The sequence below is a fragment of the Equus asinus genome, chromosome 12 (assembly GCF_041296235.1).
Source record: "Equus asinus isolate D_3611 breed Donkey chromosome 12, EquAss-T2T_v2, whole genome shotgun sequence".
Classification (NCBI taxonomy): domain Eukaryota; kingdom Metazoa; phylum Chordata; class Mammalia; order Perissodactyla; family Equidae; genus Equus; species Equus asinus.
Genome location: NC_091801.1, coordinates 34772311 through 34916489, shown reverse-complemented (window position 1 = coordinate 34916489; position 144179 = coordinate 34772311). Strand labels below are relative to the sequence as shown.

General features: G+C 41.4%; 3 long non-coding RNA genes across 19 annotated transcripts; 2 read left to right on the top strand and 1 right to left on the bottom strand.

Annotated features, from left to right (window-relative positions):
- Positions 1 to 6102: 6102 nt before the first annotated feature.
- Positions 6103 to 19814, bottom strand: LOC123275852 (uncharacterized). The gene is made up of 5 exons (XR_006511972.2): positions 19680 to 19814; positions 15637 to 15710; positions 14409 to 14797; positions 11643 to 11805; positions 6103 to 6954 (listed from the first exon to the last, which is right to left on the bottom strand). It is a non-coding gene; the product is annotated as an uncharacterized lncRNA (long non-coding RNA).
- A 737-nt stretch (positions 19815 to 20551) lies between these two features.
- On the top strand, positions 20552 to 46112 carry LOC106844699 (uncharacterized). The gene is made up of 6 exons (XR_006511971.2): positions 20552 to 20779; positions 34781 to 34893; positions 35819 to 35869; positions 42123 to 42195; positions 43435 to 43578; positions 43996 to 46112. It is a non-coding gene; the product is annotated as an uncharacterized lncRNA (long non-coding RNA).
- A 10688-nt stretch (positions 46113 to 56800) lies between these two features.
- Positions 56801 to 137730, top strand: LOC106844698 (uncharacterized). Of its 17 annotated transcripts, XR_011493235.1 has the most exons (13): positions 56801 to 58488; positions 59173 to 59292; positions 77761 to 77908; positions 82327 to 82419; positions 87474 to 87644; positions 88629 to 88901; positions 90774 to 93108; positions 93227 to 93472; positions 109760 to 109849; positions 110152 to 110251; positions 126803 to 126924; positions 130274 to 130353; positions 136782 to 137724. It is a non-coding gene; the product is annotated as an uncharacterized lncRNA (long non-coding RNA). The 17 variants fall into 17 exon arrangements; XR_011493234.1 differs by lacking the exon at positions 130274 to 130353 and having other exon boundaries at positions 56802 to 58488; positions 136782 to 137730; XR_011493236.1 differs by lacking the exon at positions 136782 to 137724 and having other exon boundaries at positions 56802 to 58488; positions 130274 to 130356.
- Positions 137731 to 144179: the final 6449 nt, after the last annotated feature.

The window sequence follows — 144179 nt, the reverse complement described above, 5'->3', positions numbered from 1 at the left end:
TTTTTCTCTTCTCTCCTTATGGGACTCCCATTATGCATATGTTGTTACACTTGAGGGTATCCCACAGGTCTCTAAGGCTCTGTTCTTTTTTTACTCTTTTCTTCTTATTCTTCAGGATGGATACTCTCAATTGGCCTCTTTTCAAGTTTACTGATTCTTTCTTTGATCACCTGAAATTTTTTCTTGAGCCTTTATGGTGAATTTTTCATTTTATTGATTATATATTTCAATTCAGAATTTCTTTTTAAAAAAAATAATTTCTATTTATTTCTTGATATTCCTTATTTAGTGAGATGACATTCTTATACTTTCTTTTCCTTCTTTAGATATGGTTTCTTTTATTTTTTTCAAAAAATCTATAAAATGGCTGTTTTAAAGTCTTTTTCTTCTAAGTCCAACATCTGGGCCTTCTCAGAGGACAGTTTCTATTGACTGATTGTTGCCTTGTGTATGGGCCATATTTTTCTATTTCTTTGCAGGTCTTATATTTTTGTTGTTGTTGAAAAGTATGTCTTTTTTATACAATATAGTGTGGAAACCCTGGAAATCAGAGTCCCTTTTCCTCTTTCTCATCCAAGAATTTCTTGTTGTTTCTGTGTGTTTGTTAAGTGATTTTCCTGAAATGATTCTGTAAATGCTGTATTCTTGATCATACATGGCCACTCACATCTGCTCAGTTCAGCTAATGATTGGACAGAGATTTTCTTAAATGCCTTAAATCAGTAAGTTTCTCATTATTTACTGAGAGGCCCTTTGTGGATGTTGGGGCATGCTTTCAATACTCTGGCAGTTTATAATTCTGCTTTAGTATTCACTTCCTACTTGCTCAAGGCCTGTAGATTATCCAGAGTTTACAGATTAGGGCCTTTGCCTGTTTTTCCTGAGCATGCACACAGCCCTGCACATGCACACAGCATTCTCATTTCTCAGCAATATGTCAGAGCTTTTCAAATACATCTTACACCTCAGGTCTTCCTTTAAAAGTTTTATGGTGAGTCTGTTTGCCCAACTGGTACTACTGCATCAGGAAGCTGCAATGTTAAACAATTGTCATTGATTATTTTAAACAAATATCCTGGGCATAGGACTGTTTACATAGAGTAAGCACTAAGTCAGGGCAAATGAAGACAAACCTTGAGAATAGAATTTTTCAGAGAACTATCAGACAAGTCAAATAGTGACACTTAACTGGTAATGAAGCTTTTTGGAGAACTCCAAATCCCTTCTGCCCCCTCCTGTGGCATAGCAAGTATAGTTGCAAAGTTGGTGATTTTCAATCCTACTTCAAAGCTCAGAAGAGAAATATGATAGGTAGAATAACGTGCTTCTGCCTCAAATGCTCACTTCTTAGTCCCTAGAATCCATGAATATATTATGTTACATGGCAAAAGGGAATTAAGTTTACTGATAAAATTAAGTTACTAATTAGCTGAGCTTAAGAAACAGAAAGTATCCTGATTTGTCTGTGTGGGTCCAGTGTAATCACAAAGGTCCTTAAAAGTGGATGAGGGAGGTAAAAAAGAAGGTTGGTGTGATGTCATGTTAGAAAGACTAAATCCATCATTTGAGGCTTTGAGGATTGAAGGAAGCCATGAACCAAGGAATTAGGACAGCCTGAAGAAGCTTTAGAAGGCAAAGAAACAGATTGTCCCCAAGATTCTCCAGAAAGACATGCAGTTCTGCCACCATCTTGATTTTAACCCAGTGAGACCTATGTCGAATTTTTGACCTATAGAAATGCAAGATGATAAATTTGTGCAGTTTTAAGCTGCTAAGCCTGTGGTAATTTCTTATAGCAGCAATAGGAAACCAATATATGGGAGATTGGAATAAGACAAGTTAAAATGCCACAAAGCTCACTATTCTTACTGAGATTCATCCATTTTTCTTGAATAAACATTCCTTGGATTGTTGTAATCCTTTGGATAATTTCCAGAGTTCTCAAAAAGGTGATTTTAAATTTTTTTTCAGTGTTCTTTTTGCTTTTATGTAGGAGTGGATCATTGGAGGTCCTTATTCACCTTTCCAGAATTGCTACAGTTTTAAAATAGTGTTTGTTGAAGTCCTAGGACTTTTGTGAAAAGTTTTCAAAAGACAATCAGTATAGGAGGCTAAAATATGGCCAAGTAAGTCTCCTGGCCTTCATCCCAAAAGCTTAACCTATGGGCCAGCTGGTGGCATAGTGGTTAAGTGTGCACATTCCACTTCGGCAGCCCGGGGTTCACTGGTTTGGATCCTGGGTGCAGACATGGCACTGCTTGGCATGCAATGTTGTAGTAGGCATCCCACATATAAAGTAGAGGAAGATGGGCACAGATGTTAGCTCAGGGCCAGTCTTCCTCAGCAAAAAGAGGAGGATTGGCAGCAGATGTTAGCTCAGGGCTAATCTTCCTCAAAAAAATAAAAAAAAGCTTAACCTAAAGCAGTTTCAATACATTGTTTGAATACGTTGGACTGTTTAATACATTGGGCTCCCATTTAAATTTTATTTGAAGTGTTCTTTGTTTATTGAAAATGAGCAAACAAATTTGAAAACTCTGCTATCTCCTCTTGCCCTATCTTTTTGCTCAATTCTTATAATCACAAATGAGACATGTTAAAAAATTGTAGGATGATTGCTTCCTTTGTGGAGGGCCATGCTTGTTCAGCATGAGTCATTGCATTGTTCTAAGCAGAGGTGGCTGACAGCTGGTTCCAGATATGGAAACATAGACATGCGCAGGTTTATCCCATGAAACTGCCAATCAGCCATGAACTGGTTGATTAAATTAGGATGTGGTAGGGTAAAAAAGATTAATCTGAATTGAAGAGACTAGATAATAATGTAAAACAAAAACAAAACAAAACAAACCCAAGACGTCAGCAACAATGGTTAAGTCCTATAAAGTTATAAAATCGAATAGAATCACATGTTAAGTGTTAGAGCTGAATAGTCCACAGATGTCATCTGGTCTAGCCCCTCAATTTATAGAGGCAGCTATGTTGTTCTTAAGTTCCATAGTGAGTGGTGGTTAGAAATAGTTCCATAACTTTCTGGAAGGCTTACAAAGAATCAGGACAAAGTCAATGGTGAGGTGGCAGACTCACTGCTGAGGGTCCTTGGGCTAGAGGTCTATAGGCACCATTCTGGAAATAAATGTTTGTGACCATGAGAAAGATGGGACTATGACATTAAGTTACATGACTTTCACCCCCAGACTTATTTAACTTCCATTTCTAATCACTAGGTGTGTGACCTTGGGGTAACATAATTTAATATCTCTGAGCCTTGTTTCACTAACCTGAAAAGAAAGGAATAATTATCTCTGAGGAGTAGGTGGGATAACATATGTAAAATTGGCTGGCACAGAGCCTGGCACACAGTAGGGTTTCCCTTCCCTGACTTGTTGGATGTTTTGGTCAAAAATCCAATCACAGAAATTAGTTTCTGATAGAAGAAATGACATACGAATCTATAGAAATAGTGTGACATCATTTATGGTATCTCTATATCCAGCCATTCTGTTAAGGTGATAATTTCTAGGTAATTTTCAGAGTAGTCTTTTATTTTAAGAAGAATTAGAGTTTGACTACATGAAAATATCCTTTAAATAAGGGTTAAAAAATAAATAAACAAAACAATGATTCTCCTTCTCAACATAAGCCCAGTTGATGTTGGCTAGTTGACCAGTCCTCTGATTACAGGGCTTCTCAAAGATGTCCCTATCTCCTATCCCAGTAACATTTGGCAATACCTGGAGACACTTTTGGTTGTCACAACTGGGATGGGGAGTGATCCTTCAATGCAAAGATAGCCCCCTACAACAAAGAATTCTCTGGTCTAAAATGTCAATAGTGCTGCTGTTAAGAAACCCCACCCTACTGTTATGTAAATTAATGGGACTGAGCTCATGTATGATATGATCCTCTTTGATGGAATTCCCAAGTCTTTCTATTTGTAACATCTTTGAGTTATCAGATTACTTGTTGGAGTGTATCAAATGCTTTTCTCTTTCCACCTCCCTGTAGCAGGTTAATTGGCACTAAGTCCCTTTAGTTAACTCCTACAGTCTAGACAGAGCAAAACATCTAAATAAGCCAGACACATGTGCCAGGGTTACTAACTGGGGGCAGACCACGTCTCCTACCACCACTTCTGCTCCACTTTTCTCTCCTCTCTCACATCTCTCATATAAATGATTGAGGTGGGGTGGTTAGAGTAGAGAGATGAGAAAGTCATCATCATTGGGGCCGTAGGTCATTGTGACAAAAGTTTACTTTCTTCCTTTCATATAACACCTTCTCCTCCTCTCAGACTAGTAGACGAGTGAGGGATTGGAGATCTTACAAAAAGCCCAAGACTACCATTCCATTTCCCAATTCAATGTCTGCTTAGGCAAAAGCTTTACTGATGTTCTCCTTTTTCTATCTGAGTTGGGAGAAATGATGGTGGGTGGGGAGAGGTTGGTGGAACAGCAATTCATAGTCTCTCTGTTTAAAGTCTCAAATGGACATTGGAGTCCAGAAGGGATGCCCATTGGGCAAGAAGATGCCAGATTCAAGAAACTCTGCTGATGAGAGCTGAAGAGGAAGAGAAAGTCAAGCTGCAGCAGGAGCATCCATGTCAGGGAATTGTGTGGGGAGATGCTCCACAGAGTCATCTAAACGACCTCCCTATGGACTTCCCAGAGAGGTAGCACTTAGAAGGCTGATGGAGAGAAGGCATAGAAACTGGTCATCATTACTCTGAGAAGCATATGGGCACAGCCAGATAATAATGAGAATCTTGTCCTGTTTCTTCAACCTCTTCATCACGTCAACAAATTGTGTAGTGAAACAAGCATGAATGAGGAGCTTCCTTGCAGGCTTTGCTTAGTCTTTCAGGGAAATGTCCCTACTTTTGAAGGAATTTTAAGATTCCCTGTAATTTCATCTAGCTATATACCTGTCTCCCCATGGAAACAGTGACATCAGAAAAGGTTCCTTTAACTGGACAACAAAAATCCCAACCAGTCAAGTTCTTCCCTGTATGGAAACTGAGGCACAGAACCAGAGACTCTGGAGGCATCTTGGCATGATAGTAGCAGAGTTCCAGGTCTTCTGGGGGCATACTCTGGCATTTCAATCCTCAGATAATGCAGTTTCTCTTTCAACTGTAGGGTATATTAGAGCAGTCCTAAACTTCATTAAGAACCACTGAACAGAGCAAGGTTCTCTCAGAAAAAGAAAATTGATGGAGAACATTATGCCTATTCATAGCAAATAAATCCCAAAAACATTCTCTTAAAGAAAAACTCAAAGTATTTTTTTCTGACATGAAACCTTTGAACTACTGTCCATATTTTCCATGAAAGGTATTTCTTTTTCAATATTACTCATTACAACAGGAAGAAAGTTGTGTATTAATCTGTCTATTAACACCTTATAGAATTATTTACAGGCAAGATGAATTACTAATTCTCCCTTTAACCAAAAGGACGTACTCCTGATTTAGGATTAGCACATTCCGGCAGTAGTTTTGGGATGTAGGGAAGGGATTAGACCTAGAGTTCTTCTGAAGAAAAGAATAAGCACCAGGCATGTGGGAAATATTTTAAATGAATCTTCAATTCCAGTTTGTGGAGCAGTGGTCCTCGAATGTTAGTGTGCACAAGAACTACTAGGGAAGCTTGTACAAAAATGTAGATCCCAGGACCCCACCCCAAGAGTCTGATTTGCTAAGTCTGCTAAAAGTTCTGGAATGTGTGTTTTTAACAAGAACCCCAGGCAACGTGTTGTAGATGGTCCAGAGCCATTCAGTGAGAAAGCCGGAAGCCTCATCGCCTCATCTAACACCTCACTTTATGTGACGGGAAACTAAGGTCCTGAAATGTGGGTGGTTTGCCCAAAGTTGGGCAGTTAATAAGGGCTAGAACTCCGTTCTCAGCTCAGTATTCTTTTCATTATTTCATCGTATCTCCTAGGAAGATATCTTCTGACTTACATTTTGAGGAGAAGAGGCATTGCAAGATGGTTTAAAGTAGAATTTGAAGAAAGTTCCCACGCTGATAACTTTGCAAAAGCAAAAACATATGTTTTTAAACTTAACTACTATTAATTGATTCACTATCTGAAACAGGTTAAGAAGAAAAGTTTATTAAGAAACAGGTTCCCAGGAGTGCCGGCCTGGTGGTGCAGTGGTTAAGTTCACACGTTCCGCTTCTCAGCAGTCTGGGGTTCACCAGTTTGGATCCTGGGTGTGGACATGGCACCGCTTGGCAAGCCATGCTGTGGTAGGTGTCCCATGTACAAAGTAGAGGAAGATGGGCATGGATGTTAGCTCAGGGACAGTCTTCCTCAAAGAAAATAAAAGTAAGAAACAGGTTCTCAGGGCCTGCCTGGTGGTGTAGTGGTTAAATTTGTGCATTCTGCTTCGGTGGCCCAGGGTTGGCTCATTCAGATCCCGGGTGTGGACCTATACACTGCTCATCAAGCCATGCTTTGGTGGCATCCCACATACAAAATAGAGGAAGACTGGCACAAACGTTAGCTCAGCGACAATATTCCTCAAGCAAAAAGAGGAATACTGGTAACAGACGTTAGCTCAGGGCCAATCTTCCTCACCAAAAAAACAAACAAGAAGACAACAGGTTCTCTCCTGACATGGTGCATTTAATCGCTACTGCTTCCCACTTCCCTGTACCTTGGTGGCCCTCAGAGATTTGATCCCTGTAACTCATTAACCTATTCAGCAGCAGGTACTTAGGATCATGCTCAGAGCTGGCCAAGGCCAAATTCAAATTGCCCGTGAATACTCTTGGCTTCGTCAATGTTCATCACGAGACTGGATTGCTTGATACATGAAGCAGTGGGACTTGTGTGGTGCGATCCACAGGGTCGGATGATGAGGGTCAAGGATCCTGTTCGGGCTTGGGCTGCATTTTACATCTACCTTTATGTTCTTAAATGACATTTTTTTCCTCATTTGGTCTTATTCTGAAAATCAACATTTTTGACAGCAGAGGACAAAATAGAAAGAACAGAATATAATTAGTTGTCATACTGGGTAAAGACATTATTCTGATGATACTTTAAATAGAAGTCAGTTATCATTTTTAGAAAACTGAAAAATAAAATGGCTTTAATGGGAGAGGTTAATTGAGCAATTTAGTTTGTTCCCTTCCTGAAACTCAGTCAAAACCTGAAGTAAATTGATCATCAGGGGAAAGCACCCTGGGAGCTTTGTGTGAACAATGGTGATCTCAGGGCCCATTGGGACATGATTGGCCCCTTACAGTGAAGGAGCTGGAATAGTGAAGGGTTCTATGTCATTGTGCCTGAGAGGGGGCACCCTGAACACATCACACACTCCCTGCTCTGGATCCCATAACACAGCACCCAAGCCTTTTATCATCAGATGATAGAACCTCCTTTCCAAAAATGTCACACTTCCAGCGTGACTACCTGCCAAGTTGGGCCTCCTTGGAAGTCTCACAATTCAAACTGGGCTCAGGACTAAAGGGTACGACTATCCTGCTGTTTGACTTGGACCTAATGAGCCAGGGGAGGTCATGCTTGCCCTCTTTTTGTTGCAATAACACTTTGCTAACATCAAGCTATCTCGCGGGTGTGGTAGAGCTGAGATGCAAGAATAATTCATTAAAAAAAAATCTCAGGCTGGGGACTTGTTCCTATGGGATTCTCATGTTATATGGGAAAACATTGAGTACCGTACATGTCAACGCCACAGCCAACTGTTGGGATTCCGCCTTGTAAGCAATTGGCCACTGTGCGAAGGCAAAGTGTCAGGCTGTCTTAGCAGCAATGCCCATGCAGGAAAGAGCTGTAGGAACTCCTAGCAACTGTGTCATAGACCCATTTTTAGTAGTCATCTAAATTTATTTTTCCAGTATGAGTTAATAATCAAAAAGGTTGGGAAATTTCAAGGCTGGGTATATCCAATTGTACCATGTATTCACTAAGTTGTAAAACAAACAAACAAATGAGCCTTAAGAGCGTTGTGGTAATCCATACTTCACAGACAACTGCATGATTCAAAAATAAGTTTTTAAAGTTGCTATCAGCACATGTCATAAAACTGATGACTGTGGAAATTTGTTTTTATTTTATATTAAAAAATGTTTATATTTAAACATACTTTTAAAACTTAAATTAGAACTATTTATTTTTGAGGAAGATGGGCTCTGAGCTAACATCTGTGCCTATCTTTCTCTATTTTATATGTGGGGCGCCTGCCAAAGCATGGCTCGATAAGCAGTGCATAGATAGGTCTGCACCCAGGATCTGAACCAGCAAACCCCGGGCTGCCCAAGTGGAGCGTCTAAACCTAACTGCTGCACCACCCGGCCAGCCCCTAACTGTTTAGTTTTTAATGTGAGATTCGGAAACCTAGATTGTAGCTCTTTGAAAAAAGATAATTTCTTGAGTAATCAATTTAAGATTTGGTATTATTTTGTTGCAATGCATGTGTTGGTCAAAATGATAGAAGTTGATCAATATTTTAAAAAATTAAACCTATTTTGTTTTCCTCTATAAGGCTTAGGATAATATTAATATGTGGCTTAAAAATCATCTGTACTTCAGTAATAACTTTCATATTAGTATTTCCACTGTTTATTAGTGAAGATCACTCCTTTGATCTGTAGTACCCTGCTGGTTTTTGTTTTAAATTGATTTTGGTTATGAGCTAAGTGGGAAAGATCAAATATTTTTCTGTCTACTGTTCGGAATCCATTTTACTGACACTCTATAAATAAAACTGACTTGTTGGCCAACCCTAATGGAATTTATACATAAAAGTGGTCACAAGATCTCAAATCTCTTCTTATCTTAGCCTAGATCCAAGGACGAAGAACTTGGATTCAAATCCAAGTCTATTCACCTTTTTTTTTTTGTAACATGCTATTCATATATATTTTAAAGAATGCAGGTGTTTTTAATGCAAACATTCTATGGGACGTTGGTGGAGTCAGAGGTGTTGTGTGTGGACTGGGAGGGGTCTACTTTCTCTCCTACCTGCCATCCACTGATGCACCCTTGGCTCCCACACAGATGGACATCTACAGGGTAAGAGAGGGGCTTTTCCTCCCTCACCAGTAATCCTCGAGCCTGGGGCAACTCCTGCCACACAGCAGGCACTCAATAATATGTGTAGAATGATTAAATGAAATGTTTGATGGTTCCATTTTTTAAGCAATAAGTTGATAAAGAAGACTGAGGAATTTGGGGAAAAGGCGCTTAGTAATGAGCCACCAGACGACTCACTGCACTTGCTGTGTCATGTCCTCCCAGCTCTCCCTCTCACTCTGCCCCCAAGATAGCTGTCACTAGGGAATAGATTTAAAAGTGCTGTCGAACTCAAGTTAAATTTCTTTCTCTTTAAATAACATGTACATATATACGTACATAGACAAATAGATATAAAAATATATAATAAAATAATACATATATAATAAACTAATATATAATATTTACGTATTTTTCTCCTGGAAAAGCGAACTATACGGGAATAGAAAGAAAAATCACAGTGGCATCAGTTTCCAAGTAGTCCTGCTTCCTGCCTTCTTTCAGGCCCCAGATTCTTTGGCTGAGGCTCAGTAAAGAAAGAACTCTGACTGGGGCCAGCCCCGGGGGCGTAGTGGTTAAGTTTGCAAGCTCCACTTTGGCGGCCTGGGCTTTGCCAGTTCAGATCCCAGGTGCAGACCTATGCACTGCTTGTCAAGCCATGTTGTGGTGGTGAACCACAAACAAAATAGAGGAAGACTGGCGCAGATGTTAGCTCAGCGACAATCTTCCTCAAGCAAAAAGGGGTAGATTGGCACAGATGTTAGCTCAGCGACAATCTTCCTCACACACACATACACATAAATCTGACTAGATGATTTGGTTACTTTAAAAACCATTAACAAGGCTTAGCTTCCCAGCTCCTGTGCTCCTAGTGCTCAATAAAATAAAAATGTTCTAAAGCAAACAGAATGGTCTAACCATCAAGTGTTTTGTTGTGCTTCTATGTATTTTTTCATTTTTTCAAAACTGTGTTAAAATGTGTATTACTTTCCTGCATTACAATTAATCAAGCAAGTACCCCAATAAATGTCATTTTACAGAATGGACTTAGGCTATAAGGACTGTGCCAGGTTCCCATCCTATCAACAGCGTGAGAAAATTTCCCAGGGTGTTCCATAGACTGGGAGCCTGCTGGGAGCTGAAACCTGCTGTGCCGCTTTGTCACCTGGCCGCTCACTGGGCCCAGCCCTCAGAACCCACGCCTTGCCACTCACCTCACCCATAGGGCAGCTTTCCCACACACACACACACACACACACACACACACACACACAGACACACGGCTCCTGACACTTGGCTTCCTGGAGATTGTGAAACCTGTTTATTGGATGTGTTTCACAGCAAGCCACGGATTATGCACTTCCCACGAAGCCCTGCCCTTTCTGTGAGGGTGGATAATTAGTTCATAGGGTTTAATTTTGCTGTTGGACCTGCCAAAGCTTTGAATACTCTCACTTTCTAAGGGCGATTGGTCACCTGAGAATTCTACTGTGGTGACTGAGGCCTTTTCTCCTCTTGGGAATCAGATACAGTTTGGTAGCACTCATTTGGGGTGAATTTATTTAACAAAGTCATAGATCAAAACAAATGTGTCTCATACCTTATGAAAACATCCTGCTGAAGATAAAATAAGAATAAAACTGCCACTTGCTCTCACTGGAGATCTCCCTGATTCATTGTGTCTTAAAGGCCTTTCTGTACTGCTCAGAGAAGAGGACACTGCTCCCAGAGGTTCAGAGCCTCGGGCACTATGCAGGGCCATCCTTGCTTATCTGACTTTATTGTGGCTCATGGTTGGAATCCTTTGTTCGGTCAAAATGTGTAAGAATTTGTGGCAAATGCCCTATTTGGGGAATATTTTTTTCTCTTTTCCAAAATCATGTGTTGCTGAGATGATCAACAAACATGAGGTTGTGTGGGGACAAACACAGTCTAGAGAGAGGGGACATCTGTGAATTGGCTAGGGTCTAAGAGGTACACTCTGCCTTCTTTATCCTGATATACCTTTGCCCTAACCTCAAGAAATCCACTCTTCTAGCCAGAAAACAGATGGCTTCCAGGAGCCATCAGTTGTAGAGATGAAACAAAATGTCAACTAGAATGCACTTGCTCTGCTTCAATTCCTCTCTGACACATGCAGACTGGGCTGCGCAGGCCTCGACTGCCTCTGGGTTGAAGAGTACTCTCGGGGAAGGAGGGGTTGACCCAGAGGACTTTGGAGAGTCAGAGGGGTGGCTCTGCTGGCGCAGTGGGCACAGATGCCAACTCAACCCAAGATGCAGGAATTAAAGTGGTCCTTTAGTCTTTCATCAATCATTTTGTTTTCTGATAAAATATATTATTTTTAGTGAAGAACAGTTCATAAAACATATGGAAGTAAATTTAATTTTCTCTTTGTGCTGGAAACGCAAGAAAATGGAGTCAGGTACTTTGTTTTCTCACATTGTCCTACTGCTTCCCACTGATTTTATTGATGGCCCTTAAGGTTGTTCATTTCTCTGAATAAGGCAAATTGTAACTTATATAACAAAAGACTCTAAGATTTTACTGCTATTGGTGTTTGTTTCATGAAAAGAAGTTAGATGTTTTCTACTCACGGCTTTACTTTCAATGCTATTGTAATCTCTGGTGAAGAGCTGGATTCACTTATTCGTTCATCCATATTTGTTGAAGACATGCCAAGTATCAGGCATGTATGAGGCACGGGGACACAATGGTGAACAAAACTGCCTTCATCCTTACTCTGGTGGAGCTTTCAGTCTATGAGAAAGGATAAACTGAGATGTGGGCAGAAAATGCTAGATATTCTCTTAATGTATATATCTTATCCTTTAAAAATAATATTTGGTGCATACATTATTTATATAAGCAATATAATAGTACAATAGTACATGCACATACTTTAAAATGGATAATTATGCATATCGTGTAAGTTAATTCAATTGATTTTTACTGATAAATAATTAAGATAAAACAGATTTAGAGAACCTTGGTCTAAAGGATGGTCAATGAATTAGAAAGTCAGTCAGAAGGTTGAAAGCCTTGGGATCATTTATCTTAAAGTAAAAACTGCTTTTACTAAGTAAGAAGTCTTGAAACATGTATTGTAAATGCCATCCTCACCCTTGCTTCCGTGTCCTACCACAGGCTGCCCTCTGTGCTTGGAGCCTCCTTTTCCAACTTTTCCACCTGATTCACAGGCATTTATTCTCCTCAGCTCAGCTGGGCTGCCCTCTCCTCCAGGGAGCCTTCCAGGGACTGCATGGGCAGCATGGAGAGGTGCTTCTCCAGTTCCTCAGATGAGAACATGATCGGGGGCTTTGCAGTGCTCACTGCTGTGCTTGATGGTTCATAACTCTTCACAGTGATTACTGTGCCTCTCTAGGACAACACTGACAACTTTTATTGTAAGCCTCTGTTTACTTGCATGTTTCCCTATGCTACGATAGTCTCAGCTCCTGAGTGTTCATTTAGGTTGTGCAGCTTCTAGTCTCCTTTAGCTGGAGAGAGCCTTGAGGAGGATGGACTGAGGAGCTGGAGGGCTCGTGTAGAGCACTGTCAGTCCAAGGAGGCGGCTAGGGTGGAGGCTGTCATGGAGCTAGGTGTGAGCTGGGTTTGAGGTGTCACACTAGTAAAGGGTATTTGTCACACTTAAGCAGCATGCAGGCAAGTGGTGAAGTGCGGATGTGCTGGGAAATTGCTAGAGATGTTTTGAACAACAAGAGAAGTGCAAACTCAATGGAGGACATCAAAGGGGGTATATTCATGTTTATATTTTTTTAAGCTCATAGTATACAGAGATAGTATTATTATTAAGACAACTTTGGATGAAATAGCACTTATTTCTCTTATCCTATAAGGTTAAAAGGGGGTTATCCATTCAAGTCCTCAGATTGAAAACTAGTTTAGCTTTTTTGACTCTACTGTTGACTGCAGAATTCACGTACATAATCTGTGATTTCAGTTATTTGATCAATTGCTATGTTTCAGTCTAGGCTCTTGGTACTCTGACAAGCTTCCTGGTCAACTATCCAGCTAGTAGCCCCTTTCCTCATCATTGTGATTTTGTATTTTACCTAAATCCTTGATTTACCACAAAACATTCTGGGTATGTGACAAATATGTGAGAATTTAGTCCCCAAGCCAAGATAGAGAAAATCATCAGAGAGGCTTAGTGTCAGTGATTAGGAAAACAAAACCATTAGTACAGAGGGCTTCAGAACGAGTCAGTGGGAGCTGCCGTCCAATCTCTCCATCCTGCTGGAAGTACGTCCCCCTCATGCTTTTGTGTTTGTTGTTCTTTGTAAGCTTCTGGACTAAGTGATATCTTTGGAATATATACTAACTATTAGTGAAATGATGAAGGAAGATATCATGATGTGGTGTGATGCATGAGAATAGCTAAGTCTTCCTTACTAGTTGCTCCAGATGCCTGATAAGCCTGTGTGTTTTTATCACATGGGAGTTGCCCAGCCAGCATGCTGAGCATGCCTTCCCTTTGGGGCAGCATCAGGACTTCAATTACTATGATGATACAGCCTCAAAAAACAAGTAAAACAAAATAAAATACAATATTTTCCTATACTCTATTGTCTGAAAACATCTCTAAATTTTCCCCCACACTGTTTGCCTTCTCCAGTGTATAGTGAGGGTAGGTCAATTGTCTTAATAAACAATACTAATTTCTCAGGTTTTTAACACAATGGTTTATTTCCCACAGTCTCATAGATTTGGAGATGATAAAGGAAAGTGTTGACAATGGAGGGGAGATGTGGGTTGGGAAGTGCTTGATCCACATAGTCACTGGGGGATCCAGGCTCTTTTCAACTCAAAGGTCAGCTATTGTCTAGGGCAGGGTTTCTTAATCTCAGCACTACTAATATTTTAGGTCAGACAAGTGTTTGCTATGGGGGGACTATCCTCTGAATTTTAAGATGTTTAGCAGCATCTCTGGCCTCTACCCACTAGATGCCTGTAGCGCCCTGCCCACTTGTGACAACCAAAATGTCTCCAAACGTTGCCAAATGTCCCTGGGGGCAAAATTGCCCCAGGGTTGAGAACCAGTTATCTAGGGCCTCAGCATCCTCCCCTGGCTTCTATGCAGTGACCAGTAGGTAGGAGAAGAGAGAGAGCATGGAGGGTCACAAGGAAGGTTTGAGGGCTAAAGCTAGAAACTGTGTCACTTCCACTCACACTCCATTGTCCACACACAGTTATATGACCCCACAAAGGAGGCTGGCAAAGATGGTGAAGCTGTGAGAAAAACAGAGAGAAAAATCCTAAACAGAAATAATATTTTAACTTAAAATGACAACAGTATACACAATATATGAGTGTTTCAACACACTGCAAGTGATACCTACCTTCACATATTTCTGAATTTTTCTTCCTTGTAAATTTCAGCTGATATTTGGTTGATATATGTTACGTATGTTGTGTGTATGTGTGTGTGTGTGTGTGTGTATGTACATATATGGACATAAATGTTTTTCTCCTTATAATTTCTCCTCACAATGTAATTATAAACTAAAGCAGCAGAAGCTGATATGATACATAATAAAAACAAAAGAAAACGAATCAGTAGATCCTTTATGGTTGGAAGATGAATGGAAGCAACTTTAACCACTGTAAGAAAGCCTTCAGAGACTTGGAGATGGAGTGATGCTGGAGGAGAGAGAAATAATCCCACTTAGGTGCTCAAGTGCTGCACATTTCCATGTCCTCCTGTATTTGGTGAAAGTGGAGTGATTACCTGCACAGTAAAAAAACAGTAAAAAAGTATGTGTGTATCAGGGGGAAGATTGGCCAAAAAGACATGATATATGTGATCTAATGTATTATAATACTATATATGGTCTTTTTGAGGGGGTATATGTGGCCCTTAAAACATAGTTCTAAATATCAGACAATTGACAACATTCAGTGACTACTATTAATTTCATGCAGACTATTGTACTAGGCATAGAGACAGGTACTGGGAAATAGAAGTCATGGCCTATGTACTCAAGGCATTTACAGGCAAATAGATTATATACACATGCCAGTGAATATGGATAATTTTGGCTGACAGCCCGATATAGATATGTTCACTGTTCAGTCTATCTTCTCACATTTTCCACTAAGTATAGTAGGAATAAGTAGGATAGTTTGAAAGAGTTCTTTCTCAAATAAACAAGTATTTTTGTGTCTTTTGTGGTAAAGCCCAGACCACTTATGGTCTATATGGGCAAAAAGAGATGAGTGAAATACTTTTTGAGTAAATTAAATCAGTGTGGATTATCAATCTGGATGCTTTTGGCTTCTCACCACTCTCCTTCGTCATCCCCAAGTCTAAAAATATTCTCTATAAGTCAGATTTTGCCAGAACAGATAGCCTTAATTTTCCAATCCACTTTGCTTGCATAGCTATCACCCAGGTCAGTGAAGCAGCATGATTGACAGGGCTGTCCAAAGCCACTGCTGAGGCACGTGTCTGATTTGGAATTATTTCAGGGCTATTTCATTTAGAGATGGATTGGGTCAGTGATATCGTGGAGAAGCTGTTGAGGGACTGCTTCAGATTTCCTTCCTCCTTTTCCTCCCCACCCTCACCTGTGTTGATCCCCAGCAATTATTTAACAGTCAAGGGAGTTACAGGCAAGGTCCAGCCAGTCAAATGCTTCCGCCTGTGAACAGAACACAAAGGACCAGAGCTGTGAGGGCCTTCATGGAGCCGGGTCATGGCCATTTTGGCTTTTAAGCACATTTAGTTATTTTGTTTGAACTTGTGTTGAAGGAAAAGACCCAAATGAAGTAATATAATACCCATTCAGGTTCACATTGACTGAAACCCTTTTTATTTTTCGCATGTGAATTCCTTCATTTCCCAAGTTCCTGTGATGGCTGACATATCTGTGTAAACTGATCAGTTCCCAAAAAGCTATCTGAAAAATAATCTGAAATATAGCTCCTCCTCAAATGAACTAGCAAGTATTTTGGGGCATGGGTCCTTATTGTGTTTTGGCTACACAGTGTTCTATTTTTTAATAGCTGTAGTCTTATGAGAAAAGCTGTCATTTACTGAGATCCTGGACTTCTACAAATCACCATTTAATAAATTATGTTGTTAAAATCTCATAAGGAAATCCATAGAAGAAGAGCTTTCATTATCCCCATTCTATGGATGAAGAAACCAAAGTTAAGAAACTTAGAGTAAATTGCCCAAGGCTACAGAGCTGGTATATCTAGGGACCAGATCCTGAATCTAGCGCCATATACTCTGAGTGTGGTTTGTAATGCGTACAAAACTAATGTGTCAGTGAGGCCAAATTAATGAGGGAGGAGCTTAAGGAGAGCCTGGTAATTACTTGGTAAGTTAGTTCCTCCAATCCTCCTTTTCTACTGTTTTCAAACAAATATATTTTGGGTGTATTTGATATCTATGTTTGTTTCTGGAAAGTTCTAGCTGTTTAGCAAGTGTTTAGGTATTTCTTTGTGAGACTATCATGAAAGAAGTACCTTCTTAGTGAAGGAAGGAAGACTGTGCCTTGTGCAGTTTCTCTTGAAATCATAAATTTGCATTCTTATGAGGGTCAGTCAGGACCTACCATCTAGGGTAACAGCAAAACCAAGAATGAATGCAGAAACAAAACCTTTATCTGGAGGTGACTGTTATGGACTGAATTATGTTCCTCCCCTCCTCTCCATTCCTCACCAAATTCATATCCTGAAGCCCTAACTCCCAATGTGATGGCATTTGGAGATAATTAGGTTTAGATGAGGTCATGAAGGTGGGGACCCCACGACAGGATTAGTGTCCTTAGAAGAAGAGGAAGAAACCAGAGCTCACTTTCTGCCATGTGAGGGCATGGTGAGAAGGCAGCCATCTGCAAGCTAGGAGAGGGGATCTCACCAGACACTGAATCTGCTGGCACCTTGATTTGAGACTTCTAACTACCAGAACTGTGAAGAATAAATGTCTGTTGTTTAACCCAGCCAGCCTATGGTATTTTGTTATAGCAGCCCAAACTGACTCAGACAGTGAGGTGACTCTGGGTACTCAGTTACTTAGTTGGTAACTATTCTATTTACACTGGCATTCAACACTGGTGTTACTTCTGGTACGTCCTGGAAATCTCCTCAGGTGATCATTAGGATCAATCACATTTAGAACCTAAATCAAGGGTGAGCAAACATTTTCCATAAAGGGACAGAGAGTAAATATTTTCAGCTTTGCAGGACAAACAGACTCTGTTACAATTACTCAACTCCAATGTTGCAGCATGAAAGCAGACATAGATGACAAGCAAATGAATGAACAGTCAGATTTGTCCTACAGGTCATAGTTTGCCAACCTCTGGCCTAGATCATTTGTATTAGTCAGCTCAGGTTTGTTACTATAACAAAATATCACAGACTGAGTGACTTAAGCAACAGATATTTATTTTCTTTCTAGAGGCTAGAAATCCCAGATCAAGATCCATTAGGGTCAGTTCCTGGTGAAGCCTCTCTTCCTGGAGAGTCTTCTGTTACTCACGCAGCAGAGAGAGAGTGAATTCTTTGGTGTCTCTTCTTATATTGGATCGGGGCACCACACTTACAATCTCATTTACCCTTAATTATCTCCTAAAGACCTCCTAAAGACCATGTCTCCAAATACAATCACACTGGAGTTAGAACTTCAACATATGAATTTGGGGAAGAGGGACACAAACATTAAATCCATAACAGTACTCCATAGGCTAAATAGTAGATGGCTGTTTTGAAAATTTGGCCTTGGGTTTAGTAAGTATTAATTCAACAAACATCTATCAAACATGTACCATATGCCAGACAATATACTAGGTAGACAAAGAGAAAATGTGCCTAGTTCCAAAGAGTTCATTTACAACAGTGGTTCCCAATCAGACTGATTATCGAATTCATCTCAGGCATATTAAAAAGCATCTTCTCAGTCATCACCTACATGCCCAATCCTACTCTCTGGAGAGGTGCTAATCATCTGAACTTTTTTATAAAATATTCATTGGTGGTTTTGAAAAAACTGTTCTGGGGCTATGGCTGTAGGGGATGTTTTCTGAGTCAACTTAGGGGCTCTATTCAGTGTTATTATATGATTCCTATAGTACTAATCATGAGCTATTGTGTAGTGGAAAGAGTCCCCAACTTAGAATCAAAAAGCCCATATTTGAGACTTGGTTTAATTACTCATTAGCTGTGTGCCTCTGGGCAAGGTATTTAATCTACCTGAACTTCTGTTTCCTCACACGTTAAGTGCGGATAAAATATTTATTAGCAAGGTCATCATAATAAAGTAATAATGAAAGTATTTTGAAAATCACAAATGTCAGTGCACACAGTAATTGTTGTTGCAATATTATTGTTATGAATCAAATGTGGTCTTACTCCTAAAGAGCCATCATCGTGATCTCCAGGTCAGATGTGGACAACAATTTTGGTAGAATCAAACCAAAGTTGGGTGGTGTTTCTGGAGAGGAACAGAGGTGTACAAAGAAAACATTTCTACTTGCTTTACTTTCCCACTTTAATTATAGACTAATTTCAACCAATGAGGGCTACTAGTAAACATAATTTGGTGATACCTAGTATAGTTTTGCCGATCCTTAGAGGCTCAATTAAAATACTTTCTTGTTCAAAAATCACTTTTCCTATTAAATCTTACATGGATAAGAACCTAAACCAGGGACCAGCCCCATGGCCAAGTGGTTAAGTTCGTGTACTTCGCTTCAGTGGCCCAGGGTTCACCAGTTCCAATCCTGGGCGCAGAACCATGCACCACTCATCAAGCCATGCTGTGGTGTCATCCCATATAGAAGAACTAGCATGACCTGCAACTAGGATATATAACTATGTATCAGGGCTTTGGAGAGGAAAAAAAAAAAAAAAACGAGGAAGATTGGCAACAAATGTTAGCTCAAGGCCAATCTTCCTCACCAAAAATAAAAACCCCTAAACCAAAGTATGAAAAAGCCAGATGGGCTATTTGAAATCCTTGTAGCCCAGAAATGCCTTGTCTTCAAAATGGAGATTTTTCTAACCACTGGATAATAGAGATAGGACCTTTGAGTATTTTGAACAGTTTGAAGGAAATCAGCTCCATAAATTTAGTTTTCCTCAACAAAATAGATTTGCTAACTCGGTCTTACATATAAACCTATTCCCACAGCAGCTAATATCTTGTTTTTCCTGAATGCCAGAAATTCCACTACGAATACAATAAAAATGAGGTTTTTACTACTTTGAGTTAATATATCAGTGTACTTGGATGAATGAACTCTAGTGTTTAAGGTGTTTCAAAAACAAAGCTCGTTGAATCAGCACATGTACTCATTTGCCTGGACAGTGGAGCAGGTGGGTTTGGGAGTATTTAGTCTTCAGGAGAAGAGGCAGGTATCACATTCACATCACATTGGATGGTTGTAAAATGTCTGTGAAAACTCATCTGTGATCAGATGGCAAGTGCAGGGGAAAATGCCAGCACTTCTTTGATGCCTGTTTGAGGTTTTAAGAAACAATATAGGGTACAGTTAAGAGAGAGTTCTAAAATACACAGTTTTGAAGAAGTTACAACAATTTTTTAAAGCCCAATTGTACTGATTAAAAAAAAAAAAACCCAAAGCAAACAAACCACTCACTGTTTTGCTTTATGTCCAGAGACCTCCTGTCAGGACGTCAAGGCACCTTATGGTGCCACCTTGTCTCAGGATGCCCAGGCTTCCCCGAAATGCAGATCCTCCTCCTCACAGCCCCAGAGCCCTGGGAGGAGAGCGCTGCGTAGGTTAGTGTCCTCTAGCACCTTTGCCTAGTTTGGCCAGGATCCTGGCACTGGCTGAAATCCACAAACCTGCTGTCTTCTGTGGTACATTCAGCAGGTAAGACAAGCTAGACAAAGGCAGAGCAACGACGCTCCTGGCATAACTTGGCCCCTCCTCTGCTTCTGGGCTGGTGTCCCCCCATACAAGTATGTCCAGGAATTGTTTGGGAGTTGTATGAAATGCTCATTGGCAGACATTGTGGAGGTTTTCTTTCCAGTTGGTATTTATTCTGGTGAACAAGCCTGAGAGGTGTAAATCTTGTGTGTGTGCAGTGAGAACTATGTGAGTGAGCCCACCTCCTGCCATGATGACTCTCGGGTCCTTCTTCTGGTGCTTCCTGCATGCCTGTCAGGGTTCTCAGCACTGTTCATCCCAGCTGAGCACACACAGTTCCAATAACAAGACCAATAGCCTCCTGGCCAAGCTCCTCCTGTGTCACAAGAAAAGTTACCTCCTCTCACTACTCCACATTCCGCTGTAAAAACAGGTTGGGAGGCTTCCTGTGAGAAGCTGCGTTACACGGGCAAGTTAAGGAAGGGTATTTTATTCGGAGAGGAGGGCTCCCTCCCAGGTCATGAAGACTGAGTGGGAAACGCGGGCGTAGGCGGGATGGGGGCGGCCGCCCGCCGTCTCCAGAGGCGCAGGACTGGGTATCTGACTTGGGCGGGGGCGGGGGCGCTGACGTCAGTCCCCTGCTGAGGGCCAGTGTCGGGGCGGGGAGGCGCCGGCTCAGGCCTGCTAGCCCCTCGGCGGCGGGTGATGGATGGCCGGCCTGACTGCTGTGGGCAGGCCGCGTCCACAAGAGCGGCCAGTGTCCAGTCTCCCGCCCGGACTGGCTTCGCGTCGCTACTCAGCTCACGCCATCGCCCCCGTCGGCTGCTCTTCGCAAACGCTGCTCTCTGTGCCTGCAAACAAACAAGGTCTAAGCTTTTCTTCTCACTTCTTTTAAAGATTGGACTCCCCGTCTTATCCCTACTACAACCCCGCCCCCGCCACCCCACAGGCTCTTACAATTAATTGCAAAGGGTTTATTGAAAAAATCCTGGCTGAGGCTTCCAAGGGAGGTTTCCCTCTCAAGAGGCGCTATTCCCTGCTTGGCGCCCCTTTGTGAGGCTGGCCCCTCCTGGGAGACTGAGGGGCGGGTTTCTGGGGAGGAGTGGGGCACAGATGCTGCCAGCACTGGGAAGGGCTTCCGGTCTCTCCACTCCCACTAGCCTGTCTTCCCTTCCACGCATCTGTTTTCATTTTTCTAGTGTTTAAACTTGATTCTCCCCCCACCTCCGTGTCTTCTAAGACAGAAGATAGATTTCATCTGCGCCCTGAAACAGGGCAAAGGAGTACTCAGCAAGTGGGGACACCAGGTAATAAGAAGTGCAAACTGTCACCTGGGCCCCTCCAGAGGAAAATAAAAGAATGCTAATAAGTTTTAATGAAGAACTCAACTAAAAGTTCCGTCATTTTGTCCCTTAAACAAGCTTTACCAATGACATGTGAGACCCATGAACCAAATGGTTTCTCAGGTTTACTTATGTTTTTTCCCTCTTTTTTTTTTTTTAACACTGATAAGCTGTAGGATCATGACGACAGCTTATCACATCTCTCTCTCTCAGTATTTGGATCTTTAGAAATTACACCAACCCTATTTATTCTACATGCTACTGTACGTAATTAGCTATTGCATCCAGATCATTTTAGTATAGGTTCTAGGAGAGGGTAGTGGAAAAAATATTTGCACAACATTCTTCAACTTTTTCTGTTTAAATTGGGTGTCTTTGAGCTTGGGGAGGAAGGAGGGAAGAGAAAGATATCAGGCTGGCCTGTCTTAGTGGCTGGCCCTTTACTCCCACCCCACAACCTACCTGAGGTCTCCAAAGAGACTGCCCAGTAATGTACCCTCCCAGGCACAGAGTCTTAAAGTTTTAGGACACTTGCATTTTTATTAAAAATTTTAAAAAATATAAACTTAAAGCTAAACGGATTAAGCACTATGGTGGATTTGAGTCTCTTGGGTGGGTGAGAGTGATTAGAACATATTCCCTCATATCACATGGTGGAAACTTCCTATTCTTCCCATTCCAAGAGAGGCTCACAAGAAGGAAGAGTCCTCTCCCCCGACTATCCCATAACACTCACTTCCCCAGAGATTTCCATCAGGTGGCTTGTGTTTTTAGGGTCACTCATCAGGACAACTTGTTTTGTGCTTACTCCTTGAGATATACTTGGGGTTCATTTCCACTGCACTGTGCGGTGGGGAAAATAAATGCTTTGCTGGAACTTTTCTGCGGCAAGGAGGAGGTGCCATGGCTGGGGTAGTAGGCTTTTTCCTGGAGTTGTTTAAGGCAATTTTCTTGTTCTTCAGAGCCAATGATGGTGTCTTTGACGTGGTATTTCAAAAGGACTTCAAATATTACTGGGGTCAATGTCAAAGTCTGCTAAAAACACAAGGATTTTGTTATTTTCACTTGAATACACTCTTCAAAGTTTCAGTTGATGAGACAAATTCTAAATTGCCTAATGTAAATTACCTAATACAAATTTTCTATAATGTGAAGAAAAATAAAAGGGAATGATAATTTCAATTTGTGTACATATATGTAATATAAATTCTAATTATTTTAACATTTAGTAAGTTTTCATAGTGTATCATACATTATACAAAACATACAGAATATAGAAACTCTTGATAAGAAAAAAACATAGAATGATTTATTTTACCTTAGGGATTTTTTTAAAAAAAGTTTTCATGTACTTTGATTCATCCGAAGGGCTTTGTACCCAAGAGTACAAAAAGATAGAGAATCTGAAACCAACCCCTCATGAAACTGCTAGATTAGCCCAGTCTCCAAATCAAACAAGCTCAGTAGCCCCCCTGAAAAGGAAACCAAAAGTGAAAATTTCCACCAAGCCCCTCTTCTTCCTCCTCCTTCTCTTTTGTGTTAAATATCATTTGAAACAATCAGCAACTTTTCTCTGGCAATGAGTAACTCCCGTGAAAGCAGAATGAACCATTTCAGAACTAGGGAAGGAAAACATCTCTGTGACCCCTCTTTCATTTTCCTGTGAAGTAGTGAGCCTTTGAAAGTGTTAATATAGTCATCAAGAACTGCCTGCCTGTGGACCTCCTAATGACTGCTTTCCATAGTGGCCCCAGGGGCCCATCCCATTCCCAGCATTTTCAAAATTCCCCAGGGCCACAAAGTTAATCTCTTTCATGGCCTTCCATTTGCTGTGAACACTGGAGGGGCTGAAGTTGTTATCAATACAGCACCTTCACAGAAACATTGAATGGACAAAGAAAAAAGACTCAGAACTACAGGGAAAGTAAGCAACACAAACATTTCTCAGAGGAAAAGTTGTTTTCAACAGGCGGTTGGTGACCTTTGCGTTGATGAGAAGTAAGGGCACAGTATGCTGTTTGTGAAGGGGAAACACTGTACCTTTATGTGGAGTTTGGGAGGTTAAGAGGTCTGAGATTTATGGAAACAACAAGGAATTTAAAAAAGAAGAAGAAGAAGAAACTCCCCTTGCACGGCTGCAGGTGCAGGAACAGTGGGAGCCTTTCCTCTCCACTCGGGCTAGGAGACCTGCCTCCTGGAAGTGAGAGTTAAGTAATGGTCTGTTCTGCAGGACCTCATCTGACCCTCTGTGTCTTGGGATCAAGACACAGTGAGGAGGTCAGGGCTCCACTTGGAAAGGGCAGGCTTGCCCTCCAGCAGCAGTGTTGGGATATGGAGCATTTGAAAAGTCCTAGGACTCTAGTGGACAAGCCTTGAAGTGTTAGGTTCTGTATTGCAGCAATCTCTGGATCGGCTCTTCTGGGTCTCTGTGTCTCCCCTGTGTCAGAGTTGGGCTTGACACAAAGAAAAGCAGCTTGGTGTGGTGGAACCAGATGATGACTCTACCCAGAGTTGCTTGGGCAAGTTATTAAATCTCTCCAAGCTGGGTTTGGAGTCACACTGCTCAAGTTTCAACACTAGCACCGGCTGTGCAATCTTGAGTAAGGTGTCTAACCTTTCTGTACCTTAGTTTCTTGTGTATAAAAATGAGTATAGTGAAAGTGCCTACGTCATTTGATTGCCATGAGGATTAAATAAGAAAATGCGTGTGTTTTAGCTAGAATTCTGCCTCACAAACATCACAGATGACCTCTGACTAACTTAAGCAGAGAACAAATTTGTGAGAAGGCTACTATGGCACAGCTGGAGAAGTAGGTTTAGAAAATGAGCAAGAACCAAGGATGGCTGGACCTTGACAGTGTTGAGCCCTGGTTGGGAGTCCAGTGCTGCTGCAGGACTCAGCTCCCCTGCAGCTAAAGGGAGACTCGCTAACTGTTGCTGAGAGGGAATCCTGTTCTGTGGATTCAGTGGCCCATCTGAAGGATAGGATGCAAGGCACCAAGGTGTGTGTTGAGGGAAAGTGGGACTCATTCTCCTAAATAGGATGAACATTCTGATGTTGAGCTACTAATCAATGGAAAATGTCCACTAAGACTCAAAGTGTATAGAATAACACCTTGCAAGGAGCAAGCACTCACTAGAAGGTAGTTGTTACAGTGATTCAGTTCTACATTCTATGGAATGGTTATGACAATACCTGCCTGAAAAGGCATAAGTATTACAGAGATCAAGTCTAGAACTTGGTATGTACTAATACCTGCTCAATATATGCCAGCTGATATTATTATGAGAATACTATAGATAAATGAAATTCATGGGCAAGTTAGAATATTTTAGCTGATCAATAGCTTCAATGTCCTTCCTCATAAATCGTAAAAATCACAATGAAAGCGTGGATCAGACAAGTTTCCTTTCTTTGTTATTTTCTACTTCACTACTGACACCTCCGTGTAACATCCCCACTTCATAGGAGAGAAAACATTTGCTAAAAGCTGGGTTTTCTCTGAAAATCAAATTCTGATGAAAAATGTGTACATGACACAGAAAGCAGCATTTATTCATTTCCATTTTAGTTTCTAAGTCTTGGGCAAATGCTTTTTCTTTTTATTTTGAGGAAGGTCATCCCTGAGCTAACATCTGCTGCCAATCCTCCTCTTTTTGCTGAGGAAGACTGGCCCTGAGCTAACACCCATGCCCATCTTCCTCTACTTTATATGTGGGACACCCGCCACAGCATGGCTTGATAAGCAGGGAGTAGGTCCGCATGCAGGATCTGAACTGACGAACCCCGGGCTGCTAAAGCAGAACGTGCAAACTTAACCACTGAGCCGCCGGGCTGGCCCCAAATTCTTATTTTTAACTCAGAGAAATGTATACTGTCTTGGAAAAAAACACAAATGATGTCACTTAGCAGAATTTTTCAAAAGGTTGGAAAGTGTATGTGTTAGGGTCTTTCTTGGGTTTTAGATGAGAGCAAACTAACAATTAGAGATTTTAGGTATTTTATATATTTCTCCAGTTCCTTATTAAAAATGTAACCTGTTCCATTCAGGGATCAAGATCTGGAGGAGAGGAAATGGGTCTGTTGTGTGTGTCCCCTTTTCTCTGTTAGGTGGTGTATATTTCCATATAAGGAAACCACATAGTTTGCAAGTTGCCACCATTATGTTTCCATAGCAATCTGTACTTTCTAGTCCTCCTGCAATTATGTAATACATTATGTGCATTCATTTAAATTCTTTATTGTACCTTGTAAGATCCACCAGGGCATTTTGTTTGCCACATATCCTCGGGCCTCAGGTTGGGTCAGCACTTGGACTTTTGAGCTGGAGCCCTGGCTGAAGCATCAGATTTGCTATTTTCTTGCCATGTGACCTGTGCAAGTGATTTCAACACTCTGTCTCAGTTTCCTCATCTGTAATGTTGGGGGTAATAATGTAATCTATCGCATAAGGTACTGTAAAGGTTAAAGGAAATAATGCCTGCAAACTGCCTAGGACACTGTAAGGCCTGCAATAAATGCCAGCAATGAGCTGGAGAGATGTGCTCTCCAGAAGAGCTTGTCAGCTGGCTGAGTTGGGGTAGTCTGTCTTGCAGTGATTGGATCTGCCCACCCTAAAGAGGGAAAACTTTACAGCCATTCAAAACCAACTGAAATATCGAGACCATTTGCTTATGGCCTATTAGAGACATAAATGTGAAAGGCTCAGGATTCAGGATGCATTCTGGAAACAAAACAGTGGAAAACATGAGAAAGCCCTTGAGAAGTATTCAAGTCTGGAGCCTGGCTTTGATGAGTTAGAAAAGCTGCCTTTGAAAACCTTTTCCATTTGGGCAGGAGTTTGTTTATAGTGCTCACCTAAAAGCAAGCCAGCAATTCTAGTGGTTTGGAATGACCCTCAACACTGTAGCTCACTTGGGAAGGGGATCTCTGCACATTGGCAGTAACATGGAGTTGCAGAGGATGAAGATATTAAACAGAGAAAGCTGATGTTCTTTGTTTGGCCTGGACAGTTGCTCACTTGGTGAGATAGCTGTTGGGTTGTGGGCATTGCTTTTCCAAATTGGAGTTGGGTTATGATAAGCGTACAATGAGAGAATGGACACTTTGAATCACTATGCACACTGTCCCCCCTTTTAACATTGCTGTAACCAGTTTAAGATCCTAGTTAAGGTTTTACAAGTAAATTTGTTTGATTCTGAAGCCATAGGATAAAATGCAGCTATCTGCTGGTAAACCCAGGTCCCTGAGTTCAAATTTGGATTTCTCAGCTGCAGGAGCCTCCCCAGGGTTATTTTTTAATATGCCTGTCATTTTTCATTGAAATCAAAGCTACTGAAAGAGTTAGACAGATAGATGGGATCCTCAGTTATACAGCTTTACTGACAGCCAATAGCACATAAAATTGCAAAGTAGAGTGGGTGTAAGTTGGTTGACTAGGTTGGATATTTGTTATTCTGTGAATCCAGTGGGCTGCTCACCTGTGCTTATATGCACTTGGGGTCCATATCCATCCATTTTCGTAGATGCTCCATGGGTTTGGTGTGTCTGATAGTCTGGGTCTCCCATCTTCCTGCTATTTGCTCCTATAACTCTGAGCATCATTGACCAGGTTAAATGAAATCCTTCTGCAGCTGGCTTAGTTCCAATATTTTTCATTATTTTCTTTGCATTGTGAGTATAAGAAAAAGTGGGCTTTGGGTCTCTGAATGCCCATGCTGAAAGTAAAACAACTTCACTGACATGTTTATAAGTAGTTTAATAGTTAGGAACATGCTACAGGAAAGTCTTTGGGGGAGGGGTAGAAGATGGCAATAAGTTGGCACCATTAAAGATGGTGCCTTTATGGAATAAACATCCAAGAGGCAACCACAATTTTGACCACAATGGGCAGACCACAGACCACAGACCAAGAATAGTCAGGCGACCACTTCCTGAATACAGTGGCTTTGCTTTCTGGGACCATGGAGGAGGCAGCTGTGAACAAAAGTGCAGGATTCACCTGTGCTTTTGCTGCTGCAGGACTCTGAGTATTGGGAGTCTGCTAACACCTGGCTTTCAGATTTCTCATGGAAGCAGCTGTTCATACATGGCAGGAAAGAAGACAAGAGGGCCCCCTATCTTGCCCGCACTGTACAGCTTCTAACCCGGGAAACAAGGAGGCGGCCAGAGGAGACAGAAACCTCAAATTATTTTTTCTTTGTCATGAAAATGTGTCTTATCTATGTTCCATTCTAATAAAAAATTAGTGAATAAAATATAAAATGCAGCTCTCTATTTACATATGCATTGGCAGTGTGCATCGCACACTCTTTAGAAGAGTCTCACTCATACTTACAGCATAATGAAAGCATTCCTTCTCTATTATCACCGAGGCACTCATTTAGTGTCTCTGTACAATTAGATTTGGCTTGAAATGGGGATTCATTTCTCAGCAGGATTGCTCAATGAATTACTTTAGTGTCTCTGTTCTCTTAGAGGTGTCTTTCGATGCTAGTGGAGGGGAAATGCTGCTCCTGGACAAATCCAGCCCAGAGGACGAGGATGTGACTGATGGTGTCCCTGAGCCTTGCTTACCAGGTCTATTTCCTTTCCCACTGTTTGGCAGCAAAGAAGAGTTTGGAATAAAAATCCAAAGATGGTTGCTTTCAAATAAAGAGAACCCCAAAATATGCTGGCTGAGGAAATTCATGCTCAATAGTAACTGCTTTCTTCCTCACTGAAATACTGATCACTCAATCAGTCTTCTAAGTTCCATAGGATATTTTTCCCCCGTTGTGAGAGTTTGAGCACCAAGCATTCTTTTTTAATGATACAGGGAGCATTGTGAAGAATATAACTGTGGTTCACAAACACCTGCTCACCCTCCCACATCATGCGTGCATGTACAAGTAAATTTTTCAGCAAGTACAGGTCTATTTCCCAATTGCTTCAACAGGTAAAAACTGGCACCGTTTCCTGGCAGAACATGCACTCTAATTGTCTTTCTAGCTGGTACCTGTTTTGAGTTGCTCCAAGTGTATTTATTGTAAAGCCCTCCTATGATCATCCAACTTTGAAGCATTCCAGTGGGCTTGCTTTTAAACTTGGTGGTTGCCCAGACCATAGAAGGAATCAGAGAATTACAGACAAACTTGGAGGAAGCACTGCATGGCTACTGTTGGCTTCCCAACCACCTTAGACAGAACAGGTGTATGTAAAGGTGACTCTTCCTCCCAGGAGACAGTGCCTAGGGGAGCTGCAAGTTGCAGCATGCAGTGAGGTGTTCAGGAGTGAGGTGTAAAATTCCAAAGGTGTGGGTTCAGTTCAGATAAGCACCCACATGTTTGGCTCTTCAGAAGAAACCTGTCTGAAATGTCTCAAACAGCCTGTTAAGTTGGGCTGGAAATCTTTCAGGAACTCATTTCTCCTGAGGTTTTTGGTACTTCCTGTAAGAGTCAGCCCAGAATAGCCTTTCCGTGTCTGAGCCAAAGGCGGAAAAGTAATGAAACAGCCTTCTCACTTTCTATTGTTTTGTGTTAAAAGAGCGTACTTATTTGTTGGTTGTGAGGGCTTTACACGGAGATGAAGTAATAGAAAAGTTCAGACATTCAGGCTCCTGTTTGGTTTGGGAAGTCTGCAGAAGCAGTGTTTGGAGTGGGTTCTCATTTCATTTAGATGGTTTGCCTGTATACAGCCATTTCCCTGTAAGTGATTATTTTTGTTGTGTAAGGAAAACATGGCAGGACTGTATAGTGGACCCAGATTTGTGCTGGAGGCCTAGTTTCTAGGAGTTGATGGAATGATCATGACTATCAGTGAATCTGAGTTGATTTCCTGGAGATTCAGCACCTACAATTAGCACAGAGAGAAATGGCACTTCATCTGTCAGTGCCGCTGCAAAGCTGGGGTGTGTGCTACAGGCTGGGCCATCAGGAGTCCAGGCTCTTTCCAAACCTCATGCTCTTGGGTATTATATAAAGGACTGGATTAGGTCTTTTCTTCCAACAGAAGTGAATAACTAAACAGCCGCTATGTCAGTAGCAGAAGTGGATGCTGTTCCTTAGTGGGAGCAGAGTCACACCATGTTTGGCATGCCTGTTCCCTCAGACCATGTCCACAGAGCAGCCTCTTTTGAGGGGGGAGCAAGACTATGGGAACAAGCCCTCCTGAATGACGATGCAGGTCTGAGTGTGCTGTGGGGGCACTTCCTCTTGGTGAGAATTGTGACACTGTGTCACACTGTGCCTTGGTGATGGATCCAAACCATTGTTGCAAATTAGTTTCTTTATCAATTCGCTCTCCTGACTATCCATCTGATTTTCACAATTGATGACTGGTGAGCAAGTCCTCTGACCATTTCCTGCATTTTCTCAGTATCCCCTTCTATTATTCATTTTAATGCAATGTCAAAACAATGTGGAGGGGCCGGCCCTGTGGCCGAGTGGTTAAGTTCGCGCGCTCCGCTGCAGCGGCCCAGGGTTTCGCTGGTTCGGATCCTGGGCACAGACATGGCACCACTTGTCAGGCCAGGCTGAGGTGGCGTCCAATGTGCCACAACTAGAAGGACCCACAACTAAAACATATACAACTATGCACTGATGCACTGGGGGGATTTGGGGAGAAAAAGCAGAAAGAAAAACAAAAAGGAAGATTGGCAACAGTTGTTAGCTCAGGTGCCAATCTTTAAAAAACAAAAACAAAAAACAATGTGGAAAAGATTTTCCTCAGAGGCCATGTTGGACCACAAAACCCACCCCTGTGGACTTTCCTGTCTCCTCTGGTCCTTTGGAGGAACCAGGAATGGTGTAGAGTAAGGCGGTGCTGGAGGAACCTCCTAAGGGGGGCCTGATGATTCATTTCAGGAGTTGGGTTTTTGCCTTGGTAAGCACTCTGCTCTGGTACAAGAAGGCAATGAGTTGCCATGAAGGGCAGGGTGGCTTGGCCCACATCTCCCCTGGCATATGGGGAAACCTGCTCCATCCGATGTGAGAGCCAAGCTGTCTGGGGAAACCTGGGAGATGCAGCTAGGTCAGGCTACCACTTCAATTCAGAGACAGGGGCTTCACCTGCCTCCTTCGAGGGATGCTTGCTCGTCTGCAGTTCTGGGTCTCTTGACTGCGGAGAGAAGGTCAACCAGAGAGGCACCTCCTAATTGTGGAGAAGTTGTTATGATGTCTAAAACCGAATGATACAGAGCATTTGGAAATATTTGAGGAGAAGATCAAAGCCTGGAATTTAATTACCCAACCCCACTTAATTAGCTGCTGCCTGGCTGTTCCATCTTCCCCATTGACGATTATGGATGGGTCGCTGCCCTCTATACTTCTTCCCTCTGGCCTGGCTACACCCAGGGCAGCAGGTTTTCAGAGATTTGCACATGAGAATTAATGACAGTTTGCAGTGGGGTAGTTGGGGGCAGAATGGCTGAGGAGGCAGGAAGGGACTGGGGGTGGTGGAGGAGATAGCACATGTTAGGGATGGAGGCCCTCTCACATGTTACGGGCTTGTGTGCACTTGTGAGCAAAAGTCATGCTTTTTCTGAATTCTGAGACACCACATAGAGCCTGTCTGATGTACAAACCTCAGAGGTATGAATGGTGAAACAGCTCCAGTAAAGAATGTTCTTTTACTAGTGTTAGCTGGGGCCTAGAGTGGGCACGTGGGGGGAATCACAGCCTCCAAGTGTTGGGGTCCTAGGTGACAGTGACCAGGGTTGGCTGGAAGCCAGGCTCTGCCCACTGTGGGGTGAGTGTGGGAGAATTATCCCTGCTCCATGACTGGACTCATGGAATTATCCGGATTATCCTGGACTCACCAGCTCTGTGGAGGTTCTCACCCCATGTTAGAGCAGAAAAAAATGTTCCTAGCAGGTTGGCAGGCAGTGGGCCTCTCCTGTCCTCATGAAGTCAACACCAAGTGCTTTATAAATGATCTGAATGAAGTGTATCCTTCATCCAACTGCCGTGACAGAAATATGCTCAGAATCTGCAGCACTCTTCTGTTTCATTTGGTCCTCAAGCTTTGTGGAGCACTTTGACCAGCAAAAAGACTCTCACAAAACAATTCTTTTGTATCTTTTGGTAAAAGACAACTAATAAGAATAAAATTTGTTTTGCTTTTTGTTAAGGTGGCCACAACTATTCAGTAGAACATATATTGTAAAATGTTCCTATGCCTTGAACCTCCCCATGCACCTGTCTGAGGTGTCCTCACACCTGCTTTCTCTGTGGGCGTTGGCTTTTCTGTGGAGGTTTGAATGTAGCAGATATCCATAGGAGAGTCCTGCTTCCCCCCATAACTCTGGCCCCTCAGGTGATCTTATGTGCTGGTTTCATTTTTCTGTATGTCAAATATTTTCCTCAGGAAGTATATTCTAGGTCATTGCCCACCCCAGACCCTTCTTGGGGATGCCTTTTATGGGATTCATTTCAATGTTGGCATTTTGGGATTTTTTTTTCCCTTCACCTGGATTACCTAATATAACATCTCAAGGCTCCCCTTTTGTCCTTCTCCCATTTTCTGGGTATCTTAAGCCTTAGGTTTTTATATTCAAAACATCCCCTTCTGTTTCATATTCCAGAACTCCCTTTAACTATGCTGACTTTGCTGGGTTCTGGGACCTTAACAGGAGACAGGGGCTTGCCCAAGCTGAAGGAGCTCTTGTAGGGTGAGGGGAGAAGTTCACTCTGGGCAGCAAAGCCAGAACACTGATCTTCCCAGTGATCCCCATGCAGCACAGCAACTTACCATGATCAGGCAGCAGCCACCAGAGCAGGTCTTCCAGGAACCCCAATCTTTCCTCTGGGGTCCTCACTTTAAATCATGGATTATTTTTGAACACTGCATTATTTTTCTAAGTAGCATTTTGGAAGTTCTGCATTTATTTTCTAGAGAATTTACCAGCATCCCGTCTTTTCCAAGAAGCCTGGGGAAGCTAGGGAACCCTAGCACCCGGATTGCAGTGAGCTGGGGCATTCATGAGAAGGTATCAGAGAAGACCCAACACCCTTGCTTTGTAATCCCCTCCTTGGTGCTTGGCTGTGTTCTTGCCTTGTTTTGGGGAGCAGTGCAAAGCATGCGGCATTTTGGGCCTTTCTCAACCTGACTGCTCTCAGATTTTTAGTCTCTAGATAAAAAATGGACCCAGACCTTGTCCCTTGCCTTTTAATTCCAACACTGCTCAAGGTCCACATGAGTAGGAAGACAGCCCTGAGGTCGGTGGAATGCTCTCATCCTGTCCTGCGCGTGCTTTCTAAAGCATTTGTTTGTTTACCTTCACACATGAGTCTGCTGCTGAGGCAGTTAGAGTGGGATTCTCACTTTTTTCTTTTGGTGTGTAAAAAGTGCAGACATTTCATGTTTATTATTGTTAAGTTTTTCTCACTGAATTGAAGAAATACATCTAGATGGTTTATTCTCAGGAGACTAAGTTCAGACATTTCACAACATATAAATAATTATCTTTAATATGAGCCACTTATTCTATGTCTTCTTTGTTTATGAAGAATTTTCCTTATTTAATGTTAATAAAATGACTAATGCACAGTTTGTGGGCTTGGTATCTAATCCTAGATTCTTGACCTAATCTCATGCATTGGTGCTGAGAAAATTGCCTTCAAGGCGATAGCATCTTTGCTGAGTCCAATTGTGAGCCTACCACACACTATAGAAGGTGCCGAGATTCAACCCTGGTCAAAGCAAAGACCAATGATGTCCACTTTGAGTTCAGTTGCAGCACATTCTTTCAGTTTTGTCGAAAATGAACTTGTATAACAACAAGCATTTGAATGTGCAACTTGAATTACAAGGCCAAAGGGACCTTAATAAATCATAAAGCCATAAACCAATTTCTCCCAGAGAACCTTAATCCTAGGTCTTTTTGAAATGTATTGGCCATTCAGTCTCTGACTTGGAGCTTCTATTAGTTTTTCAAATATAATACATCATACTTTCTGGAAAAGGATTGTGTGCAATGTCTACTCTGACCTCCCAGATTCTGGCATCTCAAAATGTCTAGAGGCGTGTCTGAACCAGAATTTGTGCAGCAGAATTTCTCCCTGTTAGAGGCAGGCTGTTTCCCCTAAAATTCCTGTGTTCTCTCTGAAAGCTTGTGGTATCTATGTGAATCAGTAATTTTGCAAAAGCCATGATTTAATTTAATAATGTTGATTTTGGTTGCCCTGACCATACAAAATGAACATTTGCTGAGCTCTAAAATAAAATTGGAGGCTATTTCCTCTTCATCTTATTTCCATAACATTTCGGATTCAGATTTGGCACAAAGAAGAATGTGTCAGAATGCAAAACTTTTGGGATACAAGAAAACCCAGGAGGCATTATTAAGCATTTAGCATCTAAAGGTTCCAGATTTTAATTTAATACATTATCTAGAAATATTTTGGCACCAGGCAGACTTAGACTTGAATCGCACTGTTGCTACCTTCTAGTCATGTCACTGAGCAGGTTCCTTTCTTTTTCTAGTGTCCTCTTCAGTAACACAAAGCAAATAGGTACCTATCTCACAGAACTGTGTCTATAGCACCAGCACTTGGCACACAGTAGGAGCTAAATGTGGGCAATCTGACTAGTTGTACCATTTTTTGCTCTGTTCCTTTCTTCTCTCCATGTGATCTACCAAATTTAAGAAATTGGATCCCTTAGATATCAGTCCCAATGTGTTCAGTCAGTGGACTTTTTCTCCTAAGAATGAAGGGAGAGTGGAGCATGTTGGGGATTAAGGGTGTGGGATGATGATGGAAGGAACAGAAAGTTGGATCAGGCTGAATTTATTGATATGGGTTCACTAAACAGAGATTGTACGTTTAATGTTGCAGCTTGGGTGGTTAGAAAGGGCTCTAACAATTTGTTTTGTTAGTTGGCTGAAACCTGGACCAAAAGATGGCCCACAGTGAGCAAGTTGGAAATGTCAGATGTACCTTGGTTTAATGTAGAGTAAGGGAGTCAAAGGCTTAGAGTCACTGGAATATTATAGTAGATTTGTCATTTAAGGTCTACTCACCCATGCTGGGAGCATCCAGAATACATATATTTCAGGACTATGAGAAATAGTTTATGAGGGAATTCAACACTGTTGAATAGCTCTTCTCTGTAAGCCAAGCCTCTTAGTGGGAACTGTAACCACTCAATTGGGAAACTTACTAACAATGGCAGTAACTGGACCTTGAGGTGGCAGGGGCCAAGAGGTGACACTCTGCTACCAAAGGCAGAGTCAAAGCAGTAATCAGAACAGTCTGATTCATGCAGACCTATGGCATTGGCTACTTAATCATGGTGTTCTAGAAGTGAATAGATACGAAATCTATTAAATTCTTACTTGATCCCTATAAGCAGAAAAGTTCTTGGTCAAGTGAACAAAAGTCTAACCTGAATCTTAAACACAGAAAGTCATGGCTCCTCAATTGACTTTCAGACTTGAGCTGGTTTACAGACCCAGAACTCCTTGAAAGAAGAGGAGGTGGGGTTCCCTCCATGAAGGACCCTGGTGCAGTGCCAAAATCTTATACTGTTCGTCTTTCTCCCAGCATTCCCCAAAGGGACCTGTTGCCTTTGGATTGAAACTGCAGCATCGGTCTCCTGGGTCCCCAGCCTGCCAGCCCATCCTGAAGATTTTGAACTTGCCACACTCTGTAATCACGTGAGTCAATTCCTTACAATTAATCTCCCTCTTTCTTTGTATACTTCCTATTGGTTCTGTTTCTGTAGAGAAAACTAACTAATACAGAAATAGGAGAGTTATTATACACAAAGCGAAAGGCCGACTCTTAGTGCCACATCACCCCAGGATTCAGAGTGCAGCCATCTCTGTCAACTCCCACTGGGCTGGGGCACTGCTTCCCATGCTGCTCTGCCTGGCTCCCCTCCAGGCTCCCAACGTCTGACCTCCATTGCCTCCTTTGGCTCTCAGTCACAATGTCGCTTGCTCAAGTCGTCTCTGATGGTGCCATCAAAAAGCTGCTTTGCGCTCTGGTTATCCTCTTCTTTCTCTTGCTTTGTTATTTTCATAGCGTATGTCATCATTAGACATATTATATGTTTTACTTGGTTATTTTGGTTTTTATCTGGTTCTTACCATAGACTATCAGCTCAATGAAGGTAGGAGTTTTTGTTTTCTTCATTGCTGTATCCCCAGTCTCTAGGCACTGCTTGATATTTAATAGATATTCACTATTAAATGAATAAATCCTAACTTGTCATGGTAACTTCTCTCAAACAAAGACCAAATCCTCTGTCCTTTTAAAAAAATATAGGCTGGTCCCGTGGCCAAGTGGTTAGGTTCGCGCGCTCCGCTGCAGGCGGCCCAGTGTTTCGTTGGTTCGAATCCTGGGCACGGACATGGCACTGCTCATCAGACCACGCTGAGGCGGCGTCCCACATGCCACAACTAGAAGGACCCACAACGAAGAATATACAACTATGTACAGGGGGCTTTGGGGAGAAAAAGGAAAAAAATAAAAAAAATCTTAAAAGAAAAATATATATATACACCACACTGTTTCCTAGGAATCAGCTTTTTATGTAAGACAGCTCTTTTGTCTTTTTTTTCTTTCGGCCTCCGATAGGTCTTTGACCAAAGCTCTCAGGGACCCAAAATATAGACACCTGCAAAGAAGGTGAGTATAACAATGTTTTGTAAGTCTGTTTCTTTTTGGAGGTATTTCCTGGTGATACCTGACCTTTTAACATTTAAAAAAAAATCATTCCTAACCCACAAAAAATCAGTTGTATCTCTATAAACTAACAATAAACAGTCAGAAAATGAAATTAAGATAACCATTCCACTTATAATAACAAAATAAAATTTATTAGAAATAACTTAACCAAGGAGTTGAAAGACTTATACACTGAAAACTACAAAATATGGCTGAAAGAAATTAAAGAAGTCAGAAAGAAATAGACATCCTGTGTACATGAATTAGAAGATTTAATATTATTAATTAAAGTAACAGTTTATTAACAATTGTTAATAAAATTGTCAATTCTACCCAAAGCATATAATGCAATATTATTCAGCCTTACATACAATGGAATATTATACAGCTTTAAAAAGGCATGAAATTCTGATATATGCTACAGTATGGATGAACCTTGAAGACATTATCTTGAGTGAAATAATCCAGACACAAAGTACAAATATTTTATAATTTTTTTCATATGAAATATCTGGAATAGGTAAACTCATAGAGGCAGAAAGTAGAATGGTGGCTGCCAGAGGCTGGAGGGAGTAGGGAATGGGGAGTTGTTGTTTAATGGGTACAGAGTTTCAGTTTGAGGTGATGAAAAAGTTCTGGAGATCAATAGTGGTGATAGTTGCACAACAATGTGAATATACTTAATGTCACTGAACTGTACACTTAAAAATGGTTAAAATGGTAAATTTTGTGTGATATGTATTCTACCACAATTAGAAAGAAATCGTCCTGCCACTGCACAAGAACCACAGGATCAGTGTGCAACGCTACATCTCTTCAAGCAGTGTGTTGTCCAAGACCATTGGGGAAGTGGGTCCATATGTAACTGATGACACATGTGCGTGGTGGGAGGCCACAGTGACTTCTGGGAGCCATCGTTTCATTCTAAATAAAGCAGATTCACTAAAGGACAAAAAAATGAGCTGCAATTGCAGAAAATTTTCCTGAACACGCTATTATTGTATTAAGTTCCCCAAACCATGAGCTTTTATTACATGAGTTCTTTGCCCATGTCTGGAACTCTATCTTGTGGTCAAAAAGGAAAAATTTTGTTAAAACTTTGACGATATATATTGCATATAAGGAGAAAGAGACAAACTTTTAAAAAGTGTCTGAAATCACTTAAAAAAATAGCTATCCCTGACAGCCTCAGAGAGACTGGGCAGAAATTGCTGTATGGCTTTGACTAACAACCCCTTCTTTTGTGTGGGCTCCATTTTAAACCACATGGCTTTAAGGTTGCAAAGAGGGTGTGGCTTATAAATACCCAAATTACAGCAGCAAAGTCTGCATGAATGATTTTTTCCCCTTTGAAATAATAATGTCAGAACTGTTATTACACTTGGCTTCATGGGGGAATTGGAAGTGTTTCTCAGAAGGGAAGTGCTTCCAGCTCTATGGTTCTTTCAAGAGCTCCATTCCCATGTACTTGCTGGAAACTTTCAGGAAACCGCATTCCTTTTCACGTCCCCATTTAGCAATGTGATCTCTCCCAGCCAGAATGCTTCCCAGACCACCTCATCAGCCAGGCCTGGGAATGGAATGTGGCCACAAGGGGCTAAGGCGTTGGGATTTAGGTCTTGTTTCGATGTTGTGTTTGTGAGTAAGAGAGGAAAGGAATGATTTTTTTCTCCTGAGAATATTTTTGTCAACCAGCATATTTCAAAGGATTCAAAGTCTCTAATAAATCAAAGGATTCAAAGTCTCTAATCTGGGGATGAGGGGGAATGGAACTTGAGATGATAATGATATCAAATTCTGTCTCAGAGTGGCTAGAGTTAGCCTGGATTATAGGTCAAGAAGTGTTTGACAAGTGTCAGAAAAATCCATAAGAATCCTCCTGGTAATTTTCTGCAATTTCTTTTGGAAATGATTAGATCAAAGGAAATTAACTGTAAGGAGAGTGAGATGGTGATTTCTTGTTTTAAAATTCAATGAAAAAAAATGAGAGGAGCAGGGCTGGCCTGGTGGCGAAGTGGTTAGGGTCACGTGCTCAGCTTCATCAGCCCGGGGTTCCCTGGTTCAGATCCCGGGTGTGGACCTGTGCACGGCTTATGAAGCCATGCTGTGGCAGGCATCCCACATATAAAGTAGGGGAAGATGGGCACAGATGTTAGCTCAGGGCCAGGCTTCCTCAGCAAAAAGAGGATTGGTGGTGGATGTTAGCTTAGGGCTAATCTTCCTCAAAATAAATAAATAAATTTAAAAAAAGGGAGGGAGGGAGAAAAAGAATAATCAAATTTTGAAAAACAGGGTAGGATTTTGAATATTATATGGTTTGGGGAGAATGATTTACTTTATGTTTTTTAAAAAAATACGGTATAGCAAATCTCAACACAAAGCAAGAACACCCTGCCAATCATGATATACCACCCCTGGTCACCAGAAGATGATGCCATGGAAACATTTGATCATACTCCTACCACATGAAGAACAGTCTCTGTGGGCTGGCCTTTTGATTTTCTGTCATTTTCATTTAATTGGGCAAGTGTATGGGGGGAGTTTTGATAGTATGCGAGATTTGATGGTGGGAGTAATAATATTTAAAGGTGCGGTCATATTTGACAGTCAGATATAGCACAGGTTTTATTTTTTCAGGTGTGTATTTGATCCAACCACTTAGTATTCTACATAGTATACAGTTAAAATTTATTTCCTCTCTGACTGAAATCTGTAAACTGAAATCATGTTAGTTGTCAAAGATTTCTAGATAGCACCAGAAAATATGGAGAATGCCCCGTTAGTACCTCAAGTACGCCCTGTGGTGGGTATTTTGACTTTACCATCTGCTTCTTAGAGAAATTGCTGGAGACAGACAAGGAAATATGTTTCTAGAATAACTAGATCCAGGATTTGCTAGAAAAATGATAGCAGAGGCAGCTGCTTGTGATTCTTACCCCAATGCATTCTTCAATCATGAGATTTTGTTAAGTTCCACATAGATTTTTTTACATGTTTTTTGGATTTAATTATTATTTAGATTTATACGCATGCTTGTCAATGTCTTGGCTCACTAAAGCTTCTTGCATCTTTCTTCTGGCTTCATTTTCCACCTTCTTAACATATATCCTTTAGTAGTTATTTCAGTGAAGGTCTGTGACTGATAAATTCTTCTTTTGTCTGAAAGAAAATTTTATTTTGCTCTCAGCATTGAATAATATTTCAGCTAACTATAGAATTCAGATCAATCATTTTCTCTCAACATTTTGAAAATAGTATTCCATTGTCTTCAGGTGTCTTTCATTTGAGGAATATGCTCCCATTAAATGTATTTTCCCTGTGGTTACTTTCAACATTTTCTTTCTCTCCTTTGAATGTGTCTAGATATGGACTTACATTTAACCTTTCTGGTTGGGACTTGGTAAGATTCTTCATTCTAAGTGTTTTCGTTTGGAGCTGAAAATTTCTCAGGGACTTTCTATTTAAAATATTGTTTTACCTCCACTCTCTCTATTTTTTCCTTCTAGACTCCTCTTATCTCATTTTATCAACTAGAGAGATTATAGCTAGATGCATCAGATAGAAAACACAACTTAATGATGGCTTGAATAAATTTCTCTCACATGACTAGATGTCTGGAGCTAGGCATGCTGAAATCTTTTTAGCTGTCTTCTTCATCATCCTTTGTATATTTGCAAGATGAGTGCTCCACCTTTAACCCTGTGCCCATGTTCACATAGAAAGAATTGGGAGGAGAATGGGCCAACTTTTAAAGACCATCCTCAGGAACTTGTCTTTGGAAACTTCTGCTTCTATTTCATTGGACAAAACTGTGTCACTTGGTTACTAGTTTGTCTTGGGAGTTGCTGGGAGATAATCTTTTTAGTTGGGCATATTGTCATCCCAAACAAATCAGCTATCTGTGAGTGAAAACAGCAGAATGGAAACTGTATAAGCAATAAGCAGATCTGCCCTGGTGTGTGTTGGGGTTCTGTACTTCATCTCATGTCTGTCAATGCTACTTTTATGTTATCATCCCTTTATCTTTCTGTCTTTAGATTCTGGGTAACTTCCTCAGATACATATTCTAGTGCACTAAATCTTTCTTCACCTATGTCTAATGTGGTATTAAAACCAATCATGAATTGTTAATATTAATGACTATATATTTTTTTTCTAAAAGTTCTATTTTCTTCAAAGCTACATAGTCTTCTTTTAAAGTATCTTATTATTTCTGTATGGATTCTGTTTTTTATTTTATCCTTTTAATAATTTGAAAATATTTAATTTATAACTTACTTGAGAATATTGTTCCACTATTTCAAGTTCCTGGGGTTTGCTATGTCTGCTGACTCACTAGGGATAAATATTTTCTTATGTGTTACAAAATTTTTGATTATGAGATTCCCTTGAGAGGGAAGCTTTTTCTCCTGAAATCCTGTGTGGTCTTGATTGAAAGAATGTCCCTCAGAGCAGCTTTGTGCCTGCTTATCCAGGCCCTTGGGGGTTCCAAAACCATGAAGATATCAGACCATTCAAGACAGTGTCATTAGGTTTCTATTTCTCATGGGAGCCTCTTAGTACAACCAAAGTTTAGGCAGCAGGCATGGGCTGACTTGCAGCTTGTTTTGGTCCCAGCTGTTTTTGGGGTTTTGGTTCCCACTTGTCTTTCCCCCTGCACAGTATTTGGCTTGCCATGCCACCCCAAGGCCTGGGAGGGATAAACAACACAGCAGAGCTCTGAGCTAATTGAAGCACAACTCACAGCTTGGCACAGAGATTGGAAGGCTCTGTGAGAAAGAAGTGTCTTAGTAACATTGATCCAGTGAGATATTCTAGGGACTAAAGTAAAAATGAGGAATGAAAAGCTATAAACCAAAATGAAATCTAAAACATTACCTTGTTTAGTCCCTAAATTCAGAACTGCAGGTCCCTAAACCATCTATGGCAGCTTCTTGTGCTAGCCTTGGGAAGCACAAGTAAGAATTAGTGTTCTGGAAGATTAAAAATGATCCAAAGTTTCATTAATATAACTACCTGTGGCCCTCCAAAAGTGTGATGCATTCATGAAGTGATTCCTCACTACTGCTTTTCTCTTCTGACCATGCACTGTGTGCAAGGCAGTGTGCAATTCTGGTGGGCAGAGATGAATAAGACAGAGTTTTGTTCTCAAGTACAGAGGCAAATAGACAAACAAATCAGTATAATGTAATACACGTATAGCTAGAGGACTAAAGGGCAGAGAAGAGGGTGGCTCAGCTTTGAGTGAAGACTTCATGAGGAAATAGCACTTAGGCTAGGTCTTGAAAGACAAGCAGAATTTGGATAGGTGAATATGGCATGAAGCCTTTTAACAAGTTATGAATAAAAGACAAGGAAAACATTCCGTTTTTCAAAAAAGCAATGATTTCAGTTTTAAACCTGGTAGGTTTGAGTGCTTATGGAACACTCCATAGATGGTTGGAATTTTATGATTCTAGAAATCAAAAAAATGGGAGTTAGAGAACTAGTCTAGGAATCATTGGTGTAGTGAGTGAACTGATGGGACTCAAACTAGGGAAGTGATGGAAGCACTCAGTGAGGCTATGGGGAGAGAGAGAAAAAGGGAGAGAGAAGAGAGGAGGAGAGAAGGGGAGGGGAGGGGAGAAGAGGAAAGGGGAGGAGAGAGGGCAGGGGAGGAGAGGAGAGGAGGAGAAAGCAGGAGAGGGGAACAGAGGGGAGGGGAGGAAAGTAGAGGAGGAGGGGAAGAGAGGAGGTGGAACACATAAGGTTGGTGAGAACCTGAGAAAGAGAGATGTAAAAAGGAAAACAAGGACCAGTGCTGTTCTACAATAAAGACCAGAGTCTCATGAATAGAAAGATTGGCCATCAGCATTAGATGCTGCAAACAAATCAAGTAGGAAGAAAACCAAGAGTCTACTGAAGTGGCAATTTCTGGAAGCCTTAGTAAGAAGATAAGTTCTTACAAACATTTTCCAGTGGTTTCCAGAAACATTCATTGCAAGGAAGATGAGAGACAGTGTTCACCTTGAGGAGAGAGAGAGCTCAGGGCTGGAGGAGCTGAGCCTTAGGGTGTCCCACAAGTGAGCCTTGAGGCAGAATGGCTCAGCACTTGGAGCAATTTACTCTCTGGGCTGGCTTCTTGATCTGTGGAAGGATTTATAAACGCGTACTGCTAGACTCATGGAGGGTGCCTCACAAAGTTTGCTGTCTTTCACTTATGTCTGTATTGAAGGTGGAAGTTCCTGGAGTAAGGAGGAAGAGAACTAGCTTGAAGAGGAGAACTAGTCTCATCTCCCTCTGCACAGGTGAGAGTGAGGGAAGATGTAGAGCCCCCCAAGGAACTATAAGGGCGAGAGTGACAGGCACCTGCTGGACCTGGAGCACCCTGAGGACCGGGGCTGTGTGCAGGGAAGGACTGCTACTCTGAGGAAGGGAGAGGGCCATGGGGCACTATGAAGCATTGTGGGAGAAGGTGAGGGTTGTGATCTGGAATATGATCCTGTTTCTAATGTATAGGGTGACCTTGCCATGGTCCTGGCCATGATCATTCTCCTATTGTCCCCTGCTAAGTGATTAGGAGATGCCAATTGCTAAAGAGACTAAGTTAGGAAACCAGGGACTGTGCTTCTCACAAAGCTCCTCTCCTGGGCCACCATCTCTCTCCTTCCCAGACTAGATCCCACCTCCCCTTGAGTCCCATCTTGCCATGCTTTCCCACTCTCACAAACACCTGGCCATGCTGGCCTGCTCTCTGCTCCTTCCTCACCTCAGGGCCTTTGCGAGGCTCTTTCCCTTAACTTGGCCTGGTTGGCTCCTTCCTCTCATTCTGATCTCAGCTACAATGTCCCCTCCTTGGAGGGCCATCCCTGACAAGCCCCTTTGAAGTAGCTCCTCTGTCACTTTCTACACAATGGCCTATTTAATTCACTTTGTAACACCTCTCTCCGATATTTCCTGTTTTTTAAATTAATTTACTACGTATGTCCATCTTCCCCCATAAGACTCTAAGGCTCATGAGAAAAGAAACTTTTTTTGGTCCTCGTCACTGTACTATTATGCCTAGAGCAGAGAGAAATATTTAACACATAAAAATATATTTTCATGGTGTGAGTGAAGTGAATGGCATGTCAGGATTCTCAAGGTGGGTGAGCAGAGTAAACTCCCTATCGGGCTCTCATTCTTGGGTGCCCAGGGACTAGGGGTGGTGCACGTGGCCATCTGCCCTGCACTGCTCCTGAACATGCTCTGCTCCATCAGCGCTTCCTGCTTACCTCTGCCAGCCCCAGTCTTCCACCTTGCCATCACGCCAGTCAGGATTCTTTTCATTTCCTTTCTTTACAGAAAAGAGATAAACAATCTTTTTCTTTTAAATTTTTACGCATAATATCTACAGAATTTATTTATCATATCTGTCTTGAATTACTTAAAAAGCAGAGCAGCTGTTCCCTCCTGCCTTCCTGGTTTGTGTTACTCAATCTGGTTTGCTTCACCAGAAGAATCCCCATGTCAATTAGTTTCTGTCCTTTTTGCTTTGTATTATGCAGATATGAAATCATCTGAAAGTGAAAGAAAGAAAGAGAGAGAAAGAAGGAAGAAAGAAGAAAAAGCATTCCAAATTCAAAGCAGCACATACTTTCATCCTCTGCCTCTTGTCTCTGTGAATTCATGAAGTAACTCTGAGAAATAAGGTGATGTTTAAGATCTATCATAATTTCTTTGAAAAACAAAGTCAGCATGGCACTTTTAAGGTTTCCCTTCATCCTAATAGGAGCAATTAACTGGGTACAGGGTCCGCAGATTTAGCCTGAGGCTTCCACAGACGTTTGCACAGATACCTTCATAACTGAGGCCCTGAAGTTCTTGCTCACACAGAGCATGTGCATTTACTAAGAAAGTAAGCACATAGTCTTACTTTTTAGTTCTCTATATGTATTCTTCTTCAAGAGCTGCTAAATTTATTGTAGAGTGGGAGAGGGAGGTTTGTATTAGAAAATGTAACGTAGACTCTAAGAAGCTTCACAATATTCCAAAATGGGTTGTGTCTTTAATTGGCTTCGCGGGTTCTCCATGGTTCCCTTTTATGCCCCCGATTTTCTGCCTTACAGAAAGCATGAGGAGCAGCAGCAGCAGCACCCTGTGAAATCAGTCACCAGCCAGGATGTGCTTTGGAAAGTGTCTGCAGCAGCAGCCTATTGAGGCCAGACAGCACCTGAAGAATGCCTCTCAGAGAAAGACATTTCCGCTGTCTTCAGAAGGGAGCGTCCTTTTGTTCTCTTTCCAGCAGGTCACATGGCCAGTCAGCCTCCTCCAGAGCAGGAGAAATTCCTCAGGAGTTCCCTTGAATTGTGCTTCTGTTCTATATCAGGCCACAAGTGGTCAGGCTGCACTGTTTACAAGATACCCTGTGGCTTCTCAGAGTGACCTGGTTTCAGAGAGCAGGTCCCAGATGAAACATGAAAGCTGTCCAGGCTTCCAGGACAGCAAAAGGCATTTGTCTGTGAGGCAAGCCATTTGATTTAGAGAAGATCAAATGATCTGTGAAAGGGGCTTGCACAGTGGAGTTCTCTGATTCATTAAGGAATCCAGTGGAATGTGGTAATTTGTGCAGGCTAATCAGGCTCCCTTAATCCCTCTGCCTGATTTAAAAAAAAAAAAATCCTCTGAATCATTTGGTACTTAAACAGCACAGGATCCCAGGAAGAAGACAAGCAAACCTATAAATGTCCTTTGCTTCTAGGAGAAAATCAATATCAACATAGTCCCTTTTTCTTTTGTGTTATTTTTTTTCCTGAGATCATCTATAGGCAAATGCATTTTAAGTCATTTTGGCAAGAGAGCAATTGGACCTTTTCAATGTTGTTGTTGGAGGAGAGAAAACAACAGTTGAGTAAGATTTTAAAAAGTTCTGTTAATGGAGTAGAGCAGAAGTTGTTTTTCTTAATTGAAAAGTATGAAGACAGATTTGATAACAATTTTCCCCTTCATCTCCTCCCTACATGTTAAAAATCCAATTAATTTTTAAAAAGAAATTTTATGAAGGAATGAAATATATTTCCTTGTACATGAAGGAAAAGTTTTACTTTGCATACTGCTTTAAAATGTGCCTTTCCACCTGTCCTTGGAGTCTAAGGTTCAGGACTGTCTTTGTCACATGTACACTTATTTTTGATGGGTTAAATATAAATGGGAGTAAATGATAGAAAAATGTGAATTGTGTATACGCTTGGATCTTAAAAAAGTTTGCGCTCCCCAGTTCCATGACCCTCATGGAAGATGTAGAACCTGAACTTCATGGGAGAATGAGATCATAATGTAAATGAAAGACATAGAACATAAGAGAGATAGAGATGAAAGGAAAATGAAACAGGAAATTCTAGTGGCAAAACTCTGTTCTCAAGTCCCATTAAAGGAAAACACCAGAATTAACGAGAGCGTGGAGCCCACTTGATCCCGTATTTATTTTGGAAGATGTCAGCCTTCCATGCGCAGACTGGAGGCAGAGAGGAGACTCCAGTTGTGGAGCTGCTGGGCTCCCATCTGATGGCCACCAACCTGCAACATGTAAGGAGTATAAGTGCTTTTGTTCATAACTCATGAAGAAATTTCTTCCACATTAAATATTTTCATTTCATGGTCCTTGAAAATGAGGTAAGTTTTAATATAATTCTAGGCCTCAAATTCAACATATATGTTCTCAATCAGCAATGAAAGAATTGGATTCTCCGTCAAGCTGGCTGTAAACAAGGATGTCTCTGTTGCACTTTTTAAAATATTACTTATTTCCCCCAATGGGTGGCTATTAATGCAGGACTCTCAGGGATTCCCTTAGCTGTCTTAATTTACCATGGTTATGAAGTGCTCAGAAGTACCATGCTGAACCAGAAGAAGAAGACTGTAACAATAACATGCCTTTGAAAAGTTTTGATGTGCTGCACAATCTCATTTCAACTGATCATCTCAAGCTTCCGGAAATGCAGGTGGCAAGCAGCATTAGGATGATTATATTCTAAATGTGGTGTTGAGTTAGAGCAAGACTATAAGAATTGACCCAAAGTTACAGAATGGACTTGAGAATGGAGCTTTGCCACTAGGATTTCCTGTTTCCTTTTACATATTTCAGCAAGCTGAAAGAAAGCCAACATTCCATCAGCTTTGTCTTGTTCCTCATACAGATGATATGTGTAAAATAAAGATTGTCTATAAATGCAATCCTTTAGAATTTTTCTCTAAGTTCCTGATTTCTGTGTTTGTGTTACCAAACACTATAAATTAAAGATCAGTGGACAAAATTGTTTCCAAAAAGTGTTAGTGACAGGAAGCCTGATTTTGAATGCATGAAATTCTTTATACCTAATTATCTACAATGACACAGCTCTCTATATATTCCATGACACAAGACTGTGATTGGCTTTACACCCTCTCTAAGCTCAGACTGCCATCAAGAATGAATGGCAAGCTTGTATGTAGACACATGTGGCCATTCCTCCATGGTTAGGGTGGTCAGTGTTTTCAGGAAGCTATTCTTTTGACATTTTGTGTAAGCACAGTGTGTCATCAGAAAAGCCCTAGGACACTATAAAGTCATAGGTGCAATTTTGGGAGGAACTCAACAAGGTCAAGTGCATCAGGCACATTGTACATGATGCTCAGGAGTGAGACCCTGGCCCAGGGAGCCTCTGCCGCAAGTGTACTTGGTGACACCGGGCTCATCATTTTACATATGTAAGCCTTCATCTTCTCATGGGTAAAACAAGGAATTGGGGTTAGAAATGCACAGAGCCTAATGCCTAATGCCTTTGTCTCAAAGAGATCACTACAATGGTTGGGGAGGCTTGGCAGGCTGAGCTCTGGGAAAGAGCTTGCATCCTAGCCAGGGTGGGCTTCAGCAGGCCCTGTGGTTGGCTTCTCCTGTGGAGTGGGCTGGACAGTGGATGGGTAGGGCTAGCCATGAGGAGGTGTGCTTGGGAGCCAGGGTTACCCCAGGCTCTGTGGGTTTTGGCCCTAGTTTCCTCATATACAGTTCAGGTCCTAGCTATAGGGGGGGCTGGTGGGAAACAGGATGGCATTTTGGAAAGAGCTTGAGCTTTGGACTTTGGCAAGAAATAGACTCTACTTTAAATCTGGTATCTGTCACTGTGAATCAACCTCTCAGTGTTCTCATCTGTAAATGGGATAATAATACCAACCCCACAAGATTGCTTTGAAAATGAAATAGATATGGGAAAGCCTTTAGCATGTAACAAGTGTCTTATGAATATTGATTCCTTCCCAGTGCTTGGGAATTTGGTCTGTCAAGTGCTTGGTGAGAGTTTTAGCGCCTTCAGGACCATTGTCCAGCACATTTGGTGAGGGAGGACAGATGTGACCAGCTGGTGACCCTTCCAGCTCTGACCCCCTTGTTAACCTTTATAAGGCCAGACAGGATCCTTTGGACCTATTTGGAGCTATACTGGGGAGGCACATGTTTGGCGACAGTATACTGGGTTTAGGGCACAGTGGGTTAATGCTGACAATGTAGCTGGAACTTTCTTGGGAAGCTAAGGGAGGACCCGAGGATCAGGGACTGGGAGAGGTGGGCACACTGTGCTGCTTGTGTTCTTTCAGTTTTCCTCCTTGATGCCTAGAAATGCAAAAAGGAGGCTTCACTCCTGGTTTGTAATGGTGATACCTAAATGTAGACACAGCCCTTGGTTCCTGTTACATTGCAGTAACATCCTTGGTGCAGAGTCACCCTGAAAGCATGCTTCACTTTTCAATGTGGCATGTACAGTTTGTTCAGAGTTGGTCAGAGTAATGTTCTTTTCAACTAATAAAGAGGTTGTAGATGCCATCCCACCACGTGAAGATTTTATCTTGACTGCCAGGAGAGTTTGCAGTAACCAGATAGCTGACACTCGTGCAGCCTCCTTCCCAAGGATGCTGGCCCGTTGTCAAGCACAGTCTCAGTTGCACCACAGTCTCCCTCAATCATAGCCTTGTGAGGAAGCAGAGGGAGGGAGGCTGGCTGCCCTCCCTCCACTTGGGATGGAAGGACTAACACACACATACTTACTTTTGCAGTCCTAGCGTTCAGCACGGTACTAGGTGCACAGTTGGTGCTTATGAGTATATCACAGGCTTGAGCTGCAAGACCCCTTCTCATCGTTGTGCTGATTCCACCTTATTCAGCTCTCAGCTCCAATATTGGAAGCTCCATCCCTGCTAAGCTGAGGACTATATCATACCTTTCTGTTTATGTCCTTTTTAGTTCTCCTCCTACCCCCTTACAATCTATTATGTATGTGTTTACATGTTTATTGTCTTTCTCTCCCTCCCACATGAATACAAGCACTGTCCCATAATGGAAGAGACATTTTCTGTCTTTTTAATGTTTAGGATGGTACCTTGTCCAAAGCAGGCACTCCATAAATATTTGCTGAATTTGTTTAAGTGGTTTATGATGATCATTAGATAGATAGAAGTAGCAGCAATACATCAATTATCTAGAAGTCTAAGTTTGGGCAACATGAATCCTCTGGAAAATGTCTTTGAACCTAGAAATGAAAAAGTGCTCAAAACCTGAAGTATCAAGAAAAATCTCCTTACACATAAAACTGGTATGATACTCTGTCAACCTTGATAGTGGGCTGCACTCACTTCTAGTAGCATAAAAGTCTTAAACCAGGTTATCTCGTTTTCCAGTTTATACCAGATTAGAAGGAGTAAACATGAACTATGTTGGAGGTGGATACTCCCGCGACAGCTTTTTGTCAGAGTAGGGTATTGAAAAGCTAAGAAGTCAGCAGAGGGTTCTATAAACATAGAAAACAGAGAACTTCTACTTATGACCTAGAGCCCTCCAGAATCAGTTGGAAACCCTGCAGTAAGCAGAGGGGGGGATAGTCCACCTGAACACAGGCATCAGCCATAGAAGCACCTTACCCATGTATTGTCACTTTATAGGTGCAGCACTTGAAAGATGAAACTTCATCTCTCTGGTGGTCTTCTAGCTATTTCTTCATTGCTGTTGATTTTGTTGATGGTATTCATTTTGTCCTGAAAAGAACAGAATGGTATTGCCTTTGAAGTCCCGCATGAATATATTTCTTTTTTTTTAAATTTAAGATTTTGTGATACATAGACTTTCACTAAGTTACACAGATAGATCCTGTAGATTATTTCTTGTTTATAGACAATTGCATCAGGAATATGACTATCTTACTAAGAGATCAGCAAATTTTAGTTCTGAAAACAAGGCTATGTGTGTCTGGCACTCACCAGCTGCTCTTATTTTTAACTGCTTTTGTGTGAGAATACAAAGAAAAATATTACATAGAGAACAAGATGTTTTGGACATCTACTTCTACTATATTACCTAATACTGTAGCTGCAGATTTCATAAGATTCATCTGCAGGTGTTGAGAGCATCAAAAGTGTATATTATTATGCTTAAGGCATTGGTAACTAAGAGCAAATGATATTGGAGGAGATGTCAGAGAGAAGTCATATATTGTCTTGGACTACATTGATGACACTGACTTCACACAGATAGTTTAATTTATGGGGTAGTCTCCTAATTGTGTCATCATGGGTAGTTATCTATGGAGGGGGCTTTATTTCCATATTCATGAACTGGGAAAAGCAATACCTTCTGTGACTAATACATTGGGTAATTATACAATCAAATGAGATGTTGGACGGGATAGAACTTTGGAACTCTGGATGCCACCCATATGAGAGTTATTCATATTTTGTTTTTTGAATTTTTACTCAAAGCACTTCCTCATCTTTGATTCAGCTGTCACAACAACCCATGAGGTGTCCATGTTTTCCAGATGAGGAGTCTTACTTCCAGGGTCAACTTAGTGGGAAGGTGAGTTTGGACCTTATATCTCTAAACTCCTGTTAGAATCCTTCTTCCACTACTCAGAACATAGGTTGTAAGGTTTAAAATTAAATAAGATGCAACTCCAGGACTATTTCTTCAGAAGAACTCTTCATCTGAAAATGGCAAAATTTAGGTCTCCTCAAACTCATTTAAAAGCCATGTTGAAGAACTCTCATGACTTTTTCAGTTGGAATGAGACTGTTTGAGGGATTCCTCTACAAAAAAGACTGAACTTTAATGGCTTCTCCTTGTTAGGATTTCATAAACTCTAGTCCTAACGTGCATTTTCACGGAGCATGGCATCCTGATTCCACAGGGGATTTCAGTGGGACATTGCCATGTTCTCCTAGGATGGGAAAAGAGGTCCCAGCTTCCCTCTTAGCTGACTCTTTCAGAAACATTTACAGAGAGGGGAAACAGAAAAGTAAACTTATTGATTTAACTATAGTATAACTGCCATTCATTGAAAACTACTCTGAAGGATAATAGAAGCATCGTCTCACTTCCTCCTCCCAGGAATCTACTTAATAATGGAATATCATGTTTAAGAGACAGACAGCTTGGTTGAAGTCTTGGCTCCCTCCATCTCTGTGACCTAGGTAGCTCTTTCACACCTCTGGGTTTAGTTTTCTCCACTGTGACATGCCTGGTCATCATGGGGCTGTAGTGAGATTGAAATTAGATTGTCATCTGAAAGCCGCCTAGACAATGCTCAGCACACAGCAAACACTTAGTCACTGTCAACTGTTGTATCAGTATTAAAGCCTGTCCTACAGGTGAGTAAATTGAGGTTCAGGAAGTGAAATGACTTACTCAGAATCACACAGTTAGGCAGGTAGACTACCATTTTCTCTTTTAAATACTATACTTGTCCAAAATTCACAATAAAATCTGTAACAGAGGAAGAAACTGCAGAAAGCCTGCTATCCTCTGCTGAGGATGGACTTTTCCCCTCTTTTGTGTAGGACCTCTTCTTTTTACCCAGGCTTTTTACGCAGGCAGCTTAAGGCCAGGGGAAGGCTTGAAGTATATGAGCAAACCCTGATGGCTGCCGTTTTCAATAGCTGTCTTTTATTCTGACATCAATTCTGAAGTCTTTGCATCTTACTCAAAGAAACCAAATACAGACCACAAATGAATAGTGCTACTGCATAATGGGTAAAATGCTTTCCTTTTTTTTTCTTTATAAAACTCACCAAGATAAAATATTTTTCTTGAAATCATATGCCTGTAATTCTCACTAACCACTTGGCAGAAGGTGACAGTGGTCTGAGGGTAATAGTGATTTTTATTTCACCTTTTCTTTGCAAGGCGCTTGGGCCATCACTCCTGCCTTGCGCAGTGCACACTGACTGTAGTTCTGGTTAGCCAACACAATTTTATCCAAGAAGTTGCGGATTCCATGCTGGCTCTTGTCTTAGTAGCTAAACCTTGTCAGGGAACATGGTACGAGAGTGGTATGGAGATGCTCCCTTGAGAGGGAAAGGAGGCAGGCTTATGTGTTAAATCAGGATTTCTCACCGTCAGCACAATCTGCATTTTGGACCAGATCAATGTGTGCTGGGGAGAGGGGACTGTCCTGTGCACTATAGGATGTTTAGCAGCACTCCTGATCTCCGCCCACTAGATGCCAGTAATACTCCCAAGCCCCTAGTCATGATAACCAAAAATGTCTCCAGATGTTGCTAAACCTCCCCTGGGTGACAAAATCATCCACGATTGAGAACCACTGTGTTATATGCTTGAGTCCTTGTTTTCTCCAGGGTGATCAGAAACAGGGGATTTTCGTGCCCAGTCTGGGTGGACATGGAGTAGGGAAGGACGATGGCCTTCACTGATAGGATCATTTGCATATTAATACACATACTAAATAATTAAGATGGCTATGTTGGCTGCATAGTTATTCACACTGTGGCACATCTGGCCTTTTGAAAAAAATGGTTAATTTAGTTGTTTTGCAGTTATCTTGTACATCCATAGGCATGTTGGGCTTTATTTCTCCCTGTTTAAAATAACATGTTCTCTGTAAATATATCTGGTCATTACACATATCACCCCCATCCCTTTAGAAAATAAATTCCACAAAACAAGAGGAATTGTTTGCAATGGGTAGAGTATATTCACTGTCATACCAGGACTGCTGTGTGGTTCTCATTTCTTCTGCCCTGGTTTCTATGACACCCAGAGCATGTTTGCACGGCTGATCTAAGTCTTCCGCCTTACCCTACCGGGTGGAATTAAGACAACAGGAGTAAGAAGAAGGAAGAAGAAGGGCAGATCTTCCACAGCAGAACCGAAGTGCAGCCCAGCGTCCCTGTGACTCTTCTAGACACTGCCGCTGTGTCTCGGGGTGTGTGTGTCTATGTGCACACATATGTGTATATATCTGTGTGTGTGAGTGTGTCTCCGCGTACATGCACTTCTGTGTGTGTATCTTTCTGTGTGTCTGTGTCTGCGTGTGTCTGTGTGTGTGTGATTTGGACTCGGTTGTGTTAGTCCAGGCGGGCCTTCCTGTCCCCTTTGCCATCCAGAACAGAAAAGGGCAGTTAGGAAACACGCTTAACTACTGCTGGGAAGATAGAGCTACTTTGTGGAACTTGTTTCAAATGAGTTTTGTTTTGAATCTACAAAGTCATTCAAATCTAATCACAGCAAAATTCATGTATTGTAATGTCATATGATTGAAACCAAAAAAGGGCTGTATGGGATGCTCTCTGCCAGTTTTACTCATGGCTTCAGGAAACTCCCCCATCCACCAGTCTTTTATTTTCTTGCTTTGTGAGCCAAGACTTCAGGGTTGTGCTTTTCTAAGCCTCATTTTCATTTACAGACTTTTCTTTTTTTAACAGCCCTGTGCCTAAGGCATGTCATTTGTGCTATTATTTCTCTATACTTCTATCACTAATTTATTTTCATATTAAAAAGAGAATATCTCCTTCTAATTGTATAGACACCAATGTTGTCTAGGGGAGGGGGTGGGTAGAGCAGGAATTAATTAGTACCCTGTTTATTGTTTTAAAGCTGACTGAATTGAGACGGCTCTAATTCACAAGGGAAGGTCCCTCTGTGGTGGCCCTTACTGTTGTGCAGTCCCTATGATGTGACATTAATGTTCCCTGGCCTGTCAGCAGACTGGAAATCTCACTCCTTTCATCACTGTGTGGTGGAACTGGATTTTAGTTAAACCAGCATCATCTTCAGGGGTGACTTAAGGAAGCAATATACTTGAAGTCTCATTAAGGGAAGGGGTTGCACTATGAGCCTTAGGCAGTTTCACTAAAGGAAGGGGATGGTTGAACCTCAAGGAGATGGAAAGGCAGGGACTCAAGGCATGCTCCTTTACCGTTCTGTGCTATGGCGCTGGGAATGTCATGTGGGCACGCAGCACTGTCTCTCTGACCCAGCCCGATATCCACACTGCCCTCTGTAGGCAGGAACCATACCCACCTTCTCAGGATTGCTGGAGAACTAGGATCACATCTGAGTCCCTGTGATGAGTATTTTCTAGCTAGAGAACACCAAAACCCACCTTCTCCTGATATAATTCCTGAATGATACCAAAGTGTAAGTGTGTTAGTTCAAACTATCAGACACAGGGAGTAGAATCTTAGTGATCCAATTAATGAATAAATAGAGAAGTGGCTTAGGAGTCAGATCTACTTAATGATTTTGTCTCAGTCTAGACATCTGATGAGCTGAATTCCTATGAGTGCCAACCATGCATTCCCTCTCCCTGAACTGCCAGGGGCAACTCACTGCTCAGATGTCACCAGCTGTATGAGATCCTCCTCAGTTTGTAGAGAATTTCGTACATTTTTTTCTGTGCTACTGTGGGAGTGTGTTAACTCTTATTACAATGCTTACATTTTATGTTAAATTGTTTGTTTATGTCCACATTCTCTTCCCAATGTCACATTTCAGAATGTGAGCTTCTCCAGAGAAGATATAACTTCTTGGGAATTGCCTCTAGGCTCAGCAACTGACTGATGATTGACTGAAAGAATGTGCCAGGAAAGTCTTGTTGAGAAGAGAATTAACAAATAAATGAGGATACATCCTTGTAGTGAGAGAGCCTCCTGGTCACTCCCATTCAATTCTCAATTTGAAGATGCTGTGGTATGACAAACCGGAGACAGGTCAGAAACACTGACATGGAAGAGACCAGAGGAGTGCTTAAAAATACAAAAATAACACAATAAAATGATTATGACATTGTTTAATTGGAATGAATTCTTCTTCTTCTCCATCTCCTCCTCACCCCTCCCTCCTCCTCCTTCTCCTTCCTCTACCTCGTGCCTGTTTTCCAGCTTCTTCCAGCTAAAGAGACTAGACTCAACCTTTCAAGAACTCAGCTTTATTGAGTAAATAGTTATTGGGCAGTATTATGTGTAAGGCACGCATGAGATGCTCTGTGAGATGCCCCTAAACACTTCGCAATCTAATTGTTATGAAAGTTACACTAATGACATACATTTCAAACAGCAAGTATTCACTCAGTCATTCACTTAGGCATCTGACAAACTGTTACCAGTCACTTGCTATGTGTTAGGAGTTGTACTAGGGACTGAGGACATAAAGCTTTATGATAGACAGAGTTCTGTATATCAGTCAGTATGTCAGTTCCCTGGCAGAAAGCATTCTCAAACTGGGCAGTGTGAAGAGAGTGTAATGAAGAGACTATTTACAGAGCTGTTGGAAGGTTCAGGAAAAGCAGCCAGGAATGTGCAGGGCTGGAGCCAGTTGTGGGGAAGTGAAAGGTGAACGTCTGCTTTGCCCCTCAACCCGCACTGGCAGGAGCCCTCAGTGAACAAGGTGGAGTGGAAAAGAATGAAGGTGGCTTGGAAGGGCATGCTGGTCAAGGTGATAGAGGTGACTGGCCTAGAAACACATACTTGCTGATGTGGTCCTGCCCTTGGTGCCCTGAGATGTAGAAGAGGTGGAACTTGACTGATTGGACTTCAGAGTGGAAGATGGAGAATAATCTGGAGGGGTTTCCAAGTTTTTTATTATGAATAAGAAGAGATAAATATACCATTACCAAAAATAATGGGGAATACAAAAGGATGGAGAGACTTTGAGGGCAAAGATGGGAAGACTGGTTTTAGTGCTTTTGAATTTGAAGTGCCTATGAGACATCTAGCGGAGATAGCCAACAGAAGCTGGAAGCAGGGCTTGAAACCTGAGGAATTAAGTAGTGCTGGAGACAAGCCAGTGCTCAACAGAGTGGGCTGTGGATAAGGTCTCACTGGGGACATGGGGGTTCTCCAGGACAAGATCTCCAGAAGGCTGGCAGTAGAGATGGCTCAGCAGGCAGGAGACAGGAGGACAAGAGTTTTCTCCCAGAGGAGGCTCCTGAGGGGACTGATGGTCACAGTGGAAGAGCAGGTGGGCTCTGGCCATGGAGATTTTCAAGGTTAGTGAACATGAGCTTTTTCATATAAAGCAAAGGTGAAGGACTGCAAGGCTTTGAGCAGGGAAATTATGCCACAACATGATGCTAGTATGATCGACATGGTAGTCATGTGCTGAGTGGCCATGAATGGAAAGCTGCTGGATGTCTTGTTCACCTTTGTATCTCCAGACATGGGACAGGGCCTGACACCCAGAGGTCTGTTATAGAAACTAGAATAGGAATGATGAGAAAGAGGAATGAGTTAAAAAGAAGCTCTGAGGTTATGGGCCTGTGTTATGGGGAGAGTGATATTATCTTTGGTAGCAATTGGAGAGTCAGGAGGGCTAAGTTAGTTCAATCTGGGAAGGAAGATAATGCATTTGCTTGTCAAGGTGCTGAATTTCGAATGATGATGTGAAGATCAAATGAAAATGTCTAGTTGCAGCTGGAAGAACGTATCTAGAACCTGACAAAAATGTCAAGATTGGAGCTTTAAGTTTCAAAGTCACTAGTAAAAACTGTCAGTGTAAGATAATTGTTGAAGAATATAATACATAAAGAGAATAGCAGAAGGCCAAGATATCAGCCATAGGATTCACCCACAATCAGGCAGGAGGTGGGAAATGGAAGCATTAAAGGAGTGAGATGAGCCTGTCAGGGAGGGGGCATCAGGCAGAGACAGAAATGGGGGTTGAGGGGGTTGGCATGTGGCAAGCTTCATAGAAAAGCAACAGAGAAGTAATCGTAGCTGGAACAGGCTTGCCAGCAAAAACGTGTTATTATTTGTGAGTCCTAAGTTCTGAGGAGACACCATCAATCTGTTGTAGGTCCTGCCGTTAGTGAAATCAGCCCAGTGGGCCAGGTGAGCCGGTAGATCGAGGACCCCAGTGCACATGGATTTTCCAATTAGTCTTTGACTATAACCCTTCCATGTGTTATGAAGGCAAAAGTCCCTCCAGATAAAGAATGTTTACTCTTTTAGTTTCTATCTCCAAAGAAGGCCCTGATATAAGAAAGTCACTCCCTTTAACTTGAGGCACAGTCGCCGGGAACCCCCAAATGCACACACATGAGGATGTTTTGAACTCAGGGAGCAGAGTATGTTCTTGATGAGTCTATAAGAATTCTTCATCTCTTGTCTGGTTTAATGTTATTTTAAAATAACATTTGTGGTTTAATCATTTTTTGAGATCTTGCTACTAGATTTTAAAAATCTGTTGCTAGAAGCCAAGATAATTTGCTCATATAATTGTTTTTGAAACAGATCCTATGCAAGATATTTTGCACTGGTAAAGCTGAGCTGCGCATCTGCTGACTTGTGGCCAGACACCAAGAAGGACCCCAGCTGATTAGCAAAGTTGTACCCTTGCCAGGGATTGGATCTGAGGCACATGTGGCTGTCCTCATGACTCAGAGGAGGTAGGGACTAAAATCTTGTGGGCTGAAGAAGCCTGGCTGGATGCCGGCTCCTCATGTTGCTGAGATAAGCAGTTCTCCTGCCAGCAGTATTTGCCCCCCAGTCCCGGGGGAATGGGTCCCAGTTTCCTCTCCAGGGCCCTCTCCTCCCAACACCAGTGATGAACAATCGCAACTCTTCCCCGGAGAAAGCACCGTTGGTCCTGCATGTTTGTCTGCAACCTTAACGTGGGGGCCCACCGTCTCTCCTCACTTATAAGTCCTGGACAAGGTTGATAAAGTTCTTGAAGAAGGCCTAGGAAACTCACCTGGATCCGTTTCAGCTTGTGATATTACATGTTCTTGGATATTTGAAGCCGGCAAAAAGCACGGGGAAAAAAAGGATTTCAATCAGAATTACCATAAAATTAGAAACAGTTTTCAGCAAGCATGGCTACAGTCTGCTTGAAGCTGGTGGCTGGTAGAGACCTGTGATTATTAACGATATGGTTCCTATCTTTTTTTTATTATAACTCAGCTAGCAACGACCGTGTCGGCGGCAGGCGATTAGAAATAAATGCCTAACTTGGATTTTGCACTATTGAGTCCTGCTCCAAAGCACAGCGCTTGCCCACTGACCCAGCTCGAGTTTCACAGGGACAGCAAAGAGGTACAGTTTGGGCAATCGCAGTCCTTCCAGGGCTGCACTAGGAATTTACTGGTTTGCAGGTAGCTCCTGATTAGAAAGCTGCCAGCTGTCTTGCTTGCCCATTCTATTCCGGGAACACCACAAAAGCACATCTACTTTCTTTAATTTTTTTTCCTGGGGCATTTTCTTCTTTTATTCCTTGTGTTCCCTCCTCTTTCTCTTTCTCTTGTTTTTACAATCTCCCTGTAATGACTAATTGGCAGTGTTTCCCAACTTTTTAATGTTTCTCTTGCTCTGGTTACAAGTCGTACTAACCCAGTAATATCCACGGGGACCTATAGACAGCCAAGATTTCCAAATGATATATAGCATTCCCCTTTCTTTTAAAGTGTAAAACATTTACAAGGAAACGTACAAACGCATCAGGAACATTTCCCGGGTCGGTCATTACGCTCGCCCCCGCGCCCAGGGAGCGCCGCCCGGCCTGCTCCCGCGCGTCTCCCAGTGCCAGGGGGCGGCGCGAGACCGCAATGCTCTGGCCCGGGTTGACGAGCCTCCGATGCCCGTTTACTGCGCGCGGCAGCCACTCTGGAGCCGCGGCACATCTGGATGGAGTCAGCGCGAGCGCCAGGGGCCAGCGGCCGAGCCAGCGGAGCACGGCGGCGAGCGAGGGAGGGAGGCCGGCGCCCGAACCGCCCCCGCCGCCCGCCGGGCTGGATTTCCTGATGTAAACAGAGCGGCCCTGCAAGAACACAGCAACTCTGCTGAATGTGTCGTTTAGTGTTCTTTATCTGCTGGGGGTCAAAATATCGACTTAGAAAAACAGAAGCGTTGCTTTGAATTTAAACAGCTAAAAGCCATAGACTTTACTGGTCTGTGTGCGGGGAGGAGAAACGCCTGAAAACCTAGCTCCTGCTTTTGTGTTTACTTGTTCCAGTTTATAGTAATTTGGGGGCTAATTTCATTATCTACAGCCAAATTGGAAACAAGATGCTGTTTCTGTTAATGGTGCCAAAGGCATGTGTGAGTTTGTGTGCTGTAGGTTGAAAGTTCCAACCGACCCCCAGAGCCCAGTGCCCCTGGCCCCCTTGGGTCTACAAAGCGTTGAGACTCTGATTTTCCCAGAGGGATGTCGGCTACGCTGTTTCTTAGAGAAGCATACTGTTTTTTGTCACTGAGTGCCAGCCAAGATGTATTTCCTTCCTGGATTCCCAGAAAGACTCAGCGCTTGGGGGCTAAAAGGACAGGTTTCCTATTCTTCACGGTGGGATGTGCTTCCTTTCCCGTTTTTCAAGGTATGGGAACTATTCTTCTTATACAGTTGTCTGCTCTAGTGTGTCTGGCTGGGGCTATCTTTCCCCAGTTAACTGTCCTGGTTCACATCTCTCCTTTTCTCTCAGGGAATGAGATCTTAAGGATTTGAGGTTTTGAACATTCATTGAGGAGAAATCAGCCAACTATAAACTGTGACGAAGTCGTTTTGAAATAGTTGGTGGAGAGGGAAAATATAAAATGATGGCAGAGCTTGTGTTGTCATCACCAATAATTAAAATGAAATGTAAATGTGTTTCCAGTTCAGTCACAAGCCATTTGAACTGTCGCATTTACAAAATTTCAACTGGCTGGAGTCATCCTCAGATACTGGCAGAGCCTCCCTAACCCTCAGATAGGGACTAATTTTGTAAAAGTCTTTAACAGGAAATCAGAAGGAGCCACGTGTGCCTATCTGAGGACAGAATTTGGCCAATATGCAGGGTATTAGCAGGCTTGGGAGAAGCTTGGGGCTGTCAGTGTAAGATTTCAGTAGTGTAGCTTCATGTGGAGGTTTGTCAAAATGTTTGAAGCCATCTGACCCAAACAGTGGTTGGATATGAGGAGCACTTATATGTTAAAAGAACTTTGAATATGTCACTGTATGTTGTATAGGTTAATAGGACATTCTTTTTCCTCCCCCGACTGTATTTTGATGAATTTGCCAGAAGCTGGGCCAAGATTTATGGAAAGAACCAAGGTCCAGTTCAGCAAATTGGCAAGTTACCAGCTTTGCAAACCATAGTTAAAATGAAGTTTGTTTAGAACAATCCCCTGTACTTCTAAAGGTAAGTATGGGATTAGCCCCCTACCCCCACCCCATGCTCTCTTTACATGTTGAAATGCTAAGAAATAGCATTCTATGATCTTCAGTGACTTTCTATGATCACTATAATGTCCTAGCTCACAGAGAACTGGTAGGGAAAGCAGGAGTCTTCAGGTCAAAACAATTCTATCTTTTCACATTATTAGATTTTTATATAAGTACCATGGGAACAGGCAACAGTTTCCAAACAGAGAATTCTTAATTTGCTGCATGAGAGACAAGCATGGTTACTCAGTTACTTCACTGCTCTGAACCTCAGTTTAATCATCTCTGATATGGGGATAACCACATCTGTTTCTCCAGGTAACTAGAAGTTAAATTAGATAATTTGTATGCAGGCCTGGATCAGTGCCTATCACATGGGAGTTACCAGATAAATATTTGTAGAGGAAAGCTTTATATTCCACTATTGATTTTGTGCGTTTGTCTTTTTACTTTTCATCTGTTATAGACGCAAGGACTATGAGGACATTTGATCTCTTGTCCTTAAAGAGATTTCTTTAAAAGCCATTCCAAACATATACCTTACATTTTCTAGCATCTCAAACACTTTGTTCCATTGTCAAACCCTGTATTAGACTATGTATCCTGATTTTTAAAGTCTTGACAATATGTTCACTCTAAGCATAACCTCCTCTATGTGAATCAGCAAGAGCAGATGTGGCAGTAGGTTCTCACTGAGGCCAAGGTGCCAGGCTGATCACACTCCCCTGTTTGGCATCTGGGCCAACAGGAACCTCGTGTGCGCAGGGGTAGGGGGTAGGGAACATGTCTCAAGGCCAAACAGGAACCCAGCTCAGAGCAATGACCCAGTCATAGCCACAGTTTTTTTTTTTTCTTTAATTGAAATACTTGTAGATTCACATGTAGTTGTAGGAAAAAATGTGAGAAATCCCATGTACTCTTTACCCAGTTTCCTCCAGTAGCATTTTGCAAAACTATGGTGCACTATCTCAGCTAGGATGTTGATATTGACTCCATTCTCCTACCTTATTCAGTTTCACCTGCACTCATCTGTGTGTATGTTTATTTGTTCTATACAGTTTTATTACATGTGTGGTTCCTATGTACACACCACAGTCAAGACATTGAAACAGTTCCATCACCACAAGGATCCCTCCTGTTGCTCACTTATAACCATACCACTTCCCTCGCTTCCCTCATTTATAACTGTACTCTCTCTCCCTATCCCTCCTGTCCCAATCCTTGCCAACCGGTAACCTGTCCTCTATTTCTAGAGTTTGGCCGTATCAAAATGTTATATATAATTAGAATTACACAGCATGAACCTTTTGGGATTGCTTTTTTCACTCTGCACAATTCCCTAGAGATTCATCCAGGTTGTTGCTTGTATCAATAGTTTGTTTCTTTTTATTGCTGAATAATATTCCATTGGATGGCTGGACCACAGTTTTTTATCCATTCACCTGCTGAAGGACATCTGGACTGATTCTAGGGTTTGATTCTAGTTTTATTACAAATAAAACTGCTATAATATTTGTGTACAGGTTTTTGTGTGAACATAAGTTTTCATTTCTCTAGGATAAATGTCCAAAAGTACGATTGCTGTGTTCTATGATACTTCAAATGTCCAATTTCATAAGAAACTACTAAATTGTCCTTACGAGTGGCTGTACCATTTTATATTTCCACTAGCAATGCTTGAATGACCCAGGTTTTCCACATCCTCACCAACGTTTGTTGTTGTCCCTTTTTTTAATTTTAGCCATTCTGATAAGCACATAGTGATCTCTGTGGTTTAAATTTTTACTTCCCTAATGGCTAATGATGTTGACTATCTTTTCATGTGCTTATTTGCTATGTGTATATCCTCTTCAGTAAATGTCTTTTTGTTTTTTGCTCATTTTCTAATTGAATTACTATTATTGTTTTACTTTTTAGGATTGAGAGTTCTTTATATATTCCAGATACTAGTCCTTATCAGATACATGCTTTGCCAATATTTTCTCCCAGTCTGTAGCTTATTTTTTCATCCTCTTCACATGGACTTTCACAGAGCAAAAGTTTTAATTTTGATGAGGTCCAGTTTATCAATTTTTCTCTTTTATGGATGTGCTTTTGATGTCAAGTCTAAGAACTATTTGCCTAACCTTAGATCCTGAAGATTTTTTCCTATGTCTTTTCACTTTTTTTTTTTTTTTGAGGAAGATTAGCCCTGAGCTAACTACGGCCAATCCTCCTTTTTTTACTGAGGAAGACTAGCCCTGAGCTAACATCCGTCCCATCTTCCTCTACTTTATATGTGGGACGCCTGCCACAGCATGGCTTGACAAGTGATGTGTAGGTCCACACTCGGGATCTGAACTGGTGAATCCCAGGCTGCTAAAGCAGAACATGAGAACTTAACTGCTGTGCCACCAGGCTGGCCCCCCTATGTCTTTTTCTAAAAGTTTTATACTTGTTCATTTTACATCTAAGTCTATGACCCAGTTTGAATTGATTTTTGCATAAGAAGTTTAGATTGAGGTTCATTCCCCCACAGATGTCTAGTTTCATCAGTACCATTTCTTGAGAAGGCCAGCTTTCCTTTGTTGAATTACTTTTGCACTTTTGTCAAAAATCACTTGAGAATATTTATCTGGTCCTATTTCTGGGTTCTCTGTTCTGCTGCATTGATCTATGTGTTTGTCCCTCTGCCGATACCACAGTGACTTGTTTACAGTAGCTATAAGACTTGATACCAGATAGAGTGCTTCCTTTCCCTTTATACTTCTTTTTTGATATTATTTTACCTTTGTTTGCGCCTTTCTATACAAATTTTAGAATAAACTTGTCTATCTACAAATACGTTAGATTTGGATAGGAATTGAATTAAACCTATGGTTTGAGGAGACTTGACATCTTTGCTATGTTGAATTTTCCAATCCATGAACATGGTATGTCTCTCCATTTATTTATGTCTTCTTTTATTTCTTTCATTAGCATTTTATCATTTTCAGCATACAATTCCTATATTTAGTAAAATGTATATCTAAATATTTTATTTTCTTTGGACTGATTGTAAATGGTAATTTGTTTTTATTTATTAAATGTTCACTGTTAGTATGTAGAAGCATAATTTATTTTTGTTGGCTGATCTTGTATTCTGTGACCTTGCTGAACTCAGATTTTTATCCTAGGAATTTTTTTGTAAATTCTTTGGGATTTCTACGTAGACAATCATGTCCTTTACAAATACAGACAGTTTTATCTCCTCCTTTCTAGTATGTGTCTTTTTTTTTCTTGCTATTGCAGTGGCTAGAACTTATGGTACTATGTTGAATGAGTGTGGTAGAGCCTTGCCTTGGTCTTGATCTTAGGGAGAAAGCATTCAGTCTTTCACCATTAAGTATGATGTTAATTGTAGGTTTTTTTGTAGATGCTAGATGCTCCTTATCAAGTTGAAGTATTCCATCTATTTCCTCTGTTTTTATCATGGGTGGGTATGGTATTTTGTCAAATACTTTCTCTGTATCAATTAATATAATTTTTCTTATTTTACTTGTTGATATGATGGTATATATTGACTGATTTTCAAATATCGAACTAACGTTGAATACTTGGGATAATCCTGCTTGGTCACTTTGTATCATTCTTTTTATACATTATTGGATTTAATTTGCTGACATTTTCTTGAGGATTTTTGCATCTAAGTTCATTAGATATGTTGATCTATAGTTTTCTTTCTTTCTTTTCTTTTTTGTGCTGTCTATCTGGTTTTGGTTTCAGGATAATACAGGCATCATAAAATGAGTTAGGAAGTGTTCCCTCCCTTTTCATTATATGGAAGAGATTGTGTAAGATTGTCTTTTAATTTTTCTTTAACTATTTTGTGAAATTCTCCCATCTGGTGAAACCATTTGTCCTGGAGATTGCTTTTTTTGGCAGCTTTTTAATTGTGAATTCAATGCCTTTAACGGTTATAGGACTATTCAGATTGCCTATTTTGTCTTAGATGAGTTTGGTGGTTTGTGGTTTTCAAGGAATTGGCCCATTTCTTCTATATTGTAGAATTCATAAAGATAAATTTGTTTATAGTATCTCTTATTAGCTTTTTAATAACCACAGGATCTGTAGTAATATCTTTTGTTTTTGATTTGTGTCTTCACTCTATTTTTGTCTTTCTTGCTCTAGAATTGTCAATTTCATTAGTTTTTTCATAGAACAAGTTTGTGTTTTATTGATTTCCTCTATTGTTTCCCTATTTTCAATTTCACTGATTTGTTCTGATATTAATTATTCCTTTCTTTATTCTTCCTTCTTCTACTCTTTCTTCTATCATTTCCTTTCCATTAAAGTAATTTTTTTTTCACCAATCTTTAAGGGTAGGCCTGCTAATAACAAATTATTTAGTTTTTCTTCCTTTGACAAAGTTTTTATTCCCCCTCCATTCCTGAAGGATAGTTTTTGCTGGATATGGAATTCATGGCTGACAGTTCTTTTCTTTCAGCGCTTACAAAATATGATTTGAGGTCTGGCCTGGTGGTGTAGTGGTTAAGTTTGCACCCTCCGCTTTGGTGGCCTGGAGTTCAAGGGTTCAGATCCTGGGTGCAGACCTACGTACTGCTCATCAAGCCATGCTGTGGTGGCATCCCACATACAAAATGGTGGAAGATTCAGCAACAATCTTCCTCAAGCAAAAAGCGGAAGACTGGCAACAGATGTTAGCTCAGGGCCAATCTTCCTCAACAATGACAAACAACAACAACAACAAATTATGTATATATACATACATATATATAATTTGAGGTTTTTTTCAGCTTTTGGGATCTCTAGATTTGTATTTTTTGACAGGTTTGTGAAGTTTTCAGCTATTATTTCTTTAAATACACTTTCAGCCACTCTTCCCTGCCATCTCTTTTCTTTTTGGGACTCCAAAGATGTGAATGTAGGATTTTTTGTTTCACAGGTTATGAGGCTCTGTTCATTTTTTTAAAATCTATTTTCTCTCTGTTGTTCATATTGAATGAATTCTATTGTTTTGTCCTAAAGTTCTCTGATTCTATCCTCTTCATCTCTGCTCTACTATTGAGCCCATCAAGCCAATTTTCATTTCTGTTATTCTGTTTCTCATATTTGTAATTTTCATTTGGTTCTTTATTATAACTTTAATTTCTTTTCTGAGATTTATTTTTTCATTTGTTTCAAGAGAATTTGTAATTGATTATTGAAGCAGTTTTAGCACTACTACTTTAAAATCCTTGTCAGATAATTCCAACAACAAATTAATATCATTGTTGGCATCAATTTATTGTCTTTTTTTTCATTCAAATTGTGATTTTCCTAGTTCTTGGTATGACAGATGAATTTCAGTTGTATCCTGGATGTTTTGTCTATTATGTCAGGAGTCGCTGGACCCTATTTAAATTCTTATATCTTAGCAGTCACCCTGTTTAGATTTAGCACAAATGATCCCTGCTGGTGTGACCTAAGGAGCAGAAGGGTCTGCCAGGTGTCTCTCAGTGGGAGAGAAGCATGGTGGAATCCCTGCACCTATGCCCTGGGCTGCCCAGGTGTGTCTGGTCTGGCAGGAGAGTCCCAGGTCCTTTGTGATAGAATGTTCCCAACCAGCCCTTGCTGTCGCAGGTCCCTTCTCTCGTTCCACCCCTGCCCAGGTGTGTCTTGGCAGGAAAGGGGCATCTAAGTCCTGATAGGAAGGAGAGCCCACTGGCCACTGATTTCTGGGGGAGACTCCAAGGGACTGCTGCCAGTGGCTCCCCTGGTGTTGTCATAGGACTACTGTTCCACCTGGAAGGGGAGCCCACCTACCACTCAGTTGGGTGGAAGTTGGGAAGCAACATACCTGGTACCCTTTTTCCATTGGATGGGGACTGAGTCCAGGCCCTGTGCTGCTTCTCTGGCCCTGGGTCCCAGTCTCGCCTTCGTTCCTCTCATCTCTTTCTAGAGCCTTCCTTGGGTTGCCTCATGCACCTTCTCAGGGTTCATGGTTGTGCTTTGTTGGGGGACAGGGAGGATGGTCTAATCTATCTTATTCCTCTCTATGTATTTTTCTGAGCCCCTTATCAGTAAAATAGTTCAGTGATTTACTTGGGTTTCCTCCATGCAGTGTAGCAGTTTGGCTAAGAGCCTAGGACTGGAGCTCCATTGGCCTGTGCACGTAACCTTGACTAATCAGTTCTGGGTTTGGGTGTTGCTTCCAGGGGTAGTGCACCCTACGTGCCCATTCCCTGGGCTGGTCCAGACTTCCAACTGCTGCTACAGTGCCATTATTAACTGTACCCTCCCATTCCCCAGTGGGCTTTGTTGTGGATGGGTGAGTTACATGGTGATCCTATCCATGGGGCTGTTGTGCGCAAAGAGCTAGCCGAGGTAAAGTGCCTGGCACCTTATGAGGCCTCGATAAATGTCATCTATTGTTTTTATTATATGAATTTTTCTTCAAAAGTGTAATATACATATATATAATATGTATCTTATAGTCAACCATTTATTAAATATTAAGAAAGTTTTATTTCTTTAGTTTATTTTAGTAAACATAAATATAAATAAAAGTCCTAATCTTTCCTTCCACACCCCAGAGGACTGTCTAGTATGTCCCTGGTGCTCACTTCTCTGCATGAAGAAATCACTCTGCCAGCCAGCCCCAAGGGTGACCGTTGGGAGTCTGACACTACCTGGTGAGATGGCCAGACAGGGAGTGAACAGATATACAGACACAGGAGGGCTGGGTGATTTTTAACTGACAATCGTGTAACATGATATGCAGGTTCTGATTTGATATTTCCTTCCATTCACTTCATACCGCATTCATTGTTCCCAGATTCTTCTTTTCCTCAAAGGCTCCTGGGGTGAGGAGAGAGCAGTAAAAATTAAGTACTTATTTAGTAAGTATTTAGTAAGAACTAAATGAGGTCACAGATTTAAAGCTCTTGATATGTGGTGCTTAGTAAATTATGTAATATAAGTATTGTTACTATTATTATTGGTGACTCAGCTCCTTTCCACGAGGTTTGCAGCCGGCCAGCCCACAAGCCCATCCTGTCCTCTCAGTCTTTGTGGTCCATTCTTAGTCATCTGTGGAGATCTAGCACAAATAGCTGCTCTCTCATAAGGACTTGCCTGTCTCTCCTTCGTGGGCTTCATGCTCCCTCATGGGCAGGCACTTGTGCTGCAGGCACTTGGTGGCTCTGAGCAGGAGATAAGGAAGGGCCATTAGCATCTTAGAGGTGTGTTTGTGACCATTTACTGAAGGAAGAAGCTACATTCCCCTATTTGTGACCAAAGCCTTGTAAAAACTCTTGAAGTCTGAGACATAAGGGCAATATATTTAACTTCTCTGAGCCTCACTTATCATCAAAATGAGGATAATACATAGCTCATAGATGTTATACTCTTCTGAAAAAGCCTGATCCTGAGTATATGAACAATAAGAGCTGATGAAAAAATGACTTGGGCACTCCCAGCTTCCACGTGTGTTTCTCCACACATCTCAGGGTAGAGTTTACTCAGGTGTATCTTCCCAGTGGGTCTAATAAGCATGGAGAAAGCCCTTCTTGGCCAAGAACGTGTACATCCTCTCGTCATTGGGGCCTGGCTCAGATATGTATTGAAAACTCAAGAGAAGACAATAATGTAGCTCTCACTGAAGGCTTTTCCTCAGCTTTTCCTTGGGGTGTACTGGAACCACCCAGGACTGTGACCACTCTCTTTTTATTTAATCCTCTGATGGCTCCAGTGAGGTCAAATTCAAGGAGGAACTTCTTTTCCCACTCATGCTGTAGTCTAATATACTGCCTGATGGGGCTGGCCCCATGGCCGAGTGGTTGAGTTCATGCTCTCCGCTGCAGGTGGCCCAGTGTTTCGTTGGTTCGAATCCTGGGTGCGGATATGGTACCGCTCATCAAGTCACGCTGAGGCGGCGTCCCATATGCCACAGCTAGAAGGACCCACAACTAAGAATATACAACTATGTACTGGGGGGCTTTGGGGAGAAAAAGGAAAAAAAATATATACTGCCTGGAAATGCAAGTCACAGTGTGAGAAATGTGCAGGTTAAACAGGTCAATTCGACCCTATGGCTCTCTAGGGGCAAGAGGGAGACTTTCTTCTCATGACTATGCCTGCATTTGCAAAGCTGGCATAGAGCAACTGCCCAGGAGCAGGCGCTGTGAACTGCGACACCGATTCCTAAATCGTGACACTTCAGCAAATCTGCATTCTGTCCAAGGCAAAGGAAGATGTATAGGAAAAAGAGGGAGCCCTGGACTTAAAATATGGTGATAAATGATGATGCTGGGGGGCTTCCTCACTTGAGTTGTCCCTTGGGTTAAGTGTTGCTCCACGTGTGTGGCTGACCTTTCTCTTCACAGTTTCCTGGTGTTTGGGAGCAGATGTGATAAAGTGAAGCAGTGCCAGGCTTGGGTTTAAGCCGAGGCACCATCACTTTCTAACTGCATGATGTTGGACAACTTTTTTAACGTCTTGGGTGCTCAACAGCCTCAGTTGCCGGAATGATAGATAATAATACTTATGACACTCAATTGTGGTGAGGAATAAATGAGAAAATTTGTGAAATTGCCTGGCACTGAGCTAATCTCAATAAAAGTTCATTAATTTTTTTTCACTTTATTAATCCCAGTGTTGACATGAATTTTTCTAGAAGTTTATTTTTGAATTCCTATTAAATAGTAGTATGTTTATTATCTTTATTATTTATGTTATTATTTATAATTTACTTATATTGTGTATGATAGTTGCTTACTTGAGGTCCTTTACCTTATACCCTGCCTAGACACTGAGTACTGAAACTATACCCTACTGTCTACATTAATGTGATTTTGTCTGTTCTTCTGCTTTTATTAGCATAATTTTATTTTTCCATGAATCTCTTACCAAGGCAAATGATTTGATTGTTTGTTACAGGAACTTCCTGAAAGACCCATCATCTTTTCCATGGAAAATATCAACAGTTTATGCCCTAAGATTCAAAGGAATCCCTCATTTCAAAGTCCTCACCTTGCTGTTTCCTCCTGTCCTGGATTGTTGTGTCATGCTCTTTACCTGATCCTACACGAGCCCTGCTTTAAGTCAAACTCCCAATTCTCAGTCAATTCTGACCTTCCCTTCCTTCTTCGGAGGCACTGTTATAGCTTTGTGGTGTGGTAAAAATTACTTACCTCAGTAGGCAATAAATTCAGCTTTGTCTTATAAACAGATCATGTTGGTGATGTTTGAGGATCCCAATGTTTTGATGTTTTGGTGGTCCCACTGAAGTCCAGCTGAGACTGGGAACTTCTGGCCATAATATTCGACTGGGAAACAACCCACTCCTCTGAGGCCTATGAAGTCCCCCTCTAGGCTTGGGGGCTTCCTGACCACAATGCTGGGGTAAGTGGGTCTCATATTGGTTAAACAACTGTCTCTTTCAATGAACTCCCAGATGCTGAGTTTATTTTGTTTCTTAGGAGTAAGGAATGCTCTTTAGATATCCTTTGGCTGGCTGACCAGATCTGAGAAATGCTTATCCCTTGGTGGAAATCTACCTCACACTGCCCTTTGCCTCTGTCAGCCCATGTCATTGTACTGTCCCTCATTAAGAGGAGCCTCGAAATGAGCCTATTCCTCAAGCAAGCTCTGGAGACCAAGAAGTTCTGAAGGTCTCTTCTAAGACTGGCATCATTTGGACAAAGCTTGCCCTAGGTCACTCATCAAAACCATTAGAGAACTTTCCTCAGTCTTGTCTCCTTTTGTCTGAGAGAGTCTAGTTCTGAGAGATTTCACTTGTGTAAACAATTCCGTCCTTTTGGGGCCACAAGGCTTGCCAGGTTTGTAGCTGGATGGCCCATCTGCTAGTTGGGCAGGCTGAGACATGAGGTACATAAGCAACAGTTTTGGATGGAATGTTCCCAGACTCTCATGAATTTGACTCAGTCTAAAGTTAAGTCTGTGCCTCCTCTTCCCATCTGGACTCCTGCTTCATGAATCACGTGTTTATATTATAATCCAAATTTGTGTGCTTATCTTACTCAATGGCATGTATTAACCAAGGATATTTGTGGAGTTTTTGATCTGACCAAGATTGTTTATTTGAGAGGCATCATAGGAGAAAAATGGAGCAAAATTTCAAACTTCCAGTAGTCCTAATTTTTTTAAATTGGTATGAGAAAGCATCAAAAAATGTCTTTTCATTTCAAAAATCTCTTCCTTAAAAGATCCCTTGGCTAAGGCAGAAGAAAAATTTGGAAAACTTACAACTGTCTTTTCTAGAATCCCCCTAGATCCCAAGTTGAGCCTCATAGCCTTTATCCTACTGTTCCTCTCCCCACCTTAGACCCCACTTCCCTCTGCCCCATCTCTTCCTCTGACCCATTCCCTTCCTCCCTGACCAGCCAGGATCCCCTAAGATTCAGTTTCCTCTTAAAGCTGAACTTCCCTCAAAACAGGGAGCCCTTCTGTTGATCTCAATCTCAAGCCTTGGTTTTTCTCTGAGCTGAGAGCCATTTCCAAGACTTTCCGAAAATCCATCAGGATAGGGAGACATTTGCAGAGGGATTTAGAATAATTTTAGGAATGTATAATCCAGAACTCCCTGGTGTATGCCAATTAATTATTATTAGTGGGAACCTAAGAAATACAATGGGACAGTTTAAGGATAATTTAAAAGACCTCAATTTCATAGGAAACCAGAGGGGCTTAGAAAAGCTGTCAATGCTGGAAGATGTCTTTTGGAGACTATCCCCAAAGTCTTCCCTATGAAAATAGATTGGACTCTAATCCAATCCTGCAAGCAAAGAAAGGACAGAGGTCAGAGAACTCTGCAATGGACTCTTTGATACCAGGAGACGCATCCAGGAGGATTTCTTGAAGCAGATGGGATCCCAGCTTTCTCCTCACTTTTTATAAATGGTGTTAAGCCAGAAATTAGGGATTAATATGTAAGCACAAACTAGAATGGGAAATAACCCCATGGCCAGAACTTCAACACCTTACTAAGCATTTTGAAAGCGCCTTAGAATGAAAGCAAAGCAGAATCCTGAAAAAATTTATGGCTTTACAGATAAAGACAACTGGATGCTTCTACTTCTGTCATTCAGCCTCAGAGTTGGGAGTCTCTTGGCAAGCCCATAGATGCTGTAACAAAAAGGGCATTGAAATAAGAATTGCTCTATCCTGCTAAGAACACAGAGAACATACGTAAAATGATGATTGATCAATCAGAGGGAATTTGCGAGGAGAAGTTATCTAAGATTAAGGGAGCTCTTCTGGCATATAGAGATAAATAAGTACAAATAATGGATCCCAAAATTATGAAATGTGTTAAGATCTAAACCAAGCTTGCTCAATGTTTTTAGTTATTTCCATTTATTATTATTATTATTTTGCAGGGAAAGATTCCCCCTGAGCTAACATCTGTTGCCAATCTTCCTCTTTTTTTCTTCTTATTCCCCAAAGCCCCAGTGGATGGTTGTATATTGATTGTAGTTGTAAGTCCTTCTAGTTCTTTGTGAGCCCCCACCACAGCATAGCAGCTGACAGACAGGTGGGGTGCTTCTGCAGCTAGAAACGAACCTGGACCACCGAAGTGATGAGAGTGCCAAACTTAAACCAGTAGGCTATTGGGGCTGGCTCCAAGCTTGCTCAGTTTTGATTGGTTTGTTTCTTGGATTTACTGTTTATTGTTCACCTAAAATATGAAGAGCTATTTTTTTCTGTGTAATCTGCCAAGATATCGTTTTACCAGAATATTTTTTCTGTTTTATGTTGGGTTTAATTACGTCATTAATTATTTAAGATAACAAAGCTTCCTTACTTTTGAAAGAGCTAGGGCTCTTGCCAGTCGTGTCATCTTCTATGCTTGGTTTTAAGTGTTTTATTGTCACTTTCAAAAGAGTAGCCAAACACTCTCAGACACTTACAATCTTATCTTAACTGTTCAGATCTCATGACAACTTTTTATCCTTCCTAATATTGATTTCTAAATGTAAAATGAAATAAAATAGCTTTCAGGATATCTTTTGTACCTAAAACTATGTTTGGGATTTTTCAGACCCTTGGAAAATCAAAAAGACTTGCTCTTTCACCTTAAAAAGAGAGATGCCTAAAATAATCAGGATTATTTGGTGTATTACTATTGATGACGTTCATGGAAAGAGTTGTCAAATCAGAAGAGATACTGAGTCTTCTTTATGCTAAATATTTATAGGGAAAATTTGTAAATATTTCATAAATTTTATGCTGTATGAAATGGCACTAGATGTTGGTCAGTGCCTTGTTCTTCATTATTTACATTTATATTTATTATGTATTTTTTTCTTCAGTGTCCTGATGTAAGGCAACAACAATATCGTTATAAACCATAATTTATTGCTTGTTATTTAAAATGTTTACTTGGTCATAATCTTACTTTAATTTGAATCTAGCATCTTCTAGGCTTGTGTTTTAATTTTGGATGCATATCAGACTTACCTAGGGAATTCTATTAAAATACAGATGTTTAGGACATATTCGAGACTCATAGAATCTGTTTACTCAATATTCTTGATATATTTTGGGTATATTTTTATTAAATGCTTGGTATATTGTTGGTAGGATATATATGATCTGTCCCTGAATAATTATATATCTCAGTATCTTTTCCTCTATCAACATTACAGAAATCCATTTTTATAAATCAGATTAATGTACATCAGCTTTGAAAACACTCAATTATTATTCTTATAGACATTTTGTCTAAGAAGTTAGCTTGCCTTTCTTATGTTTGTTTTGCATACCATGGAAGCGGCCAATTTCTTTGTCATTTGCATTATTGTAAGGAACTCTCATCAGACCTTTCACTTTGGAAATGGCCAAGTAATAAGTTGACTATGGCCATAAAGTCTCTGTTGTCTACAAATACTATTTCTTTGATTTTGATGCTTCCCTGAAGCCTCAGCTACAGCCAGAGACTTTGTCTTCAATGAAGGATTAGCTCACAACCCCAACTGAAAGAACTCTATTAGGTATTATTAACTAGCACAACCATGAAACGCTTAAGGAGTTGACTATTGGATTCATATCCTTCAACTCAAGAGATACAAACATCCTCAAACCACAGGAGGACTGCCCCCACTGGAGACCTCAATCTGAGGGTTTTAGGAGACTGCCCCCACTGGAGACCTCAATCTGAGGGTTTTAGGAGCCCTCTCGAAGCATGTGGTCTTTGGACACAAACAGCTTCCACCCTAGATTCAAGGAACCACACCACAGTTGTCACTTTCATCCACATTCCTTCTCTAGTCTAGCTATTTTCTTTCCTTTAATGGCTTTAGGTGACTTTATTTACTTGTAAGTCCCCTATTTTTAACATTGCTTTTTCCATCTTTAGCCCCTTCTTGATATGAGTCCAATACCCATTCATCACTGACAACAAATCGCCTAAAGAGTGAAACCAACTCACCTGTTGAGTTTGTGTACATTTCTCTCTGGGAGCATTGACTTCCTTTGGTTCCAGTTCCTTGTAACAAATCACTAAGTTTCCTGGGTAACTGGACTCAACCATTGGTGAAGTTTTAGATTGCAAACACCACAATGGCCCAGGCAGCCAGAACTCTAAAACTCCCATCACATCGTACCTTCCTCCATCTGACAATGCTTCAAGCCTTTTGTGGGAGCCAATCTTCTAACCAAAACAGAACCTGGAAGGTGTTAAAAAACAAAATTCAACCAAGTAAATTTGAAGCTCTAATTGGCTTTATTAGACAATTCATGAATTAGACAGTGTCCCATCTAGCAAGTAGAAGGGTACTCCAAGATGTAAGGTTTTTGTAGGAAGAAGGGTGGAGCAAGGGAGCTATTAGTAAAAGAAAAGAAAGGGTTATTTTGGGCCAGGACATCTTCTTCTTGGGCGAAAGGTAACTGGCATGGGTTTTATCATGCAGATTCCCTCTTTATCCTCTGGAGGATGGAGAGGGCCTGCAGGACAGATTACCTTATTGGTGCTTGACTGGAAAATTCCTGACTGGTTGATGAAGGTGACATCTCTGGGAGAGGCTGAAACTGCAATGAGATCAGGCATTAAATCTAGGTTTCGTATCATGAGCTTTAGCACAAGGGACACCATTTGGAGCCTGAAGTTTTCTTTTTAACTAAGGGGAATAGGGAAGAGGTGGTATCTATTTGGAGGCTGTCTTACTTTCACTGATCTGAAAAGTATGAAACATTACTGCTCTTTTGCTTTAGACCTATCTAATCATCTTGATATATAAAATTCATCCCTTGGAATCCAAATGTCACGGCATTATTCGAGAATACTATAGGAGTATCTAGCCCAAAACAGGTCACTGAGTGGCCCCCCTTGACTAGTGTTGGATCTGTCACACAAAAGCCTACTGGTCCCGATACCAGCTCAACACAATGTTGACATAAGGGAAGCTGTATTGTAGAAAAGAAACCATATTATAACTTTAAATGACCTCTGGCTAACTAGGCTAGACGTGCTCTGTAGATTTTGTGGCCCCTCCCAGCTGTATAAGTTGATAACTTTGTTCTTTTGAGTTCCTCAGGAATGTGATGATCCCTGGGCAGAGAGCCTATGCTGATAGGCATCATCAATGACAAGTGAAAGATCAGAGTATAAGGCAGTTGCTCCATTCTCTGATGCATATCCAATAAAAAAAAGGACTATCAGGAACTGGGACCAGATGTCTACCCCCACCCAGAGACCAACCCCCCCCCCCGCCCCCCCCCCCACCTAGAGACCATCCCCATATATAACTTGCCTGTAGTCTTTGTTCTGTGAGACGGTTCTTTTGGACATGAGTTGGCCATCTTCCCTCTGGCTAGCAAGCTGTAATAAAGTCCTTTCTCTCCTACCACCTTGCCTCCTAACTATTGGCGTGTCTTGTGGCCAGCAGACAAGTCCACTTGGGCGATAACAGTCCTATTGCAAGCTGGGCAGGGACTTGTTACCTTGGTAAACTAATATCTGCCTTCAGGATTGTCTCTGACATCACCCAGGGTCCATTTGGCCCATTGGGCTGTCCTCTAGGAAAAAGAGATCAGTAGACAGTTTAATTCAAGAAGCAGAAAAACTGGGCCCTCACTTAATAACTGAAACCCTAACTACTCTAGGGGAATTCTGATTTCTTTCTTTTCTCCTCTAGATCTTTATTTCATGCTTTATGAGAGGCCTGGAAAGTCAAGTGAATCCTGTATGCAGGGAGTTAGTTAGACAATGACAGTAAGGCCACCAAACTCCTCACCCGAGATTCATCAAAGTGGGTGGGCAACGGTTCAAAACAGAGCTGCCTCAGATGTAGCAGTGGCCTCTCGAGGGGGAATGTGTGCTGCATCAGGTGAGCAATGTTGTACTTACAACCCTGTAGACCTTTCTTGAGGATCTTTAACATTATAAACATCCAGGAAACAAAAGTAAGAAATCAGAAAACTAGGTAATTTGATGACTGATCTCACACCTGGTTCCATGGACTCTTCAGAGTGGGGATGGGGTCTATTCTCTTGCTTTAACCTGGGTGCTCTTGGCACCTGGCTGAGAAGTGGAGACACACTGTGATCATAATCCTTCTCTGAGGATGTGTCTGTGGCAGTGTCTAGATGTGTGATCTCCAGTGTTTTATATGCTGGTGCACAGCCACTATTCAGTCAGATGATTCAGCAAAAAGTCCTCTGAAAAGAACTGGAAGGCCTGACATTTCTGGAGGTTGAAGGAAGCACCCCTGGAAACATGGAGGTTGGAATAAATATCAGTGGACAGTTGACATGTGATTATGACACCTCAAAGAGTGGTGAAGATCTGGATCCAGCACATATTTAGATATTAACTAATGATCTATCCTTCCTCTCAGGCTGTAGAATGACCAGGAAAGGGGGCTGAGGACAGAAACTGTCCACTTTCACACTCAGCTACTGAGAACCCAAACCACATCTACTCTGAAAATTAATGTACTTTGCAATTTTCTGTTTTCATAGCATGTCTTTATTTTTCTAGGAAACCCATTCCCAGGCAAATGGTTTGATTGTTCATTACAGGAATTTCCTGAAAGACCTATCAACTCTTTGAATGGAAAGTATCAACAGAGTTTATGCCCTAAGAGTCAAAGGAATCCCTCATATCAAAGTCCTCACTTTACTGTTTCCTCCTGTCCTGGGGGCATTGTATCAGGACCCTTACTTGATCCTAATTGAGCTGTGCTTTAAGTCAAATTTCCAATTCTCAGTCAGTTAAGATCTTACCTTCTCCTCTTTGAAGCACTGACAAAAGTTTGTGAGGTGGTGTTCTCCCTTGCCACAGAAAGCAATAAACTCAGCTTCATCTAATCAACAGATTGTGTTGGTGATGTTTGGGAGCCAGGTTTTGACAAATTTTTCACATGCTAGATATTTCAGAGAAGTTATAAAATATGGAATTTGAAAAATGTCTACTCTATGTTTTATGTCTTAAATTATTGCTACAATTCTGAATTAAGGTTTATATATTTAAAAATATTTTAGCTTCTTGAACTCCATCTAAAATAAATGCAGTGCTTTCTTTTTCAAAGTTCAACATACATCTATGTGATCTTCTAAAAAATAATTTCTGGTCATTTACTGATAATCCCAAGTAGATAATCTACTGATCTAGGGCTGTGGCTGCCGGCCGCAGTTGGGATGGAACTGAGAGCTATTGGTAATTAGGTATTTACGCAGTGCCAGGCCTTGTGCAAGTAGCTTCACATACACCACATCATCTTTAATCCTTACAACTTCCCTGCATTGGGGGTGTTTCTTTATTTTACAGATGAGGAAAAAAGCTCTCTGGTCAAAGGACCCCCATCTGAATAAGAATTCAGACCCGTGTTTGTCTGACTGCCAAGGAGAGAGTCTTTCTTTCATTCTCTCCCTAGCATTTATTGACTGCCTCTGGCAGGCTGCCTGTTGTTACCAGTTTGAACACCCAACCATAGGCATAGCTTGGGTCCTCAAGGAACTCAGAAACCTTCATGGACAATTAGGAAGTTCTTTGAGAAATGCAACGATGTTTTTACATTACTTTTGGAGCATTTAACTCCTGAGGTAGGAAATGGGCCCCCTCAAAATAGGCCCTCCAACCTGAGTCTTTGATTCTTTTTTTTTTTTGAGGAAGATTATCCCTGAGCTTACTACTGCCAGTCCTCCTCTTTTTGCTGAGGAAGACTGGCCCTGAGCTAACATTGTGCCCATCTTCCTCTACTTTATATGTGGGACGCCTACCACAGCATGGTGCGCCAAGCGGTGCCATGTCCGCACCCGGGATCCGAACCGGCAAACCCCCGGCGAGAAGCGGAACATGTGAACTTAACCGTTGTGCCACCGGGCCGGCCCCTGAGTCTTTGATTCTAAATCTGAATTGAAATAGAATTTTTGGGTCCCAAAGTTCTCCTCTTCCCCCAGAGAATCTTTGAGAGCTCCCTGTTGAGTGCCTCAGCCTGTCTTCCTGGTTGCCATGAAGGCCAGTTTGTGCTGCCTTGTGGCTTTCATCTTCCACTGCTATTACCACCTAGACATGTGGGGCTGACATCACTCCTTCTGGAGTGAGAAGGGCGTCCTCTCTGCCAGTTTCCTAACAGGCTCCCCAGAAGGCTTCTTAGAATGCTCTTAGCATTGTAACTCGGGTATTAGGCTCATGATCTGATGCCTCAGGAAGGTAGAGGGCACTTACTTGTGCTGCACAGGCGCATGCTCACGTCTCCCTATCTGCCACTAGCCTGCATGTCAAGAAGTCCTCTGGGGTCTTCACCTTTCTCTTACGTCAGAAAGAAATCATGGTCCCCTTAGAGGGTGCTCATCAGAGAGCCTAGTCTTTCTCTTCATTGTTTCTCTTATGGAAACACTAAATCTTCATGCTGGAGAACTTCTGCTGGCTCATCATGGAGTGTCTGAAGTCCCAGAGAGAAAATGTATGTTAGGCTGATGTGGGATATTGAGCACACACACTTTAAATGACTCAGTTCCTTGAAATGCATTCAACTCTTGTTCAGGGTTGACTTTCTTAAAACTAGGAAAGTGTTCACATTGCCCTCCCTCCCTCCACTCTCTCTCACTAGTGCTCTCTCTCTCTGTCTGTATCTCTCTCTGTCCTTTTCTTTCTCTGCATTTTTCTGAATATTGTACCATCAGGTAGCTATTAGGAAATCTGCTTTAGGACATCTGAGTTTTAGGAAAGCAGGCCCTTCTCAATTGTCATGAATTTAATTTGAGTTACATAACTTTTAGTTTGTCTTTGGCCAAAGATCACTTTTATTGGGAATAAGCTATTACTATTAAGTACAACATTCCTAAACCTTTTGGATATTTAAGAATCGTTAGGAGAAGCAAGTGGGACACCAATAACTTTGGTCCTTTCCAAATAAAATAACTTTGTTCAACTGTAGCAAGAATTTATATCAGTGTTATCACAAATTCAAATTTTATTTGTCATAGTATGTTATTTACAATTCACTTATTTGTCTCTTAGAGGGAATGATGTCCTGGAAGGAAGTTTAACTAAATCAGATGTGGAAAACTCCTCGGCATTTCAGGACAAAGAAAGTTTCTCATCCTGTGCAGAGCTTTGCTAAGGCTGGTACCCTTTATCTGTGATGGACGTTGGAAGTAGAACCAAGGTGGGAATTTGGAGATGGGGAAAACATCAGGAAGGTTGTCACTGGGCTCTAGAGGAAGCAAATAAAGGGCTGTGTGAATAAATTAACTGTGACTGTGACATTAGAAAAAATGCATTCACTCTACTGAAACAAATCTCTTTTTTGGAAACATCATAAGTTATTGAAGCCCCATGACACTGAATGAAAATCAAAATTCTTTAAAAAATGCAAAGGAAAATCTTTTTCTTCCAAATAATATCTTACATGATATCGTCTAAATATTTTGAGCTGGGTTATTCTCCTTTGTGATGGAATTAATTTTATATTTTAAGATTCATAGTTTATCTTCCCATCCCCTTCTGCAAGTTCAGTTTATTATTACCCCTGCTGACACAGGCCATTCTTTTGCAATTATATAGAATAAAAATCTTCAAGCCAAATACCTATGATTTCACTCATGTGGAAGATAAAACAACAACAACAAACTCATAGACACAGAGAACAGATTGGTGGTCACCAGAGGGGAGAAGGGAGGGAGGAGGGTGAAAGGGGAAAAGGGGCACATGTGTACAGTAATGGATGGGTACTAGACTTTGGGGGATGAACATGGTGTAGTCTACACAGAAATCAAAATATAATGAGATACACCTGAAATTTATATAATATTATAAGCCAATGTGACCTCAATAAAAGTCAAATAGAAAATTGGGGCCAGCCTGGTGGTGCAGCAGTTAAGTTCGCACGTTCCACTTCTTGGCAGCCTGGGGTTCGCCAGTTCAGATCCCAGGTGCAGACATGGCACTGCTTGGCAAAAGCCATGCTGTGGTAGGCGTCCCACATATAAAGTAGAGGAAGATGGGCATGGATGTTGGCTCAGGGCCAGTCTTCCTCAGCGAAGAGAGGAAGATTGGCAGCAGTTAGCTCAGGGCTAATCTTCCTCAAAAAAAAAAATCAAATAAATAAATAGACATCAGATAAATAAATACAGGTAAAAAATATCTTCCTTTCAGATTCTAGGAGTTCTGGTTTAGTTATTGTAATGTGACTTCCCAGTAAAGAACAATGGCATTTAATAGATTCTTTTATCCAGAACTCATAATAAATTCTTCGTAATCATGAACACATTCTTACTAATTTGTGTTAAATGGCTAAAGCTCTAACGGTCATGGACAGAGAATCTGAGTTAGAGAAAGCAAACAGGGGACCAGCCCCATGGCATAGAGGTTGAGTTTGGTGTGCTCCAGATTGGTGACCTGGGTACGCTGGTTTGGATCCCAGGTACGGACTGCACCACTTGTCAGTGTAGGGGAGGAAGACATTTCCTCTGCCCGCTCTGGGTTCTTCTGGCCAGAGAATGAATTAAATTCACATGAGACTGAATAACAGGAGAAAATTAAACAAAGCTTTATAACATGTATACATGGGAGAGGCTCAGGCAAACTGAGCAACTCGCCAAAACAGCTGAAACCACCACCTTAAATATCGTCTTCAGCTAAAGACAAAGGAGGATGTTGGGGGTGGGGGCAGTCAGTTTCGGGAGGTTACCAGACAAATACGGTAAATAAGAGTAAGATTATTATGCAGATTTCAGTCCTTGCCTCTGCATTGATTAAGAGTTTCTAGAGATAAGGTCATCTCCCCTTCTTCCTGGTACGGAGAGGGAGACACCTTTATAGATGGAGATTTCCTCTACAAATGTAAATGTCTCTTTACAAAGGGTAAGTAAATTCTACTTTCCAGAGTTTCTTTCCTGTCTGCAGTTTTTTAAAAGTAACCAGCCCAAAATAATCTTTATGCCACAGAGGCATATCTTGGGGTGGCCAATTCCAGTCCCCCACATCAGCTATGCTGTGGCAGTGACCCACATACAAAATAGAGGAAGATTGGTACAGATGTTAGCTCAGGGCGAATCTTCCTCAGCAGAAAAAAATAAAAATAGAAAGCAAACAGTCCTGGTCAGCTGTGTTCGGTGTCACGCCTTCAGTACAGGGTCAGGGACCTGGGGAACCAGGCCTATTTGCTTTGCCTTTCCAGTGAAGATGTCAACCCCTGCCCATCCCCCACCTCTGCCCCCACCCCACCAATAGATTAGATTTGGTGTCTGGCCAAATCTTTGTCTAAAAATTTTTAACAATAGAGACCTCAAACTAACCTTTTAATGTACAGTCATCATAGAAACTTTAAATCGATTTATGTGAATTTCATACACTAGATACATTGTTTAGAGCGAAGTTTGGTTTATCAGCAAATGAAGGACGTCAAAGCCATTTGCTCAGCTGCTTTTAATAGACAACGGTTGCTTCAAAGGCAATGAAAATGAGTAACCTTAAAAGGTGTAGCTCAAAATTGCTGAATTACAAGTATGAAAATATTGTTTACTAATTCATGGTGCTTATTCAGATACATTTGCATTGTTCTGAGATTATTTCTGTCGCTGTCAGACACGATTTCACTAAAGGCCTTGTTTTAACTCTCAGCCTTTTTGGGCACAAGCCGAAAATCATGCATGGTTCACAAATCTTGCTTCAGATTGCAATTCCATTTTTCACTGCCCCAGTTAAGGCTTTGAAACATGGTACACATTTAGCCACGCTGCCATGGAAGCATACTTGGAGGCTGAAATGAAAATAAAAACTTGACACCTGAACAAAACACCTGAAATTCCAATTTGAGTAAGAGTAATTAACAGGAGGCAATGCTGAAACGAGCTGGCCGTAGCCCCACGATGCCCCACCAGGGTTTGCTTGGGTATACCTGCCAAGTAGGCTGTATTGGGACGTATCAGTTTGATTAGCTTTGCTAGTTTCTTAGGCATGGCTTGAGGCCCATAATTGCTTTATGTCCCTACCCAGGGAACAAGGACTGCTGTTAATTGGAGTTCCTAATGGCATTAGGACTGGTTTGGAGAGAAGCTATCTAGTCTTCTGCTGAGTGTCTCCCTGAGTTAAGCATGTAAAAATTACAAACCTGGTTCTAGTAATGCCTTCTGTTTTCACTTGCTGGCTGCAGTGGCAAGTGTTTTGAGCAGAGTTTAGTAAGGGCTTGGTACAGGCCCCAAGGTGAGTAGCAGCCAGCAGTGGGTGCGGCTGGTGATGATGACTTCTGTCTGGGAGAACCTTGCATAAATGGAGACAGACTTTTGACAAAGCAGAGGGAGGGGACAGCTTGGAGGGGTTAACTCTTAGGAAAAAAGGAGTGGAAAAGATGTGCTTATCATCCACACTTTGAAATCTCTGACTTTGCATCCTTAAAGTCTAAACTTGGCACTAACAAATACTCCATTGTGAGGGAATTTGGGTTAAGTCACCATGGACAGCTTACTTGGCTTTCAGGATTTGGAAATGGCATTTCTCACCTCCTCCACACTAGTCTTTTCAGTTTCTTGCCAAGTATAAGGGGAAAAAAATCCCTTAATTCTGGTTAGAAGTGTTTCAAACGTTCCATAAAGGGTGGCTGGGCTGGTGAACTGCAGGAGCTTGTGGTAACTTCTCAATGCCTCTCGTTTCAGGAAGCATTTAAGCGTGCTCTGCAGGAGAGCACTGCCAGTAAACATCATGATTTAAAGCCCTTGAACACTCAGACCCCGGCATACCTGCTTTACTGCCTCATTATTCTGCCTAACAACAGCACTGGTATATAAAAATAACAAACACATTGTGTTTGCTGAAATATTTTGGTCTGCATTTGAAAATGTGCAATAAATTCCAATTTGAAAAAGAAATTCTCTGAAGAAAATGTTTCTTTTCCCAAGTTTTAGGTTTTGCATTTTGGCCTTCTCATGAAATTCCAAATCAAATGGGCATTTGGTAAAGCCGGTGCTCCTACATGGTCCAACACTCCCAGTCCCCAAATATAAACTGATTTCATTTCTCAATGAAATTAGGAAATCCCATGCCATTGATAATATTTTGACTTTCTAGATGTTATCATTAGCTCATTTTTTTGTGTGTATGTCATCTGTTTGTAACCGTATAGACATGGAGAGCCAAAACAAATTCCACTTTTCACTAACCATCCAGAGAGGAGGAGCAGTGAGTATTTAAGCTATAAAAGTAGCTTTCAGTTTAACCTGGTATTTGTAATTTGTAGGAACAAATTGTGTGTCCCTGTTCTGGTAAATTCAGCGGATGCCACAATGGTGTGTCTCAGCGCTTTGTGGTTGGGAACAAAATTTCATGCCCAGTCTTAGAGTACAAGTGGGAAAAGTTCTCCCGGATAACGAGGGTGGTCATGGTAGAGAATCCTGCTGTGGCTGCCTAAAGCCGCAGGGCAATCTTACTAGGTACTCAGATGAACAGGGTCGATATGGGGTAGAATTCTCTTCAGCTGTTGACACTTCATTTTTGTTGAGTAGAACTTGTTCCCTAGTGCATGGGTGATTATGTGCCAGGATTCATTAGTTATGACAAATACAATTTTTTTTGATATTTCAAATACAGTGGGAGCTGCAATGTTTATGCACAGAGCACCTGTGGCCGGCAATGATATCTCTCCAGAAAATCTTCAGCATCTTCCACAGATGCTCCTGTGAGGTAAACATCCTCCAGCGGGGAGCTGACTTCAGCGGGGCACTTTATGATGCCAGAATGTGAGCTGATTCTTGAGCTCTTGGCTCCTCAGCTCCAGGCTTACCCTCCCCCTCCCTTCTTCCCCTCTCTCTCCCTTTCCCCTTCCCCCTCTCCCTCCCTCTCAGCCCCTGTTGTAGCCCAGTCATAAGTTTATTCCCTCTAACTCATATTGTTGCTTTTTAGTTTAAAGCATGTTTTGTTTTCTTAAGAATTCCTTATATAATACTTAGAGCTTTTCAGATAAAAACCTCAATAAGTGATTGCTGTGTCAAAAAGGTAGTGAAGGTAATTAAAGAGATACGAGTTTATTTTCTTTCCATGTGAAGATTAAATTATCCAGGTCCTGCATTTTAGATAGGCACTTTTGATTCCCTGCATTTTGCTATGAAGCAAAAATACAAGAGTGACGATATATTTTAAGCCACAGTGCTGCAGTGGCATTCTTGTAAGTCAGGGATCAGGAGGGGATGGATGGAGCAGGAGGACAGAACCGGGCGCCGGACACTAACTTCTCTGTCAGTTCAGATAAATTGCACAGTGCTGGTCCCAGATCTCGAATCTTCAAAGCTGGAGGGTCAGATTACATTTTATACGCAGAAAGTCAGATTCAAAAGACTCACAGAAGATAATATAGTCTTAACTCAGAGACACTTAAAAACGTCCTTTTGATATTTACGTGCTTTATTTCCACAGGCGCTTTCCTCTGCCAGTCCTCTCATAGGTCAGGGTTTTAAACCTGTGAGCTTCATCTTTCCTGCCACAAAGCCGGCCTGGTTTCTAGCTGGGATCCCACACTGGCTGCTTCATCGTCCTCCTACGGACTCTTCAGCCGGCCAGGGGCAGTTCATGATCTACATCTAACTAGAGTGGTCGCGTGTGTGCATCCCTGCAAGGGGCTCTTCTGTCTAGAGCCCTGTCGTGGGGCATTTGTGACAGCTCGCCGGACAGTGTGTCTTGCAGTTTATTCCCTCATGGATAAGTCTGTTGCAAGCTTTCTCAATCACAGCAGGGCTTGCTGGTACGAGTCCATGTTTAACTAGAGGCATCTGGTGCCTTTGCTGCTGTTTACTGAAACCTTTCATTTCACTTCATAAAGTTGGCCCAGTTGGCTGTTCTTCCTCAGGTTGACTCCCAGCCTTCTCCAGTACAAACTGAACATTATTTTGTGGTCGAAAGGTCTTCTGTGGGAGGCCCCTTTTGTTCATTTTGACTGATTCAGATTTTCAGTCTAAACTCTGGCCTATTTCCTTCTCTTTCAATCCTTGACTATCTTAATGGGATTTGAGCATTTTGGTCAATCCTTTTTCAGAGAATCGTTAGGCATTTCCCAGAATACTTGCTCAAGGAGAATTATCCCACTTCTAGCCAACAGAACACAGTCAGGAGGTCTGCCTGGTAACCCTCATTGGGCAGGGGTGTTCAGAGGAAGGAGCCTGAAAAGAGGTGTGGGAGCTAGATTCAGGAGTCAGTGAGTGCATTAGGGACTGTCTCTCTCCTGGTTCCCTGGGCCTGGGCACGAGTGTGATAGACAGCCCTGTGGAGGTGGATGGGCTTAGCAGGACCCACCAACGAGCCTTTAGTCCGTACTATTCTCTTCTGCTCGGGTCACAGTCAGGCACTGATTTCTGGGTTGAGCTGATTTCTGGGCAGGGACAGGTCCACAGTGGTCTGTGTCTCTCTTTTCATGTCTCTGCATCCCTTTGTTTCCACAGCTCCCTCTTGCTTCTCTCTAGCTCCAACTTGCCACCCTCATTAGGGAAATGGCTTGTTTTCTTTTTCATTCCATTGCTTCCCCTCTTCATTTGAATATTTTGGAAATCTGTCGGAGGTGACTATGGCAGATGGAGTTGAGGGCTGTAAGGGGAAGAAAAAATTAAGGGAGTAAATAAGTGTCAAGGAATTCATTGTCTGCTCTCCACCTGTTGTTATTCTGGTCCCAATCAACCTGCTCGCCAGGCTGGAGCCAGCGGCCATCTGGAAACACTGCTCTGTTTATAAACTTGGCATGAAGCAGCACTCCCGGGCCCTGACCTCCCACACAAATCTGGAAACAATTAGAGCAAGATGATAGGCAGGCAGGGAACGCTCCAGGGAGGGAGGAAAAGGAGGAGGAGGAGGAGGAGAGGAGCCTTGGGGGGAAGGGAGGGGGCAGTCAGTGCAGGGGGCGGCGAGCCGGTCTAGGTAGAGTCTGTGTGGGAGCCGGGTGGGGGGAACACCCCGGTCCTGGGATGTGAGAAGCCAGGGTCCTGGTGGCAGGTCTGGGTGGGGGAAGGGGGCCCGGGAGTAGGGAAGCCAAGTGTGGAGGGAGTTGGGAGTTGAGTGGCCCAGGGTCAGGTGAGGGAGCCAGAGATCTGGAGCGGGGAGTGGAGTACAGAGAGAAGTGAGGGTTGGGGGGTCCAGGGAGGCCTGAGTCTGGGTGGGAGCTGCGGGTCTGGGAAGAACTCAGGGAGGCCTGAATCTGAATGGGGTCTGGGTGGGAGCAGGGGCGGAGGTGTAAGTCTGGGGTCAGTTGGGGGCAATGGGGGTCCTGGTGGGAACTGGGAGTAGTCAGCTCCTCTGGGGTTTGAGGACCAGGAGAGGGGCCACAGCTGTTTGCTTAAGATGGTGTGATTGCAGGCACATGTGTGCCCTGTAGCCTCAGCCTCATACATGACCTCCTTCTAGTTTCCGGGGACCTCTTAAGAAACAAAACAGGCTAGGGAGGCAAAGAAAATACCGCTGTCTGCCCTTCACTGTGAGCAGACACGGTGAGTAAAATCCTTTTGGTCCCCGTAGGAAAAACACTGTACAGTCTCAAGTCACTGTTTTAGTTTCAGAAACACATTCTTGAAGACCGCTTTTTAACCAAAGGAAGTTTAAGCAATGTCCCATTTTGCTACAGAAAAACTAAGAATGCTTGAACTATAGTAGGACATTTCTTTAAAAGGGACAACACTTGCAGATCGGTACATTGGATTCTGTGTTGACCAATGTCATGCGTGTGTGTTTCAGGAGCTGATTCAGGCTTCCAGAGTCTTGAGTATTAGCAAGATGAATGAGTCTCTTCCTCTTCACTTAAGAAACCCTTTTTCCCTCTCTTTTCCCTGCAGTTTTGAAACGTGATTCCAAACTCTAAGTTGATGCTCTTTTCACGCTCAGCTGGGTTTCTAACTCCTGAAATATTAATCTGTGGGAGTTGTTGGCAAACCAATAATTGGCACCAATTAACAAGCTCCTGGTTGGCCAAATGATACTTAAGAGGGAAGTTTACTGTGCTGGTCTTCTTGGCTCCTGAGGGCTCAGGCAGAGCAGCCTGGGACCAGCAACAGTGACCTCTCCCCTGGCCTCTTGTCCTGCTCCTGAAGCAGATTCCCCTGATCTCAGACTGGAACATTGGCCCCAAGTGCATTTGCTTAGATCTCTAAAAATTAATCCATCAAGAGTGGTGTCAGCAGCCAACCCCAATCCTAGAGCTCGTTCCACGTGCAGTTCCACTGACTGGGTCTCCCCCATGCCTTGTTCTCCATTCCCATGCATTTTTTTTTTGTCTAAACATATTCTTTCACACTCACTGCTTCTGATACACTGGTTGCTAAAACCCAGCACAAGAATGTTTAGGACTACAGAATATGCAATATACAGCGATGTGAAAAAATAATCCAGCAAGATCTATAAGGTACTCAGCACAGTCCAGGGAACAGACCTGGGCTGGGCTCGTCACTTCCTGTGGCTGCTGCTGCCCAGTGGCTGCCCCTCAGAGCAGAGCTCGTGAATGTCCCTGGAGATATGCAATCTGGGAAGTTAATTTCAGACTCTGAGTCTTGTTGCAAATGGATTCATTTGAACTATAATATAAAATATTGTGTTTATTTAACCCCTGTAAGCTGAGCTCCTTTGTCTTTTGTGAACTGGCAGGGCAGCTAAGGACCCACATTCCTTCCACAGTTAATAAAACTTCATATTTTTCTCTGTATTCATAAATTTAATTACACTCAGACCCATTTAATCTACATCAGTTTTTCAAACTTTACCTAGATTAAAAAAACACAGCCCCCCCCCAACATGGAACACAGTCATAAATTTTAGATTAAAAGACATAAATTGAAAATTCATTTTGCCAATTTTGTCTTCAAGAAATCATCTTGTATCTTTTCAAGTTTCAGACCTGGAAAGTAGAGATGTAAATTGACTTGGCTACAATTCTTCCCAAGATAGAAGATTTGTACTTTAAAGCCTATATTTCTTCAACCTTATTAAAACAAAACAAGAAGTACGAAAATAAGAAATCCAAAAGAACAAGCCAGGTCTCATTTACTTCATGCAAGACTGTTTGTAAATTTTTAAAAACACTTGGCATGTACTTGGATTGATACATGTTCTCAGAAACTAAAGAAGGTGAGCTGCCTGGGTGGTGCCCCGACCCTGGTGAATCTTGGTACACGGTGATCAATAGTGCCTTCTTCTGCTTCCTTGGCCCCTCCCAGGGGGGTTTTTGAAAATTAATGACATTTCCATAAAGTGTTTTGCTCTTTTTGAGAGAAATAAGTACAATTTATCAGCACCCAGTTATTCCTTGTGTCTCCAGGCCCCCACCTTAGAGATCAGAGCATGACCATCTAGCTAACGGCTGAAACCCTTCCACCCTGCTTTGTCCTTTTCTTGAATCTTCTTTAAACAACATCTTCCTGCTTGTAATTAAGAACACCAAGACCCCCACTTAATTAGAACACTTATCTTCCTTTTCAAAGCTTGGTGTTTTTCTTCTTCCCTATCTGCTGTCTTTAGAGAGCTCTTATAATTCCCTCTCTGGACAGACAACCACTCCTTCTGTTCATATCTTTTTGCCATCATTTTGCTTTGCCTTAATTTGATTTATGAGATAGCAATCTTTGTTCCCACCAAAAGAAAAAAAAGTTAAAAACCAAAACAAAATGAAACCTGGATTTTTTCTAGAAAATTATTTTTTTTCTATTTAATTTTTTCTTGAAATCTCATGCTATAATCTTATAATAACACTTTACTCAAATGTTTGGTCCAAGGAAGACTTTGAGAATGAGAGAATCTGCAGCTTTTTCATCTGGAAGTCAGCTAGTATTCAACCGTTTGATGAATGAAAGAGTAATGACTGTTGGTTTTCCTCTTCTACGTCTGCGGAATGGACCTGCAGGGAGAAGTAGCTCTGGAGTATTCTCTCTTTCCAAGAATACTAGGTGAGTAGTGTGTATTAAAACTCTAAAAATTGTGACCAAGCTTCCATCTAAACGCTGGACAACATTCTTGCCCCAATGTTGTTTTTCTGGTAGCGTTGGAGAGTCAGTGACATTTCCAACCTCATGATGTGTTTTGTGTGTGGACTCTATTGGCTGTTTAACTATGAGACCATTAAACGGAGATGACTTGTAAGGCAGATGGGTGATAAGTCATGTATTGATTAACTCTCTGTTTCAGAGGGCTGACTTGTTGCTCCTGGACTTCCACAGGATGTAGAGTTGTTCTCCCCTTAGCTGTGACATGAAGACAGTGACCAGTGTTCTGACCTGATGGAATGGTCATTTCTTGGGTCATCTGGCCATGTTGGTCATCTAACCCACTTAAAACTTGCATGTGATAATTGGAAAACTCCAGAGGTGTTTTTGTGAGGATGGTTAGGGCTTGACTGACATTGAGTTTCAGGGCACACTTCCAGAGCCTGACATGACACTGTTAGTTATTACAGGAAATGCTCAATACATGTGGAGTGCCATAGTAGAGCTATGTAGAAAATGCTGACAGAATTATTTGTGTATCTCTTTGTTTGTCTGCTCTTCTATGTAATGCATTTCATGTCTCCCTTATTTGCCACTATATATCCTGTTCCTAGCACGTTGCCTGATGAGTAGTAGGCATTCAGTAAATACATGCTCAATGAACGAATGGTGAGGGACATTTTTTGCTTTGAGGTAATGGGGAATATTTTCCAGCAAAAATGGCAGAGAAAGCCCAAGACAGTCCTTAAGGGATGGCACATTCAAACAATGTTCTTTCCATCTCCTGCCCCTCCCCACTAAAGAGGCTTTGCCACTTAGACATATTTATCTGTTGTTAGAAGCAGTATTAGTACTATTACTAGCAGTGGTAACAGGAGTAGGAGCTTTGTAATGGGGACAAATTTTCCAGATTTATTGTCACATCTTACTCATCTTTTTGTCTTACAGGCTTTACAACCATAGGAGGCACTGGCTTTTGGTTTTATGGGAAGAGCAGACACCTCTTGAATGACAAAGACATTTCTCATTTTTGACAGTCCAATTCAATTTTTGTTTGACAACTTAATATGCTTGAAAGCAAAGCTTTTCAGAGAGAGGGAGAGAGAGAACATATTTTCTAAGTCTATCAAGGATAGATAGTTCAGAGCTAGCATACTGTCCACAGCATAAAGAACATCATGGTGTTGCTGTTCCAAGGAAAGAGAGAGATTCAATCAAGAGGTAAGAAAGCCTGAAGCTCCACCTCTTATTGGCACTGAGGGTTTATGGGAAGAAGGGAGAGAGGTTAAAGGGTCACACATGATGGCTCTTTCTGAGAGCTTGGGGCCTCCCTCAAGGTAATTAGAGACATTCAGATTAGTGCAGGGAACCTGAAGAACATGGGTGCTAGAGGCATGCTCCCTTCTCATGATAGGAGGGCTACAGCTGGTAGGAGAACTGGTGCAGCCACCTCAGTGTCTACAGGGACATGGGATGCTGCAAACACCCTCTACTCTGCCTTGTTGAAAACTTGAGAAAGAGGAGTGGGCAAAATCAGAAAGACTGCACCTTCCACTAGTGAGCCTGAGCCATCCAAATGGGCACATTTTAGATAGCCCTGATGGAGACTTAGGTCAGCTGAGGTGAGATTGTGAGGAAGTCTGAGCCTCGCAATTACTCCGTCCATACGTTTGCCTATTCACTGTTTTGTCCTTAGCACCTACCTCTTTGCAGCAGAGTGAGTAATATGGTCTCTGGACTCTGCAGGGAAGAACATGTGCCCCAGCACTTAGCACAGCTCCTAGCATACAGGAACTGCTTAACTAACGATGGCAACTTCTACTACTCGTGTAGAAATGCTTAATCATCTTTGTTGAAATGAGAATGTCCCTATCTAGTCCAGAAATTCTCTTAATCTGGTTACCTATTCAGGATTGCCCAGAAATACTGGATTGCACAGCAGACTCAAAGCATCCTTGCTTACTGGGTATATGCATGCGTATATATTCCTATTCTATTCTTCCTATCTCTCTTTTATCAGGCCAATAATTCTTTAAATTTTTAGTGTTTGAACTTCTGGAGTTTGGTGGGGTGGCTACTGTGCTACTTCTGTTTTTGCTATTCAACTTTTGCTTCTAAACTATACAAATTTTTCCAGTGTACCCTCTCCTGCTGCTCTCACTTTGCTCTTCTTTTCTCTTTCAAGTCCTGGGTTTTTCATTTGTTTGTTTGCTTTTACCTTCCCCTCCTTGCTCCCTACAAAGCCACCCCAAGTAATGATCAGGGCCATTCCTTATTTCAGGGCTTCTACTCAGAGTCACATCTCATCTCACATGCAATGGTCTTGCCACAGTCATTCTGGGAGATGGATCACAAAAAATGGCTCCATTATCCATCCCTTCCTGCAAAGATATCTACACCATTTGCAATGTGATTTTGTTGTTTTCCCATTAAGAGGCTGCTGTATTTCCCCACTCATTGAGTCTGGTCTGTCTAGTGATTTGCTTTGGCCAGTAGAATGTGGTAGAATGTTCCAGTTCCAAGTCTAGCCCTCAAGGGATCTTTCATGCATCCTCTCTTTATCTTGGAACCCTGCCACTGCTATGAGAAAAAGTCCAGACTGACCCATTGGAATGAGAGGCTATGAGGAGCTGAGTGAGCCATCCTTGCCCAGTTGACCCTCAGCTGACCTGCACTAATAACAGAATCATGAGTGAGCCCAGATTAAATCAGCTCAGCCATGCCCCTCTCAGCAGAGTTTCCTGGCCAATCCATAGTCTCCATGAGAAAAAATGAATCATTGCTGTTTTAAACCATGAGGTTTTTGGGTGTTTTGTTAAGCAGCAATAACTAACTGATCTAGTCAATAACCATCTTTTGTTGCTAAATCTAAAGGATCTTTTTTTCAGTTCTTGTAGCAGAGATTTATAAAGGCTAACCAAAATCTATGTCCTTTTTCATCACAAACACACAGCTAGACTATATTTTCTCACCTTTGTGTGACCATGTGATTGAGTTCTGGCTAATGGAATATGTGCAGAAGTGATGTGCATCACTTTCAAGTCTGGCTCGTAAATACCTCCCTCTTGTAATCCTTTTCCCATCATGTGGCAGAATGGAGAGAACATGAGGAGGTCAGAACTGGGGTATGGAAGAGCATGGGTTCCTGAATGACTGTTTGGGAGACTGCTACTCACAAGGAGAATCTACAGTGGACTTTGTGTGAGTGAGAAACTAACTTTTGCTGTGTCAAGTTACTGAAATTGTGGGGTTTGTGATAGCAGCTGGAGCTGTTTGCCTTCTTCACTACTCTCCTCTTACTTGACCTCTCTGTGGCCTTGGGCAGTGCTGACCCCTCTCTCCTGTATGACATCCTCTTCCCTTGCTGTCCTTGATCCTATACTCTGTAGTTTTCCCATACATGTATCAATAGTTCCCCATGACTTCCAAGAAGATCAAGTCCAGAATTCTTGGCATGCCTTTGCTAAAGTCTTTGTTTAACTCTTCATTCTTCTCCCTCACCACCATAGCTTCAAACTCCATGCATTTACATAAACACATCATGCTCTCATTTACTCTGAGGTTTTACATTTGTTATTCCCTCTGCTGAAAAGCTCTGCCCACTTTTTGCCCTGCTAATTTTGCCACCACTTCAGATCTGATGTATCACCAGTTCCAAGAACCCCAGACCCTAAGTTTTGGGGAAGAGCCTCCCATGGGCTCTAAGGGAAGTTGTGTTTGCCTCAATCATAGGACTTGCTGTTGTAGCACTGCTCCATCTCTTTACCAGCTGACTCCAAAGTCTGATGTTCCAGCCTACTGTGCTCACTCCTGAATCCCAAATGCATAGTCGAGTGCCTGTCACTTAGTCATGCTAATAACCATTTGGTGAGTGCATAAGTGAATAAGTTTGTAGGACTGGGGAAACAAGAGTGCCTGAAATCTAGGAATTAGACTCCAGGTTTGATAACAGGTAATGCATGAGGAAGTCAACCAGAAAAATGATGTTACTTAATCTTCCTTGGAGATTATCTGTACTTGGTCCCTCTGAAAATTACTAGACTGTTTATGAGGAAGGGTATAGAACAGCCTTCTTTCAAATGGTGTTTCCTTCTATTATCATTGGTGGTGAAAATGGGATTTATTTCACATATTACAATGCAGAATTTGGTGTTGTTTATATGTGAACATAACTACTCTGTAAAACCTCAAGCATTTTTCTCTATTAGAATTGGCAGATGAGAGATTATATAAACTTGTGGCCAACTGAGAGGTTCCCAAAACATTGCTCTTGAATTAGAGGGAACAGAGGGCATGCCCTGGGTGTCCGAATCCCTTCTTCAGGCTGATGCAGACTTATGTTTGCATCTGTGCTTTATTACGGTGCTGCTCTGCTCTTTAACCACAAGGAGAACTCGGACACTGGAAGGTTAGGTGTGCTGCCTAAGGCCCCATGGCAACTTGGATTTGAGATCATATCTGAAAGCAGATGTAAGTATCACTCCCTAGGAGCCCACATGGACTCCTTGTGCTCCTGGACATGGAAACGAATCATGAAGAGCCTCTGTCAATGCATCATGATAAATCAGGTGAAGCTGATGATGTATCCCGTGAGGTTGCCTGTGGAGGAGGATTTCTGGGACACTGTTGGCAAGTGGTCACCGCTGGACTCCACAGAGGGGTGGACTATCCCGGCACATACTTTTGTTGCCACGCTAGTGGTGTGTGAGCCTGTCCCACATGTGCTCTGCCAGCCCTGATTTCTGAACCCATGAGGAGTGTACAGGGGACCAAGGGAAGGGTCCAGGGGTCCTGCTTTTATCTTTCCATGGCTCATGATAATGAGAGCAGCTAAGATGACTGAGTGCTTCATATGTTTCCAGCTCTTCACCTCATTTAATTCTCCAATGGCACCACTATGGGACTGCTATAGGTTACTCTCAGCTCTCAGGCAAGAAAACTGAGGCACAGAGGGCTCCTGGACTGGCCCCCAAAGCACATGCCCTCCCACTCCTTTCAGGGCACTCTGTGCACTTAACCAGGGGTTGATCCCCAAGGAGAGGCTGTGCCTAGGGCTCCTTCCCTCAGGGCTCCAGGAGTCCTGTCTACAGAAATCTTCCTCTTTAATTTTCCTTTCCTGGGCCCTGTCTCCCACTCTCTGACTATTTAAGCTTACTTTAGAAGAACTATTTCTTATACCCTGAAATGAGGGCATGTAAATTTGAATATGCATGGAAGAATGGTGAAATGAATATATTTAGAGTAAACAAAGCATCCTCATAATCTCAAAACATGTGTGCTTGTATTTGTAGATTGTCTTACACACCTAAATTCTTTGCCATGTATTTTTGTGTTAATTTGAATGTGTTGCTCACAGGCAGCAAAGGCTGACTGAAGTGGGATGTAAGCAGGAAAAGACTCCCCTCCAAATGACATCCATCTCATTATGGTGAGTGCGTGACCCTCTCATGACTCCATCCTTCCACACACTGCTGTGCAGTACTCACCCCCACGCATCCTGTTTAGAATCAGCTTAGATCCTGCAGAATTTTCCTTCTATTTTTCAGCAACAAAATATGAGGCAAAGGCCAAGAACTGCCGATCTGTCTACAATGTTTGAAAGAGCCCCGGAGCTGCTATTTTGTAGAGCAGAGAGGAAGTGCTGCCTGGCCCTTTGGAGCTCCCTTCAGCCTCTGGGCTGTTAGTCAGCAGCCTCCTCCCACCCCACGAAGCCTCCCTCCTGGCCTGTGTCTGGCATAGGTTCCCTGAGGCTCTTTCCATCTGCGTTGTCCGTTCTGCATTCTGTCTTCATGGTGAGTGTACAGGTGGCAGAGTCAAGGGAAGTGGGACTGAGAAACAGCCATGACTCACCCAGGGAACCTCGGAGAGCTAAGGCACCCCGTCTCCTCCACCTGCCTAATTGAGTGGTAGTCACCAAGATTGCATAACCAGCACCATTACAGCCTGTGAAAGCCTGGATGAACAAGTTGCAGTTAAACACTTAAAAACAACCTTTGCTTGCTGACTAGTATATTTGCACTCACAATGAGCTTCAGTGCTCTCTCAGAGCCATCTCACTTGTTGCTATCATTGAGCTAAAGTTTGAGATTTATGTGTTGAGTAGGCTGATCTCTGCCTGCCTGGAGCTCATATTCTTATGGGGGAGATGTGCAATCAGCATAATCAATGTTTCATATTATGTTAAAAATGACCAGAGCTTAGGAAATAAAGCATAAAGCATAAAGAGGGGATGGGGAGCTGAAAGGATGACTACAATTTAAATAGGGCAGCCAGGGTGACTTCTGTGGAAATGACATTGGAGAAATGAGTGGAAAGAGGTGCAGAGTGCATATCTCTGAGGGCAAAGTGTTCTAGAAAAAGGAAACAACCTGTGCAAAGGACCTGAAGTGAGCAGATGCCTGGGGAAGTTAGGGTGCCCAATCTATTCAGTAGGGCACTTGTTTTAAGACTGTAGTGAACCATATCATTTCTCTAATGCATTGCTGTAGTGGCCCCTGATGTCACTGAGAGTGAAAGCAAAAGTTTACGGTGGTCCCCTCTACACTCTGACTCCACTGCCCCCTACGGTGATGACCCTGTCAGCTGTGTTGAGAGTGGACTGTGGGGAGCAAATGTGGAAGGGGAAGGCCATTGAGAAGCTGTATCACAAATTCTTCCACACAGTGACTTACAGCAGCACCTGTCATTTCATGATTCTGGGGTCAGTAATGTGAGCTAGCCCGAGCAGGGTAGTCCTGCTGCTTCGGACTGGGATCCCTTGTGCATCTGGGCTCCAACAACACCTCTCAGGGAGGCCTGGCCAGCCAGGCAGCTCTGCTCCTGCAGTGTGGCTGGCTGCTGGCTGGGGAAACAGGGAGACCGAGCTTGAACCTCTCATCTCCCAGCAGGACAGCCCAGGCAGCTATTCACAGGGTGGCTCAGGGGTCCCCAAGCACCATGAGGGTGAACCTCAAGGAGAAATGCTTTCCAAGTTTTGGCTTGCTTTTCAAGTCTCTAGGCTGGCTGTTGGTCACAGCTCGGAGCCTTTGTGGGAGAGCAAGGAGTGCAGCTACAAGGAGGCCTGGACATGTTGGGCTGTTACTCAGTCAGCCACAGATCAGTCACTGCGATGGTCTAAGGGGACACATTGGTATTGTGCACTAGGGAATATCATTAGAGATGGTGAGAAGTAGTTGAATTATGACTATTTTCTGAAGATGTAGTCAGTAGGATTTGTTGATGGAATGGACACGGAATGTGAGAAAAAGAGAAATTAAGGGTGACTGAGATTTTGGGCTTGAGCTGCTGGGATGGAGTTGCCATGACCACGATGAGAAAGCTGGAAGTGGAGCCGTCTTGGGAAGGAGCAAGGGCTCCCTTTCCAAAAAGCTGTTTGAGATGTCAGACATCCAGGTGAAATGTTGAGTGGGTAATTGGATTTATGGATGTGGACTTCGGTGGGGAGTTTTGGACTGGAGATACAAATTTCACTATGAAATATTTTTAAAGATGTATAGACTGGCTGGATTGGAAAGAACCACAAAAGTGTGCAGCCTAACTCTGGTAAGTATTTATCCTGACTTTACTTAGATGTCTCCAACGAATCATCAATTTAACTATCTTCAATTGACAAATCATTGAGCATCTATTATATACAATATGCCACAGCAGCTCAAAAACTATGTAACTTTAATATAACTCTTCTGTCAATAAGAATAAATTTACCTGAAAACAAAAAGTATCTTAACAATTTCAATAATGTGGCAAGTTTCTATATCATATACATATAGATATACATTCACAAATGCAAATATGCACACTTGAGAGCTGACTGCTGTATCCTTGCTTAACAGCCCAGTAAGTTGGGCATGAAAGGGACAACCAGTCACAGTTTACAGAAGGGCTTGGAACAAGGAAGCAGTGCTTAGGACTCAGTGGAGTGGACTGGCCTTGGTCTTCTGACCTACACTTGGATGCTCTTGACTGATTAAAGACTAATCAGGACTATCTCACCACGAAAGAGAGGCCAGCTCCCTCCATAGGAAGGTGGGCCACAAAGTGTACATGAATTCTGGATCAAAATTTTTCCCCAAAGAATTTATTTCTAAACTTTTAAGATAATTATAGATCCACATGTAGTTGTAAGATATAATACAGACTGATCCCGTGTACCTTTTACCCAGCTTCCTCCAGTGGTAACATCTTGTAAAAGTATAGTACAAGATTAGTATAGCACAACCTAAATATTGAATTGTATACTCTACTGACTTTATTCAGATTTTACCAGTTTTACATTCGTGTGTGTGTGTGTGAATTTACCTTTATGAAATTGTGTCACTTGTGGCAATTAGTATGAGCACAAAAACTGTCAAGACTCAGAACACTTTTACCACAAGGATCCTTGTGCTTCTTTTTAGGGTCACCTCCCCCTCCCCCTGCTATCGCTAACCCCTGGCAGCCACTAATCTCTTTTCCATCTCTATAATTTTATCATTTTGAGATAGTTATATAAATGAAGTTGTACAATATGTACGAGATTTTTTTTTCACTCAGCATAATTCCCTTGAGCTCTATTCAAGTTGTTGTGTGTATCAATAGTTCATTCCTCTATATTGCTGAGTAGTATTCCACGGTATGGATATACCACTATTTGTTTAACCACTCATCTGTTGAAGGACATCTCACTTGCTTCCTGTTTTTGGCTATTACAAATAAAGTTTCTATAAGAATTCATCTACAAGTTTTTGTGTGAACATAAGTTTTCAAGAATTAAAGCAAGAAATCTTTTCAAATTCTTGAATAAGCAGTCAGCCAGGACCCCAGGACACCATGGAAAGGAATGTGGAAGTGAGGATTTACCTCAAAAATTGTCTGGATGGGGATTACCCAGTTGTCAATCCCAACCATTAAAGTAACGCTCAGAATGGCTCACATGGAACGTGTGACTTTGAGCAGCTGTACCTCCTGTTTCCTTCCCAGAGAAGTCAATTGCAGACAGTTCCCGGCCTGCTACTCCCGGAACTGACTTGATGAAGGAAGCTATTGAATACTGTCCATTTAGATGTTGGCGAATGCCTGCCAAAGATTATTTTAGCTTTGCTGTGGTCAATTTTCTTTCTGACTGCACTGAGCTGACACTGTGTCTTCAGAATGCCTTTAGTGTATAACAGAAGTATGTTATCCCCTAAGAAAATACTTCCTATCTTTCTTATGGCTCGGACAGGATGAAATGTATTAATTTCAAAATTTTAACTGATTACTTTGAAAATGTAAAAGGTTAGAGATGAGGATTTTTGGATCCTACTATATTTGTAACAAAGTCTTATTATCTTACAGTGATATGTGATACAAAGCATCCTTTTCTTCTCTGACTATGACATTCAAAGGAGATGGTCTTCATTGTTTCTCAGACCTGTCACCACTGGATCATGTCACTGACAGTAACACAAGATGGATGCTTTCCTTAGAGGAGACAATGCATTTCTAAAGTGGTGCTCGATAAAGAAGGAAGTTGTTCTCAGAATCTTACCAGAGCATATTTCATTTTGAGTTTTTAGGCAGCATGTCTCAAATGTACCTCCATGCCTTCAGGCAACTTGAAAGTTGAGGTTGGTCAAATTTTGGAATAAATAAGACAGTATCTTCATGGAGTGTTAAATCCATAGCAGTGAAGTCATTGTTTGAATAATCATCTCTAAATAATCAAATATATTAATATTTGGCTTTTGTCTGTTATTAATGAAATTGTTCTTGATTTCAAAGAATTGGACAGGGTTGCCTTGAGTGACATTTAGTGTTTGAATGTTAATGGGATATTAATTACCCACATGAAGTAAGGCATTTGTTTCTGGAGAAAACATGGCATGCACTTCTTGACTGGGTCCCCTGTTTATCTGTTCAGCGTCCTCCTGACACATTCCCATATGTTCCCTTTCTCCATATCAAACCCAGGCCTTCCCTGAAAAGCCCATGGTCTCTATTATCAGTGCTTTTTCCCAGACCTTGCTGATCTTTCTGCCTGGATATTCATCTTCACTGCTTGGCCACATTCTACTTCTTGAAGGTTCAGCTTCAAACTTTTGGAGATTCTTTTATTCATTCATTTGCTTATTCACTAAATCATTTAACATTTACTGAATATTTACAATGTGCTACACATTTTTTTAGGTATTGAGGATACAAAAGACATAATCCTAAATACCTTCAAGTGCCTTCAAGACAGACACAGGACTGGAGTTTGCATACAACTATGCTGTTGTGCAGTAGGGTTTATGCAGGTATTCCAGGAGTGCTGAAGAGAGATGTCAAACCACCTGGGGAGGCAAGGAAGGGTCATTTCCTCTGGTACAGGTCTGGCCATCATTAATTCAGTTAGAGTGTCCTCTCCATATGCATGCCCAGTGTGGCACTTAGCACACATACTGAGTTGCTTTCTACCCCCATTCACCAAATCTACCCCCTCCTGCCAGCACAGTGTGGCATATAGCAGGCATCCTGTGTCCACCTATGTTTTGGTTCTTTTAACTGGCATTTAGTTTGATTTCTTTTCAGACTTTGGTTAATATTCTAACTACTTTAGAAAAATATTTGAGGTGGTTTTCAGTAAAAATACACAGGACCATTAAAAATAAAATTAGAAAGAGGGATCAGCTAGAGGGAGGCAGGGGAGTGATGCCACGGAGAGTTTGTTTACAGGTGTGTGGGTTGCTCTGAGCCGCCTGGCAGTCAGACTGCTCTGTCATACCCTTGCCGTGGTCTCTGAAATCGGGTAGCTTATTTTAATGTTAGTTGATGCATTAGTTAAAAAAAACAAATTTATCAACTGAAGCAGAATATGGGCTGATAAAATTTTCAAACACTAGGTCTTCTATAGTTTGTAGAAAATTGGGCATCACATGCTTTGAATTCTAGAGTCCACTGTTCATGGCCTACAAGCCCTCACTAAGCCCTGAAATCAAGGTATTCTATCTTCTGTGTGAAGAATCCAAGAAAGCTGTTGGTTGGTGGTTTTTAATTTCCATCGAGTCTCTTCTCCTTCCATTTCTGAGCCCTATTCTCAGCTGCACTACTTCTTCCTATGCAAAACACGGGAAGGTTCCTTGATCTTTAGTAGTTGAGTGTGTAAAATAGGGAAATTGATATATACCTTAAATTGGTCTCATTAGGTACATTAGATGATGCTCAGCAAATGACTGGAAGAAAATGTGTTCTCACTAGCTCTTAGAAGCTCAGGTTGTGGTCCCGATCTGCTCACTTCCTGTTGATGGTCCTTCTGGAACAGAGTGACTAGAGGGGAGGGACCTTGCCCTGCATGGGGGAGGAAGATGAGTCAGCCAGCCCACATCTGGTAGGTGGCCCTTGTGTGGCACTGGGATCTGAACTCCACCCCCGCTGCCACTGCTCACAGTGTGCCCTGTGATTGGCTTCACTGTGTTCTTTTACAGACCTACCCTTAAGGTTCCTTCAGTGAAGACCAACTGGGATTCTATTTTAGCTGACATAGAACCTCACAGTCTGTACCGTAGATGAGTAAAAGGTAAAAGTCCCATATTTAATGATACCGTAAGTATGTTAAATTCCTCTGCAAAGTTTTGTATCCATCAGTTGTTTTGAATGAGGTCCACTTAATGTTGTTCCATTTCAGTGATGTCTTAATTTTTATGTTATTTCACTAATTGTGTATCACTGTGGAATCTTTAATAGCATTGATTAAATCCTGGCATTATTCCTAAGAGTATTCCATAAAATACATATTTGTTTAACGTTTTCATAGATAATACATTCACAGAGTTTCAACTTCAAAAGGTACGAAAGGTTAAACAATAAAATATCCTTCTTCCACTCTCCTCTGACACCCATTTCTTTCCTTTGATGCAGTCAGTTTCACATGTTTTTAAATATCTTTTCAGAAATAAGTTATGCATCTGTAAAGCAAATTCTCTTTTTACAGAAATGGTAAAAGCACTATGCACACTGTTCTACTCCTTGTTTCTTTCATGTAACAATATGTTTTGGAGTGCATTCTCTATTTGTACATAAAACCTTCTTCAATCTTATTCTACCCTGTGGTGTGCTGTATTATTTATTAACAGTTTCTTGATGGATATTTTTGTTTATTTCCAACTTTTTTATCTTACAAACAGTATTATAAGAAAAAGTTTCTGTATATGTCATCTCACATGTTTGAGAATATTCCTCTATAATAAATTCCCAGAAATATAATTGCCAGATCAAAAGATACATGTATTAGTAATTTACATGTATATTACCAAATTGCTTTATAGAAATGTTATCAATTTACACTCTTGCCAGCAATATAGGAGAATGAGTGACTGATTTCCCATTCTCTCTCCTACACATGGTATCGTCTAATTTTTTATCACTGCCAATTAGAGGGATGAAAAATAATATAACTTTGTTTGACATTTATCTCATTTTAAGAGAGGTCAAGCCTTTTCTATGAATGTTTGAAGGCCATTTATACATTCTTTCTTTTTCTTTCACATTTTCCTACTCTGTTTTTGGCCCATTCCTAGTTGATTTTTAAAAGCATTGCATAATAAGAAAAATTAGCATTTTTCTGTATGTAAAATGCAGTTCTTTTCCCCAAGTTTAAAGGAAACTTGCTTATAGTGGTTCTTATTCATGCAGAACTTTTTATAATTAAAATGTCTAAAAGTTATAAATTTGTTTAATCCCTCCTAGATTATGTGACACACCTTTAAAAAGCCTCCCCATTGGAAGATTGTTAATAATTATTCTATGTTTTTTTCTAGAAATTTATGGATATACAGATATTCGTGTGGAATAGATAGATGTATAGATAGATGTGAGATATAGATGACAAACATATTTTTAAGGATTATATATTATAAGGTTTTAAAAATGTGTGGTACAATATGCATAAAATAAAATTTATCATTTTAGCCACTTTAAAGTCTACCATTCAGTGTCACTAAGTACATTAACAATGTTTGTAACCATCACTACTCTCTTGTTCCAGAAATTTTCTATCAGCCACAAAATAAACTACATACATATTAAGCAGTCACTCCTCATTGACCCCTCTCTCCCTCCTCAGGCAACCACCAATCTGCTTTCTGACTCTAGGGATTTGCTTATTCTGGGCATTTCATATAAATGGAGTCGTATAATTTCTGGCTCTTTGTGGCTGACTTTTTTCAGTTAGCACAATTTATCAAGCTTCATCCATGTAGTAGCATGTGTCAGAACTTCATTCATTTTTATGGCTGAATAATATTCCATCATATAGATAGAGCACATTTTACCCACTCATCAGTTGGTGGACATTTGGTTGTTTCCACCTTTTGGCTATGTGAAGAGTGTTCCTATGAACAGTTATGTATGTTTTTTTGAACTCTTGTTTTGAAGTCTCCTGGGTATATGCTTAGGAGGAGAGTTGCTGGGTCATATGGTAATTCTGTGTTTGCTTTGTTGAGGAACCACCAAACTGATATAGCAGGAACTTTTCAAAGCCCCTAGCTTTTCCTCCCAGGCTCTCAGTGTGTCTGTTGTTTGCCCCACTGTTCCTCTCTGCTCCAGATGGCAGAGGCTTGTTCACTTATCTTTCAGTGTTTTGGGGAAGATTTCTCACTTACCCACTCAGCCCTGGTCACTCTGAGTTAGGCAAAACAAAGGGAGCCCTTGCTTCAGTCCTTAGGGAAATCCAGTTAGGTCACAGCAGAAAGACGCACAGAACTCCTTGAGAACAAAATCAAGTCTACTTCCTCCGGAACGAGGTACCCCCTCCGGGAATCCGAACTGTCATCTTCAAGTGTGCCACCATTCCAGGCGGGGGAATGAGACTGGGATAAAGTAGGTTGCAATGATGTTCTCCTACCCAGATTCAGTCACCATTCTCTTGGCTAAGTTTTTGCTTGGTTGTAAACCTTTGACTATCTCCTAGAGTTCAGTAAGGTTGACTTGACATTTTTGGTTATTTTTTTGTGTGCTTCTGGGGAGGGATGGGCTCCCAGAATTCCCTATACTGCCATCTACTCTGTATAAGTTTTTAAAAACTCAAATAATTTCTGTCCTGGAGTCCTAGAGTACCAACAGAGTACACGTCTTGGTTGGATTGGCTGATGAGTCACCTCCGTCCCTCTGCTCATGGCTGACAGTTTCCCATACCCTTAGGGTTAGTACTTGGATAATTTCTCCAGGTCAATTAATAAGATTGAGTTTTTAATCACAGTCCTCATTGTTTATGTATGAAGACATTAAGGTAGTAACTTGATGTCAGTAAGATTTTGGTCCTGTCATCAGTTGATGATTTAAGCTCAAAATGAGATTTGTCTTTCAGACTTCTTACATCAAGATGGTCGCCAGTCTCGGGTTCCCCCTTTCTAATCTCTTCACCTTTTTTTAACCAAATAGTGTGAGCCTAATATTCCTAGTCATAGTTCCAGTCATGGCATTCACGTACACAAAAATTTAGAAGAGGAAAAAGGGTGACTTGTCATACTAGCTATAGAAACGAACCATGTGCTGTGGAGTTAAGACAATTTATCACTGGCTGAGAAATAAGCAGATGTGTCAGTGAAACAGTATAGAGAGAGCAGAAAAGACTTAGGTGCATGTGCAAGCTTTGTATGATAATACTTCGCCTTTCAAATCTGTGGGGAAATGCATAGGGAAAAGAACCATATTTCATACCATGGGGCAGATGGATTCAAGACTAGAGTAGAGAGTAAAGTACTAGAAATAAACACAATGTTGGGGCTGACCCCGTGGCCAAGTGGTTAAGTTTGTGCACTCCGCTGCAGCGGTCCAGGGTTTTGCTGGTTCGGATCCTGGGCACAGACATGGCACTGCTCGTCAGGCCATGTTGAGGTGGCGTCCCACATGCCACAACTAGAAGGACCTGCAACTAGGATATACAACTATGTATGGGGGAGATTTGGGGAGATAAAGCAGAAAAAAAAAAGATTGGCAACAGTTCTTAGCTCAGGTGCCCATCTTTAAAAAAAAAACAATGTCAAGCTATGGTACTGGGGAGGCAAAGGGCTTTCTAAGCATTAGTCTTAAGGCAAAAGTCATAAAGGAAATAAATCCATGCATTTGGATTAAAAAAGAAAGATAACTTTTGTATGGTAAAACATCATAAAGTTAAAAAAGCAAATTACAAACTGTGAAATATGCTTGTATCATGTGTCAGAAAAAGATTTTATTTGTAGATATAGAAAAAGCTCTCAGATATAGAGTGGTGTAAATATTAAATCTATAATCAAAATATATGTTTATATCGATATATGAGGGAAAAATAAATCTGCCATTAGAAAAATTAGTAAAAGAAACGGCCAAGAAATTCATAAAAAAGGAAAAAACAAAGACCAGCAAACACCTGAAAAATGTTCAGTCTCATTACTAATCAAAGAAATGCAAAAAAGTGTATAGCAATGAGATACCATTTCCCTCCATCAAATGACAAAAATACAAAGGGATGATAATGCCTCGTATTTGTGATAAGGAAGCTCATTTCTCTACCACTAGGAGAATTACAAATTGGTACAACTTTTCTGAAGGATACTGCGACTAGATGTATCAAAGGCCTTATCAAACAGCTAAAGTGCCGTACACTTTATCTGGCACTTTACACTTACAGGAGATGTTCTAAGAAAATAATTATTGATATATGCACAGATTTAGCTGTGATGATGTTAACTGTGTTGTAGCCTAATTACCGTATAGAAAGTTTGAAGAATCATATAAGTCGAGGTTGGGGTTTAGTTGGTTCAACAGTGAAACATACATACAATGGAATACTATCCATTCATCAAAAACAAAGTGTTTTTCTTGAAACAGATGTTCCCAGTACATGATGAAAATAAAAGTAGTTTACAAAATACTCTCTTCAGTAAGACCATAAAACCCAATTTTTATTAATGTATATATATTTATGTATAATACGAAGTATATAATAGAATATTAGCACATATTGTTAAGTAAAAGCTATCTGGAAAAGTCAACTCTAAAATACATTAAAATGAACATTTTCTGAAAGGTGTGACTATGGGTTATGTTTATATTCTTCTTCTTGCTTATTTTTTTTTTAAGATTTTATTTTTTCCTTTTTCTCCCCAAAGCCCCCCAGTACATAGTTGTATATTCTTCATTGTAGGTTCTTCTAGTTGTGGTATGTGGGATGCTGCCTCAGCGTGGTTTGATGAGCAGTGCCATGTCTGCGCCCAGGATTCGAACCAACGAAACACTGGGCCGCCTGAAGTGGAGCGCGCGAACTTAACCACTCGGCCACGGGGCCAGCCCCTCTTCTTGCTTATTTGTAACTTCTGAGTATTTTACAATATGTATGTATTGTGTAATAAATCTAAGAATAACTGTTTATTTAAAAAAATGAAATCTTGATAACTCTGTCTACTACCTGTGAAGTAAGTGAAAACTCCCAGGACTGTCACTTAAGGCTCTCTGCCATGTGTCCCTAAACTACATTTTCAATTTTATTGTCTATTATTTCCCTATATAATGAAATCAGATCATGTTACCTCCCTGACTGAAACCTTGAGTGGTTTCCCATCACACTTAGAGTTGAATTTACCTCAATCGTCTTTATAGGCTCATTGTCATCTGGCCTGCCTCCTTCTCCACCTTATCTTGAGCAAGTGTCCTGTTCTCCCTGTTCCACCACTGTGCTGGCTGCCTTTTGGTTGTGTCAGTGGACGGGGCTCTTTCCCCACAGAGCTCCACTCTGGATCTGCCTGAGTCCTACTAATCCTTAATGTGACTTCCTCGGTGATGACCCTGGACACCCAACTTAACCTTCCTTTATTCATTCTAATTTTCTCTTTCATCACAATCTGTTATTTTCATTTAGAGCAGTTAGTTAATACAATCACTGTTATACATTTATTAGTGTGTTGACTTGACTAGTATCTGTCTTCCTCGTTAGACTTTGCTCTGTGAGGGAAGGGACCTACGTTAGTTTTTCTTCACCACTCTATAGACAGTGGTTAGAATAGTGCCAGATACATAACAGACATTTACACATTTACTGACTTAATGAGTGAATGAACATGCTTTGTTTTAGTCAAACATACACAGCACCTTGAGCATATATCATAATTGCATGCCTGTATGTCTTTACTCATATTATTCCTCCCATCTCTGCCTGTCCCAATTCTGTCTATACTTCAAAGTCTGTTCAAATTCCATTTCCCCTTTTAAAGCTTTTTCTGAGTGGTGGGAGGAATGTGTTGTCATTACAGAAACATAAAAACTGAAAAAAGGTGAAACTCTTTTGAGACAAAGGGGGAAGATTATTGCTAGAAAAGAAGGGGAGATGAAGAGAATTGTGAACATGCTAAATCTGAGACAGCTGTAAGACACGTAATCCAGCAAAGTGCAGTTGTCCCTGGAGTCTGGAGGAGAGATCGGGGGCTAGATGGAGATGTGAGTGTCGTTGCATGGTGGAGTTTGCTGCAGCCTGAGCTGTGGGTGGAATGAGTGAAGGCTAGAAGGGAGAGCAAGAAGACAAGAGTGATGGACAAGGGGAAAAAGTCTTGAGGTAGATGAAAGAAAGGTAGGGAAGAAAGACAAAACAGTAAATTGTCTTTCAATGCAATTGACAAACCAAGCAAGACTGATGAAAGAAAGAAAGAAAGAAGGAAGGAAGGAAAGAAGGGAGGGAGGGAGGGAGGGAGGAAGGAAGGAAGGAAGGAAGGAAAGAAAGAGAGAAAGAAAGAAAGAAAGAAAGAAAGGAAGAAAGAAAGAAAGAGGAAGGAAGGAAGGAAGGAAGGAGGGATGGAGGGAGGGAGGGGGGAAGGAAGGAAGAAAGGAAGGAAAGAAAAAGATACAATTTAACAACATCAGAAATGAAATGAGATATCACTACAGACCATGCAGACATCACAAGGATAATAAGGGAATATTACAAACAGCTCTACACACATAAGCTTTGCATCTTAGGTAAAATGGACCAATTCCTCAAAAGACAACAAACTACCCTAACTCACTCACTCAATATGAAGTAGATAATTTGAACAACCCACAACTATTAAGCAAATTGAATTCACAATTGAACTTCTGAGGAAAAAAATCTCAAGCACAGTGATTTCACTGGATAATTCAACCAAATGTTTAAAGAAGAATTAGTGTCAATTCTATAAAATCCTTCCAGAAAATAGAATAGAAGGGAACACTTTCCAATTCATTTTATAGAACTAGTGTTGCTATGATACTAAAACCAGAAAAAGTACAAAAAAGAAAACTACTGACTGTTATCCCTCATGAATACAGATACAAAATTCTTTAACAAAATATTAGTAAGTAGAATTTGGCAATATTTTAAAAGAATTGTACACTTTCACCAAATAAATTTTATTTCAGGAATGCAAAGATGGTTCAATGTTAAAAAAATCAATGTAATCTACCTTAATAGAAATCACAATATCGTATCATTTGATTGTAAAGAGCATTTTACAGAATTTAACACCCATTCATGATAAAAACTTTCAGAAAATAGTAATAAATGGGAATTCCCTCAACTTGATAAAAAGCATGTACAAAAGACCTACAGCTAATGTTATGCTTCATGGTGCAATTCAAAATGTTTTACACCTAAGATAAAGAACAAGAAAAGATACTCACTTTCACTACTCCTATTCAACATGGTGCTGGAAGTTGTGTTCTATGCAATAAGTCAAGAAAAGGAAATAAAATTGAAATGGGATAAATAAAACTGTCTCTATTTGCAGATGACATGATTGTCTATGTAGAAATGCCAAGGAATCTACAATAAACTTCTAGAACTAAGAAGTTGGTTTATCAAGGTCACAGGATACAAGATACACGTAAAAAAGTCAGTAATATTACTATATGCTACCATTGCACATAAGGACACCAAAATTAAAAACATGATATCAACATGATGTCATTTGTAATAACTCCAAAATGAAATTCTCAGAAATTTCGCAAATTTTCATAGCATAAATCTAAGAAAACATGTACAGGCCTTGTATGATGAAAAGTGTATAATATTGATAAAAGGAAACAAAGAAGATCTTAATAAATGGAGAGACATGGTGAGTTCATGGGTTGGAAGACTCAGCATAACATGGGTGTTAGTTCTCTCCAAACTGATATACAGATTTAATGTAATTCCTCACAAAATACCAGCAAAGTATTTTCCAGATATAGACAGGACTATTCTAAACTTTATATGGAAAGGCAAAGGAGCTAGATTAGCTAAAACCATTTCAAAAAAGAGAGTAAGGTGGGAGAAACAAATCTACTCAATTTCAAAACCTACTATATAGCTATAGTAATCAAAACTGTATGGGATTGGGAGCCGGCCCCGTGGCCAAGTGGTTAAGTTAGTGCGCTCCGCTTGGGCGGCCCAGGGTTTCCTGTTCGGCTCCTGGGCATGGACATGGCACCACGCTCATCAGGCCATGTTGAGGCGGTGTCCCACATAGCACAACCAGAGGTACTCACAACTAGAATCTACAACTATGTGCTAGGGGGCTTTGGGGAGAAGAATAAAAAAAAGAAGAAGATTGGCAACAGTTGTTAGCTCAGGTGCCAATCTTTGAAAGACTGTGTGGGATTGGTGAAGGGATGGACACTTTTGATCAATGCAACAGAGAACCCAGAAATAAAGCCACATGGATATGACCAGCTGGTCTTTGACAGAGTAATGAAAGCAATTCAGTGGAGGAAAGGTAGCCTTTTCAACAAACTGTGCTGGAGATGTCCAATTGGCAAAAAATATATACGCCAGCTTATATCTCACACTTGTACAAAAATTAACTTAAAATGTATCACAGACTTAAATGTAAACTGTAAAACCCTAAAATTTTTAGAAAAATACAAGAGAAAAGCTTTGTGATCTAGAACTAGGTAAAGAGTTCTTACATATTACACCAAAAACAGTATGATTCATCAAAGGAAAAATTGATAAATTGGACTTTATCAAACTTAAAACTTTGCTTTGAGAAAGACCCCGTTAAGAGGATGAAAAGACAAGTTACAGATGAAAACAAATACTTGCAAACCACATGTATAACAAAGGACCAATATCCAGAATTCATGAAGACCTCTTGAAACTGAACAGTGAAAAAGAAAACAATCCCATTAAAAGATAGGCAAAAGACAGGAAAAGATATTTCACCAAAGAGGACAGATGTCAAATGAGCACATGAAAAGATGTTCAACATGACTAGCCATTAGAGAAATGGGAATTAGAACCACAATGAGATACTACTCACACCTATCAGAATAGCCAAAGACCTACATTCACTCAAAAACCTGTACAAGAATGTGCATAGCAAGTTTGTAATAGCCACAAACTTGAAATAACCTGAACGTCTTTCAAAGAGTGAATGGTTAAACAAACTGTGGCACATCAATACTGTGGAACACTACTCAGTAATAGGAAGGAACTATCGATACATGCAGCTATCTGGATGAATCTCAAGGGAATTATGCTGAGTGAAAACAGCCAGTCTGAAAAGGTTACACATTGTTTGACATCTTGAAGTGACACAATTATAGTGATAGAGAACAGATTAGTGCTTGATGGGGATTAAGAAAAAGGTGTGGGAGGTAAGTGGATATGTGGCTATAAAATGTCAATATAAGGTATCTTTGTGGTAATGAAGATGTTGTATATCTTGATTGTATCAATGTCAACATCTTGGCTGTGATATTGTACTATAGTTTGAATTGGGGGGGAATCTGGATAAAGCGTAAAGGGATCTCTCTGTATTACTTATTACAACTGTGTGCGAATCTACAAATATCTCAAAATAGTATTTTATTAAAAACTAAGACATAAATCTTTATAAATGCATTAGGGAAATAACCCTGAGCATTGATAGGGCAAAAATTTGGACAAAGATATTTGGTCAATTTCTCTTGAGAAGTTGAAAGTAGATTGTACTGAAAAAACAGACTGATAAAGGAAGCCAAGTATTAGATTCACAAATGTGTTGTTGGCCAATTTCAATCTAAATCCCACTTTTTCTGATGTTCACATAAAGATTCCACCATGGTCCCTTTACCTCTCTGTAGCAGGGAGAGGAACATAAAGATTTTATAATAACTGTCTTTTTTATTTTCCCCTCACTTGTTGCTCATGCTTTTGGTTAATCAAGATAGATGTAAAAAGGAGTTTCCAGGTGAATAAGGGAAGTGTTAATAAAAGTAAATATAAAAAATGGCAGAAGGAGTTGGGGTGTTGGGATGGGGTCTAAAAAACCAAATAATGGAAGTGAGAGAGAGTGGAGACTGAAGGGTGATATAATATACTGCTATTTTGGGTGGGTATATACTCTCAATTAGGAAAAGTATGCTGTGTGTGTAATAGATATTCATTGTTGGTAGAATTAGAGTTTTCTTGTAACGATAACAACAGTGACATCAACAATCACTCTTTGAAGGAAGTCCTACTGTGTGCCAAACTGTGCTGTAAGTCTAACCTCACATAACAATGACAGCCCACATTTATTTAGAGTTCACTATGTTCCAGGCACTGTTTAACGGCTTTATACCTATTCACTCTTGAGTCTTTACAACACCACCATGAGAGAAGTATTATTATTATTCTCGTTTTACAGATAAGGAAACTGAGACAGAGAGATTAGGTTGTTTGCCGAAAGTAACCGAGCTTGTAAGAGGTAGAGGTGAGTTGAAAATAGGCAGTGTTTTTGGAGATTTGGAGAAGTCTTCCATTCCTTTTAGAGTTTAGAATCTGATACCATGTGAGTTAAGGTTCTGTCTTTTAGGTGAATCTTATTGTGGGATTCGGATTGTAGAATCCTACAGGTGGCTTTGTGTTTATCCAGTATTGGCATCTGCCCTCTTCTTGCTTTAAGAACAGGGTCATTTCTCAGCAGCTGTCCTAAAGGCACACCTATTTAAATATATAGTGATACACAGAGTTCTTTGTCTGGAGAAAAGGATATAGACGTCAAAATACTTTTCCGGTCAGCTATTTGGTTGATCAGCATGGAAAGAATATATTGTATTTTAGGACACAATTCAAATTTGTGAGTTATTTCCTCTCTTCCTCTCATTTACCATCCTCTGGTTGCTGAATGCACACTTTTTCTTCTTACTTATAGGAAGTGTTTCCTGTGCAACTGCATCTCACTTTTGCAGCATCTCCCACAAGACCACCTGCACTGCTTCCTACCACATCCTCTTTCCTGAGTGTAAGTCCCAGATCTCCTAGAGTGGCATTCTTTTCACATAAATGATTTCAATAATAATTTTTGCAGAAGTTTTCTGTGCAAATGGGGCAGCTCCATTTCATGAGAGAACAAAAAAAAAACCATGTTGCTTGAACCTTTGACCTATTTGGAAACTCATTGAGAACCTTTTAATTGTATGGATGACCCCATATGTCAAAGGCACAGGTGCCATGTGCTATCAAATCTATTTTCTCCAATGTTTAATGTGCATGTATAAAACTAAAAATCTTTACTTTCTTTGTCATCCTGTTTATGACAAGAAGATCATGAGGCCGGATCCCTGGCAGAATTGCATTGTGTTCCTTGGTTGCTGTATGGTCTCAATTCTATATACACTTTATATTTTTTCTTCATCTGTTCGTGGTAAGTACAATTACACTAACTCACAATGGGGTTAACAATGGGACAGCTTGCAGAAGCTATAGGAACATGGGCAATAGAATCAGTGCTTGCTCTGGATTCCCCCTGCACTCAAATCCTGATAGGCAGCACCAGCTGACTTTCCTTCACTGCACCTTGCTGGTCCAGAGGGAGTTTGGTGACTGCTGAGTAAATGCGATGTGAACTTTCCAGACTCTTCCTTCCTTCTGCCACTTCACTTTGGATACTCTTGCCCCTAATTTTTGTTTAGAGGTGAATCGAATGGTCTGTCACTGTTTGTCAGCAGAAATTAGCTACTTTCCGCCATGAGACATGGCCTCAGGAAAATAAATATCTTTATTTCAAAACCATGAGAGAATGTGTCCCACCTATATGTAAGGAAGGTAGTGGGCTCTGGGAATTTAGGGAGCTCCATTGGAGGACCCCAGGTGGCAGCTGGCCTCCCATCTAGCTCTTCAGACAGTTTCTTGGAGGCTCACTTATTCCAGACTGTCATGGCTCTAATGCTGAGAATATTTAAATTAAAAAAAATGTTCTTGGCCAGAATTAGTTTCTCAAATCCCTCTTTCAATTATTGAAAATAGTTTTGCTGAACAAGCATTCTCTCCCTCAGAGTTCTGCTTCTCATTTGGTCCATCCTCCCATGAAGTCATGATATTGTGTTTGTGCTATGGCAGTGGTTACCAAGATGGAAATAATGGTGATACCATGGATGCCCAGCACTAGGGATGGGCACACATGCAGGACAGAATCAGTGACCCTCTGCATCTTCAGCCACAGCCACTCATCTTCCTCCCCACCCTGTGCCTGTCTAGAACAGCTCAGGCAAGTCGTTCTGCCTTACTCAATTTTATTCTTACAGTTTGTCAGTTGTGGCCTTAAAAGTCTGGACAACAGTCTCTGGACCAGCTGTTATCTGTTGTCTCATGGGATGTTGGGATCTCTTTGGGAATTAGATGAGGCAAGGCTTTCTGGGATACCTTTCAAGTAGGGGAACTACAGCATATGTGCTCAGAGAAGGCAGCTGCAGAAAATCTGGCAGAGACGACTGTATACTTTGCTAAGAACAGGAATAGAGCTTAACCATGTACTTAGATGAGTTGGAAAGAAGAGAATTTGGAAGGACAGAGGAGGAAGTTTCTATATTTAAGATTAATCTTGGTGGGAAGCCCACGGAGGAAGAAAACTAGGGCCACCAAAATTTTAAGTAACTAAACTCTTTGGGAGATATCTTAACTGAACAAATCGAACTCTTTGAATAATACTCCTTAAAAGAAAACAAAAATGAGATTTTCACAATGCAATAACAAGCAAAACAAGATTTTTGCTGGTCTGTCTGTACTGTTTTGAACTTGATTTATTTCCACATTGTTGTTACCATTGCCATGGGCTACCAAAAACCAAGCAAGGCTGCTGTTCTCCTGACCCTGAGGGTTTATTGGTGTTGGTATTGCTTTATTTTATTTTATTTTATTATTGAGGTAACATCTGTTAATAACATTATATAAATTTCAGGTGTACATCATTATATTTTGACTTCTTTATGCACTACATTGTGTTCACCACTGAAAGTCATTCTTAACTCCTCTCCATGATGAACCTGAAGCTGCTAGATCTTTCTTGTACTGTTTGAGGTGAGGGAGGACTGAAGTTCCATGGTGTATTCTATGCTTAGCCACCAAAGAGGTCTGAGATCTCCAGGTCATCTCGTATACATAATAAGCTTTGCTTTCATAGTAATTCTGGACTTTCCCACCACATCCTCAGCAGCTGTTTCATATTTCTGTAGCCTTCTGAGTTTTTCACAGAAATGTCCAACTTCTTACTCACCAACTTCAGTAGTATCAGAGCAGAGTTTGGAACCACTGTGGACAAACCTTTGCTTCTCAGGTATGTGGAATTGAACATGACAAATAGTTTGGGATGAGCAAATGTAAAACTACCAACCTCCCTGCCAAGTCTGGCTCAGGATGTTTGACGGCTGTCCCTGATAGAAAGTCCTTCTTTAAACTATCTTGGAAAAGATATGGGAAAAGTCACACTGATTTTGCCCTCACATAAGAATCACTTTGGAGAAAATAACAGCCCTGGCGTGAGAAAATCATTTTGAGGCATAAGAAAACTGAAACACTGTTCAAGGACTTGGCAGATCTGTTTTCTGCATTTTCCTATCTGTGCATTTTAGTTTAAGTCAGGGGTTAGGAATCTATCCTTTTGCTGTGAGAATGCTTTAATCAGTGAGCACACACTGTCTTGGTCTTGTGTCACATGTAATTGAAGGGTAACCACATGAAGAATTCTCAGGGTGAAGGATGTGAGTGTTGAGCTTGGGACCACTGCAGAGTTTTGGGTTACACTTATGATATTAGGTTGTGAGCTGTGAATCCTTATTTCATTGCTGACAGATCACTTATATTCTCTATAGAGAAGACTCATTTTACAATAATTATTGGCATCATATTAAAATATGGTAGTAGGTCTTTACAAGGAAACCAGCAGCAAGCATGGCTAATGCGACCCAGGTTTACCATTTGGGAAGTGCTTGCTAAAAGGAGAGTTTCCAGGGGTGAATTACTTTTTCTGGTGCTGTTGGGGTACGTTGGCTGAGGGATCCTGATTGCTGTTGTCATTTATATGCTTAATGTCTTCCTGAATATTTGTCTGCAATTAACAAATGTATTTGATTTCCACTTTGCAAAAACACTCCCTGAGTCAAAAGTCATTTTTACTTCTCCACTAAGTCTTCGTGGTAATGATCATCAATTTTACTTCCGGGAGTTTGCAAAGGAGAATTAGAGTTCAGCTGGGAGAAATGTCAAGACCTGCATCTCAGAAAGTCAGGCTGAGTTTTTTTCTGTGAGGTGGCAGGTTTTGAATAACTCTAAATGCAGTTGGTGTCATTTTCACCGGGTGTTACGTATAATGGTCGTGAAGTATTCAAGAACAACAACTTCAATTAGGTAATCAGCACTATAACTGCCAGCCTATGCTTCCCACAGGCATGCTAACAGGCAAGATGGCTGGCAATTGTGGAGAAGAGTTTCAAATGGCAGAAATGTAGTTTTGAGACCATTCCAGATAATTGCTGCTGGAGAGTTTAAGCTTTTGTTAGAAGCTTATTTCATGGGCAGATGCTACTGTGTAGCCAGAAGTAATTTAGGTCTAAAAATTGGCCCTGTTCTGAAAGTGGTTGCCAAGGACGATTTCAGACTTCCGAATCCACTGTCAGATTGGAGAAAACCTATCAGAGTTTCAGATCTGTTACAGTCGCTCCTTACCATTGCTTAAGGAATGATTCAGCTAATGAGAGCGATGCTCACATGAGATAAGCATATCCAATTGCACTCGTCTTTTGCCATAAGGTGTCTTTTTTCATTCCATTTTGATTGTCTCCCAGGATGCAGAGAAAACCAGTAGGTAAAACTACTTTCTCTGTGAGGACGCCTGGGTGCAGCAATCCCTCCAGTGTGGGTGGGGGACCCATGGCAAGGGGTGCGAGGGGATATCATAGGAGGTTTCTGGGATGATGTGCCGGAAATGCATCCTATCACATGAGCTGCTTCGAGTCCAGGAGTTTTGACTTATGCATTTGTGTTGTCTTATTGGGAGATTGATTTACAGTGGAAATTCTTAGTAACAGTCCAACCTTGGTAAATCACTTAGAGATGAAACTCAGGGTTCTCAGATGGGGGAGCAATGATAAAGGCATGGAGGTAGGAAGAAGCAAGGATTCAGATGGGACCTGTTTGGTAGAAAGAATTGTGTTTGAGAAGAATCAAGAGTCTCACATTCTAGTTGGATGTGCTTCCCAGAATTCCCACCTCTCTTTCCATTCTAGCCCTTTTACAGGCTTTGGAAATGCAGATCTCCCACAGTCTCCCCCTCCCTTTGCTTTCAGCCTCAAGCCTGATTGCCTGCTGCTCTCCAGTCTAGTCCGTGGGTTTGCCTTCATGACCAGTTGTGAAGGTGAACCTTTCCCTCTAAGCCCACCACTCCTGCTGTAGCCCAGCCCTTCTTGGTGCTGGACTCTCCCCTTTGGAGGCTTTTCCTGGCCCCGTTCCCTCTCCTCTGAGCCACTTCTCCCCTCACTGATGGCTGCACTGTGAACAACAATAACAACAGTAGCACTATTATACTGAGTGTCTGCTTCCTGAGTGACAGCTGCCATTCTAAGTACTTTGTAACTGTTAACCAAGTTTTTTCTCCCCACAACATATACTTGGCATTATCCCCGTTTTACAGATGAATAAACTGAGAGGTCAAGTCACATAGCCATTTGGGGTTTCAGACCCAGGTGGTTTGGCTCTAGATTCCGTGCTCGTAATTATTGCATTATACTGAACCAAATTCATCCTTAGCATCCTACATCCTTTATGAGTGCCTGAAACAAACTTATGTGTCTTCTTTGTCCCAAAACAGACAGCATATCGGCCATAGGGAGACTGACCACAAAATGGAGTGATGCTCATCACAGTGATGAAACCCATTTACACTGGTGTGTGGTTTTACAGCTGGCAGGCCCCTTTCACGTTCTATCACACGGTCCCTTCCCACCACCCTGTGCAGGAACACGCAGCAGATGTTAACATCTACACTTAAAATCAGACCAGCACTCAGGGAAGTCACATGCTTACCCAAGGCCATGCAACTGGAAAGCACTGGAGTCAGTGCTAAAACTCAGCTATGTTTATTCTTCTTTATTCCTTCCCTAAGTGAATAGAGATAGTGAATAGATTTTGTCTTGAATTTAACTCTGAATGATTGGCTGGGCTGCCTGGAGTGTCCCGAGTGGAAGACTTTGAGGCTGAGTCTAGTCTCAGTGGGAAGATGTCCATGCTAGGTCATTGGCATCTGCTGGGCCCAGGAGAGGATGTATTTGCCATCCCTGACTAAGGACAGTTTCTCTGAGGTTTCATTTTGTGCTCTATGTGGAAATCATCAAACAACACTGCAAGCAGTCTTTTGGACATTTCTCTACTCTATTAGGAGAATTTTGCTTTAGTCCACAATGTGCTGCCTCAGCTTTCCCTGTGCAGCAGTTTCCTTCACACTGACGTGGAGCACTGGCTTCTCGTGAGCAAAAGTGAGGAGCCCTTGTAGGATGAACTGGGAGCATCTCCGAGGCCTGTGAGTCTGGCCGGGCCATCAGTAGAGTGTAGAGCCTGCTCCGGGGTGAGTGTTTGTTCACCACGGGCTCAGGGGAAAGGCTGCACGGAAGGAGGCACCTGCTGTCTATTTACCACAGTCGTTCAATATTCTGGAGAAAGGGGAAACAGGCCGAAGGTGATAAGTTCCTACACAGCAGGTTTCACTGCTGTATTGAGATTTTAACTTTCACTGCCACATTGAGTTTTGCACTGTCTGATATCTACCTTCTCGGTTAGAAAAAGATGGACCTTTATTAAAGCCTTGTCTTACTGTGGTCACAGATTTGGTGACTGACTGACCCAGATCTCCGGGCCGTGCAGGTGCGGGGAGCAGAGCTTGCACAGCACATGCTGGTGATACAGTTAGAAGAGCTCGCCTCCACCAACTTGCTTCTCAAGAGAAAGACTCTAGGAATTGCTGCAAAGGCAAGAGATTAACCACCTTCTGTGAAGGCATTGTAACCCCAGAATGCTAATAAATGTGAATGTATGGCATGCTCTTGAGCTATTGTGCATCCAAAAGCAATTATGGAAATTATGCTGGTAAATCTCAATTACTTCCATATTATCTGGCTCTGCTCCAAGACTACTTTCCTTCCCATCCCTCCCCTGTCATGCTATTCTTTCATATCCCATCTCTATGGGGCTCTGACAATATGCAGTAAAGTGCACAGATATGAAATGTGGAATTGGCATTTCCTCCATAATTGTCTCTCAATCAGACATGGTTTTTGCAAGACCCCTTGGTTTCAGAGGGGGCCTTGGTGAATATCTCTATATAGACCAGTGTTTTGTGCCTGTTGTTCTGGTGAACCCATGCAAGACTGTGACTTACACATGCCCATTGTCCTTCTAGTTCCTTTTTCTTTACTAAAAAATATTTTTAAGCTTCTCATCCTTTAAATCTCAGGAAAGTAGCATTTAAAATTTTTTTCACAGTTTTGAATCTTAGTTTATGTTCAAGCTGTGGAAGTTCTCATTCCAAACCATTTGTTCTGGAAACAATTCTTCATGTCTTCTAGATAGACATATGCTAACCTTTTGTTACTTCTTTACTTCATCCACTGTTTATTTTCCTTAAATTAAATTGTTCCATAAGTATTAGATTTTATACAGCATTCAAATTCTGCATAATCTTTCTTTTCTTAGGTATCCTGTGAGGGCCTATGCATTGTTTTTCTCTCTCTTTCAGAGTTGAGAAAAAAAACCCAGGAAGTTGGGGCCGGCCCTGTGGCCAAGTGGTTAAATTCACGCGCTCCGCTGCGGTGGCCCAGGGTTTGGATCCTGGGAGCAGACATGGCACCTCTTGTCAGGCCACGTTGAGGCAGTGTCCCATATGCCACAACTAGAAGGACCTGCAACTAAGATATACAACTATGTACCGGGGGGGTTTGGGGAGATAAAACAGAAAAAAAAAAGAAAAAAAAAAACCAGGAGGTAAACTTCACAGGATTTTTTAAAAAATTATTTTATTGAGGTCATATTGGCTTACAACATTGTGTAAATTTCAGGTGTACATCAGTATATTTCAGTTTCTGTATAGATTGCATCGTGTTCACCACCATATACATGTGCCCCTTTACCCCTTTCACCCTTTCCCCACCCCTTCTCCTCTGGTAACCACCAATCTACTCTCCTTGTCTATGTGTTTGTTTGTTTATCTTCCACATATGAAAAATCATATGGTACTTATATTTTTCTGTCTGACTTATTTCACTTAGCATAATACTCTCAAGATCTACCCACATTGCTGCAAATGGCACAATTTTGTCTTTTCTATGCCTGAGTAGTATTTCATTGTCTCTATATACCACATCTTCTTTATCCATTCATCTGTTGATGGGCACTTGGGTTGCTTCCATATATCTGACAAGCGGTTAATTTTCAAAATACATAAAGAACTCATACAACTCAACAACAAAAAAATGAACAGCCTGATAAAAAAATGGGCAAAGGGCATGAACAGACATTTTTTCAAAGAAGATATATGGATGGCCAACAGGCACATGAAAAAATTTTCAACATCACTAATTATTAGGGAAATGCAAATCAAAACTGCTATGAGATATCACCTTACACCTGTCAGAATGGCTGTAATTAACACGACAAGAAATAACAAGTGTTGGAGAGGATATGGAGAAAAAGGAACCCTCATTCACTACTGGTGGGAATGCAACCTGGTGCAGCCACTATGGAAAACAATATGGAGAGTTCTCAAAAAATTAAAAATAGAAATACCATATGATCCAGCTAATCCACAACTGAGTATTTATCCAAAGAACATGAAACCAATAATTCAAAAAGATATAAACACCTCAATGTTCATCGCAGCTTCATTCACATGATGTTTTAAGATCATCACTCTGTTGTAATTAGCTCTTGTTACTCACCCACTCCCACCTTTTTCTTTAAAAAAAATTTGTCCTTTTATTTCCTAGAAAGCAACCATGGATGGATGAGTAGAAAGAAGGGTGTTGGGCAAGCTAACCTTGGCTCCCATGAACAAATATGTCCTCCAGCACCAGGATTCTATCTCAGTTTAGGGCTATAAGCAATGACCGAGTTCACCAGGGCACCAGCACGTTCCCTGAGCATGCAGTGTGGCAGATGGCTTCCCCTGGCTGCCAATCTAAGCAACCCCCTTCCTACAGACTCCCTCTTCCATCACAGCTTGGCTGCCCTCGAGCAGGTGCTCACCTCTGGGCCTCGGCTGTATCACATTTAAACAGGGATTGTTGTCATACCAGCCTCAGGGATGTCCTGAAGGTTAATGAGCAAATTCATGTGGAATATTTAGACCAGTGTCTGGCACATTGTATAGGCTATAAAAGTGTTGACGATGTTACCCTTTATGATCATTGTTATCTTCTGTTTTATTTTCTCCTTAGTATCCTTTGCCATCCAATTTATTGTATATTTATTCTTACTTATTTTGTTTATTGTCTGCCCCACTGGAAGATAAGTTCCATTAGGGTAGAGATTTTTGTCTGTTTTGTTCACAGTTGACTCTGTGGTGCCTAGAATCATATAAACATATGGCAGATGCCCACAAATAGTTCTGGACATAACAGATACCTCTGTACTATATAAAAATCATTTATACCAAGAAATTCTAAATAGGTTCAGGTAGAGGCTAGAGAGATGCCATTTTTGGAGATTTCTGTTTTCTCAGACAACTTCAGTACTGGAGACATAATCATCTTGTGTTCTTGAGCCTTTTAAGGACAGGGCTGGGGCTTGAGGTGGCTTTTCAGACTTAGCTCTGAGTGAAATATTGCACTGCTTTGAGCATTAGTTAGGAAAAACAAGGAATATGGACCAGAGTCACCTAGGAATTCATAACTAAACACTAGGAAGAACTAAGGATTTGGGCAGAGCAAGATTCCAGGAGAAAGAGATGTGCCATATGTCTATTCAAATCAGCATCATGCCTACTGCATGTAGGTGGTACTGTGTTATGGGACATGAAACTCGAAGTTTAGAGTGTGACAGCCTTTTACCTGAAGCTGCCTACAGGTGGCTATGGAGGAAATAAGATTGGTGTCTAATAACTGATACGCAACTTAAAAAAAGTTTCCTCATCTCTCTCATAATTCCAATAAAGCTCTGCATTCTCCTCCAAGAAAATGCACCAATGAATATCAATTTGCAATGTTATCCATGGTTTCATAGGCATCCTGAAGAGCATCCAGGACACTTCAAGGCCATGGGCTTCTTCAATAAGAATCAGTGATATAATACAGGCCAGTCGGTGTGAATCCACCTTAATTCATTCTCCAAAAATGTGTAACCCCCTGCTGCATCTGAAGCTCATTAAAGCTGGAAAATTGAATGAGCTGATGTTCATGACTTACTTTAATGAGAAGATACGATGTGCCACAGAGGATCAGAAGAGGAGAGAGCCATCGCAGGATTTCAACAGGCTTTATGGGGGATGAAGTGATAATTTGCCACCTGGAGATGGAGGGTCAGGATGCAGAGAGAGGGAGAATTTGTCAGAAGTCCATGAAACAACCCATAGTCAGCTGGAAATTCCAAGCCCACATTTTGGAGAGAAAGTCAGGACCAGAGCTACAGTTTGGTGAGCTGCAAATGTTAGTGCTACAGAAGGGAAAATGGTTTCAAATAATTGCAGTTTGACTTTTCACCTAGAGGGAATTTTGTTCAATTCACAAACTTGTAGAAGCAGTACTCTGGTTGGCTGGACTTGGTTCTTCAGGGGCCCACACACCCATGTGGGCTTTGCGACTGAACAAGGCATGTGGGTGTACTCACAGCCAGGAGGAGGGCTGGCTTCTTGGAAACTCTTCCCTGTGAGCAGCTCTCCTGGAAGTGCTTTCTTCACTTGCTTTTCAAGTGTTGGGCTGCCACCTCTGTCCCTGGGCTCTTTCCCAGCCTTGTTTTCAGCCCCTCTCCCTCTGCAAACCTAGTTTGGCCTGGGCCCCATGTGTCCTCCTCATGAAATTTCCACCTGGATAATGCCATCCAAGGCCTGGTTTTAAGTTTAATTTAGAAGCCAACCGTTTCCAAACCCTGAAGTCCATGCTTGGCCTGTCCTCAGAGGCCCCTGATCACACATCCACCTGTCTTCTTGCCATGTCCATTAGAATATCTAATAGGAGTTTCAAAGTCAACATGGATACAACCTAAGTCTTGATTGCTACCACCCTGCCTCCCCTCTGGAATTCCCATTTCAGGAAATGAGACCGCCACCCACTTACTTCACTTGAGTAAAAACAATAGGAGTTTCCGTGAGTCCTTCCATCCCCTACTCCCACACATCCAATTGGGTGACAAGCCCCATTTCCTCTCCCTTCAAGTGCACCCAGAGCATCCTCTCTGCCCATCACCACTGCTGTCAGCCTGGTTCATCTTGTCTGGCCTGGGAAGGCAGCAGGCCCCACATGGTTTCCCTGTTTCCATCTGGCCTTTTACAATAGAGTCTCTACACAGCTGCCAGTGTGATCTTTGAAAATCTTGATCAAATCACAGCACTTCCCTAGACAGTAGCCTACATTTTCTGATAGCAGTTGATGTTGTTGGTCTGCCTTAGCATGGTTTCCCAAGCTCTGGTCCACCCCAGTCTCCTGGCCTGACCATGGACCTATTTTCCTTTTCCCAGAGTACAAGATGTTTCTTGCTGCAGGCCCTCCATGATGCCATTCCTCTGTCTGGAAACTCTAGCCCTTTCCTCCCCAAGACTGAGTCCTTCATGTCATCCACTAGCCAACTCCTGGGAGAGGCCTCTCTGAGCAAACAACCTAAGGGAACCACCCCCTCTATGGCATCCCTGCTTTTATACTCTGCTCAGCACTTGTCAGCGTCAGGCATGTTCTTGGTGATTCTTTGCTTTGTTACTGTCTCTTTCCCCAGTCATCTATGCATGTGAGCAGAGATATGTTGATTGTATACCAGCCTCTAGAACAGCACCTAGCATATGGCTTGATACATATCTGTTGAAAGAATTGGTGAATGCCCAGTGGAGGCTCATTCATCTCTACATACTTATCAAATGCCAGGAAGGGAGTGTCACCAAAATAGGTGCCTCCCCGAGCGGATAGCACAATTGGAACCCCAGGCCTCCAAAGAATTAGCTCAGAGAGAGCCTAGGAACAAGATCCCACTTCCCTTGGCTGAGGGGTCCCAGAGTGACAGGATGGGTTGGTGCTTCTCTTTTGTCCAGGTGCCTTCCTCGCAGGACAGGATGGCTGATGTGGGCTGCAGATTCCAAACTGGCCACCAGTGGCTCTAGTGGGGAGGGAAAAGCCAAGCTCTGTTTGCCCCCTCCCTCCAGTCTAAGCTCTCCCTCACCCCCTCAAAGTAGGTGAGACATTGATTTAGGGAATCCCAGGAAGACCCTTCATGTCCCCAGTGAACTTTCTTGGCTGGGATTTTATTCTCTAGAGTTTTATCAGTCACTGGAGCACAGTGGTTACAAGCAGTGATCCTGGGGTTGGTACTGAGTTTGAAACTCAGTACCAACCCTGTCTATGTGTGCATGTGGTGTGTATGTGGATAAGGAATTGAGAGGGAGGGGAAGGAGAGTAGACAGCATGCATAAGAAAGGACCTCGGGCATTTGCGGAAGGATAGGCCTTGAGGAGGGGACTACTGTGGGGCTTTGGTAGCCAGAGGGCACTGGGCATCTGTGGGTAAGGACCTGCAAGGATACCATAAGGGGAGCAGGAAAGAAAAAGACAGAATGACACAGACCCAGGTCACGGCAGCCACCCAGGTCCTGCTCTGTACATATTGTCTCCAATGTACGTCCTCCTTACTCCCATCTTCATGATCCCAAAGTAAATCCTCACTTATTTTTTTCTACTGGTCCCAGATAGTCACTATAATGTATGCTTTAGCTCCTCCCCTCCTTTTTCCATACACTTTAGTAAATTTTATTAATCATATCTCAGGAATGTAATTTATAGTAATTCATTGACTCTAAGTTGTTATCAAATATGACACATTCTAATTTCAGAAATGTTAAAAGGTGATATTGTAAAATGGGTGCAATTTAAAACCAATGAAATGGGTGGATTTCAGAATGTGCATCCCTTGGGTTGTCCCATTTGCTTTGATCAGCCCAGAGGTGTGTGCGCACTGACGTGGGTCCCATCAGCCACAGGACCATGGTGGTGTAGATACCTTGGGCTGGATTCCAGGGTCGTGGGATCCATAGACAGAGATAAGGTGGAAGGACGCAGAGTCACACTAGTGAGTTGGCTGTCTGTCTCCACTAGGCTCTTTAGAACGTCTGCTGAGCAGAAAAAGTTTCCAGGAGGCTCCTAGATCATTCTATGCAAGGTGAAGTTTACATTTTATCCTTCTGGCATCATTAAGAAGCAACTTCCAATCTATAAGTATTCCCCCAACAGTTGGCCATTGCAAACTGACACCCCTAATACAGTTCAGAGTCTAAACTTGGCTGGAATTAGGCTCCCAACATGTAGCTCTCGGCAACCTTAGGCTAGACGATACCTAGAGATCTGGCTCCCCACAGGCCCAGAATGTTTCAAGATTATGAGGTAATTTTGCCTCCAATCATTTCCCCATGGGTGTAAGTACCCTGTTAGATATTTACATGTACATAGGATATGTATTTCAGTTATTATTAAGAATATTTGTCCCACAAAAATAGTAAAATGCTGAGCCTTCATTGTTTTGACAAATTAAGTCGATTTGTTGTAATCAAGTAAGAGAATATGGATTGAAAGAACTTTGAGGGGGCTGGCCCTGTGGCCAAATGGTTAAAGTTCTGCGTGCTCCCCTTCAGCGGCCTAGGGTTTGTGGGTTTGGATCCCGGGTGCAGACCTACTCCACTCACCAGCCATGGTGTGGCGGCATCCCACATACAATGTAGAGGAAGATTGGCACAGATATTAGCTTGGGGCTAATCTTCCTCAAGCAAAAAAAGAAGAAGATTGGCACAGATGTTGGCTCAGGGCAAATCTTCCTCACAAAAATAAATAAATAAAATAAGAGAACTTTGAGATTTTTATTTTTAATAAAGTTTTCATTTTGGAATAACTTCAGTTTCATGAGAAAGTTACAAAGATAGGACAGAGAGTTCCTGTTAACTCTTTACTCAGTTCCTCTCATATTAATATCTTATGTAACTTTGGCACATTTGTCAAAACTAAGAAACTAACACTGGTGAATTGCTAGTAACTCAACTCCAGATTTTGTTCAGATTTCACTCATCTTTCCAGTAATGCCCTTTTTCTGTCCCAGGACCCCCGTAAAGATGCCACATTACAGTTGGTCGTCGTGTGTCCTAAGTTTCCTCTGGTTTGTGACAGTTCCTCAGACTTTATTTTCTATGATCTTGACCATTTGAGGAGCACTGCTCAGACATTTTGTAGAGTGTCCCTCAGTTTTGGATGTCTACTATCTCATATTAGTTTGGTACATTTGTTACAATCAATGAGCCAATACTGATACATTATTATTAACTGAAGACCATCCATATTTCAGATTTCCCTATTTTTACCCTTTCTGTCCCAGGATCCCATCCAGGACACCACGTTACATTTAGTAATCATGTCTCCTTAGGCTCCTCTTGGCTATGGCAGTTTCTCAGACTTCGTCATCATCAAAAAAGACATTTCCATGACCTTGACAGTTTTGAGGAACACTGGTTGGGCATTTTACAGATTGCCCCTTAAGTGGAATTTGTGGGATGTTTTTCTCATCATTAGACTGGTGTTATGGGGTATTGGCACAGAGATAAATTGCCATTTTCATCACATCATATCAAGGTTACATACTATGCACATGAATTATCCTCTTGGTGTTGACCTTGATCACTTCTCCTGGCTGGGTGGGGTTTGTCAGTTTTCTCCACAGTAAAGTAACTCCCCTCTCCTTAATGTCCTCTTTGGAAAGAAGTCGCTGTATGTAGCCTACACTTGAGGAGTAGAGAGTTATGCTTGCCTCCTACAGAGTGAAGTATCTACATAAATTATTTGTAATTCTTTTGCACAGGATGTCTGTCTCTTCCCCATTTATTCATTTATTCAATCATTCATTTGTTTATATTAGCTTGAACTCATGGATATTTATTTTTACTTTGAGTTATGATCCACTGTTACCTTATTTTGATGCTAAATTTTATTCCATCTTTGTCCAATAAATAGATAGATCCAGAATCATCTTTTATGTTCTCTGTACCCGTCCTAGAATCAGCCATTTCTCCAATGAGCCCTGGTTCCTTTCATTGCGGAATAGTAGTGAAAACCAAGATCATGTGCTTGTTGCTTCTTGGGTGTCTCTGCTTCTCAGCCCTCTCAGCCTACAGAGCAAGGGAATGTGTATGTGCAGAGTAGCCTGTGTATACACACTTATCTATAGATATTTCTATATGTAACCAGTTCTATCTGTATTAAGCAAAACAAGAGTTCATATCGATGTCTCCAACTCTCATCCATCATCACCTTGAACAGTCTAACCTCCTCCCCTTGCTTATCTGAAGCCTCCTGCTCCTACAGTGAGAAACCAACTTCCCACCATCTACCACTGAGTTACTTAGTTGTTCAATTCCAGTATACACCTATAGTAGTATCAGAATTGTTAGCCCACACCGCCGTGGAAAACATGCTTACCAACTAGAGTAGAGTGCTTATGCATAATTTCTTTGGCCTTTAGTCCTACAGACTTCATTCATTTCTGAAGCTACTTAGGTAAGGATCTTTTTTTTTATCCAGTACTTTCACTGAAGTGTTAGAGTTTTTGGTATACAATCTGATTTAATGTGAGTTTCAGCTCAAAATATTTGGGTGTAGATGGATAAGTAACTGAACCCTGGGTAAAATTTGAGAATTTGTTCGTTGCTACTTAAAATAATCCTGATATGCTTCAGAGTCTGAAATGTGGACATTAACTACTCTGGATCTTTGCTCACGGATTTCATCAAACGGGGTTTGGGAAAATGAAGCTACATAGCTATTTTTATCTTTTATAAGGTCAGCAATAAGCAAATGTTTCTAGAAAGAAATAGAATGAAATGGGAAGAAACTGGGATGGATGGTTCATTGTGTTCTGTGGGTTGTATCCATACATGCATGGAGGCACATGGAGTCATGGTATCCTTAGTATCATTGGATATTTGTATATAGGAGCAAATGGCAATGATTCTTGGTTCAGACAGGAATAAATACATTTTGCAGCTGTAGAGTCCAGCGTGATGAAGGTGACATAATGTTGAGATTCTTCCCATGCTAGAATATTATTTATGTTTCTTAAGTTGAAAAAGTTATTCTAGGGAATTCTTTCAATATTCCTCTAGTCCCTGTTTTAATGAATTGAGGCAGCTTCTTAAAATAAATCTAGAGTGGTGAGCTCTTTGTAACTCTCCTGGAAGAGCCAATGCCCTGGTATTCCTTGATACACAAATGTGTGTGCCTATGTGGAAAAGCTTATCCACAATGCTCACGTTCCCATGAGGTGGTGGCTTCCCTAGACACAATCACATTCTTTCCTTTCCATCTCCTAATCACTTTCTGATATGTTTTATGAACCTCTAAGGATTAAAAGAGGGACTCACTCTTTACCTTGCTAGCCTCAATGCTCATCTTGAGTCCTCACCTAACTACTTGACCCCTGAACTGAGTACACTTAACAGTCTACCATTAACTTCAAGCCACACTGATGTTCACTGAGTTCCCAACAAGTGTTTACCGTCCTTCCAAAGATTTGGGTTTGCAGGCAAAAGAATAAAGAATGCCATTCTATCCCTACTGAGAATCAAATTTCCCTTTATCCCAAACATCTGCTTCTCCAAGTAATGATCAGTTGGTGATTCGCTCTTTAGTGCCCTTTCAAATCCTAATATGGGCTTCTTTCTCCTCCAGCTTGGGAATTATCCCTTTAAGGTTACAGTTGCCCTGCCCAGGCATAGCTGAGTGTAGCTACCTGTGGGTATTTCTGTGATCTGCTGGGGCCTGGCTGTGATGGCCCCTGGAGTTTTGTTTATCCCAGTGAACATACCTGGTGATGGTGCTAGAAAGTTCACAGCTCTAGTTTATGGAAGGGTGACTTCCTTTGACACTCCTGCTTAGATCCAGTTCTCTCCCATCACAGACCTGGAACTGGATTGCTAATGCCTCCTTTGGTGAACACCTGACCACTAGAAGTTTCTTCGAGTCATAGTGTATTTTATTCTCTTGATAAGGGCTTGGCTATATAAGTATTTCCATGGCAGGTACCTTGTTGCATTACCATGATTTTAATTTGTCCTTTTTCATTAAGGGGTGGGATATATGTCAATGTCTCCAATCAAGGTCAATGTCTTGTTTTTTACCATTTTGTGCTCAGTTCTGAATTCCATATTCATGAAAGCCCCCTACCCCCCACCCCGATGACTTTACTGGGGATACCTAAGCAAAAAACCCTGGGATGTTCATTCATGTCTGGTCCTTTTTTCCTAATAAGCTCTGAGTTGCGGTGGAGACCCACACTAGAGCAAACATACACACACAGGGTACTGTATGTGATATAATAGAGAATAACATGCATATACCTGTCTTCTTCCTATATCCCCACCTTTCAATTCCTATGATTCTGTAGTTATTCGAGTCAGAAACTGAGAAGACATCCTCAACTCATCCCCCTTTCACACCTTCTTTTTCAAATCGAACTCACCAAATTCCTGCAGACACTTTGTCCTCAATATTTCTGTATCTTCCCAGCTTTATCTCTATTCCCTTTGGTCCTGATTTCAACCCTCTTCAAATCCAGCTGGACCCTATAACCATCCAACCCTTAGTTTTGTTCTCTTAAATCTGTCCTTCACCTAGTTGCTGAAGCAACTCACTGTTCATTGGTTCCCATGACTTAAACAGTGAAATGCTCACAAGACTTTGTGTGACTGCCTCTGTTTACTTCTCCAGCCACATTTCAACACACCTCACCTCAAGCTGGTTACTCAAGAGCTACGCTGCCCAATACAGTAGCACCAGACACAGGTGGACACTGAGCATTGAAATGTGACCAGCCCAAATTGAGATGTGCTGTAAGTATAAAATGCACATTGGGTTTTGAAGACTTGTTATTAAAAAAAAGATTGTAAAATGCTCATTAGTAATTTTTACATTGGTTATGTATAGAAATGGTAATATTTTAGATATATGGGTTAAATAAAATTTAAAGTTGATTTCACCTATTTCTTCTTATTCTTTTAGTGTAGGTACTAGAAAATTTAAACTTACATCTGTGCCTTGTATTTGTGGCTCACATTAAATTTCTGTTGAACAGTGCTGTCCTAGCCTGAACTGTTTTTTATCATGCTGAACACTTCATGCTGTCTCATGCTTCCTTACTTTTGTTTTTGATAGTCTCTCTGCTTGAGACATGCTCCTGTCCTTTAATTTGCTTTGCTTAAATTATTCATCTTTCCAGGATGAGTTAAGTAACCTGCATTTGAGTTTCTAGAGTATGCTTGCTTACCTTTATCATAGCACTTACAACAAAAGATATATTAATATGTTGGTCTTTCCTGCTACCAGGAACAGGGATTGTGTTTATTTTTTTTTATCCCTAACACCTGCCACATAAACATAATAAGCATGCAATAAATGTTGCAGAACTAAATTGTAGAATAGGGTTCTGAGTCTTATGTGGGAGTGGGGCAGCATGCTATCATTTTGAAGGTCATGAAAGTTAAATACCAATGTAATTGAACTTTACTATCATATTATCTCTAACTCATAAACATATATTCACTGACTCAAGAAAAATTATTAAGAATTTATGATCCAGGCAAAGAAATAAGATGTAGATCTTGTTTATTCAACATATAAGTCAGAAATTAGCATTTATGGAGAATCTGCATTGCATGTAGAGCATTTATTGGTGATTGTACTGATTCTAAACTATTTCCACTTAGAGCAGCAATCAGTATTTAGTTTTTAAGATATTCTTAATTTCATTATTATATAAAGCTAAGTTGCCATTATTTAATAGCTATATAGTATAATTTGGAATTCTTGATATGGTAAAAGTAGAAAGATACAAAAATATTTAAAAATAGAAAGCATGGCATTTTGTTAAAAGTCCTAGACTCTTAGGCATTCTCAGGAATCTTCTACAAAGTTGGCCTTACCACCATTAAGTCTAGACTGACGAATATTTGCTTTCCTTCCCATCCTTTTTGCCCCACCTTTGGTTAAAAACCCTCCAGTTTTCCTGTGGGAGCCAATCTTCCTTTGACTCAGTCCTTTTGGAGACACCCTCCATCTGGGGAGATCTCAATCTCAGACCTTCCCCATTACCACAGTATATCTACCTGGTGACAATATTTAGTTCAGGGGTGGGCATAAGGCGTAAGGATGACCAGTGCATGTCTGCCCCAGGAATCTCCTCATACTGTTGGGGAAGAGGTCCTTTCTTCTCACTGGCATTGCTCACTACAAGGATCATGGCAGCTTGGAGCCATCTCTGACCCCTGGTGGGAGCCAATTGCTTATCCTTATTGTTTATGCTGGTTCATGTTGGGTTTCTGTCATCTGCATTCAAAGAAGGCATGTCTCCTTCAAGCATAAAGTGTGTCCTCTGAGCCCAAACTGTGCTCTCTGGAGTTGATGCCACACAATAGTACAGGGTAGCCTGTAGAGAGCAGAGCAGTTAAAATCTCAGGTTTGTAAACTTGGGGCAGTTTCCTCAGCTCTGAGACTCAGTTTCCTCATCTTAAGTGAGGAATAATCAAAGAACCTGCCTCACAGGTTTTTCCTAGGGATTAAATGAACTAATACATATAAAACACTTAGCTTGGGATTTGGCCCATTAGTGTTAAATAAATGCCAGCCGTAAATTTGATGATGATGATATTCTGATAATTCCTCCTGGCAGTTTCTAGGGTTTCTGAAGACCTTCGAATTTTGTGGATGGAAATTTTTCAAGAATCAGGCCCTTCTGTCGTAGTTTCTGTCCCCAAGTCATCTTTCTATGCCATATCTCACCTTCAGATGATCCGTGAGCATGTAGATCTGGAAGTTTACCCATGTCACAAGTCAACAGCCAGATTGCTAAGAATACAATTTTTAAAAGTTCCTACAATGATTCTTTCTGCAAAATCTGAGCCCAGAGAAATATTTTTGTCATATGGACTGCCTTTGCAAGATGTTGTGTTAATATCTCACAAGTGACAATTGGTTTCAGCCTTTATAATGAAGGATTTATACCATATATATATATATATATATATATATATATATATATATATATATACTGCAGTATAGATTATTGGGATGTGAAATACAGACTTTCTTCTTTTACAGCATATGACCCTAAAGAAAGCCAGTTTTCTCTGCCTGTAGATGCTTGACAAATGGTTAACATCTTCTTTGGCTGTAAGCTCTCAGTAGCAGTGGGAGCTGGTGGGTTACAGAGAAATGAATGGCTTTCATTTCAAAACTTCAATAATTAGACAACTATTGGCTTAACATAATGCTTTTCATTCTAATGAAGCCCAATGACTATGATCAGGGGCCTGTTTAATAGCGGACTAATTGCTATCAAATGTGCCTTTTGAAGACAGAGAACTGCTACATCGTCCCTGTAGACAGCAACCAGAAAGAAAACCTCAGAAACCACTTGTGTTTAAGACATGGCAACATCCTTTCCAAAGTTGCTAAACTACATCTTTGTATTTAAGTTATCCATCTTGATAAAGTTCAGCAGGAATTCAGACTTTCCAAGATTTTCATGTTTTTATCTTTTGAGTGATTAGAAACATTGTAGAGTGTGGTGAAAATGTGCCTGCATATCCTGCACTTGGAAGGCTCTGAGAAGCTTTCCCTCTCACTTATCTCACTGGGAAATGTCAGCTGGATTTCTTATGGCTCTGGGATCCTTCAGTTTCCAACTGGGCACTAGCTGGAATGTCCAGCACTGTAACCTCAAGCGGTTCTTTTCTTAATCCTGCAAGGTTGGAAGTGCTGTGGAGACAGAGAGGTTAGCTCTGAGGAGCTGTGATAGCATTTTATGTGGCTCTGGGTAGTCACTGATATTTTGAGCTGGAAAAAAGCTGAAAGATTCTTCTCCTGTAACCTCCTCATTATTTGATAACAAAACCGAGGCCCAGAGAGCACTTCCAAGTGCTGAGGCCATGCAATTTGGCAAGTGGCAGAGTTATGCTAGAACACAGGCCCCCAACTGTAGGGCCAGTGTGTTTCTCCCTACAAGGTTTTAGGAACATTTCCTGATGGGCAAAAACAAAGGAGGAGTAAAGAAAATATGCAGAAAGGAGTTATGATTTTGTCAAAGAATAAGATGCATTTCTCAGAATGAGCAAAAGGTAAAAGGCATTATTTCCTCTTGAATGTGTAGTGATGCAAATTTCGGTGTATCTTTTCACACTCTAGAACTGAGAACTGAGTCTTCTCTCAGAGGAGATGGCACGCAGACGTGCACTGACGGTAGTTGGCATGGCAAGAGGCACCAGGTTGGTACAGTTAGGTGTGTTTTTGTATGTAAGCTACGAGTGTTATCTCACTCGTGTGTACTTCATGGTAAAAATTAATTCATTTTATTAGATTCTGTTTGCCACATTTTTAAAATACACCTATTGGAAAAGAAATTACGTTTGTCCAAGCTCTGAATTCACTTAAACTCCATGGAGGAAATCTAGAACTAAAGTGAGAATAAAATTATAGAATTTTTAAATTCTTAAGACAGAGCAGTAGAGCAAATTGGAAATCTGGAAACTGAGTTCCTGGTTTCTGAGAGACAGAAACTGATTGACGTAAGAATGAGTAACAACAGTTCTACAAGATTTCCCTGAGCAATGGATTTTAGAGTTCAGAATAGTGATCCTTAGTATCAGAAATTTGATGAATAAACCTTGATTTTATTGAGGGCTTAAAGCATGAATGAGGCCCATGAGGCCAAGGTCCCGCTGGCAGAAGCCAAAAGAGAGGAGGTTTCAGTGTAGAGTGAAAGATGCATTGATCTCTGTTTTAAACCTGATTCCTGCTCGTTTTTTTTTCCCCCCAAATCAGAATGCTTTTGCATGCTTACTTGATTCATGCTTATAATAACAGTGTTTCCAAAAATTCGATTTTCCTTTTATAGAATACTTCCACATATATTATTCATTTAATCTTTATAATAATTGTATAATGTAGGTAGTTTTAATCTTATTTTACAGATTAAAAGACAGCTTCAAAGAAAAGTGCAGGTTAAGAGCCCAGAAAATAGAATCGCAGCCCTGGGTTGGAGTACTGGCCCAAGCTCTTGACTTTGTGGGCCAGTCAATTTACTTACTCTTTCAAGACCTCAGTTTCCTCATCTGTAGGTGGGTATTGCAGTAGTACTTTCACCACAGGCTACTTAGAAGAAGTAAATGATAGGATGCATGCAAAACAGTGAGCACAGCTCCCAGAGCACAGTCAGTGAGCCCTCAGTCAATGCTGCTGCTGCCATTATTATCATCATGAATACTACATCATTATCACTTAAAAGGTCATGTGAATGGCAAAGCTGGCACCTGGCTTTCCAGGTCTGACTGCTGTGCTCATTCTAACAAGGCATATTTCCATAAACATTGCCTGGGTCACCTGTCCTGGATTATTGGGAATTTCCATCTTCCTTCTTCCCTCTGTCTCCTGAATTTCTCTGAGAATGGGCAGATCTGTAACTTGTCACATTCTTTTGGTGTCTATTGCTGTGAAAAGCATGTAAAATAGAACTTCACATGCAACTAAAGCAGGCGGTTTCTGAACATAGGAGGTAGGTTTTAGGACTTGAGGTCCCTCTGTTAAGGTAGTAGACTGATAAGCCCTTTTCCTTCTTTGAAGGTTTTCTAGGCATGTGCTGGGCTTGGCAAAGAGGAGAACCTGCTCGCTCATTGGGTAGACTCCCACATTCACCCAGTGAAGGCAGGACTCCCTGGTGTCCCCATGTGCCCACCCAGTGGGCCTGGGGAGGGAGCTGGGGATGCTCACTGTCACCTTGCCTTTGAGGGTTCTCAGGGACCACATCCACCACGTCCTGGCCTCTGAGGCTGACCCAGGTGTGAGAGTGGCAGGGACAGTGAGGACAATTTGACATGTTTATGTGGAATCTATTTTCAAACTTATATTGGGATGGAGAGTCAGCTCTGATTTCCTTACAGATGAGAACAACTGACAGGGACATGTTTGGGGCTTAATGATCACATTTCCTTCTGGTCTTTTGGTTTCAAAAGGGATCAATTGCAATGAATAGCAGAAGAGGAAGTTAGGCGGAGACAGATAGTAAGAGCATGCACACTCCCCACCTGTCTGTCCCTAGAGGGTTTTTTCTTTTTTTCCTTAAGCATGTAATCCCAGAAGTAAAGCAAAACAAAAATCAAACCAGAAAACCTCCAAAAACCAGAAATAGTTTTTAGAGACCTTGTCTTGATCACCTGAGATTTCTCTCAGGGCAGCATGTCAGCTTTTGAGGCATTTTCCAGGATCTTTCCTTTTCTGCTGGACAGGGGTGAGGGGCTGTGCCTGAGCCTGCTGAACTGTGCATCCCTGTCTGTCCCATCTCTGACAATTAGCTCTGTGGCTGGTCGTAATTTGCATTAGCAGCTCTTTATCAACACACAGAGAAATTAAAACCAGGTCAGTGAGGACTTGGGACTTAAATCCACTTGCACAAAACCAGTGACATCCCCAAAGTGGAAGATAGTGGTCTTTTGACCTTTCTGATACCAAGGAAGAATTACATGAAGTGGAGGGAGATGGACCTTGTTCCTCCAGATGTAGCTCAGGCCCCATCTAAGCCACTTTGAGCAGTAGTCTCTGTAGCTATCACCAGGTATGCTCCTATCATTTATTCCAGACAAAATTCAGATATTTAAAAATACAAGCCTCATTTGTGTGGACCCTGTGAAAGACACTCAGAAGTATGTCTTGCAAATTGAAACAAATCTTTTTAATAAAGATACAGATTTTGAAAATGAAATTTCCACGTAATTTTAAAATTTGAGTTACTGTATTTGTGGCAGTCTATTACAGCACTGGGAATTCAGGAAAGACTTTATATTTTGGATGTTCTCAGATGTCACTTCATGCCTTTAAATTTGTAGGTGGGATGAAATTCACTGGAGGCAAAAAAAAAAAATACAGGTTACAGGTTTCCTTTTTCTCCTCACCCTATTCCTTACACTCAACTCCTGAACCTTTAGGAAGCAATGACAGGCACTTCTGAGCTTGGTGGGCTCTGACAGTGTGGGACAGCAATGTCCGTCACTTGACATCTGTCTATTCCTTTCCTTTCCTTAGATCCTCGGGTTGGTGATAGAAGGTTTGAACACCAGGCTCCCAACATGGTGCCTGGCCCATGATTGGTGTTCAGGACCTCGTCCTGGAAGGTAGAGAGGAGGGACGCTTGCTGTATATATACACAAAGTGTGGAAAATGCCCAAGTAGTCCCGGAATAATGAGGCCTGGGTGTTGAGAAATGAGTAGATAAGCATTCTAGGCAAAGCAAGCAATGTGCAAAGTAGCAGGGAGGAGGGCAATCTGGCAAGATAAGCTTGGAGTCTGAGGGCATAATAGTGAGTGATGAATCTGAGACATATGTAGTGGCCCAGAAAATGAAGGATCTTCTATAGTGTGCTGAGGAATGTGGACTTTATCTCAAAGGTTATGGGAATTGTAGGCACATGTCAGTACTCTCAGATTCATGTTTCACAATGATTACTTCCAGGTCAGAGTGGGGCAAGGAGACCAGGGTGGAGACTTGTAGCAGGTATGTAGGACGAGGGGTACTGAAGCAAAGGCATTGACCAGGGGCATGTGGAAGGGGCTGTAACTGGGAGGGAGGGAGAAACCAAAGGTCAGCAACCTAGTGACGGATTGTGTTAGCAGAAGTATGATGAGACAAGGGTGACTCAGGATTCAGGCTTGAAAGAGGAGGTGAGTGGTGGGGCTGACCATGAGGGTGGTGAGTTCAAGAGTAGCATATCTGAGGTAAGAGGTTAGGGAAAATTGTGAGTTTATGGATCTGCTTGAAGTTCCTGTGGGATTCTAGTGGCCCTGGATGTATGGATATGAAGTTCAGGAGAGAGACATGAGCCTGAAGTGGAGGAGTTAGGTGATGTCACTGGAGTAAGTCCAGACTGAGGGAACAGTGTGAGGTGGTCTGAGGGAAGAGCCAAGGAAATGTGGAAGGACCTCCATGGGATGAGGAGGGCAGGGGAGCCCGCACACAGGATGAGTAGACAAACTAGAGCCCTGGACAATAGGCCAGAAGACCTACTGAGAGTAGCCACCTCTTTGTGAAAGAAGTAGGGATGATGGAGTGATGGAAAAGTCTGTCCGGTAAGGGAAGTTTGGTCTTGGTTTTGAGATGGGAGATGCTTATTGGTAATTCCAAGCATAGAACTGAATAGTCAGGCTACTTGGGTCTCTTGCAACATGAAAGAGTTGTGTTTAATTGTGTACAGGTGATATAACTCTAAGCCTCATTTTCCTCCTTTCCAAAATGGACATTAAAATAGAATCAACTTGAATATTCAATGGGGAAAATTGCATGCAAAATACTGAGCTGAAAGTCTGGTGTATAGTAGATGTTCAATTAGTGATTATTGTCATCAAGGTTGTAACTGTTGGTAAGCATTTCTACATGGAATGGAGGCTTCAGTGGTGGACAAGATGTTGAATATTAGCCAAGAAAGGAGGTGGCTGATGGAACAAGACCCCTGCTGTGGCAGGAGGGCCATGCATGGCACAGGCATAGAACTTAGTTTTGGCAAGTGTGGGCACCTCTTCTTCAGAGATGTAATAAGAAGAGAAAGGTGGGACAGATGCTGATTCATCTGAAGTTTCCCTTCTGCTGTCCCTTCACCATTAATCTCCTTCCTCCACGAACTCTTTGTGATAAAGTGAGAAGGGAGAATTTGATGAGCATCCTGGCATAAGCAAGACTGCCTGGCATTCTCAGGACTATACGTGAGTGTGAGTGGGGTGTGCATTTATGTGGGTATGTGCCTGGGTGTGTATATGAGTTGAAGGCTGAGCTTGTACAGTTTGCAAAGCCATTGAGTTTTTCACTTACATTCTGCATTCCTCTCTGCTTTCCTCCCAGACTCTAGGAAGATTGCTCATGCTTTGGCACAGATGTGCTTCTGCCTCAGAGGGATTTTGACTCATTGGAGCTTCAAGTCGGGTGTTTTCTTGACCTTTCCTGAGCCACGCCTGGCTCTGACTGGTAGTGCAAGGTGGCCTGTGGGCCCTATTCATGAGCACAGGGGTTTCTCCATTTTTCTTTCCATCAGCGTTGGCATGTCTACCACATGTGTGATTCAGAGAGCAAAATCCTTTTTCTCTGTGAGCATCCTGATACATGGCACACATTTACAAAAAGAATTCAGTGAAGTCATATGAAGAGAAGGCTTTGGTTTTGCATTTGAATTGCTTTTTTTATGTTGTAGATGTGTGTCCTCATGCATCCGTTTTTATATTTAGAAGGTGATTTCATGTTTGCAATGTCCTTTTGCAGTAGCTGCAGTTGTAATGAAACAGTTCTAGTCTATATATCAACAAGAAGAGGTGGGTGGCTCTTAGTACACATGTAAGGAGAGAGGAACAAATGAGTTGTAGGCATGAGGAAGCACCACAACTAATGCCTGTCTATCCCCTTCCTCTACTGTCCCCAGTGAGATGACCCATGAAACCTTGACTCTAAGTTCATTTCTTTCCATTTTCAACTTTCTCTATTTCTTGATAGTTTCAGATTGTCAATAGCAGATCCAAAATTCATCTCAGAAGTTCTAAAAAAAAAAGATTTGGGAGTGAACTGTCCAGTTCCTCTCAGCCTTTTCATGGCAAAAATGCATGCGAGGGATACAATTCCAGTGTCAACGTTATTTGATTCTTTCAGACTTCAGAATTCATTAAAAAATTTAGAATAACATAAAAAAAGAGTGCTTATGGTAAAAGTCTGTTAAGCCTTGATGTTTGCTCAAGCCAGGAAGGGCTTTCCCAAGAATAACATAGAACAGCCTTATAGCAGAGAAGAGAAATTCAACGGAAGCTGTTACTTTTGGCATTTCAGTTAATCTTTATACACGAGTCTGAAGGTGAAGGTTCTGGATTGCTTTGCATTCTGAAGAACAGACAGAATGTCCTAAGACTTATGTTCTACTATTGTGTTTTTTTATATGGGAAATGAGGACGCCATGTTGACTGTTATGCCTGTAAAGTAACATCTTGAAGGTGGGGAATATAACCTTTCTTTCTCCCTTGGGGGAAATTCCACAGCTTATGATGATTTATATATCTGGGGTCTTCCATGCCCACTCTGAGACTCCTTTGTAGCCCAAAGGTGTGGCCCAGAAGTGGGGGAGCATGTGGCCAGCTGCAGGCTTCATTCCTCAGGCACCCCAAACAGGTGGTTTGAATTCTACTGACAGGTGTTATCTACTTCCTGTGTCAAGGACAGCAGGCTTTCTCCCTCTTGCAGAGATATCGGAACCAAAATATTTCTTTTTAAGGAAAACTTTCAAAGCCAAGCAGATTTATTTCTGTCACAATCTCGAGGCTAATTCCCTGTGTGATGTTTGTTACAGACTTAATTACACAACATCAAAAGTGCTAGCTCTGCACTCACAATGCACTTGTGGAATCACTTGATTTGTTTTGGCTCAGCTCTTCTCGCTCATCAGTAATCTGAATCTTGGCAAAGAAAAGGGAGCCAGAGTCCAAGCCTGTATGACTTGGAGTTTGCAACACAAGGATATGTGAGGTCTGTGTGTGTGTGCATGCGCATGCCTGCCCACTTACTGCCTTTCAAACAACTCTGGAAATTGGGTTAGAAAAATGTTTCCTTTGTATATCTTGAGTGGAAAATGGGTGGGGACAAGATGATGAATGAGCAGGTATCTCTACTGGCTTGCAGAGCGGCTCGCTCACTGAAGCTGCAGCTGGACCGACCCTTGAAGAGCAGGCAAAGATCTGCCCAGCTTGAAGGTCCTGAACACCCCCAGAGAGGAAGGCCCAAGGAAGAGAACAGGGTCAACACCCTCTGGTGTCCTTCTTCACTCTTGTCATCAGCTCTTCAAAGTGCTTTCCAGTCACCTGCTGAACTCTGTGCATATTAGACACTTACAGGAACATGATTGCCACCGATCCTAGAGTGGTTTCATGAGCACTCAATAAGGGCCACTGGAGTCCAGAAGGTGACAGGCAGCACCAGATGGACTCTGAAGACGTGCTCACTCCTTGGGTCAGAACAGCAGAGATGTTCACCCGGAGCTGGCATTCCTGAGTGTCAATGACACCGACAGATGCACATGTGGAGGCTGCATAATAAAGATATTTGATGAAGAGTTGAGATGTTTGAGAATTATGAGGGGTTTTTCTTTTTGGTGTTCAAGTTATCAAAAATAATTATTATCTGGACTATGTATACATTCCTAAATACGTTTGAGGGAACAAAACAACTTCTGAAGAATTGAGGCTTGGTGCCAAATTATTAAAAGGGAAGAAGGCATGGGAATTTTAGAAGGCCATTCAGAAAGTGGTCCTACAGCACCTGGTTTTATAAACTGCTTTTGACCAGAAAGAGATAAACATACAGAAATCCCCAAAATAAATTCATCGTTTTGAAACAATTCGTGGTTTCCTTACCTATTTCTAAAATGTATCCAAAGACAGGAAACCATGTTCTCTAGCAAGATGAGAGGATCAGAAATGTTTTCAAAACATGCATGGATAAGTTGACCCACTAAGCATACGAAAGCATAAAGTGAATAATAAAATAACCAATATTTGTATTCTGCTTTAAAGTTTAAAAATTCTTTAATATGCCAATAGACTTGGGTACAGAAATAAAAATTAGGTGACAGATAAACTTGGTGGTGCTTATTTTTTGATTGTAGAAGTAACATACTATTGAAAGTTTAGGAAAAGAAGCATAAAAATAAATTCAAAGTCACTTCACGATTTTGAGAATTTATACCATTTTTAACATTTGGGGATATTTACTTCTGGTTATACATACACATGAGCCAGCTGTGGTGGTCTAGTGGTTAAGATTCTGTGTTCTCACCTCTGTGGCCCAGGTTTGTTTCTCGGTCAGGGAAACACACCACCAGTTGTTCGGGTGTGACTGTGGTGGCTGTGTGTTGCTGTGATGCTGAAAGCTATGCCACCAGTATTTCAGATACCAGCAGGGTCACCCATGGTGGACAGGTTTCAGCGGAGCTTCCAGACTAGGAGAAAAGACCTGTTCTGGAAAAGTTGGCCATGAAAACCACGTGAATAGGAGTGGAAGGTGAGAGGGTGGCACAGATAGACCGGGCAGGGTTCTGCTCTGCTATACACAGCGGTGCTAGAAATTGGAATTCACTCGACAGCACTGGCAACAAAAATGCACACATATAGTTATTTGTGGCTGTATCTCTCAAGTGTGCATGTGCCAAAGCATGAACAAGTACGTGTGTGTGTTTATTAAAAAATAGGAATCATGCTGTTCTGTGTTGTGATTTTTCCCATTTTTATCATGGTATAAGCATTTCCAGATTGCCATGAGCACTCAATATCGTGTTTGTTGATCCAATGAGTTGAATCTCAAGTTATTCTAGGTGCAATGGTTTACACATGCTGGAAAAAAAGTTCATTTCCAGACTGTTAGAAATGAATTTATTCAGAAATAGCCTTAGTTATTAATGACCTCTTTGCCTCTCAGACACGCTACTGCTGTTCCCTCTCTCCACTTCTTCTTTGCTGCCCTTTGCTTCATCTCCCCTTGTCTCATTACAACCTTGTTCTTTTCCACTCTGTTGGGGCACTGAGAACTGCTACACAATGGCCAGAATAAGACATTCATGATTTCAGTTCCTCAGTCATGCTGGGCACATTCCCTGTGCTCAGTGACCACATATGGCTAATGGCCGCCACCTCAGACAGCACAGAGAACATTGCCATCAGAGCAGGGAGTTCAACTGGGGAGTGCTGTTGTGTGGACAGTCATTAGGGATGCTTCAAATGTCACCTCCTCTGGGAAGTTTGACCCAGGGTCAGTCCTTTCATAGCCCCCTGCATTTTCCCTTATGATATTTATAACAATTTAAATTAATTATTCATCTAATCTTTTTTTTTTTTTTGGATTCCTTCTTTAGAATTTAAACTCCCAAAGTGCAGGGATTATATTTTTATTTGGGCTGTATCTCTGCATCTCACCTAGTACCTAGTATATGGTAAATTCTCAATGTTCAGGGAAGAAAAGTAGGGAGGAAAGGAGAGAGGAGGAGGGATGTGAGAGGAGGAGGAAGGGATGGAGAGAAGGAGGGACGAGGAGGGATGGAGGGAGGGAACGAAGAGAGAGGTTGGGGGGGAGGTTGGAGGGAGGGATGGAAGGGAAACATGGAGGTGAGCAGGGAGGAGAGAGGGATGAAGGGGAGGAGGGAGGCATGGAGGAAAGAAGAGAGGGCAGGAGAGAGTGGAGGACACGTGGAGACAGAGCCAGTTGTTTAGGGAGGCACTATGCTGCATTTTGCTCAGGGAATGTGCTTTTCTTCATGGTTCTGTCGCTGTGGCTGTTGATGCGGCGGAAGGTGCCTGGCAGGTGATGGGGGAGGAAGGAGCAGATTCCCAGCTTGCTTCCTTGTCTAGCTCCCCAAGGAGCTGAAACCTGAACTGAAGCAGAAACCTGGAGAGGTTTTGGGCTGGATGGGAATCTGTGTTCTCTGAAGAATGTGACTTGAACACTTCCATCTTTGGAAGTGTCATGCAGAAACACATGTACTTAATACTTTTTTTCCCCCTAGGCTCTAAAACTCTTAAACTTAGATAGGAGGTATTTTCTAAGTACAGATAGGATAATATTTTCTAAACACATATAGTACCTTAAGCTGCTGCTAGTGTGGTTGAGAAAAGAATGGATTGTAAGATTCTATCCTAGATTTGTCACTATCTAGCACTGAGACCTATTCTAAATCATTATATTAGCCTCTTTGGGCTTCAGACTATCCATGGGAGGTGAAATGAAAATGTGGATGTGAAGCCCTCTGGAGAAATGTAGTGTATTATATACATATATTCATTGCAGAAAAGCAGTATATGCTCTATATATGTCTATGTAAATATGTGAGGGCTAATGTGAGGGCCTGGTGGGCAGGAGACTACAGAGGAGGGGCAGAGGGGTGGCTCTGGCCGCTGTCGTGGAAGTGAGGCAGCAGGAGAGCACCAGGAGAGGAAAAGGGACACAGCCAGCCTCCTGAGCACGCACAGGGTGAGGCTTCACTCACTCCACCTCTCATCTGGGGTCATTGAGACCATCTGGAATTTCTCACATCTCCTGGAATTGTTGCTAACCAAAACAATTTTGCTGGTCAGCCAGCTTCATAAACAGATAGCCCACTGTCATAATCAAAGCCATCACAAACATATTAAATATAGCACCTAATTTCCTATAGACACAGGCAGCTCATTGCCACTTCCTCCCCTCCCAGTCACCTCTCACCATTGCCAAGACTAAGGCTAGGGGTTGAATTTTGTTGCTTATTTCAATCCAGTTTTAAGCCAAATGTTTCTTCACCCACTATTCTTAAGTTTTTTTCTTTCCCCTAATAAATGTTGTCCAGAATCTACTATCAAATGACTTCTGAAACCTCAGTGGAGTGGGAATGGGCTGTCAGGAGGCCTCATGCTGTGTCCTGCTGCTGAGGTGGAGTAATACCCACTCTGCGAGCTAGTGCCTCCCCACTTCCAACCTCTGCCCACAATGCTGTCCCAAAAATCCTAAAAGGGAGTGATTTCCCTGGAAAATCTCTTTTTTTTCCATTAAAAAAAAATCTATTTTTTTTTCCTTTGGGTTATGTTTGAGGCTTATTTTATCTGAACTAATAATAACCTAGCCTTAATTTAGGAACTAGAAAATAATAGCTACCCATGACCCTGCATTAGCCCTGTCATTCAGAGAGCAAAGCTAACGTTTAAATAACATTGAGAGTGCAAACCAAAGTGAACATGCCAGGAAATGCACACTCCATGCTGACTTCAGTTCTCCTGTAAAACATGAAAGACTTTGGGAAGAAATGTAGAAAAGAATGCTAACCAGAATTCTCTATCTCCAGGCTTTGTATTATGGCTTGTAAAAATTTAAAATATATTTTATATCTGTTAATGTATTTTCTATAAATTTATTCATCCATCATTTATTAAGTGCCTGATCTATCTCAGATATTGTAATAAATTACGGCAATACAAAGAAATACAAAATTCTTCATAACCTGGTAAGAAGATAGGCTAACTCTAATTGTAGCCTTTAGTAATAGATAGCAAAAGAAGGAAATTTAAAATGTGTGTGAATGTGTATGCGTGCATATGAACAATCTGAAGGGGCTCAGGCGGAACCTTGAAAATATATAAATGGTTGTAAGAGCTTGTCCTTTCTCTGTCATTGGATCGGACAAGCGTATCTAGAAGGGTGAAAAGATATCTTTTTATGGGGAGGGAATATAGGATGTTGGACATCCACAGTATAAAACACTGTGATGAACCATTTTTTGAGGTGAAGAATTATTTGTCATTCCAAACCTGGGCCCCTCACTTTGTAAGTTCATGGTTTTAAAGTTAAATTTTCATAAGCATGAGCACACTGTGTGTGTATATGTGTGTGTAACATATTTGGCTATTTGTTACTATGTATTGAGTTAAACAAAAGATTGTCTATATTGAAGGCTAAGAAGTCAATAAAACTTAGAAAGCTTTTAGCAAAATAATTCCTATGGGCTTTGCAACTAGACCTATTCAGCTTGAATCCAAGTTATGTGACCTTAAGTAAAGTTCCCAATCATTTTTAGACTCAGTTTCCTCCTCTGTAAACATAAAAGAGAAGTTATTACTTTCTAGGTTTGCTGTGAAAATTAAAAGAAATAGTTTATCCATGAAAAGTGCTTAGCAATATGCATTGCTTAATACCTATGCCTCATTGAATCATAGCCATTTTTCAGTGAGATGACGTAAACAGAGTATCCAGTGCACAGACTGGTTGGGGGTCAACAGGGAAATCCGGAGTTTTTGCTTTTGCCTAATTACATGGCTTTGTAGGTGTGATTCCAGCGTGCGTTTTTTTCTCTCAATACTTTCCTAAATTAGGCAATCTCCCTTGCCATGTGCAGGAAGACTCCATTCTTGAGGCAGCCAGTTAGTTTTTCACTTCATCCTAAGGACATGCATAGGAGTAGAATTGCTGGATCATATGACAACTTGATTTTTTGTGTGTGTTTTCAAATTAACTTCTTTCTTAATCTTGCGTTTGACAAGTAATATGTATTCCTCATCTCCTGGACTTCTGAAAGAGAGATGGCTCAAGCCTTGGACAACAATTTCTTTTATCTCTACAGTCACTCCCTTGATGATATCGTCAGACTTATCACTTTCAACTCTCAAATAAATACCTTCTTAGACCTTGGCCTGGAACTCCAGACTAGTATATCCAGGTGCCTAATTGACATCTCCATTTCCTTGTCTGATAAGCGTCTCGAGGTTAAAGTCTCCAAAAAGAAGCTCCTGATCTTCCCCTCCAGCCTGACCTAATCACTAGTCTTCCTCAGAGTTTTAGATAGGTAAGTATAAAATAAACTCCAGATAGACTTAATTCCAAGTCTTTCTGGAGCAGCAAGTTCTTTATTGCTTGGGGTGGGGTGTCAACCCTCAGAAGAGAAGGTGGAGGATCAGCCTTCTATGTCCTTCTGAGCCAGCCAGGCACCGTTGTGTCCTCTGGAAAAAAAAGGGGGCAAGGATGCCATTGTGGTGACATTGGATTGCCTCATATAATGACCAGGATGGAGCCCAGCTGCTGGTCCTGATTCTTGAGGCATCCGTAGACACGATATTTCATTCTTATGTATTACAAATACTTCAAAGGCCCTCTTATTCCTTCTAGACTAGAGTCTAGAGTTGCACTGTACGGCACAATAGCCACCAACCACAGGTGGTTATTTAAGTTTAAATTAGTTAATATTAAATAAAACTAACACTTTAGTTCCTCAGTCACACTAGCTACATTTCCAGTGGTCCCTATGACTAGTGGCTCCCTGTTGGACAGCACAGGTACACAACATCGTTCCCTCACTGCAGAATGGTTCTTGGACAGCACCGGTGTCTGGACACTTACTCCGCAGTCCATTTGGGTCAGAGTTTGTGCTTAAGATCAGAACAATAAACGGTGCCTCACACCACATCCTTTAACTTCTATGCATGCCACACAGCATGGCCCAGTCAAATCACTTTGTTTAAAGGGAGACAGTTTCACTTAGGTAAAATTGTATTTCTGAATTCCCTTTTTTGTCTTCTTGACTGAGCATGTATGAAATAACCCAAGTAGAACAGACATTTGAAACTTGGGGGAAAATGAAGATAAAGGAATATATCTGAAGGAGTAGCAGATGACTGAGGTCTTCAGCAAAGTGATGGTCCCTGCAGGCGGCAGCTGGGAGACTCAGGACTTTGAAGGTCAGCTACATTGGATTTAAACTCTCACCAAAGACAAGAGCCTACCATTTAGATGGTTTGAGATCAACTTCAGCAAAAGAAGTCTTGGGTGAAAATGATAAATATGTGGCTCTAGAAGTATGCTATGCCTTCAGTAAAAACAGAGGAAAAATCCTGTCATCAACTAAGAAACTTCAAGACAGACTTCAACTGGGCCTCTCACACTCTGCATCAGAATTCTCTCTAGCTTTATTCCCTTAAGAGAGATATTTAAAGGACAGCACCCAGAATCAAGAAATGTAATGTTACACAATCAATTTAAGATCCTTTCTCAAATCCATGTCAAAGAAAAACAAACATCTTTGCAGTACACCTGAGGAATGGAAACAAGGAGGAAAGGAAAATTCTTAGTGAAAGAAAATGGAAATATCTTAAATCTAGGATTCAATGAATATTATTTAGTTGTGTATGATTTTGTATTCTATATCCCTAGAATTTTTAATTAACATCATTTTGAGATGTAGATTTTTTGGAGGGTGGGAGTCAAAAACCTTCATCTAAAGAGTAGTTTATAATTTCCTCCAAATGGACACAACTAGCTGCTCATGGAGGTATTTCAATTTCTGGAAAGTGCTGAGTCCTGGTATTGGTTTATATAACATGAAAAAGAAGCCCAATGTTTAAATACCATTTTTCTGAAATTACAGGAAACATAACTTTTGAGACATAGTCATAGGGACTATATTGGGGGAAAAATATATACATATATATTTATATCTTTACATATATAATATTTATACATATGTTTCCCTGATATTTCTGTTCAGTAAACATACAATAAATATTTGTTGAATAA